The sequence below is a fragment of the Amia ocellicauda genome, chromosome 22 (assembly GCF_036373705.1).
Source record: "Amia ocellicauda isolate fAmiCal2 chromosome 22, fAmiCal2.hap1, whole genome shotgun sequence".
Taxonomy (NCBI): domain Eukaryota; kingdom Metazoa; phylum Chordata; class Actinopteri; order Amiiformes; family Amiidae; genus Amia; species Amia ocellicauda.
This window is the reverse complement of record NC_089871.1, coordinates 12,350,821-12,490,899: the sequence shown is the minus strand read 5'-3', so window position 1 is coordinate 12,490,899 and position 140,079 is coordinate 12,350,821. Positions and strand designations below refer to the sequence as shown.

The following is a 140,079-nucleotide window of genomic DNA, read 5'->3' as shown; positions in this document are numbered from 1 at the left end:
TCAGCGTGAGAATAATGGTTCAGAGATGGAGAGGAGGAGGGGGGGTGGTTGTTTTATGTTCTGGGCTTTTTTTTTTTTTTTTTTTATGAGATCACTGTGAAATGTGCACTAAGCTGGCTCCAGAGCCTGCGAACCAGCTTGTAAAGGAGAACAGGGACACTTGTGAAAGCGAAGACCACATGAAAGAGGGAATGTTTCTTTTCCCACAGAAGCTCTCATTGGGTGAGATCTGCGCTCCACGCCTGGTCAGCGACAGGAAACTACCTCATAAAACTGGAGCCTGAGAACAACCATGTCGGAGAGGTGTGCATGAACCCGAGAGCTTAGTGCTGTCTCTCACCCGGTTCAGGAAATGGGTGAATACAGATACGAAGTGATGAAAAATTAGGAACAGTTCCGCTCAAAACTATAACAGTTATAGAGGCCCTTCAAATAATTACCGAAAACTATGCTTAAACTGTTACAGCTTAACAATTATCCCCTTTGGGTTTTTTATGAGAATCTTTGCAATCTTTAACTTCTTATAAAAAATACGTTTTATGACAAGGCAAGGTGGTTTTTCACATAAGAAAAGGGTAAATACCTTGTGAATACAGCACTTTACTCACAAGATATGCAATTAAGCATATTCATAAAACACTGTCCAACGTTTTCTTTCTCATGAGAAAACAACAGTCGTAAAGTGCCACGTAAATATTGCACAGCGCCCATTTAAGAGCCCCTAGTTAAATATTGCTGTTGGACTTTTTAACCTTGAAAATTTGTATTTCCTGTTTAATTTAAGGGAATCGATCCTGGAGTCTCTTCGAGGAACCCAGGGATTCAACCTTCAAACTAGATAGTTGGGTCTCTTTGTTCTGCTTTGTCGAAAGAAGTACCTGCTTAAAAGTGAATAAATCATAAACCAGTGCCAGGACAGGTGACCCAAAATATTTAGTTTTCTACCAGCTTCATATGCAGATAGCCTTTCACACCGTCCCTGATTACCCGAGTTGACCCGTTCAGTGCAGGAGGCCGTTCCCCAGAGGTCATCAGGTTCAGAGCAGCCCAGATCAGAAACTGCAATGAAGGGAAGCACCACCTTCCCACACCCGGCCTCCGAGCAAACGGCTGTGAAATGGGATACGGAAGGACGAGCTGTCCAGCCCGCTGCTGGCCGCATTAATGCAACTTAATGGAGTATCTGGCTCCACAAGGCCTTACCGTCCATTATCTCAGGCTCAGCATTACGAGCGAGATGGACTGTCTTATTACTGTGACCTTTCAAAAGCCATCTAAGGAGCTACCCTGCCAGCTCCCTGCCTTCCTGAATCTCACACGCCATCAATCACGACTAGAACTGATCTGTTGTTTTCTCCCCCCCCCCGCAGTTCTACCACTTTTCTACATCTGTTAAGTATCTTTTATCTCTTCTAGATCAATAAAGACCTACATTTATTTTTGTACCCTTATTATTCCATGAATTGGTTGTCAGGAATTGAGAGTAAAAAAATATAAAAACAATATCTGACCTATAAATATCGGCAGAATCAAGACCTCCCTCCAGCGTGTGGTGATTTGGAGGGTGAAATGATTACGTATTGAAAGGATTGGGTGCTTGAGAAACAGCTGGTTCTTGGGGTGTAAAACCCTCAGACCATCGAGCAAACTTTTCCCCCCTTTCATTCAAGCTCACTTGCAAATGATTCTGTCACTCAGTTTAGTCAGAGGACAATGTGAAACGAGAACAATTGTTTTTCCTGATTAATGCCATTATTTCCCCCCACCCCCCCATTTATCTGCTCTCAATTACTCAACCACAATAATAATTTCCTTAAGTGGTCAAATGAATATGTTTTCCTTTACCATTTATGACACAAAGCTACCCTTCAAAAGAGCTTGTGCATCATAGTTGGCAAACCGCTGCCACCGTCTAATAAAATCTGTCACTTCTGTATTTGCTTGTTCAGTTCATTTTCACCACTACCCAGTCAGAGTTTTTTGGAGTTTCCCAGTGCAAACAGCCTTGTGCCGATCAGAGACTTTTACTTGACATGGCCAGCTGCCTGCTGGGAGCGAAAAGGTGAAATAAGGGGTTTACAGAGTCAATAAACAGCGCAATCGCCTCCTTAATGCTAGAAAGCTAATCCCTCTCAAATCCGGGGGCAATTACTCTCACAGAGACTGAAACTCTTGTGCGTCTGGGCAAAATGCTTCTCTGTCTTCCAGGCAGTGTCACAGTGTCAGGAGACTCTCATACAAGAGCAAGTGTGGAGCCCTGGCCCTGCAGTGCCCCTGCTTTGTGTCAGCAGTCACTCCAACTGACCCCTCGGTAGTTTAACTGAAACCTTGACCCCGATTCGAGCTGGGACTTTTCTTCATTCGACTTTTCTTTCTTTTTCTTTTTGAAAGTTGTTTCCAGTCCCTGCACAGTTGGTGAATTCGAAATCACACAGACAACTGAAAAAGAAAAAGAGGAAAAAAGAGAGAGAATGATTCAAGACTGTGGCATGTGATAAAATAGATGGTTCGGCGTCTGACGACAACTTCAGAGATGCTGCGGCTTCAAATTCACTGTCTGATCGCAGCATTACAGCCTCAGCATCTTTAAATCCCCCTGTGTCACTGGAAATTACGACCGATTAAGTAAATGGCCACATCCATTAAGTATCTCAGGTGGCATGAAAACTGGAAGAGCCTGGAGTTACTGAGGCCCAGAGAAGGCAAGACCAGCTAACAATGCCTGCGGGGTTGGCTGGTGTTTCTCCCCACAGTCCCCAGCATCTGCCAAGAGGCCGAGGACAACGAGGAATGCTCTGCTGAAGAGCCGTGCGGCGTTCAGGGCTGACAATGGCCGTTCCAATCCACTGCGCTGCTGGATGAGTCTGTAACGAGCCTCATTGATCTCTATCAGCCCCAAATCAACACAAGTTGGCCACGGCCATCCAACCAGCAGACACTTTAGCTGGGAAGACAGTTGTCCTAACTTCTGAATTTGTCTCTCTTTTTTCGCCGTCGTTCCCTTCGATTGCTCCCCAGAGGTAAGGGAGCGTGAGCCCTGCATTTAACGGATAATTGCCCGGCTGCATGTAAAATCATGAACTAGAAAATGGGGAGAGTTCCACACCTAATAGGATTTTCCAGATTTGTTTACTTATGGCCCTTTCATAGCCCTGGCGAAAGAACACACGCAACGGAAATAATGAATCCTCGGGTCCATTAGGGGAGATTACAGGGCATTGTTTGGTCATTAATCTTCCACTTACTCAAGCGGCTTTGCCAACCACACACACACACACACACACAAAGAAAGTGAAAAAGAACGAAGATGACATCATTTTCTAGCGCTCCTCATGTGCAACCGAATCCAGTTTCTATTCTGCCGGGTTATAAGACGCTTCAACATCAAACGCCCGATGTCTCCTCTGGAGCCAGATGTCAGATCTTCCAATAATTTATTAAAGTCAGATAAAAGCCCTTCACACCCACCACTTTAAATGGTACAGGCCATGTCATGATAGGTGTAATTTTCCATCCTGTGGCTTCAGTGATTCCATATATTTATTTTTTATCATGACACATTCCTGACATTTTAAAGAAATGATTTGTATGTGTGCTATACAATTTGCTTAGATTACTTCCTTCCCATAAAAACACAGGTGTTGATATAAATTCATACTGAACGTGTGCTTATCACAGAAGGGGGGTGAGAAAGTGCCATTCTGTTGAGGTGTGGGCAAATTTAATCATTTGTAAGATACCATCCAAGCATCCAGGTTAATTTGTATGGTGCTTAATTGTAATGGATTTAATGACACTGCAATTAATCTGATAACAGGTTGGTGCTGCCATTACTCAGTATAGTTTTAAACATAGTAAAGTCAACATCTGCAACCTCTGCACTGAACTCTGAAGTACGTGGGCTTTTTTCATATCATAAATGTATCACAGGAAGCAGGATAAAATACTGCTAACAAGGGAAGTGGCATATCATGGGTCTCCCTCTAGTCGTAATTATGGGTCATTGCACTCGACTCATTACAAAGGCAATTGTGCTATAACCCCATGTTCTTATACCTCGTTAACATCAGCAAATACCCAAGCCAAACTTAAAAATAAAGGCGACTGATTATTGTGATTATTATTATTTACTACTACTGCTACTACTACTACTACTACTACTACTACTACTACTAATAATAATAATAATAATAATAATAATAATAATAATAATAATAATAATAATCCGCTACAACAATCACTAACTCCCACAGCTTTTGTGCTAGATGGATCAAATTTCATATAGTAATTCTTCTTCAGACAGAGTATTGTTCAAATAATGCCATTGTAATGCCAGAGCGCCACAGTAAATTGAAACACATTCCTTGAGAAATGCAGTTGTAGTCACACCATTATAGTGTAGCACAGTACAGAACAATGCATTATACTACAGTCTATATAAAAACACAAAACAATAGAATGCATTACAGTACAGTGAAACACAATATAATACTTTGCATTGTAGTGCAATCCAGTATATTACTAGAGTGGAAACACAGTAAAGTGTAAACAGTTGTAAAATGGTCAAAACGCAGTACAATATAGTGTGGTGTATTGTGGTATAAACAAAGTAACGTATCAAACTCTCTACCTCTTCCATTGTAACCAACAGCCTGCATTGAGACAAAATGACTAATCACAAGTGTCTTTATTTTGAAATATGATTTTATGTCAGTGATATGATGATGTTGGATGATATCTGTCTGTTCCCTAAGAAGTTAAGCTTATACTCTCCTCCATCTCCTGCAACTGTGTAACTGACAAACACAGTGTGTTGGAAACATCATAAGCAGATATCCTATATTGGCCAAAAATAAGCCTGCATCCCCCCTGTCCCCTATGACACACCCCAAGTCCCCTTTGACACAGCCCTGTCCCTAACGACACACTCATCCCCTATGACACACCCCAGTCCCCTTTGACACAGCCCTGTCCCTAACGACACACTCATCCCCTATGACACACCCCAGTCCCCTTTGACACAGCCCTGTCCCTAACGACACACTCATCCCCTATGACACACCCCAGTCCCCTTTGACACAGCCCTGTCCCCTATGACACACTTGCCCCCTATGACACACCCCTGTGCTGACTTACACTTGCAATGGCACCAGTCCCTATTATGCCAATACCTGCAGCTACCAACCCACCCACCCTTTTCGCCACCAGAGGGCGATACTGTATCAAAAATCAACGAGACCTGCTTCACAAACAAGGCAGCTTCTACCAAATCTCCAGAAACACTACATGAATATGGAACCTCAATGGAATATAAGCAGGTATGAAACAGCGCCCTCTATTGTTCATTTCAATACCATTCCCAATTAAACATTATTATTTGTTTTTTATGGTAAACAACAAAAACGTTTTTGTTTACACTAACATAATTAACCACTGAAAAATGCCCCGTTCAGTTTTAAGCATGAAAAGTTGTAGTTTCTGTAAGTTTAAATAGTTGTTAAAAAGTAAAGTATACATTTAAAATACATATGTGGAATTCGTCCATAATTGTCTGGTTTATAATGTTTAACGCAGGCGTAATATTAGCTTACTTGCTCCTCTAAGAATAAACTACAATACCCAGAGTGCTTTTGTGACATTCAGGCCCCGGAGAAAAGGCATCCTTTGGCATACAGGTCGCGTTTGTATAGCACCGATTTCCGCTGATCTGCGCGGCTCCACCAATGGGAGCGTCGGAATTCTGCAGATCTGCGCAGAACTGCGGAAATCTGCGCTACAAGATCTATTATCGTGAACGCAGTCGCAGGTCCTGAAAGACCGTGTCCAAAATGAGGGCCTGTAACAGGTCAAAAAAAATCAAATTAGAAAATATAGAAGATTTAAATACTGTACCTTATAAATAAATATATGAGTATATTTGTAAACGCGTTTAGAAACGTGTTTTTTTGCCCCAAAAATATTGACGTCCTTTTCGTGCCTGAAAGACCCTCCCCGATTTAGGAGGCCACAGAAAATGCCCGAAGGACCTCTCCTGTGGTCGCGTTGTAGTGCCGAGAGTGAGCTGTCACTTCCAATCCATTGAATCAATTGGGACGGGGATTTCGTGGTTTGAAACCTAAGACACTTGCACTCAATCCAACCCTTTGTCACGGCATCACCATGTTCGAGGAGGCCAGCGAGGTGTTCGAGAACATGTTCAAGTCCTCTTTCCCGCTGACTTTCATTGTGTTTCTGCCTGCGGTTCTCATCCTCGTCTCCCCGCTGCCAGCCGAGGCGGCGCACGAATTCACGGTGTACCGCATGCAGCAGTATGACTTGCAGGGGCAGCCTTACGGTACGTAGCACGGATTGATCGCCGATCAGTTCAAGCAAATGTAGACTAACTTAACTTATTGTAGTCGAAGATCATGTATAAATCCAACTATATAGGCTATCGCCACTAATGTAGGTCACAAGCGCTGATGGGTGAAGCATGCCGAGGCCCTGCAGTGTTGGGGTAAAATAACATCAATCCATTTGAAAGCAACCGATAATGAACAGATTGTACCCATGCAAAAGACCAGAACAATGAGTAAATCTTGCTCTGTGTACATGTGTTCAAAATACTCTATGGCAGTTATTCCCAATCCTGGTTCTGGAGGACCCAATACCCTGCTGTGTTTTGTTCCAACCAAGCTCTAAATTACTTAATTGAACCTTAATTGATGTAACAATCTGCTTAGATTTGACTTTAAATGGTGTAATAAAAGAGTTGGCTCTTTACTGAGTTCTTATATATATATAAGTATAAAACTCAAAACCACCAGTAGATTAACATTGTATTTGTATTAAATTCTACTGAAGGATATAGGATCAACTTTAATCGGAAGTATATAAAGTCATATTTGTAGCAGTGTTTGTAAGTAGGTGGATCTTTCACTGTCTACAATGTTGTTTTGATATTGATATTCCTCAACTAGTGTGCCCTTTAAAACAATACACAACACTATCACTGTACAGAAAGCAAATACGCTGTTATGTTGCAGGTAGAACCAATGTTTATATTGATGGATACAGTCTGAATCATACTAGTTATTTTGGCAATTATATCAACAATTATGCAGCTGAGTAACTGTCTCTGTCATGATTGTGTGTGTTCACAGTCTGACTCACCCCCACCCCTTACCACAGTGTATCATGCCAAAGGACTACTACATGCATGCACTTGAAATAATTGAATAGCATCCTTCAGCTCACTTGGCCTATTTGCTATGTCTTGTACTGCATTTCCCTTCACTCCATAACTTAATGGGAGTTGCTTTGCATAAATGCCTCGGCAACATAAATGAATACACCCGTTGCACGGTGGTAATTGTAATTGTCTTTACCATAGGAACCCGCAACGCTATTTTAAACACGGAGGCACGTACTGTGGAAGCAGAGGTGCTAAGTCGCCGCTGTGTAATAATGCGGTTAGTGGATTTCTCCTTCGAGAAGTACCAGAAGGCCATTCGCCAGTCGGCAGGGGCTGTGGTCATCATCCTGCCGCAGAATATGTCCACTATGCCTCAGGACATTGTGCAGGTAAATATCTCGGTGCATTTAATATATATAATTGTTTTTTTCCCTCCTGCAACTGCTCAGACACCACATGGAGGTCTATGTTTCAAGTTGAAGTTAATGTTTGTGTTTTATTCTGCTATCGTCAATGTTTATTAAACCTTCCAATAGCTGGTTTCCCCTTTGCTCCTGTGCTAATCTCAGTGGGCCAGTTTTAGGACATGTCTCCTAAACCCTAAATCAACTGTAGCCAACAGAAACCTCAAACCTGACAGGAAATCAGCTACAAACAGGGAGAATCCTGGTAGCTTAGCCAGGAAGGTTTCAGATTAGTCTGGAGTTGTTTCAGAAGAAGTTTCAGGATCACATTCACAGAATAGGATTTCCCCAGTCTGCCAAATCCTTCCTGAGTCACTCCTGGGACTCTCATGCTTGTTCTCCTCCGAAAACTCCTTGCAGCAGTTCATGGAGATGGAGCCGGAGCTGCTGGCCACGGAGACCATCGTTCCGGTCTACTTCGCCCTCGAGGACGAGGAGCTGCTGTCCATCTACGAGCAGACTCACATCTCCTCCTCCTCCCAGGGATCTGCCTCGGCCGCAGAAGGTATGAAGACAATCAATCCTGGTACGATAGGCAACGTTAGGACATTGTTGTTCTGTTTTGTTGTCTGAAGTTGTCTTACCCGTTTGAAATCCCAGATAATGCCTTCACAGTAAAAAAAAAAAAAAAAGTCTGCACCTTAATGACAATTATTGGTGCTGTCCTTTCTCCCTGCCAGTGTTGCTGCACACAGCGACGGCCAATGGCTTCCAGATGGTGACAAGTGGAGCTCAAAGCAAGGCTGTGAGTGACTGGGCTATCACTAGCCTAGAGGTGGGTATCCTACTGGTCAGACAGGCTCTTCCGGCTCCTGGATGTGTCAACCTCTGTACTGCTGGGGAAAAATGCAAGTCGAGAGAGAGAGAGAGAGAGAGAGAGAGAGAGAGAGAGAGAGAGAGAGAGAGAGAGAGAGAGAGAGAGAGAGAGAGAGAGAGAGAGAGAGAGAGAGAGAGAGAGAGAGAGAGAGAGAGAGAGAGAGAGAGAGAGAGAGAAACAGAAACCTTGGCATTCCTCAAGGATTACAGTCTGAATGGGTAATGCATTCTGTGTGTGGTGTCGGAGACTTTGCCATATATTAACTGATTTGGGGATAGTTCTGTGAAGGGCAAAAGGGACGGAAAATCTTAAGGTCACAGTAAAAATGGCGACTGAACACTTTCACAAAATACGCTTGGCCAAGTAAGAGAGTATTTGAACAGGAATGTAATTTCTACATAACAAAGCTCAGACAGAGGCAACGTAATACTGAAGTATTGGTAATGAGCAAAATATTAATACTAATGGCAGGTGAAGAATCCTAACATTTTGAGAGGATTTCTGATGGATCATACCTGTCCACATTGCTCTGGAAAAGACATGCAACCCATTGACCCATGCCAATCCATTTACTTTAACACTATTAACTTGGTAATAAGTCACAGGAGTTGGGGGGGCTGTCTTAGTTGCATATTAACCACTCAATGAGTTGCAGCTGTATGTAAAAGAGGAGATTGCATCCGAGCAGCATCTCAAGTCAGAGTTAAGCAGGCTTAGCAAAGCCGAGAGGATTTGTGGGGGAAAGCTGTGACTGCTTGCATCTCAGACGGCTTTCGGCTCCCAAGCCATACGCTTTAGTGGATCTCATTGCATGCATTAATTGACAATCCTGTGGTATCCCTTCCCCGCCGGGCTGATCTCTTGGCAGGACAATAAAACCGCTTTCAAAAAAGTGCCGTTCGCAACCGGTCCCTTTAAAGGTGGGACAGTGTCTTTTTGAGTTGCCCAAGAAAACAACCACCACTGCTGTAAACAAATTTCTTGTGCGAAGCCCGACGTCAAAGTGGCTGTGTTGCTGACCATGTTGCACCATTTCTCCTCCCCAGGGAAAACTAGCTGGAGTAGGGGGAGAAGATCTTCCGACCATCGTCCTGGTGACCCATTATGATTCCTTCGGTGTGGCTCCAGTAAGTCTCCCCTCCTTCACCTCCGTCTTCCAGATCTCTCTTCATCCAATTCATAGCTATCCTATAAACCCATATTAAAAAGAGATAAAGCAGACAAGTCTTCTAAAAAAACCTTAATGAGCTGAGGGGGGAAACGCCTCTGTATCAAGGTTGCTTGATGCTGTTTCACCAATGAACAAAATGGCGCAGATACGTTTTTTTTTTTTTTATATATATATATGTATATTTACATTTTTATATACAAGCACCACAGTCTTCACACCATAAACATTCCTCCGTCAGGAACTGGCACCCTGTATCTTCCTCTGAATCTGACTGCGCTGGTTTGCGCCTTATCTTGGGCAGGGAGTGGGAGTGTGGGCGGTATAATGATGCTAATCTGCCTGGCCTGTTTCTCCCCACCTCCCCGCAGTGGCTCTCATATGGCGCCGACTCCAACGGCAGCGGGATGTCCATCTTGCTCGAGCTGGCCCGCCTCTTCTCCCGGCTCTACACCTATAAGAGGACACACGCAGGGTAAGAACTTCCTGACGGGCACTTCCTTGTGGCGCTGGCCAGAAGAGTGTGATAGAGACGGTTCGCATGTTTTACAGAGTAATGTGTGGGTGTGGAGATAGCTCTGATAAATGGGGGACAATGGATGTATTTTGTGGAGCTTTTTAAATCTAGCAGGAAGTATGTTTTTCAGAGCAAGTTAGTGATTCTCACAACAACAAGTATACCTATTTTTCTCAATCATGATTTTCTGCTGTTCTGTGAAAACTGGTCATTGTGTATCGATTTAATATCTTGTGTGTGTCTTTTAGGTACAACCTGCTCTTCTTTGTGTCAGGAGGTGGGAAGTTCAATTATCAGGGCACCAAACGCTGGCTGGAAGACAATCTGGATCACACAGGTACAGCTTGGGTGCTCCTTTGATCAAGCTGTGTCCTTCAGTCATTATGGGATTGAAATCTTAAAACAAAAACATTATTAAAATAACCTAAAATTGATTTATAGTTTGCGAATGTAGCTGGGTCCAAGAATGAATTCTATAGAAAATTCTATTCATCCACTTCACAGAAAGCTTCTCAATGAGGCTCACGTTTCGTTGATGCGTGTTATATGTGTAAGCACGGATGATATTTTGGGTAGACCGCTGTGCTCAGTGGAGAGGGAGTCGACGGGTTCGCACTGGGGTTCCTGTTGTTGACGGCCTTGTGTTCCCCTCCCCAGACTCCAGCCTGCTGCAGGACAATGTGGCTTTTGTGCTGTGTCTGGACACTTTGGGCAACGGGGACAGTTTGCACCTGCACGTGTCCAAGCCCCCCAAAGAAGGAAGCCCCCAGCACACCCTGCTGAAAGAGCTGGAGATCGTGAGTGTTGCTCTTATCTGTATTGTGCATCGTGTGGGCGCTCAGTATATTTTCCCTTCTCTGTGTTTTAGATTCTTCCATTGGGGTTTGCGTAGCTTTCGCCTTTACTGTCCCTGACTTCCTTGTGTGTGTGAGCCTTGGTGTCTGAGGTTCACAAGCAGTCGCACGCTAACAGCTCCGTTCTGGGCCTCTTGTCGGCAGGTCTCTGCCCAGTTCCCAGAGGTGAAGTTCTCCATGGTGCACAAAAAGATCAACCTGGCGGACGACACGCTGGCCTGGGAGCACGAGCGCTTCGGGATCCGCCGCCTGCCCGCCTTCACGCTGTCCCGCCTGGACAGCCACCGCAGCGCCCTGCGCAACAGCATCATGGACATGCGGTGAGGATGAGAATAAGAGTCCAATCAAATCTAAATCTCTGGTTGACACTGCAGGTGATCTGGCTGGTCCAGTTGGGATGGTGACTGGAAAACACAGGCTGAAGGATTTGAAGATGTATGGATTTATAAAGGATGCTGGTGAACAGGGTTTTGACCACGTGCCTTTGCCCCTCCTGTCCAGATCCCAGGTGGATTTGAAAAAGCTCAGCCGCAACACCAAGATCATCGCAGAGGCACTCGCCAGAGTCATCTACAACCTGACGGAGAAGGTAAGCGTCCCGGGACCTGAGGCACATCGTCAAAGCCTCAGTTTGTCACCTGGGCCCGTGGCTCCCTAAATCTTTCTTGCCCGTGTTGTGTAGGCTCTCTTATGTTGTCTGACAGTGATACTGCACTAGAACGGTGTGGAGAAGTGAGAGCTGCTGCTGGGAACAGCTAACCGTAACCACCATCTCTTGTTTCATTCAGGGTGCCCCCGAAGACCTGCAGATCTTCACTGAACAAATGGTGAGCAGATAAGATCTCCTGTGCTGTTCCACCTCCCCCACCCTGTGTTCTGTGCTATGCATGACTTCCCTCTCTTACCGTTTGTCCTTGTTGGCATAACAAACACTCTGTTAGCGTGGCGTTGCCTGTTACTGCTGGGAGAGCACCAGGGCAGGGAGGGAGTAAAAGCCAGTGTGTCTGTGGTCTCAGCAGGTGCAGGATGAGCAGCTGTCCTCGGTGGTGGACTGGCTGACCGCCCAGCCGCGGGCCGCCCAGCTCATCGACAAGGACAGCAGCGTGGTCAGCACACTGGAGTACCACCTGAGCCGCTACCTCAAGGACGTCAAGAGACACTACGTCAAGGCTGACAAAAGGTAACCACGTCGCCCCTCCCCCACCTCACCGGTGACTGGGACGCCATAGTTGTCACTCTGTGTTGTCAAAGTCGCCAACAGTAACCGTAAAGACTTCCCTGGTTGTAAACTTTCTCTCTCTTTCCTTTAGGGATCCAGAATTTGTCTTCTATGATCAGCTAAAACAGACTATGAATGCCTACAGGTAACTGGCTTAATGGGAATCGGAGAACAATTTAATTTAGAATTGATTTACTCTTTTTTAACGGTTGTGGTTTAGTTTTGTAAATGGCCAGATTGTTCTGAATTCAGGGTTCCCACGGGTCATGGAAATCCTGGAAAAGTTATGGAATTTGAAATTTCATTTTCCAGGCCTGGAATTGTAAAATATCCAGTTTTGGAAAAGTTATGGACATTTGAAATTGACCTGAAATGATGATGATCCTATAAATTGTGTTCGTAAGCTTATCATTAATGCCAATCTAAATGAACCCTTTTAGGTGGTGAGTCCTAAAACTGCCGGCTGTGCCCACAGTAGTGCGGCTGTGTTTTCTGCTTGTTTGTACATGCTAAAGTCCGGGACACACTAGAACTTCTAATTCTTCTAATTTGATGCGCTGTAGACCATGCCACACCAATACAACTCCCAAGCGTGCGTTCCCTTTCCCGAGAAAAATGGCAGGGATCCCATATTCGCAAAGAAAATAAAAAATAAATATGAAAAAATTACCTTTCATAATCATTTGTATGGTGTGTGTTGAAACATAGATCAGTGCATTTTTGGTTTGTGTGTACGTGCTTGTGTATATTTTTGTATGCATGTGCTTTATGTCCCGTTTTGATGGCCCCATCTCCCGGTTAAAACCAGTCTCCCTGCCGATTGGGGATTATACAGTTCATTTATAGGCTATAGGGTGGGGAGATGATGGTACTGGAAACGGGAGATATATTAATATGGGCTATATGGGGATAAGGAGACATTGGATACAAAACACATAGGCAACTACAAACAAAATGGTTATTATTATTATGATTATAAACTACTTAGTATGCTTCTTGTACACTGCCCGACGCGCTTCACTTGTTGAAAACAAATCTTATGTCTTCACTAACACTAGAACTGCCATAACCGCATTTTGAAGGGCTGTTGCAATTCAAATGTAAAAACCTGTGTATGTGAATTTCTCCCGCATATCCATTCTTGTATGATACTAAATATTTTGATTAAATACATATACGTCATTTCAGCTGTAAACTCCTCAAATGTAATATTATAAATACTTATAAATAAATAGCTCTTGTCTGCCTGTCCTCTGATCGGCTCAGCAAGTTTCAAACTGTACTTTGGGATTCAATCTTGATCACATTGCAAACCAAGGTCTCTGGATCAATGCCGGTTTGGTGTTAGCGTTTAGAATGCTGTAGGCACTACAGTTCAGCATCTATACAGGACGTAAGCATGTATAGGGACTATACAGCATGTAAGAAGTTTTGGAATTTCGCTGGTAAAAATTTTCCAAAGAGGAGAATGTTCCCGTATTAAACACGGTCTGCTTCCTCCTTTCTTCTCCAGAGTGAAACCGGCTATCTTCGACCTGCTCCTGGCCGTGTGCATAGCAGCATACCTGGGGGTGATGTATTTCGCTATTCAGGTAAGCAGACCATCAACGTCCAGAGCAAGTCCAACATGAGGAACTTCCTATCTCGTCCAACTGAGCTCTCAATTACTTAATTGAACCCTTAATGAAGTAACAGTCTGCTTAGATTTGACTTTTTAAATTGTGTAATGAAATAGTTGGTTCTTTAATAAGTTATTTATGCATTTGTATTTTTAATTTAAATCCCCTACTGTTTAAAATAATTAAAAGGATCTGATTTAGGAAATTAGTTTTTGTATTTGTATTTGAGTATCAATGTTGCGTTGGGGGTTGGGGATAGGGTTGAATTATGTGAATGGAAGAGTGTTGCGATCCTGTCCCTGAGCCTAGGTCTATATTCGATACTAACCATCTTCCTCTCCCTCTCTCTCTCTCTCTCTCTGCAGCACTTTGGTCTCCTGTACAGTGTTGTGCGCAGAGTGACACAGCCCAAAACCAAGCTGCATTAGTGACCCTCTCTTCCGTCTGTGCGTGTGCGTGTGCCTGTGCGTGTGTGTGAGCATGTGTGAGTGAGTGAGAGGGAGAGAGACACTCAACTCCTGTTCTCTGTGAAAGAAAGAAGATAAAGGAGTATGACCAAGGAGCCAAAAGTTTTTTTTTTTTTTTTTTCCTTGGTGTTGAACATTTTTCTTTTAAATATCAAACACGGAACTATCATATGAGCCTGTATTCTCCTTTGCTAGCCGGTAGAGGGGTGACTGGATTATGAATATAACTTTGATGCTCCACACTGCCCCTCTCTGGCCACTCAATCATCTTGCCCTCCCTCCCCACACACACAAAGACACACACACACACACACACACACACACACACACACACACACACACACCTGATCTGCCTCGGACGGTCCCAATGAAATAATGGATTCTCCCTGGGGCAGCTAAATCAATCCACTTCACACAACAATACGACGGGAAATTTTGTAAGATGTGATATTGGTCAGGACAGTTTTGGCTTTGGGTCTTGTTAGGTGATGATTTAAGTACATCGGTGCCTTTTTATGCAACACACTACATAACATTAAAACTTCCCGGCCTCCCCAATTATTATAATTTAATTTTTTTATAACCATTTCTTAGTTTAGTGTTCCAGTGTCAAACTATCAATTTTACTCCACAAAATGAATACACACACCTATATAAATACACCTGGGGTATGAATAATTTTAAGTGAGTGATTTAGACTATCTTAGATCATCTAAAGCCAGTCATTTAGGATTGACACCACTAAATCTCCTCTTTCCCTTCCAGACCGCATGTTACTTCAGTACTTCCATTCTCTGTAGCATCTACAGAAACCGTGACCTTAATAAGGGGATGTGCTACAGCTCTTTTGCAAGGTGACCTTTAACCTTCTACAATACTGTATGATCCATTATTGCACTGTTACTACCATTTTTAAACACTTTTTCTGAATTGCCGAATAGGTTTTATTTATGTTGCTGTCTGAATTGGTTCTTGAAACGAGAGGTGATTTTTTTTTTTTTTAATTGCCACCACTTTGAAAGGTACTTTTTAATAGTTCCTTGGAGAGTTTTGTACTTTTTTTGTTCTCTCTTCCTCAGGCAAAACTTAAGGCAAGTGGGACAGTGGGTCCAGTCTTCATCTTGGCTGCTATCTTTAGGGTAGAGGTAGTAGGGGCTGTGGACGTCCGCACTACACTTTGGTACTAAGAGTTCCCTTTGCAGTCGAGCGTCCACAGCTTTACGATAAATGGGAATATGAGGAGAAAAGCGTCATTAGCCATAGACTTCAGGTGCCACGGTGTTTTATCGAGCAGCACGCGAGACTCCACTGTGCTGTTTTTACAGGGAAGTATTTAAGTTGGGGTGGGTGGGGGGGGGTTAAAGTAAGCTGTCTGCCTTCTGTTCTCTTCTACTGTTTACATTGGGGTTCGAAGACGAGCTAAATATTGGGATGAGCGTTTGTACAGAGTTTGGAAGTGCTGCCTTCCCCTTTCTCACCAACTCTACAAGAAAGGCCATCTGTCTGCATGGTTTATCCAACCGGTGGGGACTCTTTCTACACAAGGCTAATGGGGTACATGTTTATTTATCGAAGCAGTGAATGCTTGACTGTGCACTGAAGTTTTTATTTTTATTTTTTTCTTTACCCCATTTTATCACTTCTTGTCGAATCGTGTTGTACCTGATCCAGCAAACCTGATTCTCTGAAAATCGAAAAAAAAAACACTGAACAAATAAATTCCTTTTGTTGAAATACTTCAAACATGCGATGCGCCGTCCTTTTCTTTCTCTAGGAAGAGGACAAAACAAAACAAACAGCCCCGGATTAATTTTTTTTTTATTACAAAAAAACTAAACAGGGATGTACAGGTCATACTCGACTGTTCACATTTTGAGTGATTTTAACATTGAACATGCAGTCTTTAAAAAAAAAAAAAAAAATGGGAGGGTGGGGATCGATACTGAGTTCAAAGGCTTTTACAATTTGATTTAAGGTAGAGATGGTCAGCTGGTCTCTTCCCTTTTCCAATGCCTGTCCTGCCAGCCCAAACATAATTCATGTAAAGTTCTTGCGATTAAGCGCATCCCTACTGCTCACTGTCCATTAGCATAGCTGCTGTCGAGTCGAGAGCTCTGAAATCCCATTGGTTGTCTGCTGACACTTGTGTGTGGTTAAGTAAAGGTTTTGGCACAGTCACTAAGCACTAGTAGACCAAGTATGTAACCGTTTATGAATCCCAGGCTTCAGTTTCATACCTCAAATTGGGGTGCGTGCTTTTTAACTCCTTATACAACCTGTTCCAAGGCAATGCAGACTAGACAAAAATCTGCGTTTTGTCGACCAAAATACTGAACATTTGGCTGAGATTCAAGTTTGTTTTTCTCTAGCAATGTCCACGAAAAAAAAAATCTCCCATTTGTATCTGGAGATTAGATCTACAGCTGGTACCTTCAAAAGTTGTGTTTTTTGCTTGTTAAAGAGTAGAATCTAAGAGAATATATTCTTTACAGAGCTAGTGCTCTGTGAATAAAGGTGATCTACCATTTACACTCCGAAAAATTGATTATAGATGGAGTGTTTCTTTTGTGCTGTACAACAGTGAGGGCTACCAACCCAAATATACTTCCCTCCCTTGTGATTCCACACCCCTAAAGGACATCGACTTCAATATGGAGGGAAATTCATTCTGTTCTGCATCTCACGTTAATTCTAAGCCCAGCCCTCGTAAGTGAGAGAGCATCAAACACAGATAATGTCAGATTTTGTATTTATTTTTTGCAGATAAGTGATTATTATTATTTCTAGTAAATTTCACAAAAGGAACGCGAGTTAGGTGACCTCAACAGATCATTTCAGCTAGCTGGGTGTATAATGGAGCTGAAATGTAGGGAGGTCAAACATCTGACTGTGCTCCAGGGTGCCGACTTGGGTGTTTCAGCTAAACTGCAGCAAACGCTAAGAATCGGGGTCAGTTATCCCGTACTGTCGCAGGACACAACAGGAGCACGAACAATAGTAGAAGAAACCACAGCAGCTGAAATAAACCTAATAATACCATTATTTAACACCCCCCTCCCCCTCAAAAAAAGAAAAAAATCATGTATATATCCCAAAGCTAGCAAGCGATGAGACTGGAAGACAAGTTGCTGAGAGAGAAGACTGACTTCTCTGAAATCAAGGCTCTTCGCTTGTAAAACAAGGGCTTGACCTCTGTCTGAACTGGGGCACTGCTACAGTTACAGCCAAGGCTACCCATTCATTTACTCCCACGTACAAAAATGACATGACTGAAAAGTGAATGTTTTCATCTTGGCTCACATGGTTTTCTTAGTTTATTCTGGATGATAAAAATTGTATAATCAACTGGTGGCCTTAGCTCTTTTTCTCTCTCACTTTGAGGAAAGGTAGTCAAGCATATAAAAATGTATGCATTTCAGGCTCCTGAAAGTTAATCTGTGTCAGACTCACATTATCAAGAGCAACTCACTCAAACTCTGAAAGACCAGTGTCACCGCTGTAATGTCTTCAATCCCAGTCTGACAGGATTGATTCATAAATATATACATTTGCAGTGAAAATACAGTAGTAGGGTTCCCCATTTCTGTTTTTTTTTTTGTACATTTGCAATAGAAGTAATATAATTCATATTCTGACATCTTTACTACAGAGAACAGTCACTTGATATAAATTAAATAAGCCACCAAAAGGTGTCTCAGTGTGTGCTACTACCTGACCTAATAATCTGATTATACAAGTGCATAATGATACTGGCTACAGTTGACACCATTCAGTTGAAACTGATTTATTCTGAAATTAATTAATTCAATCGTAGTTTGTTGAGTGCCAATTCGGCCTAGAGTTGATTGCATGGGGGTGTATAAACTGTCACTCCATTGATTTCCATTGATGTCATTAACTGAACACTGAAGAGACATCACAGATAAATACATGTAGTTCAATTAACATGCTTTATTCAGCTAAGCAAATTGCTGAATAACGTTCCAAATGAAGGGTTTGAATAATTTCCATACAACTGTAGCTCGTGCTTCTTAAAAAGTGTATTTTTCATGCTTAAGCTCCTACTGCCTTTTTAAATTGGTGAGAGGTTGGTAAATGACCACTGATCGCCTTTTTATACTTTTAAGAATCACTAATAAGAGATACCAAACTCGGCTTTAAAAAGATTTAAAAAAAAAACACACACTAGGTTGATGTGAGTGTTATTGCGTTAAGTCTGGTGACATTCTAACATTGTCTAACCTGTTGAGACCTAGAGAGAGGAAAGGGTTAATTGAGTCTCAGTGTATGTCTTGAACACAACAACGGCATTTTACATCCACTCTGACACCAACATTCAAGCCACTCGCACAAACTTTTTTTTTATACACGCAACATCGTCGTATGACAAAACAAAAGTAATTCACAGTGCTATCATTAAAAAGAAGAAAACTTAACACTGCCTAGAAGATTTTTTTCCCCCTTTTTTCTAGGCCATCTAGCTATCAACCGTTCTTCAGAATTAGCCAGGGTCATCAGTTTGCTTGAAGTTACAGCTATCTGTCAGGAGGTGGCGCAAATGGGGCTTTTATAAGTGCTTGTCTTTCATTATTCCGTTCTTCAGGTGTTTACTGGAAGTAAGCAAAGAAAAAAGAGCATTAGCTTTGAGTGGGGAGATAGCGCAGGTAAAGGTGCGTCTTTTGGTTGTGGCGTCACATTTCTACGTATCAAAGGTTAGTTTGCGCTGTGAGTAACATGATTCTGAAGGACATGCAGTCATAACTCTTTATCGTTGCCTTTGATCAGCAGAGAAGATGTCAAATGTGCCAAGAGGTTATCTCATTCTCATCGTGTTTTTCACAGGGAGGAAACTGGATACTGAACTACCTTCGGGGAGCAGGGTGTTTCTCACCTGTCTTTCCAGGAGTTGTAATGCGTCGGCTCGACTGGCTTGCCGTGCATCGGCGCCCTCTTGCTGTCCTCTAAGTCATATTCCCTCACGTCGTTCACCTCCCTCATCTGCCCCGTCAGCACTTTCACCACGAACAGCATGATGTACTGCAGGGGGGCACCGAGAGAGAGTGCAAGACTGAGGCTCCTCTTGTTCCCACATGAACTCCGTCACTAATCAAGGCTGACTTTCCGTATAGTCCAGTGGCTGCACTCTCAATTAGTTAATTGAAACCTTAACTGAACTTATAATTTGCTTCATTCCACCTTTAAAATGGTTTAACTTATACAATGTTGGATAATGCTGGTACTTTAATACTGTCATCTGTAATGGTTTTAAAAGATTAATTAGCTTTGATTAGGCCAATTATTAGATCAATTAAGGAACAGAGCTCTTCAGGTCCAGGGGTGGAGAACAGGGCCCCCAGGACAGAGGCTTTCACCAGACAAGACACTGTGGAACCGCCTTGTGTACTCACCAGGAACCAGTAGATATTCATCAGAGTGAGGGCAAACAGGAGGGAGTTGAAGAAGAAGTAGAAGGGGATATTGGGGACAGACTGAAGACTGGAGATGCAGGAGGCGTTGAGCACTTTAAGAGGAAACCAGTAAAGCCGAAACCAGAACCTGTGCCAGAAACACACACGGACAGACGGACACGCGGACAGACAGCTCAGTCAAACACCCACCAAAGCTTCGGCATTCTCATACTGAGGGTCCTCTGACGATATGCACCAGTGTGATCTATAGCATTTCCCTCCCCGGTCCCAGCACAATGCCCGAATCCCTTACTCCTCTTTACTACTACCTTTTGAAGTCCTGGACTTCACTAACGTACAGATTTTGTTTTTTTCTTACTCTGTTCCAGTCTACACTAATCATCACCTTCCTTTCCAGGACACCTCCACACCTGCAAATGTATTTGTTGGCACCAGAAAAAAGAGAAAAGCGACCCCTGGGACGGGTAAGCCTCACCAGCTGATACTAAAGCTGACGCAGACCATGTTGGAGATGATGTCGTTGAAGACATGGTAGACCCCTCCCCTGTTCCTGAAGTAGACGTTGACCTTCATGAACTCCAGTTGGATGTCGTTGACGTCGTGGAGGAAGAGGACCAACACTCCAATGCTGTGGTACCTGGAAACGGAAATGGACCGAAGTCAGAGGACAAGTGGAACATGTTTGTTGACTGATGCTTCTATTTAACACACTTTGTCTGAGCCTTTAGGGAACCCATAGCAAGACCATGGTCAAGAAGAGCTACTGTGAGGGGGGGAGGGTGACGGTAGACACCTCCTACCTGAAAGCGTACGAGAAGATGATGAGAGCCAGCGTGACTATGTGATGGACAACCATTATCACAGAGTCCTTCCGCCAGGCATCCATGTAGACGGTGGCGTACAGCGAGTGCGCATAAAAACTGCCCTGGATCAGGTAGGCAATGGCAATATCAGTGGGCACCTCCATCCCTCGCTTCCAGTCTGAATGGGGGATTATATAAATACAGAAACACCACAACTTACGTCAGGACTGGATGTTTGCGGTCAGCGATCATTTGTGTTTCTACCAGTTGCTGCCAAAGCTCGTTAGCAAACTGCTTCTACTTGGTAGTTGCTTTAAAGAAAAAACAAAACATCACCAAATGTGTTTTCCTCTCTCCCCATAATAGAATGCTGAATAGGACAGTATATTGGGTGAACAATGTCTCCTGGCAGCTCAAGCATGATTATTAGAGTCACTCCACAACATACACTGGGATCCCTACCATAGAAGACAGAGGGGGGGTCCTGGAAGAAGGAATACTGTGTAAAGAAGAGCAGGTAGCTGCTGTACGACCAGGACATGGTGTAGAAAAGCAGCTTCCACGCGCTCTCTGGCATCTTGGCTACATCTTTGGGCAGGAGGCGACACCACTGGCCAAACGGCTAGAATGACAACAGAAACACTCAAGTTACTCTCGTCACCTCTCTCTCTCTCTCTCTCTCTCCTTTATTGGATTAAAGGAGCTAAACCGGCAGCCTGAAGGGGCTCCTTTTTCCTTATTTTCTTCTTTTTAACAGAAGGAGAGTGGAGAGAGATTGCCAAGAAAGATGGAAAGCACAATGGCAGGCAAGCAATAATCTGATTCTGCTTCTCACATTTCAAAGTATGCAGTCATTGTGTCTCTAAAACAAGGCAACAAGGAAGCATAAAAAAAAAGTCTGATACAATAAAAAGTTTGATTCAGTGAGAAGCAAAGAAAGACAAGAAAAAGACAAGAAAGAAATTGTTGCTTTGGAGCCAACCCCATTCTTGGAGATGTCTGTTAATAGTCTAATCCACCTTTATCTTGGCAGATATCTTTTTGATGTTCTTTTTTTTTTGCTAACTGTACCAATAAGATCATCTGAGTGTCATGTTAATCAGAAGTTAAGTTGTCTATCTGTTTAAGAATCTGTGGAAGCCAATATCTGCACCAGGATCAGATTATTTGATGCCCTCAATACATCAACATGAAATTAATCAGTTTTCTCCAGTTCCCACAGTTAACCAGTATATAAATAGGCAAATGTCTGACACTTACACTTTAGAGCAAAATCCCTTTTTAAGCTGCTACCCCTACTTCGAGATCTCATTGAAAGGACTGAATAGAGGGGCTGTAATATACCCACAGCAGTCTTGACTCTGAATGCCATCATAGCTGCATGGCATACTTCTCTAATGTAACGCTGTCACTGAGACATACTTCTACACAGTGTATGCTTATAATGCTCAGTCCTTGGGGCTCCAATCAGTTGGGAATATCCCCCTTAGACCTCAACCCCCCACCATCCCCAACTTGCGTGAGTTATTAATAGACTACAGCTGTCGGTAGGGTTTTCTTGGGGGGCTGCTGCTCCTGGAGAGAGGGTGTCATATACATGTCCGGATGCCAAATCGAGCCAGAGATATCATCAGTATTTATCCCCGTCATAGTGTTTCAGATGCTAAAGAGGCGGGTTCTATGTCATATTTGAAAACTGCCAACAACTGTTGTTTTGTTCTCATCATATTTTGAATTGATCGTGCAAGGGAACATTAACCGTGGCATGAAATGTTATCGCTTCGTATGGGTTTGTGACTTTGCGGTTCTGCTTCTTTTTATCTTATTCTCGAGTGGCATCTCAGAATGAGGAAAGCTCATTTGTTTCTCTGTGATGATTCTATCCTCGCCATCTCCCACTGGTTGTATGTTTGACATCTATTTTGGAGACTGTACATTTTTAAACTGGTACAAGCAAAATAAATACTATGTTCATGTTTTTTCTTTGCAAAGATGGAAGTTGAAAAGGGGCTGGTGGTTTCCCCTAGCAACATGCAGATGCTGCTGAATCAGTTGCCATGGGAATAGCGGCACTGCAGCAGAAACGTTTCTCCTTCACGACAACACCTCCTCTCCCTCCCTCCCTCCCTCCCTCCTTCTCCCTGCCCGTCTATCTCTGGGTGGTCTGGAACTGGGAACTGCCCCTGCAGGTTACATAACACTGCTGAGGAAGGATCAGGGCTCTGTATTTGTATGGACATCCATTCAGTGAAATCCCCTCACGGTTATATGCTAGGAGACAGATACCATTACTGGAAAAAATATCTTCTACTCAGACAGACAGGTATGGCTGGGCAGGACTAGAGGTCTGTTAGTTTGCTGTTCAGTGCCACCTCCCCTTTATTGACCTTGACACAAAAATAAATTCATTGTTAAAGTTCGATTTTTGATGTGAAACCTACCAGTCTGTGGGCACGTCTGAAGTAACCATTTAAATAATTATTCTTCCTTCACTTCATGGCACACTATGTAACCAGAACGAGTAATTTTATGCACCGTGCCAGTGCAAGAATGCATTATCACACAAAACCACACAGCAGATTCAAACTGTTTACTGAAAGTCAGTCCCAATGAGAAGTAAATGGGGAAAAAAAATACTTCTGGGAACCCAATATGTAATTGGTCAGAACTCAGAGGAGGCATTAGCTGCAGCACATCTGTTATTTATCAGCGTTGCTCCCTATTCAATGAACAGGGTGTGTTCTCCTTAAAACACCTCAAGTGCTGCCTTGTTTTGAAATGTCTCTGTTTATGGCACACTTTCATTCTGATTTGCTTTCTATTTTGTACCACTGAATAGACAAGGGGATATGTCTACTACACTCTCCCTGGAAATTGCCACGGTTTCCCACCTTAGACTGTAATAAAGGTCTCTGTGAAGTCTCACCAGGACACAGGTTAGAGGTCCTGACCAATCCGACGAAGTCTAGGACTTAATGAGACATCTTTCAACACACAGTGAGCATCCCTTTTTTAATGGAAAAAAATACATGTGATCCATCTATAATTTATTTGGCCTTTTCTACATACTAGATCCCCATATGTGGCTTATATATAATGCAACAGACTGGCAGGGAGTTTCAGTTGCCTTTGGCCACACTGAGAAACCTGCTCCGAATTTAAACCTTACACGCTCAAATCTTGGGTGGGTGTGCCAGCAAATTTTAGAAAAGACGCACGTTAGAAAAGTTAAATATGAAACTAATTTGTCATTTACATCAAAACAAAGCTGTCGTACTGTCTGTCGTATGACTTTTTCGATCAGCGCTTCTCTTTCTACCTTGTGAAACATATTTACAGATGTATCGACCGAATTCACAATCTTACACGGTGGATTAAAGATCTCCATGCTGTGCACAACCTCTAGTCAATCATTTAAAGATTAATTACATGAAGAGGAAGCACCAGGCCGGGGCAAACCTGGGAAAACGTGTGGCGATTTCCAAATCGCCCAGTCGCAGATCCTTGCCAAGGAAGAACAGATTCCTCCGATGTTATTTGCGTACTACCGCAGTGGTCCAAGTGTGGAAAGGATAGATGTTATCAAGAGATCTGTCTGGATTTTTTTCTTCTCGTATCGTTTTGTGTTGTTTGTTAATTTCCCACCTCCCCCCCCTCCCCATCATTTCTATCCATCTTTGCCAGCTGTGTGGGGCACAATGCGTTCTTGGGCGCTGGTTGGGTCTATTCATCGGAACAAATGCTCTGTTGTGTCCAGTGGCACTGCCAGCGCTTTATCGCTCGCAATTAGGGAAGCCTGGTGAGCAGAGAAGCCCATGCTCTGTGTTTTCACCGTGGGATCCCAAGATGTTCAGGGCAAAACCGGACTGGAGTACCGCAGACCTGTTAACCAGCTATTACCATGCCAGACCCCGGTTAGATCTACTCACCTTGACTTGCCTCTGGATTGATAGAAGCCCCAGCTGCACCAACACACATTGTTTTATGTTTTTAATATTTTTTGAATTTATTTCAGTCACTCATGAACAAAATACTTTTCCAGATCTATACAGAGTGTGGAAACTGTGGCAGAAATGTATTGACCTCACAGAAATCATAGCCGTATCCTGACTCAGCGAGACTGTACTGTCAAGGGACTGGCTGTCCGTAATGCACAACGCGGCACAGCCCCGGAGAAAGATATGCTTGGGTACCCCGAGCTCAGAGACATAAAAGCTAAACTGCAATGAAGCACTTTCCACTTGTCCACAAGATTGCATTGTTGCCTGTGGATCCATAAGTAGGGACTGTGTGTGCCAGTATAATTAACCTACGTGGGAAAATACCCTTGCTGAACTGGTTCCGCCTTCAATGTGTTTGGCCACTGATTGTCAAACACTATCCATCTGATCAAATCAACAACCCATTGAACGTCAATGCTGACGAGCGTTTATGTAGCGGCATCAGGGAGGCTAGAGCTGTGATCCCCACATCCTCTCTGTCCTCCCCAGATAACACGGAGAACGAGGTCAGCACCCTTGCCAGTCTCGCCAGGACTCTGGCGCTGTGTACTCAGCTGCTCCTGGGTTGTCACGGATGAAGGGTTTTGGAGTAGAAATCTATGTTCTATAACAAACAGACACTATTTGCTTTCACAGCATTATCTTTCTTCTAACACCCTGTCTGATAAGGGACTCCTATAATCGCATGGAAGATCATTTTTCATTGCTGACAATTCTATTGCCCTACTTAGGACCCCCTTACCACTGAAGAAAACATACCATAGCATTGAATTATCCTTATCTCTGTCCTTTTTGCCTATGTTAAAGTTCAACGTGCATTCTGCACGTCGGGGGTGTGCTCAAGGTTGCTGGATAAGTTAATCTCCAGATTTACAGCCCAGCAATAGCAAAACTGTGTTAATCAATCAGTGTGTGTGTTGGCATCTTCTTTGTGAATGTGCCATTATTAGAACTTGAAACTATTATGTACGAAGTAGAACCGCTGTATGAAACACACGTCTAGCACAAAAGCTGTACATCGAGGAGTAAATTATATTCTGAATGTAATGATTAATAATAATAATAATAATAATAATAATAATCCTGCAAGAGAACAGTGTGTGTTGTTACATGCAGTTTCATACAATTTCAACAAAATGCAAAACATGCAGTGTGTTAGTCAAAAGAGAGTCCTGGGGTGACAAAAACCTCATCATAACGACCAATATAGCATACAGGCCTATTATTTTACCACTCCACCACTGGTCTGTGTCTGTCAGTTTCTCTGTTTGTCAGTGTGTGTCTGTGTGCCATCTCCTGCTATAGCACTGGCCTTTTGCAGTGGAATAAACACAAAGACAGCAGTGACCAGAAAGCAACAGTAATACAGGCCTGTCCTCGTCCGCTGTGCTCACTGTATTCTGGTGAGGTGGAGTTCTGATAGTGTCTATTCACAAGGCAAGCACGCACACACACACACACAAAGGAACACCATAACATGTAGTGTGGTGTCCTGTGGTCAAAGCTAAGTAAAGTGTAGTGTGGTGGATGCACTATTTTTGTCTATGAAAATGCAGTGTGTGCGTATGTGTATATACAGTTAGGTCCATAAATATTTGGACAGTGACACAATTGTCATCATTTTGTCTCTGTACACCACCACAATGGATTTGAAAGGAAACAATCAAGATGTGCTTTAAGTGTAGACTTTCATCTTTAATTTCAGGGTAGTTACATCCAAATTGGAAGAACGGTGTAGGAATTACACCCATCACACCTAATGTTTTTGTTCTCTCTCTGATTGGTTTGTTTTGATTTCTAAGGCAAAACGCCCAAAGAACAAGCAGGAACTAAAGACAGCTGCAGTACAGGCCTGGCAGAGCATCACCAGGGAAGAAACCCAGCATCTGGTGATGTCTATGGGTTCCAGACTTCAGGCAGTCATTGACTGCAAAGGATTTGCAACCAAGTATTGAAACTCACAATTTAATTCATTATTATGTCAGTTTGTCCAAATACTTTTGATTCCCTAAAATTGAGGGGACCACATATAGAAATGGGTGTAATTCCTACACCATTCACCCAGTTTGGATCTAACTACCCTCAAATTAAAGATGAAACACTGTTTCACTGCAAATCCATTGTGGTGGCGTACAGAGCCAAAATGATGACAATTGTGTCACTGTCCAAATATTCATGGACCTATATATATATATATATATATATACACACACACATGTATATATGTACAGTGAAATATACAGTAATAGGAGGAGTGGAGGGTTACTGACTTCTGCACACTTCAGGATTCAAATCACCTCTAATTTGAAACACAGTCATTTGGAAGTAGTGACTAATACAACTGACTGTCCTACCAGTTTGTAGCTGAACCTGGCAGAGCTTCGTTTGTTAGCAGTTCAACCAGCACCAACACCAATCCTGACATTGCTAATTCCGTCTGTTCATTGCAATCGGATCAACTACTGCGTCCATCAACTGCACACACTTCTGCGTAAAATGCGCATTTTAGCATATGCACTTATGCTTTAAATCCAGCTACTGCACTACCCTGCCTAGCCTATTCCAGTTGACCCAAGCTATAGCACCTACCCGAAACAGACACGCTGACAGCACCTGCCGGAGCACCGTCCAGCCGAGAGCGCACAGCAGGAACAGGGCCACCTCCGCCCGGGTTAAACTGGCATTGTCCAGCAGGGTCCGTTTGGAGAGCTCCCAGCCGCAGCTGCTGCAGTCCTGATAGGCACTGAGCATGGTGGCATATCCCTTCAGGACGAGCTCCGCATAGCCGGGCATGGGCTCCGCGGCCCTCACACTGATGCTGGCTTCATCCTGGTGCCTTTCCATGGTGACAATAGCGACACTAAACCCGCAATTCAATGATCAGCTCCTGGATGGATATTTATAACGCCAATGGCACAAACTTCAACATGCGCAAAGGGTTGTTTCTGTGCTTCTCTTCCAGACGTCCTGGGAATCAAGCCATGGGCCCATTTCCTATGCGGGGCCACAATGTGTGATTTAGAGACAAAATATACATATAGGGATCTTTCCAATGAGAGGCTAGCACTGAAATGCGCTCAATGGATTAAAAAGTCCAATACTATAAGTCAATATCTTAACATATAGCTCTGCACCCAAATGGGATGTCTTTCAGTCTCTTCAAAATCATACCTCTCAATTCAGAGGCTGCAATTGATGAGCGCTCACAAGTCGGGTTTAAAATACTCCTCTGTTACACATGGTGTCCCCCAGGACTGATTCAAAATGCTTACTTTAGGTAGTGCTGGAGTAGATGCAGGTGCGCTTTGGCAGGCAGCTTTTCATTTTAAGATCCGCTCGCCTTGGTATCAGTTAGTCCAAAAATAGTCCTCATGGGCAAACGACTTGCAAGGATTCAATATCTCAAACTGGCCAATTTGGGTGCCGGGGTGGGGGGAGGGAGAGGAAAACCAAAAAAGAAGGGGGAAAGAGCCGGATTGTGTATGATCCCTGTATGATGGAGAGGCTGGCGTGCAGTGCGGCTGGATGCGATGGTGCTCTTCAGCGCAGACTCCCCGCTCGCCGCCCGCTGCAGGGATGCATGGGAAACGAGGTCAGCACAGACAGACAGACAGACAGACAGACAGCAGCAAGACGTCAGATGTATAATGCACAGAAGAATAAAAAACAGAGAGACAGGTTCCTCCTTGACCAAGCGCCCAGATCTCCAGTGCGGTCACGTCCCGGTGAGGATGGGAAAGTCACACTGACGGCCGGCCAGGCTTTGTATAACCGAGACTACAGCGCTGGCGTGACGTCACCGCAGCCCGCTGGCCTGCGCTGGGGCTAAAGCATCGCACTTAAAGGGACAGGAGGGTGACGATTTACACGTCATCGCTGCACAACAGGCCTGGCATTTCGGAGCACTTTGATTATAAAATGCATTTGTTCTCATTTAAAATAGTATAACGCTATTGATCGGCTGAAGCGGCTTTGAAAAATGGTATATTTAGTTCCATATGTGTGACACTTAATTACTCATACAATACTCATCCTCTCACTTTTGATCCATAAATGGTTAACTAGACACCAATTCCATGAATGAAATAGCTTTAACTGAGCCATTTTAACATCAACAAGGTTTTCATCTCCGCACCGCAGACCCAACATGGCAAACTGCCTTCGTTAAAACCAGTTGGATGACTTGGGCAGTGTATTAATCTGCACTGTTGTTCGATAACAAAAAGTTAAAGTATCCCTTCGTCTCATGACCCATAAACACTTGTAAGGGGATATTTAAGGACGCGATTGCGTTCCTACTCTATGTACGGACCTTGAAGTAGACTGTCCTCACTTAAAACAGTACTTGATTAGGGCGATTCCTTGATTTGAGGGGCAGTGCTACTGGTCAATTCCCACATTAAATGAAACCCTTTCTGGACCACAAAGAGTGAATTTATGCAACGTTGGTGCAGATGTGTCCTTCGAATACACGACAGTCGCCCTTTTATGAGCCGTTTTGCTACAGCAGACAGAAAAAAAAACAACCTCGGACAAAACCGCCACAAGACCAGAAACCAGTTTATTGTACGCACAGCAAAAAAGGAATGCTTTAAAGGACACAAAGCTATGGTTAGGGAAGAGCAGTGGGGTGGGTTTTGTAGGCCAGTCAAAACTTCACATACTCAAAACCCAACCAGGATTCAATTCTGGGTTGAATACATGAGAGATGACAAAAAAACACTCCTCCCTCCCCCCTCCATTCGCAGACGTGAAATGAAACGTTTCTTCGGCTGTCCCAGAGTTCAGTACGCTAGTTTTATCCGTATAGAATTGTGTGAGTAATGTCTTCATAATATTTGGAAAGAAGGAGAGCAGTAGACGGGTGTTCACAGGCCCTCACGCGCTGGGAGCGTACTGCATCACGAGCCGCTCAAATTCGTTCTCCTGTCGAGAGGAAAAGAAAGAGATGTGTTTGACAGGGCAGAAAATGCTTCAAACAGAACCTCCAACAGCTCTGAATTATTGAGCTGAGCTTTGGGAGTCCACTTCAGCACAGGGTGTAGCTGTAACTATTATTTACTAGACTACTACTATCTGACTACTATCAGTGGCATGTAGCCATCAGCTTATATCTGGTTGGATACAGTTTTTGCTTCTAATGGGCCGATAGAAAATGGACAAAAATATCTAACCACAAAAAATAGAGAGGCCATTATTATACATTTTTAAAGATTATTTTTCCTGTCTTACCTTTGCTTTGTACTCTTTGAGGAAAGGGTGTCCTCGGTGTGCGTCCTTAAGCTGAGAGAGGTACCGGTTTGTTACCTGCACAAAATAAACAGCATGTCAATGTTGGGGAATTACAATTTGTTCCTCTGTATGTGTGTGTAGACCACAAATTAAATTAAACATACAACCATGTGAGGGGATATTTTGTTTGTAAGTTGAAAGCATCTACTTGCTGAAGCAGTGGCAATGTGGTTAAACCAAGTTAAAAATCATTCTTAGTCATTATTAAAACATGCAGTTACAAACTACATGTGTCTAATGCAAGACAACGCTATAACAGGACTCCAAACAATAATTGAAGAGGGACATTTAGAAAAGACACAGATGTACATATAGATGTAGCACAGTATACAAGAATTTCCCACAGATGCATGATGGGAAGTAAAGCTTCCACAGCCAGGCAGTAGAGGTGTCATAAGTAATGGGAAGGGTTACCTCTGGTGCCTTCCCGAGGTGTTGGGTGAGCACGATGAGATTTATGAGCGTCTCAGGATGGCTGCTGTCCTGTTAGAAAGACAGCCATGAAACATTATTTAAAGTAAATACCTGTACGAGTTTGTAGACATCCGGAGCTAAAAAATACTAAATTAAAAACCAAGACTCAAATCTTTTTTTTTTTGTACTATATTTATAAGGTTTAAATACTTCTCAGAACTGAAGAACTGAGTTGGGATCTAAATTAAATCTTCTCTCTAAACACCCAGGTATAGCCTGTAGGTATTATTGCATTTTAAACATGTATTTGGCGCCATCTTCTGCACCATAACAGTATTACATTGCGTTACAACAGCAATGCTGCAGTTTTCTTATTGAAAATAATTATTCTTCATGACAGCGAGTCTCTCAGGCCACCCAGTTGAGCAGAGACACAAAAGGGGGTTACAAGACTGATGGACCAGTGGGATCCACGTGTCCCGTTCCTCCCTCCATCCTCACCTTGTCCAGGGCCTCCTGCAGCACCCCCTCGGCCTCGTCCCACTTGTTCTGCGCCATGTGGCAGACCGCCTGTCCGTTGAGCAGCAGCAGGGTGGCCGAGTATTTGTCAGACATCTCCTGGAAGATGTAGTAGGCGTCCTGGAGCTTCTCCCCTCCCTGGCAGCACAGACACATTAACAATCAGACCTACTGCCCCGGCCAGCTGGCTGAGAGACGAGCGCGTTTACACTGCCAGCTATTACCGAAGAGGGGACTCTCCCAGAGCCTTCATATCTAAACAACCTTCTTCCAGAGGATGTTCACCCGCAGGTCTACGTTTGATTTTCATTTCTCGACTGTCCTTTCCAGTTAGTATGTAATGTATATAACATTGAAATCCCAGAACTGCAGCCTATTCGCCATATTATAACAGTGCTCTTGCAAAGGCTGGTACTTACAATGCCCAGGTTGACCCAGGCAGTGGCCAGCTGCGTAAGGGTGGCATCTTCATCGTGCTCCTGCATCTTCTTCAGCTCTTTCCTGCAGAATCAACGGGATCAATAATTAGGATGTAACGGCACTAAAAACAGTTTGAGTCACTATCGGCTGACGAGCAAAACGTCCCACTGGGAATAATCAACATACCGTGCTAGATCCAGTCTGTCGAGCTTCAGCAGCACCTGTATTGTCATTGCCATGCTGTAAGAAAAACATGAACGCACATTACGAGAGCAGAACAGAGCAATTAATTCAGTAGAGCATCTACTTCAATACATTAACTCTTTAAGCATAAGGTTATGATAGGCTGAGTATGTGTTTACAGTCAATGGTTATGGTCTCACATGGCTGTTTCTCCTGTGAATTTTGGATGAAGTTGAATTTGTGTTTCGGTTTTAGTGATTTTAGTGTCTGCAAAAAGAAGAATTCAAATCAAAATGCCTCCAAGATCCTCTGAAAAATCTGCTTTAAAGATTAAAACAGGAAAATGTGCCTGATATTCTCTGCAATGAGTCAAGCAAGCAGGGATGTGATGTTGCGGACAAAAATCCACATCAGTCAAATGCAGGTTTTAAAGCATTAAATCTGTGCGGGTGTAGAGTTTTATAATTTAGTTTTATTAAATTGTTTGCCCGTATTACTGTAAAATCATGTTTGGCTACAATTTTAATTCAAAACTGTGAAATATTTATCAATTTCTTTTAGTTAAATCACAGGCTATAAATGTGTTAGAATGGAAAAAAACATCCGCTGAGTTGTAAAACTGAACGTACTTTCATTACTTTTAATTCAATTTTAAAACTATAACAATTGTCAGAGTCAGACAGTCTGAACTGTTCAGACATGGAAAACTTACTACTGAACATGGTTTCTTAAGTTGTTAACATATAAAAATACCACTACTACTAGTCACTTTAGGATACCGATGATAACCTGACATAAAATGCACATACAGGCTAGATGGCTGTGTGCATATATAATTTGTTATTCAACATGTTTCAAATAAAAATCACTCCACAAAATAGAATATATGCAAGTGCCAAATAGATTTTTGCGAAATCAACCAAGCCAAAACGACTTCAGACCGAACTGACCCATTCCCAAGTAAACAAACATGGCGCACGTGCTTAAATAAAATCTGGACCACACTGACTGAACGCGCAGACTGGCTTCATGCCTTTGTATGTTGCAATCGGTAGACAAAAATATTTTGCTATAAACCTGATCAGCAATTAGATGTCATTCATTGATCAGAAGCAGATAGTCCCGCTCACGCGACCACATGAAGAGCAGGGAAAGTAACTTCATCGGTTCTATAGGTCTACAGGGCTCACCACTCCAGGCTTTCTCCTTGGTGTAAAGTGCGCAGGGCCGCGTCCGAGTTCATCTCATGGAAGTAGATGGAAGCCGCCATGAGCAGGAAGGTGGTGTTGGTCACGTCGACGCTCTTTGCCATCTTCTTGTCTAGGTCAGCCACGATATCATCTCTGAACAAGACAAAGAGTTCATTGTTTTTTTAGAGCCATACATTTTAAAATGTAAAATGAATTTAGCACTAAAACATCTCTATGTAAGTTGTGTAACACCTTACGAGTTTGTTTAAGCATGCATTTAATGGCTTATTCTGTTATGCAATTTACATCTATCAAGACCACAGTGCTCTAGGCCTCATCTGGTCCACAGTGTCTCTTACGCTGGGCAGTATGTCTTATGCCACTTTGGACGAGAGCTGTCCAGAAACCTTTAAATAATAAATATGCATCATGCAGCACAATCTGACCTTTTTCCCTCATTGGAAAGGTATTCTGCAAACATCCGGACAGCCTGCAGCTCCGCCGAAGAGCTGGGTTTGACATCATCCAGGACAACACCATATTTTCTCTGGGGAGAAAAAAGACAAATAATGATGATAAAATCCTTGAGCTGACCAACCCATCTGAAATAAACCATATGAGCTGTTCATTTGCAGTTTGTCTTAGTCTGACCAAAGCAGAGACAGACAGATGTTTTGAATAGGTCTGATCTAAATGACACTGGACCCTACCTGGGCTATATAGGCTCTGTACAAAAACACATCTCTCTCGGTTTCTTTTTCCGGACTTGACGGCTGGGGAGAAAAGAAGAGAGAAAAACAAGTGAGCAAATAGGATTGCATTAACACAGCTGCACACCTCGGTCCTTTTCAAACAGCGTCCATATAGGAATCATTCATATCCAGATGTTTTGAAGAATGGCCGTAGTTTGTGGCGATTCATTTGATGTGTCAGTGTCAGGATATCAGATCACGGTTATGTCTCCTCTTCAGTTCCCCATACGGACACATAGGAGTGGAGATCAAAGAGCTCAAAAGAGGTACAACAACCCGCCATTTATCTTCTTGGATCAAAGACACAGAAAATACGCGATGTATTGTCAAACTAGTTAAATCACTGTCTAAAACTGTGATGTTATTTGCTCTGAATCAATGTAGTTTTTAACAGTTCATAAAGAGATGTTTAATCCATAAGAGAACACGTCATAACCGCACGTAAACGTGTCCTACCTTCGTTTTCTGTGCTTCGTTGATGCATTGCTGATAACTGCCAATATAATATGCATTTTTGACATCAAAAAGCTCATCAATTTCTCCCTGGTTAGACGCCATGTTGACCAAACGTACTGACTTCCTGTACACGTAGCGCCGGCCACGTCATCGATGGTCAAACCCTTAATTCTTCCCCGAGGCTTCTGGGAAATGTAGTTTCGACTCATTCGCCGCTCGCAAAATGAAATTGCACACATTCATTCAGGAAGTTTAATTCAGAGCAGAAGATTAAAAAAATAAAAAATAAAAATGCACTCAAACACTATTCTGTTAAATCTTTTAAGGTTGTTTTTTCCACACCGTAGATTCCAGGAAAATATTTGCCAAATCACAGTATCTTGGTTTATTGAAATGCAGAATAGCTGACTTTAGTTATTAAGACCTTTATAAGTATATATATAAAACTGTTATATAGTACCTTTATAAGTATGCTTTCCAGCATATTAGAAGCAGAAGGCCGGGATATTCACCTGTCTATATTAACACGACAATTATGGTTCAGTCATATATTCAAAAAATAATAGACGCTGTGTTGGATATATTAATAAAGCAATCTATATTTACACTCCCCAACAAGTTAGGAAACCCTTTTATAAAAACAGGACTTCCTCTAAGGTCTCCCATTCATTGGAAGGAAGGTGACAACAATGACCCGTCCGGAGCACATCCGTCTGTTCTTCTTAATGAGGGTCTGGAGACTCGGTTACCATAGCAGCTAATTGGTAAACCCGGCCACGAACCCCGCAGCTGAGCTCATAAAGACACTCCAACAATAAACAATTAACATCTGGATTGAAACTGTTGCCCCTGCTCTGATGGGTTTGGCTTCAGTTACATGTGAAGTGTGTTTGTGTTATTATTATTCTGGTTGTTATTAAGCTGTCCCTGTTGTGATATCTGCAATTAACATTTTATTAACTTTATTAAGATGTATTGAAATGTGTAGTGTAGGCTATTAATAAGTCGATAATCACCGTTTACAAAAACAATGATAATGATAAACTGATAGCTGCATTACTTCAAGTACTTTATTTTCTGTGTTTTAATAGAGGGGGGTGCATGCATGCTCCGGTTGTGTCTGTTTACATAAAAATAAATAAATGTGCCTCATTCCCTCTCATTGTTCTGCTAATGTCATTTCCTCTGGGAAACTCTCAGCCTTAGACTTGGGACCCGATTTGAGGATAATTACTGGAAACTGGGATGGGGGGGGCAGGCAGAGGGAGGGCGGGACCCCGAAAGAGCTCCTCGGCGCCTCTGATTGGTCGAGTGAAAGCGACGGCTGCCGCCTGACTGGCCTTCCGCCACGTCAATCACAAAACCGCCGCTCCAACCTAGTCCGGAGTCGCTCAAGTTTGAAACTTCGCGTCCGGAGTCGAGTTTCCAACTCCTGTAAGCGAGCCGTGCGAGAGGAGAGACGAGAGAAAAGCGCCTTCAATTATTTACACAGTTACGGGACACAGACAGCGCTGCGCAACCGGGGGGTGATTAACCGATCTGGCCGGAGAAGAGGAAGGAGAGGATGAAGGTGCGGATCTGAGGCTGGGAAGTGAGGGGCTGTGCGTGCAGACGCCCTGTGTCCGCCGGGGGTGACGACGGCGAGGTAGGACGACACTTGATCGAGCCGTGTTTCTCAAAGATGGGGGGATGAATTGAACTGATTAGCGGTGATGTCTGTATTGCACATTAGAGGGGGCGTTGCGCTGCTCAGAGGTAGCCGGCTCTATTGTGCGCCTCTGCCGCCTGTGTCTTCAGCTTGAGCAGGTCGTGCTTCATCTGATCTTCTTGCTCCAGGAGGACAGGAGAGATGAACTGGGACTTGGGCAGGGATGGTGGGGGGTGGGGGGTGGGGGGGGGGATCATTGTCTTAGGCTTGACAGCTGTCATTGTCCCGAAACCTAAATTGGAGAGCTGTAATGTGCCCGTCTCTGCGAGTTCATTTCAGGCGTGATTTGCATGGGCACTCATTTCCAGTAAGACTTGGGATAACGGGGCTTTATCAGGATTGATGGCCTGCTTTTTCTTGTCTTTGTGGTTTGATCCGTTTTATGGAGTTTGCATATCCAATAGGACACTGGAAAATGTGTGCGCGTTGAATTAGGAGACCATCGAAAAATGTTGTTGATAATTAATTAACTAATTAATGTTGTGCACGGTGTAACAACCAAAACAAAACGGAGACATCTTCAACAGGTGATTGATAACGGTATCTATGTGCACACGTGTGATATTAATCGAGCATGGGATAAGACGATGCAAACCAAGCAAAACAAAAAACAAAAAAACATGCATGTATTGCAATGTATGTGTCTTTGCAGAACAAAAGTGGACTGTGCCTGGTTTCATTATAGTTTCCCTTTCCCCATCGGTTCACTTTGATATAAGCCATAAATAATAATACTAATAATAGTTGTTTTGCTCGCCTACAATGGATTTATTCGCAGTGACTACCGAAGACTGTACATGAATATATATCCCATTAGTAAATCAGAAGCTATTGATTTATATATAATTCAAGTTTTAACTAATATCATAGCCATCTCTTTATTCATTCTAAAAGAAAGAGACTTGGAAAAAATGTGTTTGATCATAATAATAGCTTACAGTTTGAATGATATCTTAGTGAGATTCATGTTGCTCTGGGATATTATTAAGGCCCAATTTTCTGTGCTGTTATTTAATGGTTTGTACTGACCCCGACATGATCTGCTTTATACAGGTTCATCTGGGCAGAATAAGTGCCATGGTACCCCAGCTGTGAGAGTCCTGCATTTGACTGTTCAATGCAATTAGGCCAGCCATGCCAGCTTTCACAATGAGACACGCCTCATCTCTATGGCAATAAATACAAACTGCATTCAGGTCAAATTGCTTTTGGATTGTTTTGCTTGTTTGCTTGTTTAATAATCAAAAGAGAAGACCTGCTTACATCCGTGTACGACAGATAGCTAAAGTATTTCATCGTGATTGTGTGGTGCAAACACACGTTTATGTAATTATTATTTGTATGTTTAGCCAATTATCAAAAACAGTACAGTACTTAGATGACTGTGATACTGCGGCAAATCACTAGGGGGCGCTATTGCTATGAAGTCCTATGGGCCACCTACATGGCTATCTAGTAGCCCAGGGGTGGCCAACCCTGGTCCTGGAGAGCCACAGGGCCTAGAGATTTAACTGCTTTAATGGAGCCAATTGTGGGTCTTACTTAGACGAAGTTTCCCTGTGTTTCCAGTGATTTGGTGATTTAGAGAGACCCGGAAAACCTGCAGGATTGTGGCTCTCCAGGAACAGGGTTGGCCCCCGACTGAAGCAGCCCAACAACCGAGCGGGCCGAGCTATTGTAAAGCTGACAGTGTTATTCACACCCGCCCTGGGTAAACTGTTAGTTCTTTTCCAGTAAAACAAATATTGTTTGCAATGCGGCCCTGTAAAAAAAGTATGTCCTCACCTCTCTCTTTCTCTCTCTCTCTCTCTCTCTCACCCACTACTCTGTGTGTGTGTGTGTGTGTGTGTGTGTGTGTGTGTGTGTGTAATAATTTAATTGAACTGACATGTAAACTAAGTTGCAGTCTAAAATTTATTGACAGTTGTGTTTTGTATGAAAAATAATGTAAAGCGCAGGCAAACGAATAAAGAAACCAATCATTAAATTAAAATAAATACCTGTGTTTGTTGATTTAGGGTTTGCCGACTGTGTTTTAGGTTAGTTGATGTCGTTTGTGTGCATTGTATTTGTACACAGTTCCCTCTGGAGTATTGAGTGCTGGTGCCTATATTGGCAGCATTGCTTCTGATGACTCTTAACGCACCTGTTTTGTTATTGTCACCAGCTTTTTCCAAAAGAAGTTATACATTATTTATTTGTGAGCGCTTTTGTACCCTAGTGTTAATAATTAATGTCACCCAGCAGGCTGCGCACATCTGAGAACTTTAACTGTGACAGGGATCAATGTTTGACTGCTCGGCTCTGAGTGGGAGGATGAGAGCGGGACTCGGAGAGATTAGAGTGATACAGCTAGATCTCTCCCAGCTTAGGTTTCTGCACATTTCTCTGAATTGTGTAACTATTTCTCAGAAGAAGAAAAAAGTAAAAAATAAAATAAACGCGTCTTTCCAACTGGCACTCACAGGAGTCAGATAAGAGGTTTTGAGGAATATTGTACTGAAGTGGAACGTGGATTTTCTCTCTATCGATGTGTCAATCTCTGTCTATCTGTATATGTGATAAGCCAGGCTAAAATTACAAAATAACCTCATTGCTTTGGCTAGTGGGCTATTTTGGCGCTCTAATTAATCAAATGACAGGATCTATAATGACTTCCATGAATCATATTTTGAGGTGAAATCATAACAATTCAAACTTCTTTTGTATACCAAAAAGGTTAATTTGATTTTGTGGGCCATTATTCAGAAAAAAAGGAGCTTAAAATGACATGTAGAAATGCAAGTAAATATCAATTTGAGTGGTCCTGTATGGCACTTTTTTCTTTCTCTTGGCTACAACCATCATTCTTTTTTTAGATGATTAGACTTTTTTTCTGGGGGGACAGCAACCCTTTTCTGATTCTCCATGAGACTTCGACAGCTAGAAATGAGGGAATAGCAGCAAGTTAGTGAAAAGCGCACAGTGTGTGCACTTGTTGTTCCTGGAGGGGGTGGACAGTGCGAGGTGAGCCGCTCAGGTATATCCACCTGACACAATTAACTCACCTGTCACATTCACCAGACTGCCTTATAGCCAGCACAGCATACACGCGGAGAGCCATAGGGCTGCGGCACTGACAACAGCTGTCTTCTCCCCACTGGCATACACGCACCCACACTTTTGGTCTCGCCATGGAAGAGGAGTCTGGACTCGATCTGTTGGATGGTGAGTGAAGGGGCAGCACTGTGCCAAACAGAAGCTCTTATTTCCATTGAGAGAATGTAGCTCGGCACAAATTAAAGTTGTTTCTTTTATGTTTGGGGTGTTCATCCTTTCAGAGGTCCTCAACACTACATGACATTGCTGACTTTTCTTTCTTATACTACAAGTAACAGTACTATTCGTCCTAATTGTAGTTTGCAAATTGGGGTCTCCGCTGTATTGCTTGTTGGTGTGTTTTTTTTTTTTTTTTATCAGCCCAAGACTATCAGGATTGTTTCTATCAGGATTAAAGCAAATTGTAATGTATATAATGTGATGTATGTGTCCCTTGTCCATACATGCAGTGTGAATAGATAATTGCTAGATAACAAGGTGTTCGCTTTCAGTGTTGTTGTTGTTGTTTGCATGCACTTCACCACAGATAACCTTGCTGTGTTGATATTTGCTATGCCTGTGTCTACGTTGTAGTGGACCAACTCAAAACTTTGACCGACCTATAAACCCTATTGCGTTTTGATTGTTAAATAGCAGACAGATGTTTCTAAAAATAAATTAAATGTTGATAGTGTTTTGTATTTTGACATCCGCAGGTAGGTCAAAGTTTGGATTGGGTCAGGTCTAACCCCTTGGGTCACAAGTATTGTTTTTAGTGCTTGTGTCTTCTCTTTTAATCTTACGTTTTTAATTATTATTACAGTTTCATGGAGGTGCAATTAACAGGGTTGTTATTGCAGAACTTAGAATGTGTACACAGTGTCAGTCTAATTGTAGATGGCACTGCAAGGAATCATAAACATTGCATTCATTATTCCCGCAAATGCAAATGGGACTGCGGAGAGTGGAATTATTATTATGTGTGAACAGCCTACTCTTCCTGTCTGCAGCTCTGAAATAAATGCATTTAGCAGTGTGGAAATGTTTTGGAGAATTCAGGTTGTGGGGGGTTGAAACGGAGCCGATTTTGACTTCCTGAATTCCGGACACAGCCTGACCCTTCCATCGCATTTAGGTCTTGTTGCCGGGCTGCATTCCTCAGATTCCTGACTGCATTTTTTTTTTTTACGGTTGTATCCAATTTTTAGGGAATAAATTGAGTGCTGAGGCACATGATTCATGACTTGAATTGTTTATTTTGAAGCATTTTCACATACCTCTTCAGGTACTATACACCAGCAATTACTACTTTACGTAGGGTTTTAAAATATTTCAGTCTCTTCTCCTAACAGGAAATGCATAAAACGTATGCGTCACTTAAGGCCAGTGTGCAGGCTGGGCTGAGAAGGGAGTATTGCGTGCAACGTGCCACAGATTACAGCCCAGCCATGCCACACATTGGTGGCATTGTTTTTTAAAACCGAGATAAGAGACTTCACAAACAGACTCATAGATGCTTGCTTTGCATAACTGTGCAGCACCCCCCACCACTACTGCAGGCTGCAGTATCACAAAGCACGTTGCTGTCAGACAGCTCTCTGCAACACTGGCTTGCTTGTCTGATGTAATTATTATTATTTTTATTTTTTTTCCTTTTATGAAATCCTCCAGTAAACGAGTCTTGTCATTTCCGCCTCCTTGTTGCATCTTGATGAGTTGATCTCATTTTGCTGCTTCATCCCCTGGAAAAACCAAAACAACCTCCCATTTCGGATGATCATCAGTGACCTAACCTGAAAGAAAACTCACTCCTCGCACTGTATCCAGTGTGATTCAGCAATGAAATGAGCAAGCATTCCCATTTTTTCTTCCGTGTGGGCGTTCTATCTTGATTTTGTTTCACTGACCACCTGAATCTCTGAGGAGATATCTGTGGACAACAGAATAAATGGTATAATTCAACCAGAGGCCACGGGGCATACTTGTAAAACCTGAATGTTGTGTTAAGCGTACCACCCAGCCGTCCAAAATAAAAATGCAACATCTGATATGCTTTTGTTCACTCTTACATTAATGCCCTGAAAGCCCGATCTAATATTTCTCCACTCTATTCTGTTTTGTTTGTAATTTCTTGCTAGCAAAAACAGCAGTAAAATGATTGTGACAGCCAGCATTTTATTAATGTGAAGTGTCTAAACATCACCCTTCATATTTACCACGAGCTTATCATTGTGTTGTATTGTGGTGGGTGAACTTAAATAATGATTAGCATAGATTATTTTCTGATTTGCCAATTGAAAATAACATACATTTATCATTGAAATGTTTATATATGTATATATATTGATAACATTTATCGTCCGCAGTGTATTTCATTAGAGCAATAAGATACTTGCCCCAATCTATGGCCCCAACAATAGTAAGTACTCTGGTCATAGTCAAGACAAAAATATCGAGCTACACTCGGTTGTAAACTATGTACTAAACTAAGTTAACTCTTACCATAACTTTTGTGGGCTAACTCTGACCTTAGCCCACAGATTTTGGGCCTGAAAAAATCCACTTATATTTACATATTTAAATACTAAGATACTAAGTGACTAGATGCTTAGTCACCTACCTAAATTCATTAATCCGTTCTAAATCAGACCTGAATACACCCACTTGCAAACAATTAGTTTTTGAACACAAAACGGGGGCCTCCGTATTTCCCTTTCCTACACTGCTAAGACACATTCGAGTCTGTGTAAATGGACCCAGTGTCACGGTTCTCCCACGGGCTCCTCAGAGGATGGAGGGCCAAATGCTGACCCTCAGGCCAGGAAAAGTAAATAATACGATTTATGGGTTCAACAGACTCTGGCAATCCTTTAGGAATCTAAGAAGGCAACCTTGTGGGCGGGGCTTCTTTTGGAGTCCCCGCCTCTCCATCTGGTTCTCTTGTATTCCGGTTTTATTTTCCAGTTTATTTTTTTTTATTTGTTTTGTAGATACAGTTGTTTTTATACTCCGCTGCTTTTAAACAAATGTAAGTAGCTGGTACTAATTTGCTGTACGAAAAAGAGCAGCAAAGGTCTACACTGGGATTAAAAAAACTACTTTGGAAAGTGGTTCTGTAAAGTAATTATATACTGTCAAAATGAAGACGTAGTAGTCCTGAATTTCCCACCTTGAGACTCTGTCTGTGTTTCCCCAGACAACATGGACACTTTCAGCACGAAGAACCTGGCGCTGCAGGCGCAGAAAAAGCTGATGAGCAAGATGGCCACTAAGACCATGGCCAACATGTTCATTGACGACACCAGCAGCGAGGTCCTGGATGAGCTGTACCGCGTCACCAAGGAGTTCACACGCAACCGCAAAGAGGCGCAGAAGATCATCAAGAACCTGATCAAGACGGTGGTGAAGCTGGGCGTGCTCTACCGCAACAACCAGTTCAACAGCGAGGAGATGGCCCTGGTGGAGCGCTTCCGCAAGAAGGTCCACACGCTGGCCATGACGGCCGTCAGCTTCTACCAGATCGAGTTCACCTTCGACCGCCGCGTCATGGCCGGCATCCTGAGCGAGTGCTGTGACATCCTGCACCAGGCCATCAACCGCCACCTCACAGCCAAGTCCCACTCTCGCGTCAACCATGTCTTCAACCACTTCTCCAACGGTGAATTCCTGGCTGCGCTCTACGGCCCGTCCGAGGTGTACCGCCCACACCTGCAGAAGATCTGCGAGGGCATCAACAAAATGCTGGATGAAGGAAACCTCTGACCCCTGACCTTCAGAGAGCCACAGCCTGTTTTTGTTTTATATATATATATATATATATAAATGTGTGTTTTTTGTATGGATTTTATTTTATTTAGTTTAGGTTTTTTATTAGTTGATTTTTCTTTTAATTTACACTGAAGGTTGCTTTCAAAGTAAATCTGACAATTCTGCTTCTCTGTTTGCCCCTATGAAGTACCACATCATTCATGTTCTTTTGTACTTTTACGCTGGAGTATTGTAATAGTATCTGCTTCATATGGAGTACTGATTTTATTTTCCAGATATGTTTTGAGTGAAGGTATATCTACAGGGACTGGCGTTCAGACAAATTTGTGATTGATCACAAAGGATCTCTTTAAGTTTGAGCATTTAATATGAAGGTCACTTTGCTTTTGTCTTGAATCTGCTGTTTTCTGGCAGGGAAAGAACTCCCATTTGCTTGGTGTCTAATCATACCATTTTGACAGCCATGCAAAACAACGTAGTAGTCAAAGTCTGTAATCGTGGGTCCTAGTTTCACTGTCAATGATTGTGTGAATGTAATATAATACTTTCTGTTCTTTACATCTCCCTATAATTTCTTACAGATTACAGCACTGTTCAAGAGGAATTCATAGCACTTATTCAGCAACCAGCCTTTAGAAAATACTTCTCGGTAGACATTTCTTATGGCAGATATTTAACAGCATACAGAAGAAGACATTTCTGTTGGATGTGTTTGGTAAGGGGAAACCTTAATCCAGTCCAACACAGTTCATCAGTCTACTCAACCCAGTGTTTACAGTCCGGGGCAACAAAGTTTAAGAGTGGTTTTGTTTTATTTAATTAAGTTTTGTTTTAAAACAAAATTGATTTATAATGAAGTGAATACAGTCCTCGAATGTATGGTGGGAGATTTGTGAAGGTGTAGTTCTGAAGTGATTACACTGTTATTATTGCATTGCAAAGTCGTTTAGCACTTCAAACTGGAGATCGGTTTGATTTGTTGTTGACAAGGCCCTGTGAAGTGAAGCCGAGACAACCTGACCTGTCAATAGTGGGAAGAGCTTGGATACTTTGAGCTGCATTCATAAAATATTCTCTGCCACTCTACATTTAAGGCACTTTTTATGTAAAAAGAGAGGAAAGAACAGCAGCTGTCATTGTTATGAAATCACAAGACAGCTCAAAGATTGCCACTTCAACGTGTTCTTGTTGAGGTTGAGGAAGAAGGAAAAAAAATCACATCAACTTTATATGATGGTAATATCTTTTTAGTTTATAAACAGGGCACCTTTTCAAAGTTTCCTTTTCCTGTTTTGGCTGAATGGGATTTGAAACAATGCTATTTGTCTTCACTGGCTCCAAGTCAAGTCTTTGTTGTAAGCTTTTCCATATAAAAAATATAATTTCCTCTCTGACTTTTTCTCTTACCATATTGTTTTATTTTAGATTTTAGATTTATTTTTAGCTCTATTTGTATTGTTCCTGCCGCAGAGAGAACCTCTATGGTGCGCAATCAATAGAAATTAGATGAGATGTTTCCAGTTACAGTGCCGGGTCGAACCTAGCCGTTCCAGATGGTTCTGCTCCTTGTCAATTTCTCATTCTGGTGCTAAGCAAAAACAGCTGCATGGATATTCATCTCTCCACATCTGGGTGTGTGCAGTGTAGTAGAGAACTAACAATAGGATGAGTGAATTAGCACTTGAAATAACCCCCCTGCACTCTTGTTCATTGCTGTCTCTTACTTTTTGTTCTTTCTTTTTGAGGCTCTGTGAGCACAAATCGCTCATATCGATCAACAAATTAACAACGGGGATTTGGAGCAGCAACATTAACTGCTCCATTCCGGTTCTGCCTCAAATTAAATTACATTAAATTAGCTGTATGATAATTATTTGAATGAAAGGGATCTCGCTGATTTGCAAAAAAATCATTATTTTTATTTGAAACTTAATTTTGACTTTTTCCCCACCTGCACTAAAGTCATCAAATGCTTGAACGCCACAAAAAATTTAACAAGAAAGACTGAAAGAGCCATTCAGTCAAACTTAAGTCAAACGCAAAATGGTCAAACATGAAATCAAATAATAATATAAAAATACTATTTTTTAATAAACTTAAATGATCAAATTCCTGAAGGATAGTGTTATATCAGTAAACTTAGAAACGGACAATCCCCGAGATAAAATTAATAAAAATGCAGACCGGTCAAATTCTACGAAAGCGGAAAATTTGCTTTCCAACATTCCCATCTCGTTTGAGGCGTTCAGCGTAAAATTTCTTGAAAATAAGTTGGAGTGCAGAGCGGGCAAACTCTTCCTTGCTCCAGCTCCGAGCAAAAACCAGCTCCCCATTGAATGTGATGGAGATCCGACCACACTCTTTTTGCTCTGGATGAGCCCTGTGTGGGATATGAAGTCTGATTGTGTTTTATTTTCCTATCAACTAGTCCGCAAATAAGGGATTTAAATAATTACAATATTTTGCATTTGTATGTGTGTGTGCCTATCCAAATGATTTTCGTTTTCATCGTACTGTATCCTAATCACTTCACGTGGTATGTGATGAGGAGTCTCATTGAGAGGGATTTTGTTTGTTTGTTTGTTTGTGTGTTTGTTTTTTGATTGCTTTATGGTGCTGCTGGAAATTGAAGAGTAAAGAACCAATCAACCAAAGAGGGGGAACACAAATTATGATTTACTCGCAACTATGGGAATATCCTATTTCAGGACAGGTTGACATTGTCGTCGTCGTCTTCTATTATTCATGTGTTCCTCCCTGCCCTGCCCTACCCTCTTCAGAAAAATGATAAGAATAATGAGAGTTCGTAAAAGGCCACGGAGTCCTGGACTGCAGTTGCTGATGAAACTCAACAACACAATCTGTTAGCCACTTTTACCAGGAAATGTCAGCTGTGCTTCTATATATATATAGATATAGATATATATGCCACATTGTCCACATCCCTTCTACACCTTCTCAGAGGACTAAAGAAAGTCTGAAATGGTTTGTATGTCGCTTTACAGCTCCCAGATGTGGACCACTGCAGAGCACCCTTCGACCACAGCAGACCGCCACCAATGTGCCTTATATACAACTATGCACGTGTCAGTGAGGTTCTGTTATATTAAACTGTCTGTTTTATTTAGAATGTACCGTGTTGAATTATGATGATACTGTTGATGGTGATACATGATTTTTTTATTTGTATGAAACCACATTAATGTAAATACATTGGTTGTTTCCGAGTGCCTTCTTTTTCTAGAAGAGAAATATATATATATATATATATATATATATACAAATATTCTTTGTGTGAGTGTGTGTTTGTGTTTCTTGGACAAAACAGAAATGTATTTATGATTGTGGTTTGTGGCTGGAAGCTAGCAAATAAACACCTCACTGCTCACAGGTATGCTGCAGGCAAGGAGGCTAAAGGGAATTACAGAAATAACTGTCTCGGTGTATTACTAAGTTTGGAATACACACGCTTAGTTTGTATAAATTTGAAACTTCCTGTGTATAAAATTACCAAGTCTTCACCCCACCCCTATTCAAACTCTAGATGTTTCCCTAGTGCCAGAAAGATCTTTTCCTGGTTACCAAAAACAAAGTCGTTTTGTTTTTTGTTTTCAGTTTTTTTTTTTTTTGTTCAATCTCATTTGTCTGACTTCTATAAACAGACGCGCCCAATAGGTCAACATAGTGAGGCCCAGCTTGGTAACAGGAAATGAAGGTTCAAAGCGATGTGATTTAGACATTTTCTCGAGTCAGGCCTGAAGCAGAGAGAGTTTAAATTACTTCTGGGCCTGTAACATCGCACTGCGGCCTTCCACAACCCGTGTTTTGTTTCTCAAAGTTCAAATCCGCGTATTTGCGTCTCGTGGGGTTAGTAAAACACATTTAACTTCCCAAGAAATGCAGTCATCAGGTTTACAGTCACAGGTAGGGACATTTTTGTTCGTATTTTTAAAATACTATCTGAAAGTCATATTCCTAAGGTGACATATTTGTATTTCCTTTCATAGAAACCTAATTCATTTTGAATAACAACAACAAAAACCTTCATATTGTGATTCTGTTTTAAAAAGCATGAAGTGGAATAGTTTTATTTTTTGTTTCTATACAAATCTTAAATCGTTTCTCTTGTATATAAAAAAGAAAAGTGGCCAATTAAGAGAGAATATTATTAAAGCTTTAATAGTCTCTTATTTTGTAGAGTTTAAATGAAACTGGTTTCCATAGAAACATCATTGTGACTTTTTTCTTTCTCCGCCATAATTGCCAGCAGTCTAAATAATGGCTAACGTCAATCACCAAGGAGGGAAAAGAGATTTTGATCAATTGTGGAAAGGTGGAATCATTTGAATTTCCACCTCTTTCAATTCTTTGCTCACTGACTTCTTTGTAATCTCCGAGGTGAGGGTTTGTTAAACTACTTTGGCACCGAGCCCACGAGACAGAATAACACGTGGGTTATTTACAGGAACTGTTACTCATGGTTTTGAAAAGATGTGAGCAAATGCTATCCAGATGTGAATCCCTTTGCCTTTTCTTAATTGATTCTACGTTTTTAGCCAGCAATTCTCCAAGGTCACACAGTGTAGCCCATCACTGTCTGAACTGTGCACTGGCAGTGTGAAGATATACTTTTTTCTAAGCTAGTCTATTTTACACCTAGAAGACTGATGCTTTTGGTTAAATAATACCCTAAACCAACCATACAAACTTTGAATGAGCTCTTCCTGGCATATTGTATTGTTCTCCCATTACTTCCTCTGATTTTAACTATATGGCATTCACTGTAGAAGCCAAGCCTTTTTTATGTGTTCCCTGCATTATCTACATGAGGGAAATGACTAATCACTGTAAACCTTTTCATAAGTTTGCTTCCTCCAGTTTCCTTAGCATACAATTAATTAACTAAGGAACTGGGCTTGGTGAAGGGCTTGGGAGGGACGTCTGGATTTCAACATGGCATGAAACAGAAGGATGCTCTGTGAATTTCCTGTGAAGGTCTGTTTTGTTGGAAAACTTTCTATCTCTCTCCCTCTCTCTCTTGCTGACAGGATTTCTGTAGCAGGTGCATGGATGATAAATTTAAGGCAGCACAAACAAATCCAATCAGTGAAGAGAGCCTTAGCCTGACTTTATTCATGCACGTGTGTGTGTTTACTGAAACAAAGTTTTTTGTTGTTGTTGTCGTCGTTTTTTTTCCTGGAACATCTGTGACAGAGTTTGCTTTTTTCATTTTTATTTTTGTTTTCTCTTTAAGCCCTGGTGGATTAATCTGGGCCACCTCTTGCTGCAGCTCTTATTCCCATCCCAGCTCAAACCATTGGTCTCAGATTGGAGCTGCTTCTAACACAAAAGCTTCCCCTCTCCCCCCTTAAATGGGGTCTCTTCCCTGATCAGATTTAGTTGGCCGTGTTTTAAAGGCAGAAATTCAAATGTATTCTCTAAGCTGATAGGGAGAGATGGTTACAGGTCCACCTTGTAGGTTTGGTTGCTTTGTCAATGTTTATCTTCTTCCTACTGAACTCTGCTACTAGTCTGAAGGGCTCAGACTGGCATCCTTTGTTGGCAAATGTCAGCACTCAAGCGAGCAGAGCGTGCCGAGGCCTGAGGCCAGTGTCTCTAGCTACTTGTTCAGGAAGTGGAAGGCATTGATCTAATTTAGTTCTAGAACAGCACGTCTCAAAAAGCAGATTTCTCCAGTTCTCCCACCACTGTGTAGTAATTGTACATGCCAGATGTTGCCTCAATTGTTTCTGTAAATGTTTTATTGTTTTATTTCAAGGTGTCAGCTTGCATTTACACAAAGGACTGTCCCCGAGGAGGCTGTTTTGTTTTTTCCCTGATGTCCCTTGCAACTGCTGGATCAACACTGGTTATGGGCTCTTCCGTCACATCACTGTTTTTGATAAAAGCTTTTCTAGTGAAGCCTTGGGCAGACCTGTCCCTGGCACACCTTGAAAATGACTGCCCTAGACATAGGCCTAGAACTGCTTTGTGCTGTTTTAAGGTTTCCCAGGTATTATAGAAAAAGTAAGATTGATTGAGAACTTCATTAGTCACACTGAGAAGGAGATGGAAAAATGAAGTGAAAAAAATATATGATTACTTTAACTTCCCAGAAGAGTCAAGCAAAATTAAACAAGGAATGAAGCGTACAAGGCAAACAAACTATGTTCTCGCTAGCACAGCTGGAACATAGCTATTCAGATTTACCTGGAATGTACTAACATGAGGTGTAGAAAGGGAACTGAGGGGAAAAATCGGGGTCAGGGGATTTGTTCATACAAACTGGTCATAGGGAGTTTCTCTGGAAACCGGAGAAAAAAAAAAGAAAAAACAGGGCTGGAAAATGATCCTGGAGGAATTGTGGGAACACTGGTTTTTGGTTTCAAGCTGCAGAGTCTGTGCAGGAGTGATCCAAGAAAGACGCGAAAACGTCCTGACTGTTGCCAGTGGGTCAGTCTCTCGTCTTGCAGAAGTACTACAGTCTCCAGAGCGCACACACACACACACACACACACACACACACACACATACATATATACACATGCACGCACAATTAAGCTGAGAAAAAAGGAAAAAGCTGCTGTGATGCTATCTGCCTGCATGTTTTCTCCTCCCTGTCTAATGCCGACCTAAGTCCCACTCTGTCCCCGTTTCAGACCACCTCCCGCCCCCACCCCCTCCCCAGAGTCTCAAGCTGTGTTTAATTGGTGTGTACTGAGCCTGAACAGGAGTAATCAGATCAGAGTTTGATCCTCAGACTCACGTGGAGACGCGGCGTCTATACAGGATTAAAGTAGGATCTTGATTGAAGGTAGACACTAAGACCGAATTGAGTGAGTGAGAGGGAGGGAGAGAGGGAGGGAGAGAGAGAGAGAGAGAGAGACGGCTGCGAGTAAGAGTGGGAGGAAGAAAGAGCGAGAAGGGGAGACACGGTGCAGCGCAGGAGGAGAAAAGAGAGAGGGAGAGGGAGACAGGAAGCGTGAAACAGCAAGCGAGACAGAGAGACCCTGGGAGAGAGAGAGAGGGAGAGCGAGAGAGACAGAGAGAGGAAAACAGAGGCCCACAGCGGGAAAAGAGGGCAACCGGGTGAAGAAGTGAGAGAGAGAGGAAGGCGACGGAGAGAGGGGGTAAGAGAGAGAGGAACTGAGGGGGATGTGAGAAGTAAAAGAAGCAGCATAAAGTTGGAGAAAGAAATCAATGAGAAAAACTGTTGAACTCAGAGGCAAGGGAGCAGAGGGAGGAAACAGCAGTTCGTTCTGTAAGGATTCATCCTCTGTACTGACTAGACTGTATTCGACATGTCTTCGGAGATTAGACAACCAGTGCAGCACAGAGTCCTGCAGCAGAGCACTCTGAAGACAGGGCCCTGGCTTAATGGGCTTACGTTCCACAATAGGACTGGATTTATAGAACAATACAGGCAGCCAGAACCCAACTTCTTTGAGCCAAGCAGAAGGAGAGAAATGGGTTTCATGGCCCAGGGGCGTAGAGAAGGGAGCTTCGTCCGGGAAGTGGAACCAACAGAACCCAGCTGTAATGGACAGGACCAGCAGAGGAGGGTCCTGCTTCTCGCTGGGCCACAGCATCGCAGGCAACCGGGCCTTGCTGAGCAGAACTGCATGAGGGAGCCTGGCAGCGATTGGCAGCACCGCTCAGGGATTCACAGACCGAGGTACGTCTTGGCAACTAGCTTCACTGCCGGACAACACCCGAGAGAGCTGGACAGCATTGGGCACAACTACCTGACTGAGCCGCACCGCTGGTGGAAGAAGCATGGGGTCCAACCAGCGAGCAAGGGCCAAGAGAACCACACAGAGGCTGTCTCTGTGGAGGAGAAGCTAGGCAGTACGGGAGAGAATCCTCAGAAACTGTTAACTAAACCTGGACTGGGGCATTCCACGCTACCGGGATTTAATAAACAATGTTGTCAAATTTCCACACTCTTCAGTGAATGCAATCGTGAGCAGGGGCCGAGCGAGAGCCGTCGTAACCTTGTGAGCTTTGCCAGGCCCATGCGGCGCCCCGAGCCGGGCTGTGGTGGGCCAAACTCTGTCCAGCACTCCACCTTCCCTGCTGAGGTCTCTCAAATAGGCCTGGACTGCGCCGCACGCAAGAGCCACCCCAAGCCTGGCGACGTCACCCAGAGCCGGCCAAACCAGCCCGCCGGTAGGCAGCAGGAGAAGAGGAGGGATGGGACTTCGGATCAGAAGTCTGTCCGGGATCAGATCAAGAAAGTGGTGCTGAACCTGGAGGAGGTGCTGGGAGGACTCAAGCAGGTGCATGGGGAGATGAGGGAGGTAAGGGCTTTGAACTCGGCCTGCCTTGAGCAGAATATTTTCCTAGACATTTTCTAAGCACTCAGCTATAGAATCAGACTAAGTTGTTAGTTCATGGAAGTAAATCCCTGTATCTGAAAAAAAGACCCTTTGCAGACTCAAAAAATTATGATCCTACGCACTACGAAGAGCAATCTCTCATTACAGAGTGTAATTACAAATCTCAGGAGGGAGAGGATTACTTGTTGCATAAACATTATCCTGTTTTACAAAGCTCATTTGACTACACAGCAGTGAGTTTACTGAAATGTTATTAGTGGGAGCTGCTATTTGATGTAATCCTCCGATCTTTACAGAGGTGGAAAGGGAGAAAATTCTGCAGATAACTTTGGCCAGTTTCTCAATCTGGTATGTGGTAAGCTAGAAATTAGTCTTTTTGGTGAGTCATATTGGTTCAGCACACATTAAAATGCATTAGTCAAAGGAAGTAGGTGCCACAGGTTATCCAAGTTCAAACAATGTATAAAGCAAATTCATCACTAACAAAAAAAACTCAGAGGGTTTAAGACACCTCGTTCCGACGTCTCACTTGATTCAGTGAAAGGCAAATTAGGGTTTGTTTGTTTATCTCCTTCTGCGTTTTCCACTGCAGCTGGCTCCATGGCCAACGTAAACCTCTCTCTGTCTCCATACAGGTGGTTCAACAAATCGAAAAGCTGACCTCCAACATTGACCTGACGGGGGAGGAGCCTAGCACCAGTGACACGAGTGACACCCTCCGCAGCAGCGGCTCCAGCGGGGTAGTGGTGTCTAGTGCCAGTAACGTTGGGGGGCAGCCAGAGGGGTCGTCCAAGCAGGTTGACGTCGCCTTCCCCTCCTTGAAAAGCAGCCCAATCCCCCCTTCCTTAAATCCCCAAGTCATTGTGACCACCAGGGCCCCAAACCACATCACCACGCCAGCTGAGCTCAAAGGTCGTCCTCCAGGGAGGGTCCCCATCTCTGCCACCCCGGGTTGCCCACAAACACAAATAACCTGCTCCCCGAGACTCCAAACTCAAGGGATGCAGAATGGGAAAGGGTTAGGGGTCTCCAGTCCTTCCTCGCAGTACCAGACCAATATCCAGCTGGCCACCCAGGGGGGCAGCAAAGCAGTGGGATCTGAGGGCCTCCATGTCCCCAGGAGTCAAAAGCCACCCCCATACCCTCATAACGGCGACGCACGACGGCTATCTGAAGGGAGGGCACCCGCTGAACTACCCCTCGGCTCCCGGAAAGCGCCTCCCTACCCCGTCAAGTGCAGACTGCTGTCCACCACGGTGTAAAGGGGCAGCGCACGGCCAACTGTCATGAGGCTCCGGCCAGGTGGCTGCTTGGGAGAGCTGAAGATGCTGAAGCTCGCAGAGGCCAAGATGGTGAGTGACCTTTATATGAAACGCAGTGCACTGTGTGGTGTGTTGTGGAGCCAAAACCTGGGTGTATCGGTCTGTTAGATTTACGTTTTGGGGTTGAAGTAAGGGTTAGGATCTGTTCGGGGACCAGTGGTACAAACCCCTGGCAGGCAAAAAGTCCTGCAAAGATGCCAAGGTTTGATAATAATAACCAGTCATTTAGCAGACACCTTTAATTCAAAGCAAGTCATAGGAAGTGGGTGAATTATTCATTAGCAACTACTCGGTAAGAACAGGACTTCATATAGGATTTACGCCTTATCTAACGGACATAGAACAAGAAGGTTAATTAACTTCCTCAGGATAATATGTAGTGAGTCAGTGGCAGAGCTCACTGCCGCCTGATAACAAGGCCTTTAACTTTGCCACAGATTGGGCTGGGCTATTTTTACACGCCCCTGTGAGACCAGCAGGTTCCACACATTCCAGAAAACCCTTCCACCCACACAGGCTGCAGCAAAGTTAGCCCGGCTGTAGTGTGGCCTCTGTAGGTCAGGAAAATACTCTCCCTGTTGTTCTGCACAGGTCTGAGAATAGTACCTGAGCGAGGTGCAGTTAAGTCTGTGAGTAACTTCGGCCATTCTAAGAAATCCTTGCAAAAGGTTTCCACTCTTGACTTGTGGCCTAATCACGTGCCCATGGTGGGTCCCCAGTGGCCAGCTCTACAGTTCAGACAGAGCCTATCTTTCACCTCTGGTTATTGACCCTCCTTCTGTTCTGCTATAAATACTCCGGAAGAGACACACAGAAAAGCGAGAGCAACACCCACACAACACCAGTAGAATCCAGGCAAACAGATGTAGCATTGACAAGCGTCTCTGTGACTCAGTATTAAAATTATTCGTGGCATAATTAGCCTTGGGAATCTCAATTCCAGATGTTACGCGTTGCCTAATACTGAAATGTTTCATCAAAAAAATGACTGAGCTCACAGTCAGGCTTTTTCTGTGCTGTAGCTGTAAAAATGTCAGTGTTCTTCCCTCCTTCTGAGCTGTTGATTATGTTCAAGCCGATCCCGTGTCATGAACGGTGCTTTATGCTCCCATTGTGCGGGAGTCGGGTCTTCCTTTGAAAGCAAGTACAGTTTTAAGTGACGCTCGAACTTCTAACACTGTAATTAAGTCATCCAATTTACATGAGCCGTGCACACATTGTTCTCAGGTAAAAACTTATTTTTAAAATGATTCAAACCTCTTCGTCTGGATCACACAGTGATGTACTTAACCCTATTCCTTCTGGATTTTTATTATATTTTTAAAGCAAGGTATTTGAGCTGAGTGAAGCATTCAGTGTTTCTCCATAAGCACATTTTTAATAGGAAACACATCTATATACATTAAAGAAAACCAGCCTACAGGAAGAACAAAAACTGCCCTCTTTTGGAAGTTTATGATTACTACACATTTAATTGTTCTTTAAATTCAATCAATTCTAGACATATTCATTAAAAAAAACCATTTTGCAAGGCCAGGTCCTCCTTCCTTGATTGATTGTGGTTGTATTTTTATTCTTGAGTTTTGAATCACTTATGATGACCTTTGGAATAATTTGTTACCGCAAAGTAGAGGGTCAATTTGCTGATTTGCACGTGTTACTTATTTAAATGTTGACGATTTTGTGTTTTGTTCACAGTACATATCAAGCTAGCGTACATTACATCGATCATGATTTTCTTCCTCAAGAAGAATCTCTCTGTCCTCGTCTTTCACAGGAGAAAATTAAAAAACAAAGCACGTGATTTTATTCTGGTCTTTGAAATGAGATCAAAGCTGGTTAAATCTCACTATTTATAGACACACACAGGCAATGAGACATCTGTAATCCAGACTTAAGACAAAGGAAGAGTTTATTGGAATCTTTATATCTGCTTCACAGTAAATCAGAAAAAGTAAAAAAAGGAAAACGTGAAAAAACTTCAGTAACCATACGTCTCTGTTTAGGCATGTTATTGATCGTTGGAAATCTTTGTACCTCCAGAGTGACCCCTGCTGGTGAAAGAAGGAAGCAGTGATGACATCACAATCCAGGAGGATTCTGGAAATTGACCTCTCAGACAGAAGGTGCTACAAATGTATTATTCACCTACAATTTTTTGGGTTTGTTTTTCTGTCAATCCACAGATCTTATCATTTAAAGGCCAGTTTATGTAATCAAAAATCTGATTTTAATCATTCGGGGACACATAATGAAAGCAAAAAAATATATATAGAAACAAATGTTGACGAGGTATGAAGAACTGTATTTGGGAGCAGTGAATACTCCTGCTGAAGTAAGAAGTGAAAATGCAGTTATGAAACCTTGACATGAGCTCTGTTTTCATCGCCACAAAATATGCCACCCACTCACTGCAGCTCTCGAATTGCTCTCTAACGCCAAACTGTAGCTCATTTCAGGTCCTACCTCTATCATCCCTCAACAAAAGCCCATCCACCCACTCCCCCCTATACCTCAGTCTACATTCAAAACAGGTAGTCAGATAAAGTCAAAAAGCTTCAATAACATAACCCAACAGCGCCAGTAACAATTGGAGTCCAGAGTCAACTGGCAAATTGCTTGGCTTCGGTTTTCAGATTGTGTCTCGATGTCTGGGCGCCAGGTTGCCGGGGGATTGTTGAGTTTGTGCAGATGGCCCTGCCAGGTCACACTGAGGTCGCCCATTGCTGCCTGTTCAAAAAACAACCGTCCGCTCTGCCTTCAAATCGTCCAATCACAGCTCATCATGCCGCGTGCGTGCGATAATGGTGAGCTTGGACAGCTCAGCGCGGAACTTGCCATCTTTGTGGGTCACTGGAGGGAGAGGGGAAAACATGCATGTGTATTAGAGTTTAAAGGCATTTTACACCATAGTTCACAGCATAAATGACAACTGTGTTTGTATAGGAGGAGAGTTTCATATATACTGCATAGGTGTACATATTCCCCAATACCCCAAATCAATGAATTGACAGCTTTGGAAATATATAAGCAGAATTTCATGTCCAGTACATCAATTGTCTGTTGGTGACAGGATTGGAATCAATTAAATGATTTTGCGATGGAAAGTTTGTTTTTGGGCGGGGATGTGGGGGGTGCAAAGTTGTGTCCACCACTGTTGTTGCACCAATGACAAACTGCCAGCCGGTGGACACTGGGTACATGTTTTATGAAGGAGGTTGCGACTGACCTGTACTGTCCCCGACCGTGTATTCCTCCTCCTTCAGAGCGATGTCCCTCTGTCCTCCCACTGCTGCCTGAGACTGTAAGAAGAGAGAGAGTGGGGGTGAGGGACAGAAAGAGAGAGAGAGAGCGGGGGTGAGAGGTGTGAGAAACAGACAGACAGAGAGAGAGAGAGAGAGGGGGGGGTGGAACGGTTGCATGAAAGCAGATTGTAATAAATGAAGAGTAGAGAGAGGTTATGTTAGGTTAAGGAGAGACAGAGGAGAGAACAACAGGGAAAGGGAGGCATGAGAGAGAAACGAGGGCAGAAAAAGAGGAGGAAGTTCACAGAAACAACCACACAAGAGTTTCTCCTCAGCTGCTCCTAAACTAACCACCCTTATGCAGTCTGAATATGAACATGCTAAACCAGCCAATAGGATGGCCCTGAAGAATTCATTAACCAATTGGAAGTTTCTTTAGGATCACAAATTGTTGACCTATGGAAGAATAAAAATAAAAGCAGAACGTGAACTTTCCCAAACAGTGTCGGGAAGCGTGTAGATCTGACAGCACTGTGGGAGTGCAGTGAGTGTGTCTCCTGAAAACTAATCCTAGATTAAAGCTTGTGTGTGTTTGTGTTTTATTATTATTCCTCACAGGGAAGCATGCCTGCAAGAGGAGAGCAGCTGCTAACGTCAGGACATCACATGGAGAAGACAGTGGGGGAAGGGCTGGGACTGCCTGGGAATTTTTATGTGGGCAGGGAGATGAGCTGACGGGATAGTGAAGACTAAGGAGGCGGTGAACGAGAGACTTTCCAAATTTTGGAGATCATTTTAGGGAGGAAAATGTTTACTTTTCTTCTGTCAGTAGTATATGGATAATAATAAAACTGTTCCACAGTCACAAACTGGTGATTCTTTGACAAACAACTTCATTCTAAAAGCGGAAAAACGGTTGCTGAAGTGCAGAACTCAGATGGATCACGGAAGTGCTAGTCTGAGATGAAACTCATCATCATCAACATACTGGCTGCGATATTCTTCATCTGGGCTGTGTAAGAGCAAACGCAGCTGGAGACAATTCAGCTCCGTCGATCATAGAAACCTCAACCGTGCAAAGCCCTATAGAGGCACTCCGTAACAAAGCAACATCTGCTCAGTGGCCTATTCAGAACACAGAGGTCACAGGAGAGTCCAGCTGTAATCCTTTGCAAGCTTGCATGTTGTACCCTCTCCTCGCCCGTTGGTGGCACACGCTCCCGTATTTACACACTGAGTAATGGGACATTTCCCTATTTATCAGAAACAAAGTGTGTCACCTGGAAAATGACCAACAAATCAGCTCCAATTCATTCTTGACAGCGTGAGGAAATGGGCATGAGGATAGTGGGGATGAAAAGATTAAAAAAGGCACAGTGATCCAGGTGATTAATATATTATAATAATAATTATTATTATTATCAACCCCAGGATATACTTACAAACGCGCTTGCATATTCTATCTTCGCTGCGGTCACTTCCGCCTTGAACTGGGTGAAGAAGAGATAGGACTTCCCCTGGGGCCTGTCAGCAAAAACATACAGGAATCAAGACCTGGGTGAGGGGTTTATCAGACACCCCCCGATCTTAAAGATGTCTTTTAATTGGGTGGCAACAGTGGGGAAGAAGAGCGTAGTTCAGCTTTTCAGACTCCAATATGCAACTACAATGCAGAATAATAGAACCCACTCATTCCTTTTCAGTTTTATTTTTCTTTAACTGCCATCACCCTGAACTCTCACCCATAAATGCGCAGCACAACGGGATCCTGGCTCGTATCATTTTGAATAGAAACGATTGGTATTGCGCTCACCTCCACACGGAGCAGGAGAACAGGCGGTCGTCATCACTAATGCCTACACTCATCTGCCATTGCTGCAGGAAGAGAAAAGAAACACGGACTTCCATCAGAATGAATCAAACATGATTAGACTACCCGAAGTGCATGTGTTCAGATTTGTTGTCATTTACACTTTCTGTGTATAGCCTATAGATACTAGAGATTTATTGAACTAAAATTATGTTGCCGTTTTTACTGTAGCATTTATATATATATTTTCTTTAATTCCTCAGTTTTTTAGAGTTGCAAAGGAAAATAAAGACACACCGCATCCATCAGTCTTACTAGGGCTCGGCCAAAGCCCCTGCACTCCAGCAAGTGCATTTCTAAACAAATGCTTCAATTTAATGTGAATTATAGCTGCAAGGAAGTTAGTACTAATTGTTAATTAGTTATTGAATTATACTAGTAGTATGCACACCCCAATTGATCAATGTTAATACTATTGGAGAAGCCCTGATTAATTGACATTTTAAAGCACCAATAAGAAACCGATGATTAAACTCACCTCATTGGTCCCGCCCTGCGAAGCGTAGGTGAAAGAGCAGCTGTATTCGCCCTGGAAGTGACGACAGAAGAAAGGTTAGGACCCCTGTGCCTGCTGGGCAGCAACCGAAACGCCACCCAGGCTCACTACCAGGTAAGCGCCAGGTAAGCGCCAGGTAAGTGCCAGGTAAGCGCCAGGTAAGTGCCAGGTAAGCGCCAGGTAAGCGCCAGGTAAGTGCCAGGTAAGCGCCAGGTAAGCGCCAGGTAAGCGCCAGGTAAGCCTAAGCCAACACTGCGAAGTCTGCCCTTCATAACCACGAATCACAGTCGTTATAAAGTTATTTTACTAAGCAGCTCTCATCATCCTATTTGCAACTTGGGTCTTTGTGGCAAACACTTCAAGGCCTTTTTTCAAATTAATTTCAATATAATTTGCATACGTTTCTTGGCCCGAACTGGGAGTTGATAATGGAAAAGCAAACCGTTTTATTTATCCAAATATAAATGCAAACTATACACACCCCGCCCCCATCTCTTATATTAGAATAAACCGTGTATATGCAATTAATACAGTATGACGAATTCAGTAATGGCTACAGAAATTGGTAAAAGTAGCTTCCCCCCCCCCAGTATGCATACACTGATGAGGGGGATTACGATGCCTGGATGGTCGAATTAAATCTACACATGACGACTAAAGTCCTCATACTCGAGCGGTTCTCTTCACTCTGCTCGCGTTCGTGTGGCGCAGACGTCCGCAGTTCTGCGCGGCTCCACCAATGGGATCCGTGGAATTCTGCAGATCTGCGCAGAAGTGCGCACATCGGCCCAACCTGTGTGGCCAATGAACGGCTGCATTGTGAGGCGTCCTCCAATCCTCCAATCGTGTGGGTCTGACGTGTCAGCCGCTCAGAGGACGCTGTGTTTAAGGATGTGCAATCGATACCCTTACCGCCTTACATAATACGACCACCTTTCTAACAGTTTTACACCATTCTCTCTTCTTTTTTTTTGTCACAATGCAATGCACGGGATCTGAGTGCCATTCACCTTGCATGACATTGGATGCTGCTGCACTAACTACACAGCCCGCCCCCATTAATAAAGAAATAGTTTTAGCTTGCATTGGCACGCTAGGCTGCAGCTTCTCCCACAGGTAATCGACATGATCTATGAGACCATAACGGCCCTCTCCAGGTTAAACAACTTTTCAACAATGCATGCTATGATCCGAGGTGCACAATAGGTGCATCAGCCGCACACATCTCGGTGCTGGCTGCGCCCCCCAGGCACTTACGATGCTCTCGGAGAAGCTGTGCACCATGCCCCCGGGCCGCACGTTGAACTCCGCCGTCTTGCTCTTCTCCTGGGCAGCGGAGGTGCACGTCAGCGATACGATCAGTAATAAAACCTTCAAAACGGACAGAAAGGGAGAGGGACCGAAACTGCAAGCGCTGTGAGGAGCCATTTTGGAGCTGTAGCAATGCTTTCGAGTACCGGGTACCGTATTAACAGTAGTAAAGGCGCACTTGGATTGTGATGATTAGAGCGCATGTGCAGGTAAAATTGTATGAGTGCACCACGGGGGGGATACGTGAAACTTTTTATTACATTCGCTGTTCTATTGAGTCAAGGCCTGTGTGTCCGTGGAAGGGATTATCTGTCTCTAGTGTGTTAGAATCACACTGATATCACATTTGACATATTTTGCTATGCATTTGATTCGCTTTACTTCAGCCACTAGAGGGCACCCCAATCATTGAAAACGCCTACAACACGTATATCCCATTGCAAAGTACCCAGAACGTAACAAAACCTCTACTGGAACAATATAGAAGTGATCAGACCCTTGCTGGTTTGTTTGTTCTACAGATTTAGGGATGTTCTGTGGCTAATTTGTCACCTGCTCCAGGAAGTATTTTTTAAATTATTATTTATTAATTTATTAGCAGATGCTTTTATCTGGGGCACAAGTTTGGTTCCAGGTTTTAGATAGGCCTAAGTCATGTTATCAAAGTTGGTTTTGTATTCTTTAACTGATTATTCTCATCGTGCTCATGATTATTCTCAAACAGGTATTTCTGAGCTCCCATCCCCAATCCATCTCTCTCTCTCCCTCTCTCTCTCTCTCACACACACACACACACATTCTTTCCTCCTCTTGTAAGATTTGTTCTTGCAGTGTTGACAGATCTGAGAGGTGGATGTGAAGAGACAGCATGCCTGGCTGGACTCTATTAATCACCTGTGAACCAAGTGAATGTGGCGCTGCGCAGGGGAGAGCCGGGGGATAGTTTTGGGCATCTCGCCGTGTGAAGGTCAGGCGTCAGTGTAAGGGCATGTGCTAACTTTCACTAATGCTGTTCAAGGTCAAGGTATGGTCGGGATACTTGGGATTCCACCAACATGTACAGTACAGAGAGACGCATTATAAACCGCACCCCTGTAGGTAACTGTGCCGTTTTGTGGACAATTCCGCATACAGAATGGTTTGTTTTTAATATTATTTCCCCACCCCCAATTACAATCGAGGACTATTTGTGCCTGTGACTATTTTTTTTATTTTTTATTATTGTTTCACACATTGACATAAAATCTGATAAACTAGGGCCATATCCCTGATTTGTTATCAAGCTACCATTACAATTTCTTCCTGAAAAGGGAAAAAACACTTCCTAATGTTACACAATATAGCTTTTCAACTGCCTCCAGGTGACACTTGGCACCACCAAAGTTTTCCTGGAGTTTTAATTCGTTTCACTGTAGGAAGGAAATCAGGAGCTTACTTGCCATGGTGTTGAATGATTTATGTATATGTCCTGCAGTCAGATAAGCAAATTGCTTCAAAGTGTTTCTGCCATGACTACAAATTGTGCAAAGGTGGTAGTGTCTGAAAGTTTAGACACTGAATTGCATTGTGTTCATATAATTATCATTTTGTATGATAGACATGCAGTGATAAAACATGCATCTTTTTTCCTCTATTGTTAACAGTAACATGCCTAAAGTATTGTTGTCAAGTGATTTTTATTTTATTTTTTATTTTTAGAACAGACTAAACACATTGTAGTTTTTGCTGGGGATCACTGTGTAGTCTCTGCAAAGCACAGCAAATATTTAAGCAGTGTGTCAAAAAACAATCCGGCTACTGGAGCTCCCATGGAAAAATATATTTCTATAAAAAGGTCACACGGGATGGATAGATGGTGGGAGGATGGATATATTTGTGGATGGAGGCAAACCACAAATCTTTCTTCTTTGGAATTCCGTTCAGTGGAAAGTGTGCGTTGACTCGGCCTTGCTCAGTGCAAACATGGGTGGAAAAGAGCTACCTATTGAATGACAGGGTTCATATGATCAGCTCAGGAAGACTGTCTGGGCGGCAGGAAGAGCTTCCAGACGAACAATCTGTTGTAGGTTCATGAGCCGAATAACGGGACACGCTTAAGAACTAACAAGGGAAGTCTTATAATTCCGCCATCTTCATCTCTCAGTACACAGTAACACTCTACAACTCCCTCTAGCGGGGTAAATTGAAAATTTTAAATCATGTGAATACAACACAACACAACACAATCCACAGACCTGACAGGGAACCATATTTGTCCCTGTAGCCCAGATGAGTCCATTTCAATAAGATGACATCAAAGGGGTGTATTTACTAGCATTGTGTGCATTTGATTTTTGGGTCTGCTGCCTTCTTGCCTTGGTCTCCTTACTATCATACCTTTTCCATTCCATTACCATTTCTTGGTTGAAGAAAATGTCGAATAGCTAAGGAAGAACATGAGAGAACGTGACCCTCTCTTTGGTGGGACTATTTTCATTCTACTGGAAGTAGAATCGACTTGGCTGATGTTCTTACTTTGAAATTTAAATAAATAATATGTAAACTATGGGTACCCCTTGTAAGCAAACAAAGTTGACTCCTATGTCCTACTTTGTCAAGATGTCAGTCAGTGTGGTTATATATCTGTGTTGTTATGTTATGGCTGCTGGAGGTTGTTGCTGAGCTCAGCACTTTTCGGTCTGTAGCTCGGATTGACACATCAGCTGAAGAATGTCTCTGTTCCCTGCCATCAGAGCTGGCTAGCCTGATTATACAACTTGCTGCAGGCCAGGCCTCAGGATCTGCATGTTCATCTCCCTGAGCCAAGGAAAAAACCCCTTCCACAATCCCCAGTACTCCATTCCCATTGCTTGAGAACCAGTATTAGCCCAACACTGTCTTTAGATCCAAAGTTTCAAATGCCCAATGCACTCCTCCTCTGTGGCAACCTCTGGGGGTCAAGGGTCGGAGGGTGTCTTCGAATTTCAGTTCCCTCCCAGGTCCCTTTATTTGCTGAGCCCCCCCCACACACACACACACACACACACACGAGGAGATTTGTAACCTTTTCAAGCACACATAGAGGATGGGGCTCAGCCAAGGTGATGTCGACTAGACCATGAGAGATCTGCTCCATGTGTTCCATCTTCAAGGTCTGATACAAGAGTCTGATATCCTCTTGGGGAAGGGGCAGACAGAGTGTGAGTTATTGCCCCATTGATGGAAAGCTGTTTGCTGTGAGCATGCCTTTGTTTTTTTTGCCACTGCTGTGTTTGGATTCCTGGTGGTGACAGAGTCCCAGTTCTCTGTAGATTCAGAACGGAGCTGCATGTCTTTCTTCACAGCTGAGCAAATGAACATCATGACCTTTTCCCTTTGGTATTCTTGAAATAAAGGAAATAGCTCCCTTGTATTGCTCCCTTTAAAGTACATTTTATAGAATATATATATTTTTTCCCTTCTTCTCATTCACTGCAAATCCCTTGTAAAGCAATAGATTCTAACAAGCTCCTACTCGTATACTTCAAGTCCCATCTCTATTAATCTCTTGGGATGTTGGAGAAGGAAGATGCGCTAGACTACATTTTAAATAAACACCTCTGAACCACAGCTTGGTTCAGAGCGTCACTGCGGGTAAATATGGGTCTGGAATTCCTAGACGGGTCGGAATGGAATCAACCTGTAGGGAGGGGTTGTTTCCAGACAGTTTGAATAACACTCTACACCAATAATCTGGCAAACACTACCCATTGTGGAGTCCAGGGTAAACCACTCGAATTTATGTGCTTTACTCATTTTCACATTTTTTTCAACTCCTGCAATGCAGTCCTGCTCACAGGTCCAGATCGTGTGCGTGCCTGCTTGTCTGCATGTGCACTCTTTAGCGATTAGGAGAGTGTTTTTCAGGTGCGAGATTTGATGTGACTGACCTGCAGAGAAATGTTTTTAAAATTATTTAATAAAATCAATAAACTGATTGAAAGCTACTCCAGATTTATTTAGCTATGCCATACATCTTGCGAACCCCCTCAAAAACTCATGGTGAGATGCACAATTCCTTATCTGCTCTTCCCACATCAGATAAACATATGTCGGTGTGAAATGCACTGATTTAATCTCTGTGCATCTTCTCATAATTCTACAGTGTGTCCTGGAGATGAGGGTGGGGGAACTGGGTTGCTGGAGTAGGGAGTGGAGAGAGGATTGACCCTGGAGCAAAAGAAAAGGACGCATTGATCCCCTCACATTGACAGCGGCTTCAGTAAATATCGCATGACGGCTTTATATCCTCAAAGCACGGAGTTCACAGACCCTTGTCAGCAAATACCCTCCTCAGACTTGTACTGCTCCCATACTGGGCTCAATGCCTGCATTAAACCAGGCAGGGAAAGCACCATTGAGAGCTCTGCGCTATGAAGTCTTGAAACAGTCTTATCTTTGTATTCCTTGGGGTCTTAAGGTGTTCCTTCTCTTCTTCACACGTGCAATCCGCCTTTCATCCACAACGGAGCAATAGAGTATTATATAAAGCCCCAGAGTCAGGAATACTTCACTCCAACAGTGTGTTGCAGCCTTTGGAATCAAGTTTGCATTTCCCAACTAAACTTTGCTTTGTTTGAATCTGTAGAAATTATCTGCTGAATTACATACTGAGTCAGGTGTTACTTTTTTCTTTCAGTGCACTAAGCACAACGTTAAGACCAATGCCTAATGCATGATATCATGCTGGTGAAGGTGTCAAAGTGTGGCCTATCGGGGCTTATGGGGGTCTGTGGTCTGTAGTGGAAAAGTGAGAGCACCAACATATCAGAAGGGCTGTGAGCACAGCTTCAGGAATGTCTACACCAAAGATGTCAAGAAGACATTCTTAGAAACCAAGAAACACTGGCTTGCTTCATAGTCACTTGAGTTGCAGTCTGCTTTTCTGGCTGGACTATGCCTTGATCCTCTGTGTAAACCAAGACTGCTTTAGTGGGGGAACGTATAAAGAATATAACCAAAAAAAACAGCAGTCCACTTTAATAAAAATGTCTATAATGCAAAGCACGTTGATATCCTCTTTTGAGGCTGACTGAAATGAGAAACGGGATACAGTTGTGGTCGGGCGAAAGGACTGGAATACAATCAACATGGAATTCCAAGACCGATCGCTCCCTGTTTTCAATACCGGGACTGGAGACAGACATTCCTATGGCTAAACCAGTCTGTTCCAAAGCTTGCGTATCCCCTGTATTAAACAAACTGAGCGATACTGATTCAAATCAAAAGTCCATACAAAAATAAAATGGAAATGTTGGAGTGGAATAAACACCTGCCACATTTCAGACTCTTGATTACAACAAAAAGGATTTACACAACTTTTTCTGCAGAGTGTTACAGTAACTGCTTTTTGGGGAATAAGATTTTAACTTTTGTTGGGGAAGTTGGTTAATATATAATCCTTAAAGAACAAAACAAAAGTGCTTTCATAGCAGATGCAAGATAAGATTTATTATTTATGTATTTATTTTTGTATTGGTGATTGTGTGACAGAATACAAATTTTAAGTTTAATGTTTCCTTCTTCTCTCAAAAATACCAAGTTTATTGTAAATACAGCAATACAAAAAATCAGCTCATAGTTACATTATTTCATACATGCTGAGTAACATCTGCCCACAAGGAATTTTTAAGTTATTTCTCAAGAAAGGCTTCAAGTTCTGATCCTGATTCATTAAAGTGTATGTAGAACAAATCAGACAGACATACATACATACATACATACATACATGCATACAAACATACTTTTTCAAATCTGTATTGGCATTTTTCCCAAGGCAGTCCTTGTGTGTGTGTGGTTTTGTAGGTAGGGGTTCAGTACATTTTCAACTAGTAATTTGCTACATTTACATTTACAATCACAATGTTTAGCAAAATCACACACCTCTGGATTCGAGGCAGCTTAATTGCAGACCTTATGTCAGCTATAAACGGATTTCTTCACCTCTAGATGATGCTTGCTCATCATTGCCCCTGACATTTATCCTTCTGTTCCTTAGATATGTTCTAACTATTGAATCCCAACTTATATTATAGTCTACTGCTGATGAAGAGGACAGGGGGTGAGAAAACTACAGCAATATATAGGAGACCGCTACAAAAAAACAACAACTGCGATCTAAGATAAAAAATACAGTACTTTAACAGTAACACCAAAAACATAACATGAACAAAACCTGGGGCTACTTACATACATTTGTGCATGAATACATAAAATAACTTTCGATCGGTTATTTCTGCTGCTGCTGAGGACCAATCTGATTTGTTATATAAAAAGTGATCTGGAGAGAAGGTCAGTACTTAGTCAGTCCTCAGTACGCATGGGACTTGCATGCTGTAGAAAATGTGGCCACCAATATCAATGTTTTAAACAGTACAAAATGGTTCCTCCTCTTTGCAATGTCTCTGTTTAATGGCTGTGGAAATACAAGAAGAACAGGAAAACATGATGGATGTGTTAATGTTACTATCATTCACTATTATAAACTGCTTACTTTACAATATCTCACCTTGGGTTTTCTGTCACATACCTAATTGCATTGTTAGTCTTTTTGACTGGTTCGGAAGAGTCCTAAATCAAAATATGCATTTCATTTTGTATCTAGCAGAATGAAAAGGAACTTGGGGGCCCTCACCAAGTCAGAAAGAAAGTATGGAATTATTTATGTATCAGAAGCCTTACAAGTGAGTCTAGTTATGTGTCATACAGATTTCACTCTCACAGCATCGAGCACTATGTCCAGCTGGCCCTACCCTGTTATCCTGCAGTTCTTCGTTGACACGTAGGAGCCGGTGTACGTGATGTCACACCTCACTATGTTGTTGGAGAAGTCCGACTCCTGCACCTGGAAGCTGGGGTTCACTGTGACCTGTGTGTAGACCAAACCCCTTTTTAATAGGCTTTTCTCTGCTTTTGGTGCCACCAGCTATCGGCTAAGGTTCACATCATCTGGGATTAACTAAAACTTGGACACAACCACCATGGTAAACCACAAACCTGCAATCTGTTGTGGCTTTGTTTGATATCAGAGGCATAATCATAAATATAACTGCTGTTAAGTACAAGTTTGTAGTTTGATAGTCAAAACATTTGGATTGAGTGTGGCCCATATTCTGTCTTCTGTTAACAATAACATAATCAGCTGTGTCTACAGTATGGACAATTCATAATAGAGATCTTCTATTATGACATTTTAAAGGTATAGTTCAGTGGGACTATTGCTTAGATGATCGGCTGATGAATGGATCCCCTTCAGTGCTAAACCTGGTTACAACAGCGTTTTCTCCACAGCATAAAGCATGGAAGATTCCACTATAGCGGCAGACTTTATAGAGCACAAAGTCAATATTTATCCAACTTACACTAGACTACAGACCCCCTCTAGCCAAAGCCCCTGTGTCTGTCTGGCACAGTGTGGGGAAACGGAGCTCATTTCTCTCCTCGCTGCACGTCTGAGCTTTTACAGCTCTTATAGGACAGAAGAGGATAATTTGGCTGCATCTAGAGTTTCTAAACAGGGAAAGTGAATCATCAACTAGTGCTGGTCGGGACTGGACAGTTGGTCAGCCATGTTTTTGTCTACTGGCTTTGTTTCTTTGACAATTCTCTGATTTATCTATTTGTGTCTATATTTTTGCCATTAATTTAATATTTTAAACGCACATATACAGACGAGTGACGAAAGAAAAACCAACATAAAAGGTCTTGGACCACCAGAACAGCTTCTGGCTGTTATACAGCCTTGGCATAGATTATATGAGTCTCTGGACTCTACTGGAGGGATGAACACCATTCTTCCAAAAGATATTCCCTCATTTGGTGTTTTGATGGTGGTGGAGAGCGCTGTCTAACACGTCAGTCCAACATCTCCCATAGGTGTTCAATTGGATTGAGATCTGGTGATTTGCGAAGGCCATAGCAAATGATTCACATCATTTTCAAACTCATCAAACCATTCAGTGACCCTCGTGCCCTGTGGATGGGGCAATGTCATCCTGGAAGAGACCACTCCCATCAGGATAGAAATGTGTCACCATAGGATAAAGGTGATCACTCAGAATAACTTTGTAATGATTTGCAGTGACCCTTCCCTCTAAGGGGACAAGTGGACCCAAACCATGGCAGCCTCCGGACCCCCTCACTGTAGGGGTCCAGCAGTCAGGCCTATACTGTTCTTGTGGTGTCTCCACACATGCACTCGCCCGCTTGTTGAAAGCACTAGCCATTTGAGCAGTCTTTGTGACTAAAACTCTTGCCATTCGTGCCCCAATAATGACCCCTCTTTCAAAGTCACTTGGATCCTTTCCTCTTGCCATCTTGATCCAAAATCAAGGTCAACTGGACCTGCTCAGCATTTTTATACATGCCACAGAGCATGTTAGGATGTTAATTGCTTAATTGTATCATGCAGTACACCTCTTTGGAGGCATCTGCATTCATTTTGTTCCTCTACTCATTTATTCAGGGTTTTCCTTTTAATTTGTCACCCGTCTGTATATATATGCATACCATTGAATATCTATTGGATAGAAAGTCCAGCTCCTTTTTGTGAAATAGAACAGTGAAAGCACATGGGAGAAAGTGGCTGTAATGCTCCCATGATGCCTTGAGGAGGGAAGGATGTTACCTTAAGGATGTAGTTCCCTGGTGGCACGTCTGTGATATCGATCCACTGGCAGTCAATATTGGCATTGTAGGTGTCATAGCAACCAGGACCCAATCCCTGTGCCAAGCAAACCACATGAGGACAAACTCACACAGGCTGTTATTTTGCAGATATTACCCTTTCCATGAAAAAATATCAAGCAAAAAGCAAACCACTCCAGCAATAAGATGTGTGACTATGTACTTGATCTATGATTGATGGAGCCCTTCACCTGTGTGTGTGCTGTGCAGGCATAGCGTCGGCGTACGCCAGGGTCACAGCTGGTGTCCTCCAGACAGAAGCTGGCCTTGTGGCCCTCCGCCACTTTGCGGCCACTAGAGACCTCCAGCAGGTCGTAGTTACTGAAGGCATCCATGCTGTGGTAGTGTCTGTGAATGCAATGCAGAGAAGGTGCATGGAGAAAAGAAGTTAATAACCTATGGACTGGACACAGAACACAGTGTGAATAGAAGTGCAGATTGATATGAAACTCTTTGGGAACACACAAGTTTCCCTAGAAAACCAGCTCTGTCCATTGGTCAGACTGCTGCTGACAGGGTGTTGATGTCCAAGGGTAACACTGATTTTGTGAAAGCCTCCATTGAAACAGTTTTTGCCGAATTGCTTTGTCACTCGTGTCATTCATACCCAGAATTGTTCTGTATAGAATGCTCTTCTGCCTGCCTACCTAAGGCCATCACTGACTTCAAAGTTTGTTTATATATCATGTGGTAAAGTATGATCATGTCAAATAGCTTCAGTATATGATTGTAGTCATGTTCCTGATATGCAGTTTAAAGCAGAATTGGACAGCTGTTTTTTGGGTTACTCACTGATGGCAACTGTGCCATTCCCATTGGTGCCTTGGCTTGACAGGAAGGAAATCTGCTGTCCCTTGATTTTTGACCCTCTGGGGAAACCGTAGCAGGACCCTATAGTGGAGGTCTCTGACACTGGGTCTATAGGCTGACCTAGAGGGAAAACACACAGAAGGAAAAACAATAACAAAGATAAACTTTAAATATCAGTGCAGAGATGTGCATCCGGTGACTGGGGGGTAAGTAAAGATAACCTAGCACAATTAAATAGCATATTACCAGTATATTTCTTTTTTTTTTTTAACTGCATAGGAATTCTTGGTTTTTGTACCCTGTCAAAAGCCACATTTCTGTTTCCTGTTTATCCTTCAGAATTCATTCTCAGCCTTTTATACATAGATGTTAGAAACCCCAGCATGCATAGTAGAACACTTTTTGCTTTACACTCAGCCTTTAAAAACGCTGAGTTTTACTTGTACTCACATTGCTGATATACCCAAAGACAGACATGACAAAGCAAACATGCTCTCTCTAAAAGGCATAGACGCTTTTAACAGCGGTACCTGCAACTGAAAAAATAAAATAAAAGACCTGCTAGCATTCCAGTGTGTGCCAAGGAGCTGCAGGTACAGGGGTGTAGCCCTATTTGTGTATTTATTTAGTGCATCCAAATGAATCTGTCAGGTTATTAGGAGAACAAACCTCAAATGTGAGTTTCCCCAGCACAAATGTTTGCATTGGCTCCCATTGTGCTGGCAAGCCCCTAGGGGTGGTGAAAACCCAGTGCAGATGCCAACCCGTGTGCCAATCCTAATTCATCCATCATCACACAGTTTACGCTGATGTTGGGAAGTGCTAAGGCAGCCTGGCTCAGACACAGACAGCCACAGACCTTGTGCACACGGTGTTAACCTGTTACACGCTGGCAAGCACAGCCAGGTTTTGTTGAAGATGTTGGTGTGCATGCTCCCATCTCCCTTGTGCAAGCCTTCACTTTGGAGTGTAAATAATGTGTTTGAATTCATTTCTCTCTCTCTAGCATAGCGAATGATTTCTGCTGAAGAGTGTAGGATAGGATAGGATGTGACACAAGTATAAAAGAAAGAATTCATTCAGCTACAAAGATGTTTGTAATCACAGGGGAGCCCCAGCACTCACCTGGACAGGCAGTTCTCCTCGGCTGCACACCGCAGTGCATACATCTGGACTCGCTGGATGTAAGTGGCAGCCTGGATGTAGTATGGGTCAGGGACGAGGTCCGGCAGTCCTGCAACAGAGGGGCATACATGGGCTAGAGTGGGCTACACTTACCCCTTTCAGTAGCTAAGTGTAAAACCAGTATTAACCTTTTAATAATAATAATAATATAAGGTTACATAATTCCTCATGAATCAATATATAAATAGCATAGGATTTAAACATCAATACATCCTGAACATAATCTGAGTTCTGATATTGAGCACATGAACCCGCACTTACCCTAACCCTAACCCTGTTATACATGTGATTAATATAACAACTCAGATGAAGTGCATGCCAGGTTGATGTGTTTATACTGTGGTATTCATATATTAATTCACGGTACCTTATTGTAAAGTGTATAGATGTGTGTGTGTGTGTCTCGCTTAAACTTTATCCATTCGTTTATTGCTTCATTGTGCTTACACCATCCATTCTCCGTAATTTATGCTCTATTTTAACAGGCTTTGGTACTGCCCAGGACAAGTTTTGACCTGTCCCCTGAATTGCACCAACTCTTAACAAACCCCACTCACCGTTGTGGAAGTAGCCGGTCCCGTACCCGCTGACTGGGGGGCGGCGCGGCCGGGTCCGAGGGCGCCCGCTGCCCGAGGAAGAGGGGTACGTGTTGTAGAAAACTGTATTCCTGCTGTTCTTGTAGGGATTCCGAGGATCGTCCCCCGCCATGTCCTCTGCATTTCGGGCTTGCTGGGACTCCGATCCCCCCTCTTCCCTGTCGGAGTTATCATGGACTATGGTCGGGGATACATGATACAGCAGAACATCTCCGTCCACAGTGACCGAGTCCACGTTTTGGACGCCAGTGCCAGCACCCCCCGGCCGCCCGCTGTTTCTCCTGTCCTGGATGCGCGCTGGTGGCGCATCGGGGATGTTGTTGCCGGTCTCCCCCCTCCTGGAGGACCCCGACACAGACGCACGGCTCTCCGGCAGGGTGACTGCAGTCCGCCTGGGGACAGAGGGATCCCTGCCTCCTCTAGGCACCCCACTGCCGGAGAACTCGGGAAGGAGCCCCGCTGTGGTGATGTTGGCCACTGCACGGGGCCCCGGAGATAAGCGACGCGCACCGGGGGAGCCGGAGAGCCTGGCCTGGGGGGCCAATACAGACTGCTCCGGCTGCTGCGAGGTGCGACTGCTGGCCAACATGTAGAGACCCGAATCAGCACCCAGCACCCCGGATTCAGACACAAGTGCCACTGGTGGTGCTGATCCAGGACCTGGTAAACTTGGGCCTGATGACCTGAGTCCAGATCCCGATCTCGGGTGGTTGTCCTGTGTCTCGGACCCCCTGTCCTGCGCTCCAGCAGCGGGGCGGCTGTGTAAGTCCTCGTTGGTGCTCAGATAGACGTGCGCTGTCCTGCTTCTCTCCGGCGACAAGGCTGGCGGGTGGTATTGCGAGCCGGTGCTTAATAAGCTGAACACCCGGCCGTTATTCTCCCACTGGATCTTCTGCTTCCACGGCCCGACCCGCGCCCTTGGCACTTGCTGCTGTCCCGTTATGAGATGAGCCGTACCTTGCAGCAGGTACAGAAATAACACTGTGAATTTAGCCATAATAGCAGACTAGTCCTAATGCGCAGGAAGCAGCGTTACATGGATGACAGCACTGTGCCTCTGCCCCGGGTTGGCGCAGTGTTGGAGCTGGGCTGTGCCGGCGCTGAGACCGATCTTTTCTTTAAACCAAAAAGTTTGCACACGCCTGCACAGAGACTGGGGGCCTTTTCTTAAATCGTTTAACCTTTTTTTTTTTTTTTTTTTTTTTTTTGTTAACACTTCACGTCCCGCGTAGAGCAATGAAACAACATTATTGATTTAGAGAAAGTCAACTTTGCGCAAAGGTGAGAGCTGCGCTGCGGGTTTTTACACGGGGATGTGTGTATGTGTGTCTCTCTCTCTGTATACTTCAGTTTGGGGGTTGGGTTGGAGATAAATAACGTAAACCTCGTTGTGGGCTGGGTTTCTGACTGTCAATGTATATTGGATTGATGGGATTATGTGGATGGGTTTTTATTTAGCATATAGCTATTTAACTGGCATTAAATAAGAATTCAAATGGCAGTTTCTTGGGAAGAGTTTGTAATGGGAAATTATGCTTATAATGATGTGATTTATTTATTGTGATATACAATTATTGTTCTCTTCACTATGAATTATTTCGGGTTAAGTGCAATATTCCAGTGTATCTATAGTATTTGTGACTTTTTACACGGTTTCCCAATTGTGTGTTAATGTGCTGCTGATTTTATTACGAATTCCTTTCTGTAAAATAAAATACTTTAACTTTTTATGCTGGGTGCCGGTGTCTGTTTGGTCTATATCCCAGTTCCAGTTAAGTCCTATAGAAAATAAATCTGTGGTTTAGCTTAATAGGATCAGATTGAATATCTCAAGTATTAATCGTCAGCATCGCCTGACTGGCGTAGTCGGAAGAAGGTGTTGATTAATTGATTACAGCTGGTCTGTGTGACTGCTGTGCAGCGGGCTTACATATAGGCTATACATGTATTTAATTTAAAGTAGCTGGGTACGGTTTCCTTCATATTTAACGGATCATTGTAATTAAAAGAATTTGATGCATTTCTAGAAAATAAGGGCGCAATCTAATTCCTTGTGCCTTCCTATAGCCAAAGAATCGGTATACTACAATGCATTTAAATGCCTACATCTGTCATTTGTGACTCTGCAATATATGATCTAGGTGTGCAAGGTGTTTTACAATACGAGAATAAAATGTAAAGAGCTCCTGTCTGCATGCCAATGTGGGCTCGGTTCCAGATGCAATTTTATGAAAAGACACAACCAATTTCAACAGATGCACTTCGAGTTTTAGATTATGGCACGGCGTACACTATTGTTTTTTGCATAAGAAATGTATTTTTAATGGACCAGAGCTTCGAACATGATCGGCAAATACCTGGGAGGAAAACAAGACAGGGCACTGTGTGTCAGCGCTGCCCTAGTGGAGAGGTGGTGTCACAAGTTTTAGGAAGGAGTGCGTGTTCACGTCCACTAGGTGGCGCCACAGAAGCCAATTGGCAAAGTGAGGACAGCCAAGCAGTTTCAGGCAGGAGGGAAATGAGCAAAACGTGTCACGTTGAAGATGAAAGTGTTGTAGGGGACAAAATGTGTCCTATGGGACAAACAAGTTGTATTGGGATACGGCCAAAATGCATCCTATACAATCTCTATTTGAAAACAAAACTGATTGTGTTAACATGGGAACAATGTTGGTTATCAATAACTTATAGCGAAATCCTAACCAGTGTGTTCACAGTATTTCTGAACCACTTGTATTAATAGCCTAACACAAACGATTGTGTAGACTTTAACACACTGGTTTTCAACATGTTTTTTGGTTTAATTAAAATGTAGTTCCAGCATTAACAGTATTTTGGGGGCATCTGTCAATTGCAATCTCCCTGAGCACAGCACTCTGCACCATCTCCTGCTCAGGGCTGGATCTTCCCATCCTGACTCTGTGATCTGGCTGATTGTGTTCTTGTGTATTTCTAGCAAACGGCGCCCTGATCATCGGTGGGAGAGCTGTGCTCCCACATTCCCGGCCCTACATGGCATCCATCCAGAAGAACGGCACTCACTTCTGCGGGGGCTTCCTGGTGGCCATGCAGTGGGTGATGACGCCGTGCACTGCTTCACCCCTGATGGGAGACCCCTGTAAATCCTGGGGGATGGGGCCTCTGGAATAGAGATGGACAGATCTACCGAGGTGTGCACCGACTCGTAGTGCCCTCCCAGGGCCGCTGCCGACACACCAGCGATCACATCCAGGCGTTAAGATGTTGTACAGCACCCTCACGCCGGGTGCACTGACTGGAGTTTTATGCCACAAGACTCCGGAGCCTGTGGTTCAATTGGGACCAGATTGGGACAGCCTGGTTCTGGCTCTTTGTGCTGACGTTTGTGTTCCAGGGCAACTCCGGGGGTCCCCTCATTCACAGCAGGGTGGTGGTGGGCATCACCTCCAGCAGTGACAGGAAGAATGGCAAGCCCAAGAAGCCACCTACTGCTAAGGAGGAACAACGAGAAACCAGGTTCAACTCAGAACATCAACCCACAGCATCTCAAGAATATTGAATTGTTATCCTTATTAAAATGCTCAATAAAAATAGACTGTAGTGTAGGGGAGCGAAGGCTGGCCCGTGTGGTCCGATCCAACAGACGAGCTACTGTAGCTCAAATTGCTGAATAAGTGAATGCTGGTTCTGACAGAAAGGTGTCAGAACACACAGTGCATCGCAGTTTGTTGCGTATGGGGCTGCGTAGCCGCAGACCAGTCGGGGTGCCCATGCTGACGTGAGCATCAGAACTGGACCACGGAGCGATGGAGGAAGGTGGCCTGGTCTGATGAATCACGAGTTCAAGGTGTTGACTTGGCCTCCAAATTCCCCAGATCTCAATCCAATCGAGCATCTGTGGGATGTGCTGGACAAACGAGTCCGATCCATGGAGGCCCCACCTCGCAACTTACAGGACTTAAAGGATCTGCTGCTAACGTCTTGGTGCCAGATACCACAGCACACCTTCAGAGGTCTAGTGGAGTCCATGCCTCGACGGGTCAGGGCTGTTTTGGTGGCAAAAGAGGGACCTACACAATATTAGGCAGGTGGTCATAATGTTATGGTTAATCTGTGTATATAGCAGTGTGTGAAATGAGCTGCAGTTCACACCATCGCCACAGGATGGCAACATTGTCCTTCTGATTTATTTGAAGGACACATTCTATAGTTTTTTTTATATTGCGTGTAGTTAATGCCAAGATATATTTTGCATACTGGTTTAATTTGCAGTACCTATGGGTTTCTCAATGTGTTTTTAAGAATTGTTTCCTGTTTTCCATGTTCAGTTTACCTTTGTAAATATACAAATGATTTTGCTCTCTGTGTTTTTGAGCAGCTAATAAAGCACATAACCAAAGCAGCACTGGTGTTAATGCACTGCTTGTCATTCTACACAACTAGAGTTAGTGTTGTACGCTGCACGCTGCAAATTTCCGTGACCCCCATCTGTGTTCTTTCCAGCTCATTTCATGTACAGATAGATTTGAGATGGTAATGAGTCAATCGAAGCTCAAGCTACATGTTTTAAACTTTCACAGCAATGAAAGGTAACTTCAGGCTGGTCAACCTGCAAAACCCTCACCATTGAGCTGAACACCCTTTAGTTAACTGTGTTTGAACACAAAGCTCCACACTCTGCAGTCCAGTTTCCCAGTTGTTGCAAAACCACAGGATATGTTGCTGAGTTGGCTGATCTTGCTTCCTTTCCTCCCGGGTATAAAGTGTTCAGCCCCCTCCGTTGCCCCTGACTTCTACAGCTGCGTTCCTCACAAAACTGCTCGGCACTGAGACCAAGCGGCAGCATGGAGGGGTGCAAGAACGCACTGGTGGGGATAGTGGCGATACTCTGTGTGCAGTTGGGTAAGAATCTGTGATTTACTTGATTAATTATTGAGATTAGATTAAAAACACGCATTCTCTTAATTAAACACGTGTCAATCTTCTGTTACAGACACTCCATATGGAGGTGAAGGACACACATGCTGTGGTTGTTTGCTCTGAGACAATGATTATATTTGATTAAATTGTGAAGCTCCGCTCCACGCCTACAGTTAAATACACGTTGATAATGTAGAAATAAATGTTGAGTAATGCATGACTACCATATACAGCTGAAAAAATGAAGAGACCACTTAACATTGATTTCTGAACTTGGGGTGGTCTCAATTTTTTCCAGAGCTGTATATGGTAATTCATTAATTAGATTGTAGGTGAGAGGCTGTGTGTTTGTGGGTGAGTGCATCATGGGAGGCTGTTTGTTTCTAGGGTGGTGCATCATGGGAGGCTGGGAAGCGACACCGCACTCTCGGCCCTTCATGGTGTCGATTCAGCAGAATGGCAAGCACGAGTGCGGGGGCTTCCTCATCGCCGAGAAGTGGGTCATGAGTGCCGCGCACTGCTTCACCGACCCGTGAGTTGCAGCCCAATATCACCCACCGACATCCCCCCATGACCGCCTGCTTTAAAATATTAAAGATGTTCACAAATATAAATATATGGTTTCTTTAAATATTGTTTCTGTTTGCATTGTCACAAGATTGAAATAAATGAAGGCTGAACATGGAACATAACTCTCCCCGGCCGACACTATGGAGGCAGTTGATGAAAATCAATAAACCCATATTGTATTTGTTCAAGGTCAGAGAAGACTGGCAAGGTTGTGCTTGGGGCTCACTCTCTATCCACGCCGGAGGACACCAAACAGGTTTTTGGCATCGCATCCCTCCACCCTCACCCTGATTTCTCCCTTGACAACTATGACAATGACATCATTCTGCTCAAGGTAAATTAATGCCCGTTTATGCCACCGTATCTGTCACTGTTACGATTGCATGTGAAATTCAGGCGGGGGAAGAGGAAATGTTGTAGCTGAATGGAGCAAACTAGTAAGTTAAATGTTGACAGATATGGACCAGTCTTTGATGGGGTTCATGAAGCTACTAACCAAGTGAATGAGATTGCCCCCTTCTCATTGGTCGCTTGTTGTGATTTGTGGCAGAACAGCTCAGTCCACAGTTGTGTACTCGCCTGTTGTATGGTATATACATGTTGTGTAACGAACGTGAGGAAAGGAGGGAGGGAGAGAGAAGTGCCGAGGTGAATGGACTGACGAAGGCCTCCAGGAAGGAAACGGCAACGTGAGCATGATTATGGTACAATAAAAGGTCAAATAAACACACAAAAAGCTGATGTTTCAGAACATTTTCTTTCCCAGAAGCATGATTTGGACAGAATGAGGGGAAGTAAAAAACTCCAAAACAGGAAGTTCACATTTATTGTGAGAGTCCTGCCTATCAGGACTTCACTGGTGCGTTTTCTTGCCACTGCAGTATTGATGACTGTGACATTTGTGTTCCACAGCTGGATGGTTCTGCCTCCCCGACGACGGCAGTGAAGCCGGTGGCGTACCAGCGTGGAGGCGGGTATGTGGCCGCCGGATCAGAGGTCACCGTGCTTGGCTGGGGCTCCACCAGCAACCTGGGCAACCGACCGGACGCCCTGCAGGAGCTCACCGTGAAGGTCATGAGAAGCCCCCTGTGCAAGCGCTACGATTACTATGGAGACAAGTTCACCGACAACATGATGTGTGCGGCCGGACACATCAGTGACACCTGCGATGTGAGTGTGGCCCTGTTGTCAGTCTGTCTGTTTCGTTTCCCGATATAGGGGGGTCTGCCAGTGCTGTGGGTCTGCGAGGAGCTGACGCGGCGCTGTGCGTCTGTGTTTGTGTTCCAGGGCGACTCCGGAGGTCCCCTCATTCACAGCGGGGTGGTGGTGGGCATCACCTCCAACGGCAGCAAGAAGTGTGGCAAGCCCAAGAAGCCGGGCATCTACACGGTGGTCTCCCGCTACACCCAGTGGATTGACAGCGTCCTGCAGCAGTAGCTTTGCTTTCCACACCTGCTCTCAGGGTGGGTCCTGGAAAATAATGAGTGGATCCTTCTTTGAATAATCGTGTGCTTTGCATGACCTGTTTAATCACTTTCAGCTTTTAAAACAAACCAAAAATCAATCAATGATAAAAGCAGTTGCAGATTTCCAGTTTATTGGAAGGGCGTATTTCTGGTCCTGGGGGGCAGCAGTGGTTTTCAGGCTCTAGTTACACCTGAGCTTCTGACTGCGTGGCACAGCTAGTTACCAGTGGCTCGATTCAACCAGCGCTGATACTGTGACCCAGATCTCAAGTGAAGGGGCTTCACAAACATGCAGGATCCCACCCCCCAGGACTGAGCTGTCAGAGAAACACAGTGGCTCTTCCTGCAGCAGGAATTGCCTCGTGTATTAAATCACACGGCGGCGCTATAGTGCTGGAAATAGTAAGTGTTTAGTCTAATGACAGTGTCTTATCAGTTAATTTCCCTTATAAGGGCAAGAAACCACAAGTTGTCAGATTTGTTGTTTAATTAGTTTTTTTTTTTAATCTCAAGGCCATCATTGATAAATAAAGTCTCAAGTCATACATTATATGGTCGACCACAAAATGGCAGTGTTGCCCTACTATTGTTGTCAGCTGCTGTTCTCCTGCCACCGATTAATTTTTCATAATCGCTTACTTTTAATTACTTTATGAAATCAACTGTATACGTTAAACTGCTAAATACTAAATACATGTATTCTCAGCATTTTCCTGAATCTTTTACTGCATTCATTTCACCACAATATTATCTTGACCTCAGGAATCACATGGAGCAGAATTGGCTACAATAACAGGATCTGAAAAGGGTTTTAATTATTACTATTTCTCTGCATATAGTAAAACCTGGTTGCTGAATTAAACAGTGTTGATGGGTTGTCTGAGCTCCTATTAGTACATTATTCTGCATTAAACCCTTAAACCCATCCTCGTTATAATTGTGTTCACTCTTACATAATATTTAGGACTGAATAGCCTGTGCAGAAAAACTAAAAACTAAAAACAAAGTCAATACACACGTAAACATATTGGTTCTTCTGCATTTTATGCAAATCACAAAACAATAGACAGATTAATCAGTTTTCTATATTACACCTGGATAAACTGCTGTTCTAACTCATACACATAGACCTGTGTAACATCAATGATCTGACAGCCAGGAGAGTGAGAAAGAAGTCAGTTATCGGGATTTACACCAAAGGGGCAACATATCTCTACAGCTAGAAGATGCTGATATGTATCTAGATTTTGTACCTTTAAAACACAAGCTGAATCATGTTCCTGCATTGACAACAAATATTTTATTCCACAGTCAGGCTGAGCAAACAATGTTGTGTGAATGAATTTGATCTCAGTACTGTGAGTTTTCACCCAGAGGCTGCTGTTTGAAAACACAGATGCCAATGATCTCCAACTGCCAGGAGAGGGAGCAAACGAGTCTGTGACAGGCATTGAAGCTGGACAATTCAACAGTGGTTGGCAACTAGTGGACAAATCCGGCCTGCAGTGTCCCTCCATTCTAACAAAATGATCGGTATTTATGCACAATTCGAAACTACACTGTAAAAGCACACAGTAGGCTATAGCAAATGTCGCTATGGAACTGGAATCTTACACAAAAATGAAGTGAATGTTACTGTGAGTATAGCTTGATACAGAAGAATTAATTTATTGGCGATGAGCATCCGATTGGTGGGGAAATTATTCATTGAACGTCTTGTGCCTGGAATCAGAGTTATATTCTTTAATTACTAAGATACTCTCTTTGCACAACAGTGAAACATGGCAAGCCTCTGGTTTAATGAACACTATTGCTTAAACTCAGATAATTGCAGAATGACATGATTTGCAATGAAGGGTTTGAACATATGCATGCATGTAATCTCACGCTGGTTAGAAGACTCGTGCCCCACAGAGGCGTTGACAGTGGTTACTATAAATGTCCTGCTCTGCTGAAGGATGTCACAGCAGAAGAAGAGTGTGAACACAGCAGCACAGCTCTCTCTCCCAGCATGGCATCTCTCTACATTCTGGCGATTATTATCACCGTGACTTCAGCACTTGCAGGTAAAGACTGAGCTCCTTCAGAAACAGTGCAGCTGCATTGCATTGTAACCGATCAGGACAAGGCATGCTGGATTCACGTTTCAGAGCAGGTCACCCTCTCATCTCCAGCAGGGTTATATAGCTAGGTAGCGAGCGAGTGAGAGAGAAAGAGAGAGAGAGAGAGATACGTGAGACTTTTAATTGCCTTCTTGTAAAAGTCGATTACAATATTAGCTGTGTAATTATGTAAATGTGTAATTTATTTGGTAGATATGAAATGCTTTAGATTTTCAGAATTGTATTTAATTGTTGAACCAAAAGACTATTCATATTTTCCTAAGATCACCACAGTGATCTTTGTATAGAATTGTTCATGTGTCAGTTACCAGTTGTGTAGCTTTGGTGTTTCTGTTTCATGCCATAATTTCACACAGAGCTGAGCACTCATATGCTCAAAAATAAGACAAAATTTAAAGAAGTTACATACATATGAATACAAATAAATAATTAGCACGTGCTTATTTTGCACTGGAGCAAAACATCTCAGCTGGTTTGACTGACAGGTGGCTCTGGTGTTGAGATCATCGGGGGCAAAGAAGTCCCGCCTCATAGCCGTCCTTACATGGCCTACATTTTACTTGGAAGAGGAAACTCATCTAGCTGTGGTGGTTTTCTGATCCGTGAGGACTTTGTCCTGACGGCAGCGCACTGCCAAGCACAGTGAGTATAAACATATAAACAATTGCACACTCTCCCAATGCCTTTACCCAGAACAACTCACATTCAGCAACTTGCCATAATTTGGAACTTGGAAATGTATCAAACTGATGTATGGGCTCAAATTACCACCATAAGTAATGAATTCAAAGTTAAAAATATTGTAAACAAAAAATTTAAGTTGATAAAAAACTGATGTTCAGATCAAAAGTAAAACAATCCAAAGCAAAATGTATAGAATTGTAAACAAAAATAATTATATCAAAAGCAAAAAAATAATAATTGAAAGAAAATAATGTTAAAGCACACTTGTTCCCTCATTCCCTTCCCTTGCAGAGCGGAAGTACTACAGTGGCCATCTTAAGTGGTGTCCCAATACCTTAGGGAATGAGTGAAGGAGCCTAGTCGAGCTGTTTGTCCCTTCAATGCTCCCTTCGACGGAGTGTACAAAAGAGCACACTTACGCGGAAGTCCCAGAAGTCTGTGCTTTGAAGTCAACTGGGAAAATATAACAGCAGCGGGTGTATATAAATGTAATGTAATACTAGCTAGACAGTTGTAGAAATTGTTAAATTATGTATCAAGGAAATTATACTACATAGATAGATAATATAACATTATTATATAATCATGATTTAAATATATGATTAGAAAGTTCAGCCAAAAAACGTTTCGCCACCTGCTGGTTTTTGTTCCAACTTAGGTCTTAATTACTTAATTGAATGGTATATTGCTTTGTTAAGTCAATTAAGGATTCAATTAAGCAATTAAGACCTCAGTTGAAACAAAAACCAGCAGGGCAGGGGGTACTGCCCTACACCCTACAACTGTTTTGTCGTGTTTGTCGGGTTTAGAGGGAGGCGTAGGTCATAGCTCTCCATTGGTCCACTACATTTGAGTGACGGTTCTTCAAAACTGTGTCAAAACTCCAAAACGAAAAAAAAAAAACGAAAGCAAAGAAACTGGCGGTGAAAGCGAGGCTTGCAGCATCACAACCAAAGACAGGGACTCCAGTGCTCTTGTTTTGACATTATTTCCTTTATTTATTTATTTATTTGGTTTTGATATAATTATTTATGTTTACAGTTCTATATATTTTGCTTTAGATTGTTTTATTTTTTATCTCAACTTCAGTTATTTCCCAACTTTATATATTTTGTTTACAATATTTTTTATTTTGAATTTGTTTATTCGTTACTGATTTGAGCCCATAGGGACGGGCTGCACAACAGGTCTGTGGAGCAGAGAGCATGTAGTTCATGTACCAAGAGTATGGTGACTCAATTATAAGAAGGAACAATCTGTGTGTTTTGTGATTCTCAAAAAGGATGGTATAAGAGACCAAAGCCATCTTGAACTTATTAGACAACTTGGACAATAACCCTGGCCTATAGGCCCCCGTGTCTCTGGAGGAGTGGCAACGCTTGACGCTGATCACCTGAGAAATGCAGGAAGCAGCTGTTGCCCATTTTGAAACACAGAGAATGAACAGGGACAATAGGGACAGGCACAGGTATTTTTAAATGTTTTCTTTAATCACAGGAGTTACACAGTTATCCTTGGAGCCCACAACATCATGGAAAATGAGAAAGCACAGATGATCACACAGGTGGAGAAGGCCATCCCTCACTGTGGTTATGAGGAATATCACAATGACATCATGCTGCTGAAGGTAGGCTCTAGAGCAGAGTCTTCTGGGTTTGATTCCAGTTCAGGTCCCAATTATTTAACTGAACCAAATTAATCAGTACATTAGTAGAACATGAGCAGGATCTGCTTAACCGCAGAGTAGATTGACTTGTTTAAGAATTCAACAAATCAAATTAATAAATACAATATCAGATTATTATTTCACCCCAGTGGCCAACCATGCTGATTGTGTTTTGTAGGATTCAACCCCACTCAACTCGGGATTAGATGGTGTAGTGTGAAAATGGCTTATTTTATTTAAGTGCTTTTACTATGTATTTGGGATAAATGTCTGTTTTCTCAGATGACCTTTTCTCCTTTTAAAAGCTTAAAAAAAAGGTTCCTCTGAATAAGAACGTGGCCGTGATTCCATTGCCATTGGAACAGAAGAGTGTGTCACCGAACACAGAGTGCTCTGTGGCTGGATGGGGGGCAACGGACCCCAGTGGGAAAGGCAGTTCTAATACTCTGGTGGAGGTGAACGTGACAGTGTGGGATTTCACCCACTGCAAACAGGAGTGGGGCAGAGAGTACACAAAGACGAATATCTGCGCCGGTGATCCTAAGCATGGAACTTGCTTTGTAATGAACATGTTTTTTATATTTATTAACAAAATATACAATATCTGATTATTTGTTAGAACCAATTATTTACCATGATCATGTACACATGGTGTGCTGTCCTGTTCTGCTACTGGACAAAAAACAACCGAACAGAAAACAGTCCTGTGGTAGCACCCTTCTGGAAAGTAGTCTTGATAATGCATGTGTATCTGCAGAGTATGCCACCCAAGCACATGACAGTGTCTATAAAAATGAATTGACAGCTTGAGAAAATGTCGTGCCTTTGAGAAAGACCAACAAAGCCTAAGAACTCTGAGATCAGACGTCAGGAACGCTCTCAGCTCATTACTGTAGAATTTCTGATTCTGCCATCATTTGTGTCAAGAGTTTGTATCCTATGCATTGTTTCTACAGGGACACCCAATGATCGTGTGTATCTATGTGTGTGTGTTTCAGGGGGACTCCGGAGGACCTCTGGTCTGCAATGGGGTGGCACAGGGCATCGTCTCCAAGGGCAGCCTTCTGTGTAATGAGAAGCCTGGTGTCTTTACCAAGATAAGCAGATACATCCCTTGGATCAATGAAATTCTGAACAGTGACTGACCTCCTGTTGCATTACTATGCAGTACAGTATATACAATTCTGCTGCAAAAGCATTCTGCATACATTTGTATCACAATCACTCTATCTGTTCTTCAGTGTTTTCTGCTTGCTGGAATTTGATAACATGTGTTTGAGTTTCTTTTTGCTCATAATAAAGCTTCCATATAAATTAACCCCAGTTGCTGTGTTGCCACTGAGCCCCACTTCACTGAGTTCCACCGTAAAACCTACGTGGTCCTAAAGAAGGAGAGACGGTTATAATTTGGTTCACACTCACACAATATCTAGGACTGTATAGCCTGTCAATTAAAACATCAACCAAAGTGGAAACACACTGCTTGTTTTTAAACAACCAAACAAATCAACAAGACATTCTCTGTTCAACTGTAGTTTAGTTCAATGTAAATTACACACAACATATTTTGATTTGCTATACTTTAACAACAAACAGTATCTGTACATTGAGTTTTTAGTTTGTGTAGCACTGATGAGATGACACAGCCAGTAGAGTGAGAGAGAGTCCATCACAGGCACTGAGGCCACATGGGGAGTAAACCTCTACAGCCAGGAGATGACACTTTCTACCTTTACAATTTAAGTGTGGAAAACTCCCGATCTCTGACTTAAGTGAAATTAGGATGAGTGAAGCCATTATAATATAAGGGTCCAACCTTATTGCCTTGAGGGCCAGGTCACGCAATCAGGTGATAAACAACGGTCCACAACATACAACCACTGCCACTTAGCAAATTAAGCAAACACATTAGAAACATAAGAACATTAGAAAGTTCTTATCCAAGGTGATCCAAGGATCCTATCCAGTCCGTTTTTAAATGTTCCCAAACTTTCAGCTTCAACCACATCGCTGGGGAGTTTGTTCAGATTGTGACGCCTCTCTGTGTGAAGAAGTGTCTCCTGTTTTCTGTCTTGAATGCCCTGAAGCCCAATTTCCAGTTGTGTCCCCGGGTGCGTGTGTCCCTGCTGATCTGGAAAAGCTCCTCTGGTTTGATGTGGTCGATGCCTTTCATGATTTTGAAGACTTGAATCAAGTCCCCACATACAGTGCGTCCGGAAAGTATTCACAGTGCTTCACTTTTTCCACATTTTGTTATGTTACAGCCTTATTCCAAAATGGATTAAATTAATTATTTTCCTCAAAATTCTGCAAACAATACCCCATAATGACAACGTGAAAGACGTTTGAAATAAATGCAAATTTATTAAAAATAAAAAACAAAAAAAAGCACATCCTTTGCTCAATACTTTGTTGAAGCACCTTTGGCACCAATTACAGCCTCAAGTCTTATGGAGTATGATGCTACAAGCTTGGCACACCTATTTCTGGGCAGTTTCTCCCATTCTTCTTTGCAGGACCTGGGTTCTGGCTGGGCCACTCAAGGACATTCACAGAGTTGTCCTGTAGCCACTCCTTTGTTGTCTTGGCTGTGTGCTTGGGGTCGTTGTCCTGTTGGAAGATGAACCTTCGCCCCAGTCTGAGGTCCAGAGCGCTCTGGAGCAGGATTTCATCAAGGATGTCTCTGTACATTGCTTTTTTTGTTTTTTATTTTTAATAAATTTGCAAATATTTCAAACAAACTTCTTTCATGTTGTCATTATGGGGTATTGTTTGTAGAATTTTGAGGAAAATAATGAATTTAATCCATTTTGGAATAAGGCTGTAACATAACAAAATGTGGGAAAAGTGAAGCGCTGTGAATACTTTCCAGATGCACTGTAGTCTCCTCTGTTCCAGGGTGAAAAGGTTCAGTCCCTCAGTCTCTCAGTAGGACTTTCCCTTCAGACCTGGAATAAGTCTGGTTGCTCTCCTCTGAACTGCCTCTAGAGCAGCGATATCTTTCTTGAAGTGTGGAGCCCAGAACTGTCCACAGTATCCAGATGAGCTCTAACTAGTGCATTGTACAGTCTGAACATCACTGCCCTTGTGCTCAATTCTACACTTTTGACAATATACCCTAGCATTGTGTTTGCCTTTTTTATTGCTTCCCCACATTGTTTGGATGGAGAAAGTGAGGAGTCCACATACACTCCTAGGTCTTTCTCATGTGTTACTACCAGTTCTATTCATCCCATAGTGTAATTTAACTTTATGTTCTGTAGAAAAATATTCAAAGTGCTTACTCGGTTTGTACATCATCTGTCACTTCCAAATATTTATCATTAAGTGTGTGTGTGTGTGTGTGTGTGTGTGTGTGTGTGTGTGTGTTTATATATATATATATATACATTATTATTATTATTTTTATTTTTATTTTTATTTTTATGAGGAAGTTCTTGTCTTAGCCATCATATTTGGAGTAATACAATATTTGAAAAGAACGTTGTGGTGATGTGTTCTGAAGAAGCCCTGCAGATGTGGAGACAGATTAAAAGTACATTTGCATGCAAATATATGTATTTTATCTTGTATGAAATCAGTGAATCAGAGGCGGTGACAATTATTACTATAAATTTCCTGGTGTGTGAAGAATTTCCAGTCAGAACGGCACAGAACAGCTCTCTCAGCCCAGAATGGCAGCTCTCTGGATCCTGGTGCTTTGCGTTGTGACTTCTGGACTTGCAGGTAGATGTTGCGCTGTTTTGTTTAATAGCCACCACTTCTTAAACACTCATGATATTCAGTGTTGCTATAGCATGACAGGGGAGGTCTTTTAACCAAGGGGACTTAAATTTGTCTATTGAACTGGAAATTAACATTAATTAATTAATTAATTAATTAATTAATTATTATTATTTTTTACATATAGCGATGAATATGTTAATATGTTAATTAGATAAACTCTTACCAAATGTCTTTATACTTGTATGTATGTATGTATGTATGTATGTATACATACATACACACCTTTATTAGACAATATTTGACCACGCACTCTTCTTTACAAAACTGTTCAAGCTCTGTCAAGTTCCTAGTGGAGCGTTGATGGACAGCAATCTTCAAGTTGTGCTACAAATTTTAACTTTGTGGGGGTTTTAATGGGCCACTCAAGGACATTTACCTTTTTTTCTTAGCCACTCCTGTGTTGTTTTGGCTGTGTGCTTCGGTGCATTGTAATGCAGAAAGGTGAACTTCTGTCCCAATTTAATCTTTCTTTGGAGTAGGTTTTCCTCAAGGACTTTTTTGTACTTTGCTCCATTCATTTTCCTTTCTGTGTTGACTAGTGTCCCAGTCTCTGCCGATGAGAAACATCCACTAATGCGCTGTGTTGGGTTTGTACCAAACATAACACTTTGCATTTGGGTGAAAAAGTTCAATTTTAGGAACCACCCTAACATACAGGCTAGATTTGTGGAGTGGATATTATTGTCACATGCAAATTTTGACCAGTCTTGGCCATTAAAGCCTGTAGCTCTTGTGAAATTACCATTGGTCTCTTGGTAGCCTCTCTCATCAGTCTTTTCTTGCTCGGTCATCCAGTTAGGAGGGACAGCCTGGTCTAGGCAGGGTCTTGGTGGTGCCATACACCTTCCACTTCCTAGTAATTGTGTTGACCATGCTCCAAGGGATATTCCAGGCCTTTCATATTTTCATACCCATTCCCTCATCTGTGTCTTTCATTTGCTTTTGAATGTGCTTTGGTGCTCATGGTTGAGTGTTTTATTTGAAATGCACTGCCCAGCAGTGGAACCCTACAGGAACTGCTGAATTTATCCTGAAATCGTGAATCTGTACAATTTAATAATCACCTTATGTGTTGATTACACCAAGCATTTCCAAACCCATGAGAAAATTCCAGGCCTGGGTTTTCAGAGTTTACAATTTCATTCATAGATATATACATGGTATATGGAAACAAAAAAAAAAAAAAAAAAAAAATCTCACTCTAAGCTGTTTCGATGGCGCATCTCTCTGGCATGCCTCACCTTGTCACACATTGTTAAAAACATAAAATGTATTAGTTCACTGAACTCTTGAAATGTTTTTCTTTTCCCTTTATTTGATTAATTAACCTAGAACCCATGGCTAAACCAACAAGTTAATACTAAATAAGTAAAATAATAACTGCAATGTCTGTCTGTTATTTTATTTTTATGTGGAGCTGAAATGAAAAACAAACTCAGTTATATTTAGCCCTCTTCTCTCCTCTGAGTGATCTCCAGTGCAAGTGTATCTGCTTTCTGTAATCAACCACTAACTTTTGAATAGTAGCCTGCGATTTTGGCATCTTGGAAAACCCCTCTGGCTTTCGTCCTTGCAAATCTTGCGACGTACAAAACACTCTGAAGGGGAATCCATAATTGCAAACGATTTGTTGTTCCCATTGTAGTAATCTGTTATTATCTCTTACTCAACTCTTCTGTACCTGAACCAGCGGCAACAGATGACTTCTTCAGAACTGTTTTCTGAATGGATTGAAGATGAGTGTGAAGCGACCTTGTAGAGCCCCCCAGTTGTTTTCGGGACTTTTTTTGCACACTTCTTGCATTTGGCAGATTGGCCGTTTACTCCTTGTACCTTGAACCAGCGCTCATTATAGTTTAGGTTTTACTGACAAGTTCCTGAATGAACATTCCTGCTTCAATCGTCTCACTGAATGAAACAATACATGAAAGTATCAGTAACAGATGTGCTGTAATTGCAAGAATTTTTTATTTTTTATTTTTTTCTGTGAGGCCCAGTTTCATACCTGTGCCAAACCCGGAGTGGTGGAGTGGGGCTGAAAATCGGGTTCCCATTCCTTGAAACATTAGTTACACCTGTGTTAAACTATTTTATTCAACCAAACATTTTCAGTTTTTATTTTTAATACATTTTCTACAAATTTCTAGTATATATATTTTTTCACTTGGAAGTTGTGGGGTAGGATGTGTAGAAAAATGGAAAAAGCAAACAAACTATTTTACTGCATTTTAATTCCAGGCTATAAGAAAATAGAAGATGGACATTTTGAAAGCTGGTGTAGACTGTGCTAGGCATAGTATGGAAAACTATGACATGGTATTATCTGGAATGACTTACTATTAATCGGCTGACGTTTATTTCGCATTAGAGAATGTGAAGCAAATTCTGCGCTGCACTAAAAGCTGTCCTGAGCCCACCTCTGTTTGACTGACAGGTGTCTCTGGTGTTGAGATCATTGGTGGACATGACGTTCGGCCCCACAGCCGCCCCTACATGGTCTACATTATGCTACAAAAAGAAATCAGGAGCAGTTGCGGCGGCTTCCTGATCCGTGAGGACTTTGTCTTGACGGCAGCACACTGTGAGGCACCGTGAGTATTACTGTTATTACTTGTCTTAGTTTATGATGTTACCTAAAGCAACTTGCATTCATTACACAACTACCTTATGAAACAGAGCACTGTTTGATAGGACCATATCCCACAATGTACGTGTTGTAGAGAGGTTTAATAAAGATAAATAAATACGTAGAATGAGGACACAGGACACTTTCCCTGTTCTAATGCATCAGCTTTTGTATTGCTTTTAAATGTCCTTATAACAATTGTGGTCAGAGGTCTATCAGAGGTCTATGGGCACCCTGAGCTGCAGGGAACATGCCTTGTCCATTGTGAGATATATTGACTACGTGTGAAATCTGAGCCTAATGGTTTCTTAATCACAGGAGGCACTTTGTTCTTGTTGGAGCTCACAATGTGATGGACAATGAAAACTCACAGAAATTTATAGAGGTGCAGAAGGCCATTCCCCACCCTGATTATGAGGAATATCGCAATGACATCATGCTGCTGAAGGTAAGATCTAGAGCAGAGTCTCCTGCCCGGCTCCTGGGTTTTGTTCAAGGAGCAATTCGACTTAATTAACTGAATTAATTATTAGCCATATAACTGAGGATTGTTATAATCAGCTTCTGATTGCAGACATCAATCAACATGACCAAGGTAAACTTGCATAAGAGTCAATCACTATTTGACTTTTTGTCTGTTTCCAAGCTTGAAAGAATATTTATAAGCAGCATTCATACCAGACAAGTTAGCACACACACATCATTACAAAAAATCAGACATGTCCTCTGTGTGTGTGTTTCTCTGTAGTTCAATGTATCTTTTTTTTCAGCTTAAAGAGAAGGTTTCTCTGAATAAGAATGTTTCCTTGATTCCATTGCCGTGGGATCAAAACAGTGTGTCACCGAACACAGAGTGCTCTGTGGCTGGATGGGGGGCAACGGACACAGAAGGGAAACACAGTTCTAATACTCTGAGGGAGACAAATGTGACAGTATGGAATGACACCTACTGCACAGAGAAGTGGGGGGAAGAGTACAGGTGCACGAATATCTGTGCAGGCGAGCCTCAGAATGGGACCTGCAGGGTATGTATTTATGTATTTATGTATGTATTTATTTATTTACTTACTTACTTATCTACGGCGACTTTCAGTTTACACAAACATTACAAATGTAATAGAATATACATTCTTCGCTAGTAAAGTACACATTATCTAAGCCCTTGAATTTCCATAATCACATAAACATAGTCCTGTAATTGGACAGAAATAATGACTGTTTAGTGACTTTTGTAAAGCAAGAAAGTCAAATATAAGCAAAACTAGCCCTGAAGCAAAGATTAGTCCTGGAGTAGCAACCCTCTATAAAGGCTCTTTTTTTAAAGTATTCAGCTGTCAGTCTTCATAACGTGTCTGTAGAGTAAGTGTTCAGACCCACACTGCCCCCCACCCCGATGCACCCCAGACTCAAAGACATAAACTGTGTCTAAATGTGAAGTTTTACTGAGGATAAACTGACTGCTCAGAAGAACGTCAATAGGCCACGTCAGGATAGTTCATGTCATCTACTGTTGTATTTCTAATGGTTCAATCAGTTGTGTTATGAGGCTTGGTTTGATACATTGTTTATACAAGGACACCCAAACAGCCCTGCTGATCTCTGATTGTGTGTGTGTGTGTTTCAGGGGGACTCCGGGGGACCTCTGGTCTGTGATGGGGTAGCATATGGCATCGTCTCCAAAGGCAGCAGATTGTGTGAATTCAAGCCCTCTGTATACACAAAGACCGCCGAATTCATTCACTGGATAAATGAAACTCTGGCCAATTACTGAGCTTTACTGAGGCCCCTGTTTAGAAGTGCTGCTCTGCTGTGTATACAGTCCTACTGAAACAGGCAGCAAAAATATTGTTTCTGCATTAATCTGAATTTAGCTTTGCAAAATGTCCTGCTTGTGGGGTCCACTTGGCTGATGTGTTTCCCAATGACACGCTCTGTGCTGCCAATAAAGCTTGTCCATGAATCTCACAGTGGTGTCGTGTTGTCCCTGTAGCCCACGGAGTCGGAGCACAACTGAGTTTGAGAGCTCTGGTCTACCGGAAACTAAAGACATGGGGGTAGGGGATTACAAAGTAAAGTGTGATGTGCTAAAAAATGACACTATAGAAGTCTGCAGCTTACACTAGATATACCAGAGATAAGCAACGACTCAGACAGCCTTTTCCGTCTCTGCTGATGTAATCTTGCTCAGGGACTGACTGTTAACCAGCATGTTAACTCACAGATTATGCATCACATTCAGATTAATCAAGATATATATATATATATATATATATATATATATATATATATAGTAAATATAGTATATATAGTTATACAATTGTTGTCTCTACAACCGTATTAGCAATTCAAATGTGAAAATGTGTAAAATAGGTTAACCTCTAGTGGATAAACCAACTAAAGAGAAAATACCATACACACCATAGTCATAGATGTAGTTTAACAGATAATTCATTTCTGTCATATATAAGAGATAAAAATCAACATGATACTTGGACATTTTGACTAATTTTTTTTCCTCAAAGCAGTGATGCAGCTGCACTGAAAAAGCATTAAGGTCTCTTAATTGCACTTTGTATTGTTCTTATATTTTGTAAGTTGCAATGGACGGGCGTCTGCTAATAAATAAATAATAATAATTAAGAAGGACTTCAGTTTGTTTGTCTCCAAAGAGCCGAACAGCACTAAAAAATAATAATAATACTTATTTGTTCTTAAATTAATCAATACAAATATATATAACAATATATATAACAGCATAATTTTCAAGAATAATAATTAACAAATATAAGTAATCCAGTTACTTGGTTTAATCAATCCTGATAGAACAATAAATCTAAATACATTTGCAGTGATGAAAAGTAATGTAAAATAAATTATAGTAATTAGTAGTAATATGCAAGTCAATGTTTTAATTGTTATCAGTAAAATTAAAAAATGAAGTAATTTATGCACAGAGCTAGGTTCGCTAACAGCTAATCTGGATTCAAGAAGCAAGGTGTGTGGTACTATCTGGTGTCAACCACAGAGTCCTACCAGCTCTACCAGTACTACCAGTGTCCCGCTCTCTCTCTCTGCACAGCTGCACACCGGTACTGTGTTCAGAGTGCAGGGCACCGTGAGACATTTCTAGAGACGCTGTGATCAAAATCAAATACCTTGTCTGATCGCTTTTCCCTTCATAGTTTTAAAGGGTAACAAATATGCAATCGTATACAACGCACAAGACCTGACTTTTGCAATAATTAAAATCTCTGCCGAAAGCTAAATACATTTGCAGGTTCTTACACAACCTAAATTACACAAAGTTTTAAAACACTAACAATGAGACCAACAGTGAATGAACATTCATTACATAACTACTTTTTAAACATTTATGTATTACTTGTAATGTATGATAACGTAATTATTATTCTGGTGTAGATAGAAGGAAACTGATATGGTTTTTGTAATACTTTTGAGAGCTCTGTGTCACCCACCAACCAAACCTGTAAACATTTATGTTCGTGCACGACTTCACTCGACATTAAGACATATTTGAGAAAATGATGATCTTTTGACAGGGCTTCTGCCACAGCAAGGGGGATGCCCACATTAAAGAGATGTGGGTAACACATTTATTTACTGCAATGTAATGCTGAGAGGTGTAGAATGAGGCAGGGCTGCAGTCTGAGTCCATCACTGTTCAACATCTACATTAACGTGTTGGCCACAGTGTTGGGGCAGTCTGATGCCCCCGGCCTCACTCTACATGATACAGAAATTAAATTCCTACGCTACACAGATGACCTGGTTCTGCTGTCGCCCACTGAACAGGGGCTTCAGCAGAGCCTGGCTCTGTTGGAGCAGTACTGTCAGACCTGGGCCCTGGCAGTTAATCTGGACAAGACCAAAGTCATGATCTTCCAAAAGAGACCCAGATCTCAGGCAAACAGGTAACGCTTCAGTCTAGGAAACACCCCCCTTGAGCACAGCACTACATACACATACCTGGGTCTGACCATCAGTGCGTCAGGGAGCTTTAACCTGGCAGTGAACGCACTGAAGGTAGAAGCACGAAGGGCATTCTATGATATCAAGAGGAGATTCTATGAGGAGATTCATACATTCCCCAATTACAATCTGGCTAAAAATATTTGAACGCATAGTCCAACCAATTACCCTTTCTGGCAGTAGTGTGGAGTAGTGGTTAGGGCTCTGGACTCTGGAGTGGAAGAATGTGATTTCACTCCCCAGGTAGAGGACACTGCTGTTGTACCCTTGAGCAAGGTACTTTACCTAGATTGCTCCAGTAAATGCCCAGCTGTGTGAAAAATGGGTACAAATGTAAAAATAATGTCATATGTTGTAACAAATGTAAGTCACCCTGGATAAGGGTGTCTGCTAAGAAATTGATCAATTAATTGAGGTAAAAGATTTAAGACAAAGGTGAATCCTGACCAAGTACCAGCTCAGTGGCCAGGGAGAACAGGCTTGAGTGGTCACTGTAAGACAGGAGAGGTGGAGACAGAGATGCACTTCCTCCTACACTGCAATAAATACAACGAAACGACTGACAAATTATTCCACAAAATCTCTCTCTAGAAACAAGACAGAGCTACAGAAACAGAGCAGTGCTCCTAGGAGAGGGACACACAGCCCCACTACCAGCCTGTGAGACACAGGGTGAACCCTCAGCACAGGGGAACTGCAGGGAAGATATGTGTATATAGAGCTCTGGAAGGAATTAGGAGACCACTTAACATTGATGTCTGAATTTGGAGTGGTCTCTTGATTTTTCCTAGAGCTGTGTGTATGTAAACATTACAGAACATATCATTACTAAAATGTATTCTTTAATTACTATTCCATCCACTTTTAAAAACACTTATCCTGGTGAGGGTTGCAGGAGCCAATCCCAGCAGGAATACACCCAGGACAGGACAGGACACCACTCCATCACTAGGCAATATACACACAGGGCAATTTAGATTCACCTACCCTGCATGTCTTTGGACAGTGGGAGGAAACCAGAGTGTCCAGAGAAAACCCACACGGACACGGGGAGAACATGCAAACTCCACACAGACAGGCCCCCCACGCTGGGACTTGAAGCCAGGACCACTGGAGCTGTGAGGCAACAGCGCTAACCACTGCACCACCATTACACCCTATTCTTTAATTACTATTATTGTTTATTATTATTGTGTCTATTATTGCAGTATTATTATTACTACTATTATTGTCATTATTACTATTATTTGTATTACTATTAGTATTAACATCATCAACATCATCATTACTATTATTGTTAAACATCATCATCATTACCATCTCTCCCTGCATGACAAATGTTTAGATTAATCTGTACCTCCCCATTTCCCCACGATTTCTGTTTCTCGTGTATTCTTATCAATTAATTCCTGTCACTCTATGATTAAAAAAAATGTTTAAAAAGCTGATGTAATTGTTATATTGTACCTGCTTTGGCAATACTGCTATGCAAGTCATGCCAATAAAGCTTCTTTGAATTTGAATTTGAGAGAGAGAGACAGAGAGAGAGAGAGAGAGAGAGAGAGAGAAATTCAAGCAAACAAAAAGTTTGATGAGTCTGTGAGAGAGCTCTCAGGTGAATTGGATGGAACCTTAAACCAAAATGAACTGCCAGCAACTTTTCTGTACAAAAACATCGTAATTGATAAAGGGCTGGAAACTAACCAGTTCTGCAGCTAGAAAAAAAAAGCACACAGACTTTTCTTTCTTTCTTTCTTTCTTTCTTTCTTTCTCTTTATTGCTGAAGAAAAGTTGCCGTGCTGCAAAGTTCACAGGGTTAAAAAACTAAAAGGAAGTCGTTTCTTTGAAGGTGCGGGGTCTCAGTTGTTGACCAGTATGCCTGCAATCCAGTCCAAATAGACAGAAACCCGGGTGAACATGCTGGGGTAAAATCCACAAGGCATCCCCCCTGAGGACAGGACGCCCTCCACTACTCCCTTGCAAACCAAAGGAGCTCCAGAGTCACCCTGAAACACACACACACAGACGCACAGACACACTGTGGTCAGTGGTTAATTTCAGAAAGAGAAACTTAACTTCGCGGAGGAAGAAGCATTCTGCTGTTTTCAGTGGTTTTCACTCATCAAAACTGATGACTCGAATTGAGATATGATGAGCATGTGTTTAATTCCCCCCCAGTGCCATGAACTGAGGTGTGATTATGTTGCTCACTGAATGACATCCACCATTAAAAGGGGACATTTCTGTAGGAGAAAGTCTCTGTTCTCAGTTCGGTGCTGTTCACTCTAATGTGTGGCTAAATGCAAGGCTGTAGCGATGGCGTGATACAGCTTGTAATGTCTATGTACTTGTAGTGGATTTCCCGCTTTTTGTGATGGAAACATCATGTAAGTCACTTTGAATAAGGACTTCAACTGAAAGACTTAAACTAAGGCAGTGAAAATCATTAGTTTTCATTGCAGGGGCATCAGCAAATCTGAAACCCAGGGTACATGTTTCCAGCCATATTTGTTGCTTTCTGTATTTTGAGCCAATCTAGCTTGTGGTTACTGCTGAAAGACAGATACTGAATGTATTTACTCAATTCCCAAAACAGTTAATACAACCCTCGTAATTTATGATTGTTACCAAGTGCAATAAAGTGTGTGTGTTCTCCTGGAAACACGACACTGGTGCGTGACACACGTAGAAAAGCCATAGAACTGCATGGGGGAATCGTATGCATGTTTTTACATTTTCCACTCTGAATGAAAGCTCATGAAATATGTGAACAGCTTTGCACGTGAGCACACTGTTCAATGTTCGGAGAATGGGGCAGTAATAGTTTGAAGAATTTCTGCCCTTGCACTTAAATAAAATCCTTAAATTAATCATCATAAAACAAATAACAAATGTCTGTTTTGTACATTGACTGGTAAACACAACTTCCTGATACAATCTAAAGTTATTTAGCAAAAATACAAGTTACAAGTGTTTCAGGGGGTGCGGGGCAATGTGGGTGTGTGTAATCTGAGTTGTGTGTGTGGGTTTTCTTTTTTATTTAATGTATTGGTTTGGTTTATGATTATCTTGCTTTTTCTTCACTTATTTGTTGTGTTGTTTTAACTATGATTGTAACTTTATATTTTTGGTATGTTACTTGCACACTGTGGTATTCCAGCACACCTCTCCTCATTGGAGATCATTCTTTTCCCCTTTTTTTAATTTGTGTACAGTGTTGCCCTATATTAAAGGGGGGTTTAAACCTGTAATTATACGGAGGGCATGGACTTCGTGCCCCATCCCTCCTAGATTTTTGACCGTGTATAATAAACTGTTTTACAACTGTTATTGGTGTTCGTGCTGTGTATATCTGGGATTGTCTGCCATACCTGCGTGGGGAGAGAGAGAGAGGGGTTTAGTGAATCCCTTCCTCCTCAATTTAAAGTAAACTGGGAGTGGCGGTGTCATGGTTACTGGTGGTTCTCTCTCGCTGCCAGTGCCACACAAATTGTGCCGTTAAAGTTATGAAATCCACAGTGTTTGGATGACTGTCCAAATAGGGCAATACTCTGGCAAAACTGCAATTTTGGAATAGCTTTTTTTATGATTACTTTTGGTTGTGGTCTTACCTTGCAGCCGCCTGCCATGGGCCTACTGGCACAGATCTTGAACTCGTTGAACTGTCTACGCCAATTCTGCTTGCAGAGATCCCTGACCACTGTTAGTTCCACTGCCTTCAAGGTGGAGGATGAGTTGTAACCGTCTGGGTCCGTCGCACCCCAGCCGGCCAGCCAGCAGGAGCTGCCCACCTTCACTTTGTGTTCCTCCTGAGGCAGCGGAGCGATCCCCACCTGGCTGTTGAGAGAAGCATTTCTTTCCAGCTTCACAACAGGGTGAAAACAGAAAACAAAGTGAAGAACTTGTGGGAAAGAATGTGTGACTTGTGACTTGTGACAACTATCGAAATTACAAAATACCACGGTAACATATGTCACCAAAAATTACCCTTTCACTCTGAGAATACAAGGTCTGATTTGCATCCAGACACCTAGGTCTGTGGATGACTGGTCAGCAAAGACACTCCCCTACCTTCAGAAGCATGATGTCATCATTGAGTCCCTTCCGACAGTACGAGGGAAATGGAAACTTTTTGACCACTTTGATGATCTGCTGCGAATTCTCATTGTCATTCACATTTTGAGCCCCCAGAATAGCTGTAATGTTACTGTAAATGGAAAAGAAGAGTGGGATGTGTGATCTGCAGCATTACTCAACGTCTCCTATAATGGTGCATTTTAGTTAGCTGAGGGTCTGTTCACAAGGCACATATTGCAGTCCGGTGATCTTCTCTCTAGGAGCACCCATGAGGGGGGCCTCAAAGATCTGCTGAATTGGCTGGTGAGGGGCTGAACCAGGAGCCACACCAAGAACAGAAAACTGCCTGCCTCTGGAGGCAAGTCTCGATATCAGGTGGAGACAAGGGAAAGAGAAAAGAAGTGGTCAGGTCAGTTACATGTATGTTGGAGTCCGGTGGCATTGCTTGGATTGACCATTATCATTTCCCTGCTGCAGAGGGGGAGATGCATGCTTCACTGTAGCACAGTCAGGGTCTCAGAATACTTCACGGGGTTGTGGGATGCCGCTGAAACCATAAACTCACAGGAGAGAAGCTCGCCGATGTCCGCACTTCACGATTGTCAATTGTCTACCATTGAAGAGGTTCAGAGGCTGTGTCTGGGTTAGAGAAAATCTCTTACGCAGCACTTCTACACCTATGAAGTCTAGGTTCTCTCACCACAGCAATACATCTGGGGACTTTACGCAGAATTTTGCAAGGTGTAAAAATAGAAACTGGTTATCAACAGTTTGGGTTAGATAACCATAAAAATGACATGACTATAGAAGTTTATTTCACACTCCTGCAAATAAATCAGCCCTCGATCGCTTAGCACTGCATTCGACTTTTTGTTTGTTTGTTTGTACCACTCTGGTGCTAGGTGCACTCTGGAAGAATGTGTTTAATACATCAAGAGAATTGCCAGTGATGTTTTAATCCACACAAACAAACATACACACACAGAGACAGACTGGTCCATTGTGTCAGCTTTGCTTTTGCTCTGGTTACTGTTTGCCATTAGGTAGGAAGATATGAATTCTTGCATTATATCATCTCACACAAAATGGTGACATGGACTGTACTCAAAGTGCAAGCAGGGGTTGCAGTACTCACTTGCCATTGCAATGGGCGGCCGTCAGGATGAAGTCCTCTCGGATCAGTGAGCCCCCACAGTTAAAGCTGCCCTGACCTCTCTTCACAAGGAGGAACGCCTCATAAGGTCGGCTATGGGGGGTCTCATCATGTCCCCCAATGATCTGCGTCGCCCCTGGCAATATAAACAGTAGAGTTCTGTCATCCAACTAGCATCCTCACTATACTTCTTTATTTCTTTCTTTTTCTTTATTTCTTTAGGTTGTAAGTAAGAAACTTTCCGCAAGCTGAGAAGATTTACCCTCTATCCCCTCTTATCTTATTGGATTATATATTCGTGGCAATACATTTTGAATGCAATATTTGAACATTGCCATGGATTTGCCTGTCCCACCATCATATAAAAAATATGAAATAATTTAGAATCCCATTTAATTATGTATCTATTTTTTGTTTGTTTTACTCATTAGGATCATTTCGATCAAGTAGCTTGCAACTCTTACAGATGGGAGACAACATTTCACTCGTACAGATGTATCTTAAATTGTTGCATATGGTTTCTCAACCTCAACAGATATCTGTTAATCTGGATGCATGCATCACACAGATACAGGTTCTCATACATGCTTCTTGATTGTGTAGATTAAGTCCCTGCGATGATGTTGCAGCTATTGACTCAGTCTGTCTCTAGAAAAATGAGAAAAAAGTAACCCAGGTTTACCTGCAAAATATAACAACAAAGCCCAAATCCCAGACACACAGAGGACCATCATGTTGCAGCTGAAGAGCGAATGCCCCATACAGTCCTTGTTGGCTGGTAATCTGCTAAAAACAGGAACTTATATATACCACCAAGTAAGCCACTAACACTCCAAGTGCATTATTAAAAAACAACTACGTAAAAAGGAAACTGAGTGCAAAGACGTAAAAACAAAAGCAAGTATTATTATTATTTTGTATTTATTGATGGTATTGCATGTCTTCTTGTTTAATTGTCTTTTTTAAAAGTCTCAATCATGAAGTCTGCACACGCATTGGCAGGCCTCAATCTAAAGCTGATTTGAAAGTTGTAAAAATAAAATTTAAAACACACAAAAAAAGACAAATCTGCTGTTCTGTCATTTGTAAAGGAAACACAAGCAGTGGACATTATTTGACTAAGATGTGGCGACTAATTACAATGGTCCAAGTCCCCAGCTCATTCAACAATAAACATTATTAGGCAATACAGATGAATAGATGACCTTGTGGTGCCTGAGGCATAATGTTGCACAACGATATTGAGTAATGTAATTTAGAATGAAAATGTGACCACAAATCATTCATGGCAACTGAGTGCCAATAAATGATTTTCTAAATGATTGTTAACATGAAGCAGCAAACCTTCAGCAGGAAAATTCGACTAAACAGACACACAAAGCTTTTAAAAATCTTTGGTAGAGTTTGCATGAATTAATCCTCATTAAAAGACAATTTGTGGTAAAAAAGCTCATACGTAAATCATAATAATCTTAATGAAAGATTATCAGCAATTATATTTTAGTCATACTCTATTGAGAGTGGTGATTGGTTGGGCACAGTATTGTTGGAAATACTCGAAGTATTAAATATGACTGTATTAATAACTGGCTGTGGAAATATGAATACAATTATAAATATATGAATCTTAAAAATAAAGGCTCTTTCATTTGATAATTTCATTTTCTGCGTTGTTTTTATTTAATGTTTTCAGAAGGGGGAGTGGGTTTTGGGCTTATTTTCCGTTCCTTATGATGTAGCAGAGGAAAAAACATGATCGTATCACCACAGTGGGGTATGAATGTTTAGATTTCCATCGGCTGTAACCCCTGAACTGAGGTAGATCTAAAGAATGAGATCTGACAAATCATTTCCCAAAATGAAAACATCTTTTCTTTTTCGGTGGCATTAAAACAAGATGTCTACAGATGCAATAACCAACGATGCTGACCAGAGAGAAAGCGATCAAAGAAAAATCTCACAATGGTTTTATAATTCCATTGTCAGATCGTAAGACTGAAAGTCCGTCCGTGTGCAGTGTGACACTCATTAAACCTATTCGTCCACTGTCTCTTTTTTTCTCATCTCTTAATTTGAAAAACATGTTGGGGCATCATGAGAGCTCAGGCTGCAGACGCTACACACTTTCAATATTATACAGTTAAGACAATTGCAAAAATGTACACAGTGGGGGGGAAGCGTTGCTGTCTGGTCGAAGATGGTTTAATGCTCTGCTCAGAAGTTGCATCCTGTGTGAAAACAAGTTTTTGTTTTTATGTCAGCTTCCATTTACTATGTAGTAGCAGTCTACTATGTAGTGTAGTTTACCATGTCATTTAATGCCTTAAGCCATCAAACATGCTGAAAAAATCTGGTGACTCAGCACACTATGCTTTCAGAGTTTAAAACGCATCTGCAAGGGATTCTGTATGTCTGTCCTTGATCTGTATGTCACAAGAGAGGGAACAATAAAAAGGTAGCACCCCAGTTTCTGTCATTAAGAAGCTTTATTTGATGCACAGAGAGGCAGATCTGATCACATTTTATTTCTCAGCTCACATATTATGCAATGTAGATCTGGAAAGCAGGTCGTGTTGCAAGCTAAACAGCCCTTGGCTAAGTTGCAATTGGCAGGACTATTTCACACTCATTTGGCACTCCAGGTGTAGCCACACAGTGCAGCAGAGCGACATGGAGGATAGTGTGGCGCTTTAACATGGGTCCCTCAGTGTAGCTTTGATCCAATACTTATACACAGAGATTTTGGTGTAGATAGCAGGCTTATCTTTACAATTGTCGGAACCAAAAGAGACGATGCCTTGTGCAAACCCATCACAGACCAGAGGTCCCCCAGAGTCCCCCTAAAACACACACACACAGACACACACATTACCTTATTAGTGCTTGAGTTTAAAATACTTTACAAAATGTGTAAGGTGGGGGTTGGGGTTGTTCCGGGGGACAACAAACTGTACTGCACTGTATTATTGCACTTTGTACTGCTCTTATATTTTGTAAGTCGCCCTGGACATGGGTGTCTGATAGTAAATAAATACATAAATAAATAAATAAATAAATAAATAAATAAAAACAACAATATAGAGGTCAGGGAACCATATCCCTGCAGCAGGTTTGGATCTAGGGACATCCAAAATAGGTAGGAAAAAAGTATTTTATTAAGTTTCTAATTTCTTGTGGCCTCTGCACAAAAACACACCATACAATATACAAAATCACAAAAATCACAGACATCCCATCCCAGAATTGGCTACTTCATTGTTCCAAACAGAATCCTTTTCTATGGTTCAATTTGTGTCAGCAAAGTCTGGCAGCTGGGCTGTAGAAGAGGGGAATAAAAGGCACAGCGGAAACTCGCACAGTCCTGACCAGTGGGAGCAGGTGGCACCCGGCAGTGCTCGGCCCACCACACCTGTTCCCGGGCTCTTGGTAAGTGGTCAGGGACACTGTACCTGTCGTGCCCTGATCTTTCATCTACCTAGCCCCGGGTGAGGAGCTGAGCCTCTCGCCCCCTTCCTTCATTAGCTGCCCACCCCGCTTCTGCCGCTCCACCACTCTCCGGCTTGTTTTGCATACATTGTTTTGCTACTTCATGGGACTGCTGGGCATGTCAGTGTGATCAATAATGATGGGATGGTGGTACTTCAAGGATCACCAAAGAGCAAACAAATTAAAGAAAGAAAGAAAGAAAGAATAAATGTGTTAAGCATTACCTTGCATGTCCCATGGTCCGGTCTGCCAGCACATATCTTCCTATCGTCGTACTGACCGCCCCAGGTGCTTCTGCACTGTTCATAGTTCTGCACAGTCACATTGACTTCTTGGAGGATTGAATTTGAAGATGATTTTGATTGGTTGACCTTCCCCCAGCCGGCCACGGAGCACACCGTGCCCGGCGCCACGCTTCTCGACCGCAGTGGAATCACGGCCACCTCCCTATTCAGGACAACGGGCTTTATCAGCTGGGAAAAGGAAGAAAAAGACCAACCAACTTCAGGACACCTCACTTGTTATACACACGCAGCTCAATTTTTATTTGAGTTCTAGTGGAAAAGTGGACCCCCCCAGAACGTTATCTGCTGTTTTACAATCTTAATTAGTTTTTTAAAATATTTTAACAGGAGAGACACGATACATTGCAGATTCATTTATGTTTTAGACTGCAATAAAACATCACAAAAATCTAACAAATAAAAAAAATGTCTTTGACTTTTTGACTTTGCTGTTTTTGTCAGGTACACACTGAACACATTTATATCGTACTGTATTTAATGGTGACCTTACCTTCAGCAACATGATGTCGTTTTCAAAGTTTTTAGACAGTGGATGGGGAAAGGCTTTCTTCACATTTATGACCTTCTGAGATGTCTCATTTTCCTCGATGTTGTGGGCCCCAATGATGACATGGTATTCTCTGTGTGTATCAGACAGTGATTGGACACATTGTCATTATTTGCTCCTTCTTAACACACTCAGAGTTGTCCTTCTGCAAACCAATGGAAGCCCTGCATCTGAGCTTAGCTACCTTAGTTCATATTAAATGGGATATAGCATGAATCCTAAAATGATTGTGTTATGCATCTTTATGTATTGCTATGGTGAAGAAGTAAGATCAGATAAGTACCTTGTAAAACTCTTAACCTTTTCAAATAAAGGCCGATGTCAAACTCTGGCATATGTGCACTTTCAGAGTTTTAGGAGGTGTTGAGTTGTAACTTCCTGGATAGCAGGAACACACAACTTTCACCACAGACCATAATGACTGCAGTTGCAATGGGGATGACAAGTTTCCACTATCCACTTGCCACTAAAATTATGACTCCTGAAACCCTGAAATCTGCCATTATTTGTCGAAGTTTATTTAAATTATTTTAAAGTTGCTAATATGATAGAATCAATCTGAAACAGTGCTAAACACCGGTAAAGATGCACAAAAAAGCATACTATTAGCAATCACACTAGTTCCCCTTTAAGCTCTGTAATCAATGTAACGTGTGTGGTCAGACCCCTGGTGCCTGATCTCACGGCCTCAGCAGCTGATAGACTGTTACAGATAGCTGTTACACCAACAACAGTGGTCGCCTGATGTGGTGGATTTGAACACTCTATCAAGTTATGAGGGATAAGGTCTTCATTCCTCATCAATCCTTATTATGCCAGCATCACCAGTTTGGGTTTATGTCCCCCGTGGTTCTACAGATCTTTGAAGGCCATTCTTTATTCATGTTTGATGTATATAAACAAAGATACATGTACATTAATTCAGGTACAGTACTGGGGTCAGGGTAATTAAATAACGAGGATCAATGCAGTGGTGCCGCAAGTTAGTGAATGTGAGTTGTTCTGGGTAAAGGCATCGGGAAAGTGAATAATTGTTCATGTTTATACTCACTGTGCTTGGCAGTGCGCTGCCGTCAGGACAAAGTCCTCACGGATCAGAAAACCACCACAGCTAGATGACTTTCCTCTTCCAAGTAAAATGTAGGCCATGTAAGGACGGCTATGAGGCGGGACTGCCTGGCCCCCGATGATCTCAACACCACAAACACCTGCCAATCACAGAAAGATGAGTTCAGCCCCACTGTCAACACAATTCTAAGGGAGTGTGGGAGAAGGAGGGTTTTGGGGGTCAGGGGTGGAGGGTAGGCCGGGGGTCAAACCTAATAGAACAATTTGGCCCCCATACTCCAGACATTGCTTGGTGTGCTCCTGGATGTGACATACAGTTGGTTAGCTATCAAGGATCGGTGGGCACGGCTTATTGTACAGCAGTTAACCTTCCTGCAATCTAGAAGTATAATTAGTGAGAGCTGTATTAGTCCTACAGTGCTGCAGCCCTGCTGTGTGAGTTGATGAATTTGCAGCGTGAGGAGGGATGAAACAATTTTGTTTTCGTTTCCCCTAAACCTGCATGAGGGAAAAGCATCAACAACCACAGCAAGTTAAGTATCATTCACACCTTGCATAGGGCCATTGGAGTGGGAGTTTTTTGTATTAATTCTTCAGAATATGTGACAAAAGGCAGGGCGAGGATTATTATTTTTTTTTCGATATTCAGTCCTTATTTATACAAATCCTGATCAGCAGAGTTGCTGAAATCATAAGAAGTGACTAAAACATTCTGGTGTTTCTCCAGTGGTATTCTTTCACATGAATAATAATAATAATAATAATAATAATAATAATAATAATAATAATAATAATAATAATAATAATAATAATAATAATATAAGATTAATTACAGATTAATTTGTCTATGCTTAAGCCTGAATAAGAGCCAAACCACTCATCCCCTAAGCATGATTTGCATCACTCAGTGGTAGTTTTCTGTTTGTCAGAGGGTTTTCCTTCTGCAAATTCAAAAACACAATGACAGCATCCTTAATGCCAAACTGGCAGGGTGTTCCTGGAATAGGACTAAACGTCAGCCATAAACTACACACAGCATCTACACTGGAGCAGAAAGAACAACAGAAATAGAACAACAGTTTTGAGGGGCAATGAATAATATCGCTTAACCCATACATACCAGTCAATGCAGCCATCAATCCGCAGAGCAGGAGAATACACAGAGCTGCCATGGTAAATACTGATATTTTTACACAATCTCCTGGCTAGATGTTTCTGAGACGTATGTAGCACCTCAGTAAACATCACACCCATTGAGAACTAATTATATTCACGAGACGCCACACACACACACACACACACACACACACACACACATGGAGTTTGGAGTTCACTTCACCAGCCATTATTTACATACGAAAAGAAGAGTAAAGATAAAAGCAACATTATTATATCAATGAACAGGTGGGTAGGGATGGGGGGGCGTGCTCACTGGAAAAATGTTAATAGTAGGTTTTGGGGGCTTGTTATGAATCAACATTTAATCACTACTTGATCTGAAACTGTTTTAACAAGAAATTAACTTCTCACAAGAGATATTGATTAACCTCTTGCACTGTGCTGCACGCCCTTGTTTTACTGATAAAAGGCAGTGGGTGATATACTATATTATACAGCAGCAATTCATACACACATACACTCAGAAACTGTGCACTACAAACAGCCAAAACGCTGATCTAAGTTCTAATGTCCTGGGTTTGTTTTCTTCTGATGTTTCTTTCTAACTTTTTTAATGTATTCTCTTTTTTTGATATCATTAGCCTGTGAACCGAAATAAAATGATCAAAAACTCTGTTAGTGTACCCATAACATGGCTATTATTTTTAAAACCACAAAAGTAAAAAAAAAAAAAAAAAAAAAAAGTAAATATGCTGTGATGTGCAAATTTGTGAACAGGATGTTAATAAGTAGTGTTAGCCTAAAAATAGGAGGTAGTTCGACTGCGGTTTAGAGATGGTTGATGTTCAGTTTTCATGCTTGAGTGCGGAGAAAAAAAGAAAAGGCTGTCGAACAGGAATTGACTGGTGGTACACTTCCTTGCTGCACAGATGACTGGACATCATAACATGCCTTTCGTGTTTGTTCTTGAACAATCACAAATCAGGATTGACTTTGTATTGTGTTTAATTAAGCCATTAAAAAAACATAAACAGTTATGGCTGGGAGCTGAAGTAAGCTGCACTTAAAAAATAAAAAATCAACAACAATATTCCAAGGAACTTAAAACTCAGATTCTGATCATCTTTGTGGTACTAAAACTAAAAAGTTTGTTTGTGGTGCTTCATACTCAAGTGCATACACTTCATTGCAAACTATATATATTGTACTTCCTGCAGACTGATTTATTATTATTTTTAATTCTTGTCATTTTTATTTTTTTCCCCATTCCTGCTTGGAGCTTATCTATTGAGAGCATGCGACGTCCTGGCTGACACTGTTGGCATTTGCGTGACATGATTAACATGTTTGATTCAAATGCGACCGCTGATTGTTTCGTTGTTTTGAAAGCAATTACATGCTGTCATTCAGGCGTGGGGGGTCGCCCACGTCATACTAAAATCGTTAAAAAACAAGGAATGCTTTGGCCGCCAGCATGACTTTCCATAGGTGGCCTTGCTAGGAAGCTGGAGATGTCCCTGAATTTAGAAAGTGCACAGGAAATGCTCTGAGCCGGTATGAATTCAGACTCTTTCTTCCAGATGAGATCAGGTCTTCGATTTAAACTGTACAAACATAAACAATCAAAGTAATGCTCATCCCAAGTATACTTGTAACCTTAAGATCATTCCTGTCTGCATCTGTATCCATAACTATAACATATCTTGGTCATATTCTCTTATTTGGGATTTTCCTTTGTAATTGTATTTTCTTAAATATTTTCTTAAACATACACATCTTCATTTTATACAGATATGAAGCTAACAGCCAAATAATATTCAGAATATTTTTTCTGAACTGAGATACTGCATGTCAGTGGCGAAAGGAGAGATATTGCATTATAATAGTAGGATACCTGCCCCATTTTTGGGTCAAACGACAGCAAGGTAGGCCCATACAAATCTACACTCGATTCAATCAGTACAAACTCAATCCAAACCATAACATAACCCTAGTTTTAACAGTTCACATGATTTAAGTTTAAAAATATAATATTCTGACTCTTTATGCACTACAAATAGGTTTCATTTTTAAGTTTAAATGGTGCTTTTGTGTTCTGAACAAAATGTTATGTTAAGAAGATGTGTATTAGGTTGGAAAGGTTATAGAAACCCTGTGTTAGAGGATCTTCTGATACCAGACTTGATTGACTTCTGACCCCTGTGAGAGGTCACACCCCAATGCACCCCAGAAGGAGAAATGCATGAATTGTCCGATTGTTCCCCACCCTGCCCATCCCTCACGTCTAAAATTGTAGCTTTTGTTCTGCATCAGAGTTTTGAAATTTAAACCGGAGGTCACAGGATTAGGTAATCTGTTTGTGTTGTTCATTTCAATTGCTAGTACCCTACAAAGACGGCACTCTTTGGTCGGATTCGGTGTTGACTGGCCGCTCACTCCCCCACCCGGGGCGATCAGCGAGTGCAGGCGGGTACCGATGTTGATCAGATTCTCTTCGTTATCTTGCGGTCTCATCGTGGCTGCTGCGCGCAGTTCACAGTGGAGGAGAGAGGTGCTGAGAGGACGGATCAGAGATGGAATTCCCCTTCGCAATGGGGTTGAGAGACTTCTCCCCCCTGACAGGACACTAATGCTATAATTGGTGTGTCTTACTGACATAGAATAGAGTCTTTTTGTGTTTTCTCGAGCCTTCTTCACAAGCAAACAAATAGCAAGACACAAGAAACAGAAGTAAACACTTGTTTTCCTCGTGGGTTTGTGAATGACTCACTTCCCCTCATGTGTATGTGATTCGATATACATAATATTAAGAATTTCCTTGGCACTCTCAAATCACATTGAAACTTCAAAACTCATCTGAAAGTAAAAGAGCTTTATTTTGCTTTCTTAAGAAATCAGTCATGAGAAGGGCTCGTTATTTCATTTTTTTCGTTGGCAAGGAAAAGTTTGGTATATGGACACTTGGACTTTCTTAAGGCGCTGAGGCCTGGCTTTGCCAATAAAACAGAAGATGGGCCAGGCAGGTGGGGAGAGAAGGAGTCTGCGAAGGGGAAGGAGATTCATATTCTTTCCCCAGAGGTTTTAAGCTCATGAGTTGAGTAGATACACTAGTCCTTAGTATGTCATTGTCTTTTTCTTTTTATCTTATGTATGAATTATTATACAGAAAATGGTTAACACCATTTCAAAACCTCATCCTGCTACATTTTATTAATATCAAAGATTATGGTCAAGTGTGATGTCATGTGTTACAACAGTGGTTTGAACCAATTGGGTGTCCCATTGTGTTTCACAAAGATATCTTTGAAAACTCTGACTAATCTTAAGCTTTACACATGCAGTGAAAAACAGGAGTGCATTCAGTATATACGTTTCCACCACCATTCTCAGAAATTTGATGATAATTACAATTATGATTAGTGTTACATTTCAGTTTAAAAAAACAACCATGGAGTAAAAAAGCAAGTTTGGTGGTTTAACACTTAGAGCTGCTCTTTATGACCAACCTTTACACACCTCTCTCAACAGAGAGAGATTATTTTGATGCCTGGAGATGTAAAGAGTTAAGAGCAGTCTGCCCAGTCTGTTTATCAATTGGGTGGCACTGCTCAACCAGTTTACCGTTGCACCTCCTCACCCGGCCTGATGATCAAAAAGATGCTTTCATCAGCAACCCCAAGCCAAAGTAGACCTTGCGATGTTGACCGAGTATCTAGCCACATTTTCTGGCAGAGAGCACCCCCCACCTCCACCCCCCCAACCGACCCCAAGCCTCCCTCCTCCCCCCCACTCCACCTTTACCCACAGGTTGGCATCCTGAGAATGCCACTTGGGCACCAAGCTCAATGGTGTTCTCTGCAGCACAGGCCTCTGAAGTGCCTTGCCAAGGCTGTGGGGCCCCTGTGGCGCGCGTGCCACTCAAGATTGCTGTCTTATGTCCTTCCAGTGGCGTCTGATGAAGAAGAGATTAATCCTCTAAGTGATGAGAACCCTGACGTTGATGTATATTCCCACTCAGGCCAAGATCCTTAGAGTGCTGGGCCAGGCAACCCGGAGGATCAAACTTTGTATTTCTTCTTTGAACAACGAGGGACGTTATGAAGCTGAACTCATTTGAACCAACTCTCTGCAGGGTCAGAAAGAGAAGCACCGATAGTAAGGCCACAGAGTAATGGCTACAGCGAACCATGAGTTAAACTACAGCTGCAGACTGGGGACCGAATAGAGATCATAGAGGCTGTCTCTTATACGTTTATAGCATATAGTGCTTCTTTTAAACGGCTCTCTACTATTCATTCACCCCGAGACTCCCCATGCCACACTCTGCAAACAAAAACCTTTTCCCTTGTGATCTGTTGTCTAGGAATGGTGATTCTTTTGTGTGCCCTTGAGAACAGTCCAGTTTCAGTCAAATCGCATCTGTCAATAGGGCAGACATGAGGATTTATGTGAGACATCACCATGAGAGGGAACCATTGGACCTGGGCAGGGAAGCCACACACTCAAATGACACTTCTGCTCACTGACTCTTATTTTTAATATGATACCTTATGTTCATGACTAAAATGTTACAATACAAATCCATTCAGCAGATACTTTTTTCCAAAGACACTTTGCAGAGAGCAGAGGATGAACAAGAGTCCTAGTGTCAGCTAAAAATAGACTACTGATGGTCTGAAGGACATTTCTATAAATGATGAAGTGTCTCACTACACTAATTACCATGCTCACTCACTGAATACAATCAATATTGCAATTTGTATCCAAAGAAAAGTAAAATGACACATGAAAATATTACTTCTAACAGGCTACACTGTGTTCACAATAGAGTCTGCTTTAAAGAAAGTAAATGCACCAAAGTTTTGTTTTTCTTTTTCTTTTATCTTGTTCTTGCACCGAGTTGTGGTTTCTCAGAGAAACACAGTCAGGAAATAAGCTGTTTGGTGCAGTTTTCATCAGGGACCTGTATCTTGATCATAAGCAAAGATAAAACCTACAGGTTTTCTAAAACAGCTCTTGATCTCTGTGTGGCTGCAATGTTTCGTAAGATAGGTGGTCTAAGTCTTCCCCAGTCCCAAGTCACCCCCCCCCCAAGGCCCTTAGCAAACCCCCCTCACCTCCTCTAGCCGACACCCCCCTCCTAGTCTGCCCCTCAACCCATTCATTCAAGTAACTCGGGCTGTTTTTGTAACAAAACAAGGCTAATCCCAAATTCGGGGAGCCGTGAATAGCTCAGAACAAACGACGGACAAATGAGAGGGATTAGAGGGTTTGTGAAAGAGTGAAGGGGTCGCCATTGATCTTCGGTGGTCTCCGGCTCTTTCAAGGACATTGCATCTGAAAGACCACTGAGTAAGAGCATGCAGGGCTCTCCAGAACCCACTGGCCCCCGAGACACAGACAACAGCCACAATACGTCTCGGGGGGGGGGGTTTCTGTAATAGCAATTCAATACGGCCTCTATAATTGCAAGGTTTTCTTTCTTTTTTTTCTTCCCCTGAGCATCAGATCTGTATTCTACAAAAGTATTTTTTGGTCTTTTCTTTTCTTTTCTTTCGATTTCTTTTCTTCTTTTTTGACTCTTAAAAATCTGGTGATCACACAGGATTTCAGACATCTGAAGTCTGAACAGAGTGACTTGTGCACTGTTGGCTTTTTTCCACTGGCCCTCAAATGGGTTCTCAAGGGTCTTTATTTCCCCTAAAAGACTTTATCTTGACACTGCGAAGCCAATATGACAGAAGCACAGGAAGGTCTGGTACATTATTTAGAAGTACATCCAATTGTTGGTTACAGGATGTAGAACACACAAGAGGGCTCTGGAAAGTTATGAAAATTCAGATTACATATAAAGCAACACAACATAAAGATGAAAATAGTAATGTGGAGAGTTTTGTTTGAGACAGCCTACAAAATGGCTGCTGTAGGCCTATATAAAATTGGCATCACTGATTTGTAAAGGCCTTTATCTCTCCCTTGCTTAAGTCATGCCACCTCAGAATTTGCCTCAGGATCTTCTCAGGCTTCCTGGCTGTGCTGGCGTCCTACCTGCAATCTCTGGTCCCTAGCTCTGACCCTTTGTGTCCACTCTACTCTTCCTTTACAGGCCAATTGGTCACACCTCACCCCTGATGTCCTGTTGCTCCAGCTCCCTCCCATTCCTCCCTCACTCCTCAGTGGAGGGATCAGGACCCCTTTAGGCACTAACAGTAAGGCGGCATACAGACCTATGTGGCTCCAATCTGCCACCCTCTGCCACCAGGTCTTGGAAAAAGCACCCATTCAACAGCAGAGACAAGCCGAGGGGTCACCATTCCCGAGACGCCCATTCTGTCGTTTTTCCTCCATTCTTTTCTTCGTGGCATTCCTTCCTGATTTTCCACACCGTGTTCTGAATTCACCGGCAATCAAAGGCTGTTGCTTTGATCTTTTGCCTAAGTGCTGCCAAAGGAATCGCTCTTTGCTGTGCTGGCGAGCAAACTGACAGGACAGTAAAGCAACGAACATAATTACAGGCTCCGTTCTTTCTTTCTTTCTTTCTTTCTTTCTTTCTTTCTTTCTTTCTTTCTTTCTTTCTTTCTTTTTTCTCTTTCATTCGCAGCCTGGCTTGGTAAACAGGCAGCCTCGCCTAAATGCCAAGAGAGAGGAAATTCCTTCACAATCAGATGAAAGGAAAGGTGGAAACCCATTCACTTTTAGATGCGCCATTCAGGAGAGGAGGCAGAAAATGGGATTCATTTGCAGGACTGCTTTTTGTAAAACATTTTAATGGATCATTCTACCAATATTCAGCTTATTTATTTATTTAAAAATAAATAAATACAAGTTTATTCAGTCACCACAAATTGATGCCTCGTTTGCCCAACTAATACCAAACAGAAACTTGAATGGTGGTGTCCAATCGCCAAATGACCAGACCGCGTTGTTTCCCGCTCTTCTCCGAGTGACCTGCAACTCTCAGTTTCACATTCAGCTGTAACATTTTTAAATGCCCCAAAATGCAACCACAGTGCATTCTTTTTCCAAACAATTTCAATATCCCTGTCAACAGCTGATAGACTGTAATTTGAAAGATATACTGATGCACTTTCATAAATTCTTTTCTCATTTTACATTAGGATCATTAGACACTCTTTGCTCCTTTTTGATTTCTGTCATGAGGTCACCACCATCTCTTTATTATCAATGTTTACGCACAATGAGTCTTACCAAAGAGACCTCAGGAAGCTCCTGTTATCCTTAAATGAAAAATTAAAAGAAGAAGAAGAGTGACACTACAAAGGTGGGTGAAAACGAGAACATGCTTCCCTGTGTCCTAGTTGAGGTGGAGTTTCAACGGAACTCCACTGTGTTCTAATCACCCTCCATTGTTCGCTTGCCCCTGGACTGAATTGCCAAACAACACTGAACTATTTGGACTGGGCATGCTTCCCATCAAAGCAATTTCACATTATGGCAGCCTGAAAGGTTAGCCTTTGCACATCCAAAGGGAGCTCATTCATTTGCAACCCTCCATTCTGCACCATGAAAGGCCCGTGGCCCCCTGTATTATTTGATGTGCTCTCTGAACAAACGCCCGAGATGGCCTATTGAAAAACCACTGCCGAGTTCCTTTAGAAAATAGGGGAGGTCCAAAAAGTCAAACATAATACTCTTGTGAATATGCATACTTGAGGTGGTGTTATACTGTGTATGGCTGGACATGGCATGTCAGACCAAGGTGCAAACGTTGTAAACGCATGCTGCTCATGAATGCATCCACACCTTGATTTTATAGGTTATGGATGCAAATGTTCAGGTTTTATAGCTGTGCACAGAAATGAAATACTCCAATTCCTCTTCCTGCTATCTACAGTGTCGCTCTTCCCTGTTAGGGTTGAATCTGTACATTTCTCTTAAACTACATTAAAGATGGGGCAAACCGCACATGAACCTAAAACCAGAAGAATATGGACCACAGCTCCATGTAAGAAATGGTGAAGACAGCTGAGGGTGCTAATGTGTGATATTGAGGCCATAAATCATGGACTTGCCTGGATAGTTACATAGAGCAGGAGAAGGACCAAGTGACAAAATTGTGTCAGCTGTGGCCTGCAAGGATGGAGAGAATGCAGAACCATCGGCTCAAAGCATTTGAGTAGAAGGGCTGGGATTGCGGTCCTCCCAGTGACACACAATCCTAGTAACACACAAGTATCCATCCCAGACTTGGCTGGTGTATCTGTGCACTGCTGGCCTGGTTGATACCTAGCGCCAAGAATATTGAGTGAGTGTGTAAATTGATAGTCCTTCCAAGCCCTGATTCCCGAACAAAGCGGACTAGGGAGGTATGACCTGCGAAGGAGATAACACCTTGGCTAATCTGTGGATTCTCGCCGAGGTCATTGGAGACGGGTAACAGATCACTCTTGGAGTCAGCACTCGACAAAATGAGCATTGTGTAAGTTTATATCTGTTTTTATTTGTAACTGGTTGAAGAGGCACTCAAAACAAATGAGAGTTGTCACACCTGGTGATCCCACAGAAAGATCTGCCAATCCACACTTTGAAAAAAACAAACACACAAACAAACACACAGAAATGAAAATAGCTCATAGCCCACGTCCGAGGATCCACTAATTGACTGAGTGTCTCTCTGCAGAACTCCAGATTAAGATATGTTTTGCATTGGATGTGAAGTTTTATGCTGTTGGAAGTGTTACTGATATTATTATTATTTTTTTATTTATCTATCTATTTCTTAAAACGTCTTGTGCAAAATCTAAACGTCATTTCTGTAACGAACGTCCTTTGAAATGCACTGGTTCTCATTCCCATTGGTTCACTGTAGCGCCAATCATCTCATCCAAACCCAGGCCGACACCCTCATTCCCGATCAGTTCAGGCTATGCCTACATCGTCAGTTCTCTGCTACATTGTATATCATAAGGACATGTCAAAGAAAGCATTGTCCGCTGTCATAGCAAAAAGAGCATAATAATTGCAGTAAAATTGGTGCAATAGAAAAATGGGCTGATGCTTTTAAATGCAGCCCCAATTCCACCCTGTCAAATGTATTTCCCTAGAAAAGGCATCATTACTGTTATTTTCTGGGTTTTAATCCCAATAACAATAATAAACATGTATTTACACACTATTAGCAGCTGTTCTTTTGGACCTTAAGCTTACCTAAGGAAGAAGAAGAAGAAGTATATATATATATATATATATATATATATATATATATATATATAAACTGAATAACTTAAAATAATAACGTCCTCCCTTTTCCCCAGAAATGAAGTAAAAAAATAAAATAACAACATAAAAAAAACAATGTACACAAAGGTAGGTTTATAATAATATTATTAATAATAATAATAATAATAATAATAATAATAATAATAATAATAATAATAATAATAATAATAATAATAATAGCAAACAGGACAGATGTCATACAGGTGAGGGGTGAGTTCAGCTGGGAAGGGGCAGGAAGTGGGTGGAAGGATGTCTCCGCCGAGCTTTGTGTCCCCGGCGAGGGTTCCCGCGCCCGTTCAGAGAGACGAACATCTGCCGCCCGTTGTGCTTCCAGCGGACCGAGGCGTAGGTGTTATACCCATTCTCCTCGATCCGCTCCTTGAACTTGCAGTTGTGGTTGTACTTCACCTGTGGACAGAGACACGGGTGATGAGCGTGCGTGGCAGGACACTAATTACAGCTGGCACGTATCCTCCGCATCATTATTTTGTATCCAAATCAACCAAGTCTAACCTGGAGGAGTTGAGAGTGAAAGCTGTCTGTCATTTCCATAATTATATAATATAACAATATTCAATTGAGTGTTCTTTCATGTGTGTGTGCATTGTAAAGAGTTTTAAGTCTTGCACTCGTGCCTCGTTTGAGGGTATCATAAAAAAACAGGGGTCTTTCTCTCCTCAACAAAAGTCAGTCAACAAAACTGGTCCACCAACTAAAAGAAAAATCCTCTGTGGCAGAATTTTGCTTTTTTCATTCGTTATCAGTGTGTGGAGCCATGGCTGGAGAGTCAGTGTGCTGACAAAAGAAAAAAAAAATCTACTGATGATCCTACCTACCTCTTAGACATCAAATGTGGCCCTCATGTTGATAAGATACCCAGACCATGACTGTGCAAGGCTCAATTCAAAGGGTAATGTAACAAGTCACTGTTTGATGTCCACAAATGTTTTTATCTGGCTCGGCAGGCAGGCAATTGTCTTGTTTACTCTGCTGCACACAGAGGCAACTATCTGTGACGCATCTTATCGCAGCACTTGGACTGATTGCCAAGCAAATTTCTGTCAAAGCTGTAAAACATCCAGTTGTGGAGCCAGAGTCTACCTAACTGTGGTGGGGGAGAGTGGTGCGAACTGGAAGGAAGTGTGCAAATTACCCCCAGGATTCTTCCTGCTCTTTTAGGTTCTGCTGGATAATAGTGTGACATGCATACCCTCTAGTATGGTCTTTTGGTCCTAACTGCCCTGCCGAAACTTGAGGTTAAACCATGAACACATTAAATCAACCGCCTGCAAAAGCCAGGACCATGAAAGATGCTCATTCTGAATCATGCTGCTTAGAAGGTTACCTACCGATCCGTACAGCGTCCCTTTCTTGGACATGGCTAAGTACAGCCCAGTGCTGACAGATTTGATGGCGACAACTCCCACGCTGACAGATCGGATTTCCATCAGGCCTGAAAGAGAGAGGATAGGAGTCACAATAAGGACAGGGAGTCAAGTTAGGGCGTACGGTCATTTCTCTGGAATCCGTACGCTAACGGTACCGATCACTGCAACCAGGTTTTGCCACTTTCGTTCTCTTGGTGCTCTAGGCTTGCTTAGGGGAATGGCTCAACACATGAGAAGGAGAAAAAAACACTTAATTCTCTTAAAGTCATTGTAAAGTTCTGAACACCTTTTAAGACTTTGGGAAGGATAATTTCAGGAATGCTGATAATGCATAGAGTTATAGTGTGATGCCAATGGTGGGTTGTTACAGAAGTTTTATTTTTATCTAAGACATCTATGTGGAACTATGTTATGTCGTGCAGAAGGGGCTGATCTTCTCAGCTTTATCTTTCAATAAATGAGTAACCAGTTCTGAGGTGACAATGAACGCACATGGGGCAGAACGGTGTGTTTACCGTGAAGCACAGGCACTTTAAACAGGTACTAACCCTCTTAAAATACAGACATCACTTGAGGTTAAGGTATTTTCTTAAAAGTTGATTGCAAAGCCGTGCCACACAGCAGGATTTGGATCAGGTTCCCTCTTCACAAAGCTCAGACACTTCTTCGTGATGATAGACGGCATTATTACGGGGTTGACCCGAGATTGTTGCGTCGGGAGATCTGAATAGGTGATAATTGCTGGATAGACAGACTGTCAGATGAGAGGTGAGATGACCCTCCATGCAACCTGCTATCGTATCCAAGCCCTCTCCTTAGCAACCGGAGATTCACAAACATCTCCTGAAACACACGCCAGGTTCCTTCAGGGCATCTGACGTCACCTAATGGAAACCAGTGAGGGTGGCAAACGAAACGTGTGTATTTCCCTTGGACTGAGACCGTAAACACGGGAACACATAGGTGCTGAGGGAGATGTGGATGCCAGTGCCAATAGGAAAATGAAGCGGAGTCTGAAATATGTATTTTTTCTTCCCCTGGACTGTGGTGTCTAGAGTACATATAAATAAATGCTGTTTGCTTAAAAGGTGGCAGAAAATAAAGTTATCCACGCATGGGTTTTAATGACAGATCAGCAGAATTGTGCTTCAGTTCCTTTATGTATTTATTTTTTGAACCAGTCCTCTTCGCCTGAGAAGGAAAAAATGTAATCAAATGAAAATACATGCGTGACACCAAAATTTAAAGGACGTCAGGAAACAGCATAACTGACCTAAACAATGTCTAGACCTTCTCTACCATCTTCCCCTGATGGGTGTAGAACAGGGCAATGAGAGTCTTGTATCGAAAAGGACAGGATAGAAAACGGGCAGAGGTTGAAATCACTTCTGAAGAATTGGGGGGGATCAACAGGCCTCTCTGAGTGTTTATATTCTTTAGCACGAGTGGCGACAAGAGCCCCTTTGAGGCTGAACAGCTGCTCACGCGGAGCGCACAGGTACAGTCCCGGCGGCAGGGATGAGCCTTCAGATCTCTCCACGGCTGTTAGATCTTTGATGGCAACTCTCTGATTTTACAAGGGGTATTTACAAAACAGTCTGCGTGCGAGGTTCTTGTAGCCAATTAAGCTGAGCTCACACAAGATCAGATTTTACAGCACATTTAATAGACCCCCGTTAAGGAAAATGAAAAGCAACAGGGGCCTGCAAGTGCTGTGGCCTCTAATTGTCTCCCTTGCCACTTTTGAAGAGTCTTAATATAAAACACAGCCACCCTGGGACAGGCAGAACGGTCCCTAAGTCATACACTGCTCAGTGACCGTGAACAAACCAGCAAAACAACTGGTAAACCGAAACGCAGCCGACTAAAAATATCACCATATCCAAACCTTTTTGCAGAAGATGAAACACTTGTAGTTAGGTTTGAATGATATATTTCAGGGCAGATATGGAAAATCTGTCCTCCACTGGGACTTGGGTCTAAAGATAAGGGGCTTTCATGAACCAAAGCTGTAAGCCAGGCTGAATTTTGGGAATGCAATTTTAAACTTTCCAAAAGAGATCAGTGCTTTGTGATCTCAGCGCAATGAAGAAAGAGAGGGAATTAGAAAGAGGTGAACAAGGGGTGGACCAGGAAAAGGCAAGAGTTTCCATTTCCACAAGGCTCTTGGAAAATCTGTGTCGCCACAAAAAGACTGGATAATCAGACTGAAATCAAATACTGACCAAGCTACGTACATAGATTTGTGTGTGTCCATTTACATCCTACTTTTAACATTTGTGAAAGTGACATTGAAAAAGTTTCACTTCCCTCGTCGAGATCGGTTAACCTGTGACACGCTTTTGGCCTAAGCTCTCCTAAGCTGGGGTGGCTGTTACAAGAACTCTGTGTCTATACACGTTTAGTCAAGTGTGGACTAACCATTTTCCTTTCTATGGGAATTTCTTTTTTTCCCCTTTTCTTTAAAAAAAGGGAAAGAACAAACCCTTGCCCACTCTTTTTCCTTTTTTTTTTTTACTCTTTCTCTTTTCTTTCTCTCCCCTTTTTGGAAGTGAGCCCATCGTCAGATCATTCAGCCCTTTCTGACCTTGAAAAAAGGGCAGAAAAGAGAGAAGAAAAAAGGGCCTTGACAAGGTCCCTTTTGTCAGCATCATAGGGAGATTGGAGGGGGGTGAGGGTGAAGGGGAGGGAGGGCTAAAGGTGGGGGGGTAGCATCACTGTGTGGCCGACACCCCCAACCAAAAGTCTACGAAACTCACCTGAAATGCAGTAGAACAAGAGAAGAGAAATAGAGGGGGGTGCATCTATTACTACTGAGATAACATTTATTGAGGTTAAACCACATCAAAAAGGACACCCTTGTATGAAAAAGAAAAAGTTTTTTTTAAGACTTGTTCTTGTTTTCCTTTAATGTCTATCTTCCTCTTCTACTTCTTAGTCTTTAATTTCTCAGTCTGCCCTTTATCAGTCCTCAGTGCCATGTACTTTTCCTAGGGTTGGGGGGGGAGCCTGGGAATCCCAAGCCCCCTGGCTGGGCACTCAGTCTTGATTGACATACCTTTTCAATTATTTCACAGTTTGCTTGGCTTTTAAATGCAGAGGGCCCTGTTGCTTTTTCTCTTTGCCCCTCTTTCAAAAGACGAGCTTTTCATGTTGGTTCTTCACCGCTGCTCCTAATGGCCGTGACTCGCACCTTTGATCTCCACTGACCCCCTTCAGAGCACCCAGAGTGGGCCGGCCTGTCTGTGTGTGTGTATGTGTGTTTGTGTGTGTGTGTGTACAAGAGTACGCAACAGTGTGCACAACAGTACTTTTAATGCCTGGCGAACTGTGGCTTTCGATTTCACAGAAAACATTTATTTATTTATTTATTTTACATTTCAGAAACAATGTAACCCCTTCCCCTAAAAAAAACAGTACAATTAAGCAAAAAAATCTCCTCTGCCCTCTCTCCTCTGTTATCAAGGGTGAAGTGGATAAACTGACACATTCAAAACCAGTTTCTCCGAACATTTTCTTACTCCAGTTGTGCTGCCACTCGTTTTTAAAAACTCTAGTGCCACCTGCAAATGTAAATCTGAGCAGCCCACACCTGCAGGAACGCTGTGATTGTCAGGGTTGTTGTGTGTCTCCTTGTGTGTGTGTGTGTGTGTGTGTGTGTGTCTGTCTGTCTGTTTCTACATCTGTGAGTGAGAATGGAAGCCCACAGCCGCTGTACTTCTTTTCACTGTCTTATCTTAGCCCCGCTGAGACAAGCTCTGCTGACTTATAAAAAAGAGAGCACAATAGACCCCACTTGGCCTTTTCTAGTCGTTTTTTTATGAGTGTCTGGTGCTTTTTAGCCTCCCCTAGACCCCAATCTTTTGTCTGGAGCTGGGAAGGCAATTGGAGGGGGGGGGACAGAGAGAGAAAGAAAGGAAAGCTTAACGTCACGTCGGTAGCTTCTACCTTGTTGGTCTCTGAAATTGAAAGGGTCAGGGGAGACTCTCTCTTGCTTCCCCCCCCTCTCTCTGAGTTTTTTTCCTTTCTCTTTTTAAAGCGCACTTTTAACCTGCGTCCTATTCTTCTTCTCCAGCAGGCGCCAGCGAGAGCAGTCTTTATATTCCTGCTTGGTATTAATATGACACAGTCTTATTCTCTTAAGCAGCCTGTCTGGAGGTTTTTTCTTCTTCCACACAACCCCTCGTTCCAGACAGTGGGACTGGGGGGCACCCAGGCAGTGGGTCCTGCCCATCACTATTCCCTTTGTCAGCGGTTAAGCCAATTGGTAGCGGAGATCACTGCTTACAAATTGCAGACAGATTCGAACGGCACCCCTGCTCGTTGGGTCATGTAGCCTGGGAAGGTGGAAAGAAAGAAATGAAAGGAATAATGAAAAAAAGAAAAGAAAACGACCTATTTGTGTGTTGGGAGCACTGGTGTGTTGCAGATGTGAAGTGCAAATGAAGCATTCAACCCCCTCCTCACTGTTTAATCGCTGGTGAAAATAAATTCTCCACTCTCTTTCTATTTCAATCTCTCTCTCTCGCTCTCTCTCACCACACATATACGTATACATATTTATGTGCGTCTGTGTAGATATTTGACTGGGGAAGAGCATATTTGTTCAACGCAACCAAGTCAGAAAAAGCGAACAATTTTGTTTATATCATAGACTGAAAAACACAGATTTAAGAATTATTCTAAAGGGCGAACATCCCTCAAGTTCCAGCTGCCTGCTTTCATGTACAGGTACAAAAAGTGGACCCTGGACACCAAAATTATACAAAATCTCTAGGTGACCCAAAGAAGCACGGCTAGATGACACACCTGTCACAGACTGGGCCAGATAGAGGACATCACAACAGAAAATAACATTTTTGATTCAGGATGTTATAAAACTTCAGTCTTTGGTTCTTGTCATCATAGGGGGAAACAATAATGTAGAACAGACACATCTGAGCAGTCTTGGTATGGTCTCATGCAAGCTTTGCTAACACAACCTAAAACATTTTTTTTCATTCAGGTAGGCACCAGTGTGCCACGGACGTTTTGGACACGTGAGATAAGTCACACACACACAACGTTTCTCATTCATCAGGAAAAAATATGTTTCTATCAGCATCAGATGAGTCTGTGCATCAGGACAAGCTGAGGTTGGGAAACCCTTTAAACCCTGACCTACAAGATGCAATCACAATAACTTCAGCCCTAGCAGAAATCCCCTCCAAATGTTAAGGGAAACCTCCTTCACTATGCTCTGGGCACCCCTGGATCTAAATCAATTACCTTCATGGGAATCATCTCCAATACACCACTTGTGTGTCACCAGACATTGACAGACGTTAAAATAACACTGAGCTATCCTTAAAGCACTTTACTTAATGGCAATTTTGACAAATTAGCTATAATTCAATCTGCTATTGAATGGTGCCGGCCTTGAGCCGACAGGTTTATAGCCAAATCGATCATCTCAATTGTTTTTATTGATAGGCGACTGATAGATGTTTAGTTTTAAATGCTCCAGTCTGTATTAGCAGGCTTTACTGGAAGCTTTATAATTCCATCATGGTTCTGACATGATTACTGTTGCTTTAACGAGTGTCTCTATGAAACCTAATATTCCATTAACTTTCTGGGCTGACAGCACACAAACCGCATGCGATCTGTTACTGCCGGGGGCAGGCTGTAAAACACCGTGATGAAGAGATTTTGGTTTGGTTAAAAGCTTGAACTCTCTCTATATATAGCAAAAGCATGGACTTAATATGCATATCTTGATTTGAAACATAGATAGATTGATATATATTTTTCTATGCCAACTTTGCAAGTTCTGCACCTTTTAATTTTTCACTTGTTATTTTCAGAAGAGGAGGTGAAAAACTAAAATGAAACTCCTGATATGTTCTATTTCTCTTCTATTTAGGAAGGGGAGCTTTGGCCTAGCGGTGAGAACAACACGCTACAAAACACACAATCCAGTAAGAGAGCGTCATGGAGAATCTGTGTAAAGGTTACTTGGCCATGCACGCTTGTCAAGATGTGTTTTGCATTGTGTATAATTGCCCAATTAGGTAATTCCACTTAACTCAGATGCGGAGATCATGAAGGGCACTCTCATTTTTTTTTTGGCCACACACGCCTTTGCACGAGAGGAAGAGAGAGAGCTGGGGGGGGGGCTGGGGGCACTGTTTGTTTGTGTTTATTTTATGCTGGCCATGACAAGGTTGCATGTCTTTCAGATTATCCCCACGTCTACAGGGAGGCTGAAGGCCTGACAGGAAACAGGATCGATCAGTCTGACACTCATTCACAGACTGCTGAGGCCAGCTGGCACAGCCCAGTGGGCTGTTTTGTCTGAGCTTCGGGACGACTGATTGGAAACTACAGCAGGAACACATGAGGACATCGGCCGGCCGTAGTCCTCTAGGTAAAGTGAAAGGGCTTACTGTAGCCCATCTGTCAGTGAGATGGGGAATAAGGGGATGACTGCACTGGCGAGCAGGGAGAGTTCAACACAAACAACTTCTGGTCTGATTAAGCCATTTACTAGGTATGCTGGACCTACCCTGGCATCAAGTGGCTCAGAAAGAGAGCCTCTTGTATCTTGAATGAGCCAACGCTGCACAATTGGAAGGAGGGAAGCTGTGGGGTGTTGGGGGGGGGGGGGATTCAAAATCATCTCACAGGAATGTAAGAACAGCTAATTAAGAGAACAGAGACCAGAATGCCAAGGGATCTTATTTCTACTGCGCCGCTTGTTTTGAAATAAGGGCGCAGTCAGCAAGGATAGGTTTATGATTTTTTATTTTTTTTTAATTGCAGTTGTAGAACTGAAAATGAAAGACGTTTTTTTCTTCTTCTTCGTCTTCTTAACTGACAGGCGGTAAAATTGCTGTCTCACCATTTAGATCATAGATACCAACCCTGTTTTTAAAAATGGAAATCAGAAACCTGCTGTGCAAGTCTATTTTTGCCTGTTTATGTTGCACTGCATTAAACACAATTGTTTACTTCTCTCGTGGGATACATTTTACAAGAGATCTTTTTTTTTTCATCTCTCTCATCTCTTTTACAAAGTAAGTGACAGATTAACTCCAGCCGAAACCCTTGTGCCAATTCCACAGTGCAGCTCGAATGGTCTGATACATTCACCTGTTTACAGCAATGACTCTCACTGGACAGCAGTTAAAATTTACAATCTACTTAACAAGGCCCTGACTACCACCTTGACTATGGCATGGCAGCGCCACACAGACACAGCTGCGAGGCTCAGTGAGACCTGCTCGTGTCTCCAGACTTGCATCATCCCTATTAAGTCTCGGAGGCAGGGATGATTTATTTATCCCACCCAAAAAGCCATGAGACACGTCTCCACTGAAACTGGTCTCACACAAAGAAAAAGAGCCCACCCGACCGGTTGTGGGTCCTGCCTGTCTTGGTCCCAGGAGGGAAGTGTTCCTTTTGATGCCAGGAGCTGACAGACAGGAAAAAGCTGCAGCTTAAAAAAAAGAAGAAACAACAAAAACTGTGCAATTGCTTCTGCTACAGTGCTACTGTGTGCCTGCCCATTGAGTCTTGAAGTCCAGCTGGGCATCTGTGTAATTCATGGGAGATGTTCTCCAGGTTGCCTCTCTTTTGTATTATGTCTGTGTGCTTATTTGTGTTTTTATTTAAATAAAAGATTACTTATATTGGCTTGCTTTTGTCCCCCAAAAAATCAGAATGGTCCTCAAAAAGCATGCATCCACTCTTTGAAATCCAGTCGAGGCCCCTGTGGCTCTGGGGAAGTCTCTTGTATCATAAAGCTGGGTTCACAGACCTTGATTGACACTAGTCTTGGACTACCCTACCTAAAAATAACATTGGAAAGCCCAAGTTTTATGCTAATCTGGGTTTGTGAGACCAGCCCCTGATGTCCCTCACAATGTAACTCAGGGCTGTCTAGTTATTTGAGATACAGACGTACCGATTCTATACCGTCAATCTAGAACAGATAAAAAAGCATTTAATTTTATTTGATTTGATCTTAAATGAAGAAGCAGGATGTAGGGGGAGAGATGCTTCTGGGTCTTCTTGATCAGCAGATGAACAAAGCAGATACAGAGAGGAAAAGCAAGATCTTCCCTGCCCATGTTCCTGCTCCTGTTCTCACATCCCACTCTCTCTCTCTTGGGGAGGCTCGTATTATCAGCCACTTAATGTCAATCTAGCAGGGGAGCTTCCAGCCTTTGTGTATGCAATAAAATTCTCTCCAGGATAAGGCACTATCTGTCTGTGACAACTCCTACCAAATTCACAGGAACCTAAAGAGGTGTCTGAAACGGATATCCAATGCATGGTCCTACCAGCCCAAGATAAATGGGTGATGATCTCTGGTGTAGGGCTCTGACTTCTCCATTTCCTATGGGTGGCCTTGGGGAGTGGGGGCGTGGTTTGCTATGTGAAGGCCTCGTGATTTCAGATTTCCTGTTTATCGTTTGGGCCGTTTAAAACTTGGGCTTCTGAAAGGAAACACAAGATGATGTTTAGTACACACTAGAAGACCAAAAATGGCAATTAGATATGCCAACGATGTGATTAGGTTGCCTTGCAGGATGTACAGGTCCCTACATATTTTCTTGCACACTAGAATAAAAAAAGTTCCAAAAGTATGCAATAAAGGGCCTTAAGAAGTCTTACAAATGCAATGGCCTTTCCTACCTCGGCCAGTGTCACGGAGCATGGCATGTTCCATTACAGAGGGCCTAATTTAGTGTAGATGAGCCCCATTGGGTCATGTAATCTTAATGCACAGGGAAAAGCTGTTGAGCAGAACACAGAACACGGAACAGAACTTTCTTCAACTCGGAGTTCCAGATTATTTTATCCAAAGTCTTTTAATTCCAGCATGATTCTCTGTATTTCCCTTTCCCTTTTTCTCTTTTCTAGAACTCCTAAACAAGATTGCTGTACAAGCTGACACCAGGTGCTGGAATAAAAAGTGATTTGATGTGCTGAAAGGAGATGTTTGGATTATATGGTTTGCCAGGGCCAGGATACCCACACGGTATGGGCTATAATGATGTAATTTCTCTCCTTGTTGGATAGCTCCATAGGTTTGTGTTTGGATTGGGGCTCTCTAAGCAAGTCCATCTGGCTAGGGCGCTGTCACAGGGAGTAAGTGACAACGTAATAAACAGCTGAGTTGTTTCAGCCTTGGTAGACATTTTCCCAATGTTTGAAGATGCATTTTAACTCTATAAACTGTTTCACATTTGCTCATAGAAAATGCAATCCAAGCCAAACCAGATCTGATGCCCAGTGAGGAAACTGAAAGGAAAGTAATATTTAAATATTTTGGAGGGATGGTGTTGGGCAATGAATTTCAAGACACTGAAATAGAAATGATGACAAGATTTAAAAAGTAATTTCTAATCAAGACTAAAGGGTTTCTAATACATAAAATTATGAAAATGATACAAAAGAAAAAGCATCAGTAAAATACAGTCTTACAACTATTTTTCATAATGTTATTGATATACAATAATCCCTACCTCCCCACCACAAGCAATGGCCACAGAAACAGTCTGGAAAATTACAGCCCCCCCATCTCTTGCTTAATCTAGCCTGCAATCGTCCCTAGCTCCATTACAGTGGGCTTTTATAGCTCACATATGCGCTCCCAGTGATTTAAACATTATTTAAAGAAGAAAAAAAAAACTCCACCTTTTCAACAATTTCATAGCCAGTAAACTTTAATAGCTTTGCACGGTATTTACCTTCCAATCTTTGTAAATCTCCCCTTCACATAATGTGAAACACCTGCCTGGCAGTTTAACTCTTTCACTCCCACACGCTAACTACAATTTTATATTCACTCCCCCCACCACACACACACCCTTGACATGACAAAAATGTCACCTGATGCCTCACAACAGATATAAACTATTAACTACTACTGGGGTCTATTAGTATCTATACAGTTTATGTGTCCCCGTCTTATATATACAAAAACTAAAAAAACATTTAGAGAAAGCACAGAAATGTATAAACAGAAGAACAACCTCCAAGCAGTTAAATGCCACTTTGCATATATAAATAATTGACTTGCGGTTTCCCAGCCTCCTGCAATATCTTTCACAGTAGCTGCTCTTTCCAGGGTAGCCTCGAGTATAATAGAAAATATCAGTTCACTGCTCTCCTTCAAGCACCACAGCATTGCAATACGGCACGCTGTTGTGTTGTTGGATATTCGGAACCTCTCGTGTTCAAAATATTACAATATATACTGGCAATCATTAGGCCCTTCTCAAAAACCTCTAACCCAAAGCACACATCTCTGGGTCAGTGGCACCTATTAGTTCCCAACACCTCGGATTAGCATGCAAGGTTTTTAGGGATATTTGTACATTAATTGACTCAATTCTTTGCTTACCTTTTGCATTCTTGTGTCTAGCACCAAGAGCATACTTATGTCCATTAAAAAGAAGAGAGTACAATGTGGCTTTTGTTAGTGCAGTAACAGTAATTGCACCAGATTTATTTTTCACTAATGCCCCCCTCTCTGATACGACGCGTGCATCAGAAGTGACTGAGATGATTAAACCCGCTGGGTGGAGTTTAAGGTGCCCAGCCCGTGCACTGCTGACTGCAGGTGATTTACTCCGCCGAGGTGAAAGCAGGTGGCCGTGTGCCCTCAATCAGAGAGTGTGACTCAGGCAGCTCCCACAATCCCCATGTGGTACGGATTCAAGGCCCAGAATCTGCCCTGTATCCTTTTATGCGTCGTTGAATGAGCACTTAGGGGAAGGTCGTTAAAGCAAATTGCAGCTATCAAGTTACCTCTGTGGTGTAACGGGCAGGTCTGAGAGAAGCCAAGGTGGAGAGTGAAGGGTCAGATGGGGACAGAGAGCAGTAGCAGAGAAAGTGGGCTACAGCCATTGTCTGGGATGCAAAGAACCATTTTTGAAGCTGTTTCCTGTTGTAAGCGCTAAACCATACTGTCCAGCACAGTACAGCACAGCACAGCACAATACAGACTCATCGGCAGTCCTGCTTGAGATTTGTTTTTCTTTATATCCGCAGTCAATTATGTATGTGTCTATTAATATTTTGTTATCTTGGCATGCAGGATATAGCTACGCTAAATCTTTGTTGTATTACTCTATCTCAGTGTTATCTTTTGGATTTGTTGTACTACTCTGCTCCAGGAAACTTTGATTCTGTTTAAAACAAAACCTTTATCTTAACAATAACACTGATTGTAAATGATTGTGATCTATTGGCCTCTTGAAAAAGTGAGTCAACTCCACTGCCAAAGCAGATGTTCTCTTCACCCTGGTCCCACTCTCTTCCACAGGCTGATTGTGGAGCATTTGAGTGAAACGTTGGGATGAACGGACACGTTTCAGGTGTTTCTTTTTCTGGTAGTAAAATAGCAAGCTGCTTTAACTGCCAAGGGTACAAGGTAGGCCCACAACCCGATCCCGAGCTAAAAGGAACCAGCCTCCCCCACCCTGCCACCCTACCCCTCAAATAGATGGCGGTCCTGCCAGAGGCCCAGGCTTGGAGCCAGGCAGCAGGATCAAGTGAGAGAACAGTTCCCACTACCTCCAGCTCAGCATGAAACACCCCCACACCGTCCACGCCAACCCCCCCCCCATCCCCAGCCTGCCTGTTATCAGGGCCCCCCCCATCCCCCTTCCCCTCGGAGCAGCACAATCTAGCACTGTTGAGGAAGCGTTTCATTAGCCAATTACCTCCTGCAGATAAAAGAGGAATTCCCACAGTTTGCAAGGGGGGTAGGGGGTGTGGGTGTTGGTGGTGGGGGGGAGTCAAAGGTGGCCCATTACACCATTGCTGCTAATTAGAGGTCAGCCTGGCCAATTCACACAGAAAGAGAGAGAGAGGGAGAGAGAGAGAGAGAGGTGGACACATACGAGATATCAAGCCTTTTTGAAAAGCAAAACGAGCAGCCAAAATAGGACACAGCCAAGTCTATGAACTATCAGGCTTTCTCAGATTAATTGAATAAACAGACGTGGGACTAAGAGGATGCAAGACACATTTTCAGTTATTTAAAATATATATTTCACTACACAAATCATGTCAAGTATTTCTTCTCATCCTCCTGTTTATGCTTATTCGTGCCCGTGGAAATGCACCCCAACAGCCAGAATCCGATTGAGGATATTTCCAAGCCTCGAACACAAATACAAAATAAAAACCACTCAGTCCCGACTATTTGGTATTGCATTTTTAAACGAGTATGGGTTTTGGAAGTGCAACTGCTGGTATCCTGTGCTATGTAAATGAAAGCCTGGAGTTGTGTTAGCACATTCACTCTTGTGTGAATGTCCAGGATTGTTGGCCACCACGAATATCGAACTTTAAGGTAAACAAGTAAACATATTTTTCTGCGTCCACGTGAAATAAATCCATGGCAACAGAGAATACTGTGGCTATGATACTGGAGAGATGGGACGCCGGACCCGCACTCGCACACTTAGATTTGGAAGCCATTAAATTGCACTTTGTGACTGCAGGGATCAATTACAGTGATAAGAGTGTGCTAATCGCAAAAGCTGTGGCGTGCCTTTTCACAGAAAACAGCACGAAAATGGGTCTATTCACTTTGTAACTGCAGCCCTTTACCTTGGCTGTTTGACGATTCCTTTTACATTTTCTTTTTGATGCCCCACAGGCCCTGTGCATGAATGTGGTGAAACAATGATCTTTTCTCTAGCCTAGCAAAACAGAGAGCTTAAAAAAGCATTTTGCATTATGAAAAAAATCAAACAGGGATCAAATTGGGAAAACACCCAAAAACAGTATGTAAGTTCTGTAACAATCAAGATATACCAACTATATAACATTATGGAACAATGTAACAAGTGAGATATAAGATATAAAAACATCCCTGGGCTGATAAGATTCATGATATGTGACTCAGAGTCCATAAATCTGGGGGCACAGATACAGAATCCTCCTTTTGTTTGTTTTTAAATCCGTAAAATAAAAAAAAGGAGAAAAGATTAATAAGAAAAAAGAAAAACATGAAAAGTGCAGCCAGATGAGGGCATTTGGAGGGGGGTAATTCTCCGCAGAGGTCACTAAGGTGCAAAGGGTTAATGAAGCCATGGTTTGGGGGCTTGGGTCTGAATCTGTGTGGCAATCGGGAGCGACGCAATCCGACTCCACAGAGGGGATTTTCTTTAATCAAGGAGAGCAAGAAATGCCTCCAAATCATGCATCACATCCGTAACGAGCGCAGGGCTATCAAAGGCTTCACAGATAGTTATGAGCAGATTCGCTGGGGCGCTTTGTGACTCACGGCTTCTGCAGTTTCCTGTGCTTAGTATCAAAAGACAGGGATTAAAATCTGAGGTCATTTTCAAGTGCCACTAAATTGCGCGCAATTGCATCTGCAGCTGGTTTGCTGTCCAGACAGAGTCCTGAGTGGAAACAGAACCAGATTCCGTTGCTTACGGTAAAAAAAAAAAAAAAAGGAAAGGGAGAGAAGGAAGGAAAAAGTTGTGTTTATGGCTTTTTTTGTCTCTTTTTGGAAAATCACACGCAAGAAATATTTAAAAATAGAACTCAGGAGATGACAAAGATCTGTCTTCGCCAGTGTCTGGTTAGTTACAAATCCAAGACATTTCTTTCTTTCTTTGGCTACTTTCTCTGTCATTCAAGACCTGCATTTGGACATGCTCATATTTCTACCACAGCATACTGAATATTGTCTTTCAACATGTGTTATAAACATTCCTGTTCTTAGAAAATGCCAGTATAACCATGTTATTATGGGGTTCTGCGGTTCAATCAAGGTCAAGATACGATTTTCACCTCGTCCGGCACACAAATCGACAGCCCTCGCTCTGCACAAGTGTCACGCAGTGGAGGGGTGGAGGTGGAGAGGGCTGTATGAGAATCAGATGTAAAAAGGGAACAGAAATGCAAATGGAAATGGAATGGAAGAGGCGAGGAAAATTCATCCCCCTTCCACAGTCACCCAATCCAGCCTGTGTGCCCTGCACTTGCCCTGTTTCTATTATTGACATGAGGCAGTGAGCCGGGCGGGGAGGGGGGACAGACGCATCGGCACCTTGTCAGAGCTGTCACTTGCTCCACTGCTGAAGAGGCCCTGACCCTAACATCATCCCCTGAAGGGACTCTCTCAGCCAGGATGCAGCCAACCTCTCCATTCGTCTGCGTCTGCAAGTCAAGTGATTGTGTGCCGAGCTTGCCACCCCGCTGTTCTGCCATCGTCCCTGCTGAGTATTGGATGGAAATCAATATGCCCTCTCCGGGGCGCTGTGTTATTGATTGTGGTTCAATTAATAAATACATTCATACATACATAAATAAATGCACATGCTTATCTGTCACCCTTGAGAGCCCGAGTTGGGCAACACTGTAGACCACACATCACAGATTCCACTGTAAGTATTCTCGAGCACGTGCCTGGTTCAATATTCAATTCCTAATGTATGTGGAGGCCTCTATCAGATTCATTGCATAAAACCCCCTTCCAATCAGGAGCCAGATGCATTTTGCATTTATAACGTGTTTATTCTTTCTCTCTCTCCCTCTCTCTCTTTCTAGATAGATAGATAGATCAATTTCTGAAGTGAAACCTTGCCATGCAGCTTAGACTTCATCTGCAAAGTCTCATTGTACTCTACTGCACTTCGGCCCATAACTTGAACAAGAACAGAACAAATAACAAAAGGGAAAAAAAACAGCATCATACAAAAATAAAAGCATGTGTTGCTCTCTTGGTAACAGAGTGAACAGGAACACTGTGTGTGTCTCCTACTCAAAGCTGCTCACCCCCCCATTCCTGGCCACCCTATCTGCTCTAATTAAGGAAATGGACAACACGCCTGCTGCAACAGCATCTGATCCCGCTAAAGGTGAGGTCTGTTCTTAATTAGATAGAAGGGAAGGGAGACACGCATCTTTTTCATTTTGCTGCAGGCTCAGAGCTCTCATACGTGCACGTACGTGAACACGCTCTCGCACAGACACACACTGCAGAGCCACTCACTTGCGGGCAATGGGAACACCCAACCCATGTAGGATTGTCCCTCTTTCTTAACGTCAGCCTCTACCGTACTGCAAGACTAGATATCTGTAGAGTTATTGTGTCTTCTTCTTCCACATGTGTCTGTAACTGAAAACCGGTGTGTGGGAATTGCCCTGAAAGATGGTGAAGAAATACACTCTGTGGCTCGGGTACAGAGGTGATGTCAGCCAAAGATTTATTCGCCCTCGTTAAAGCCCAGCTGGAGCCCTCTGAACGCCACTCGTCTTGTGTTTATTTCTGCATTTATTCCTTTATTAATTTATGTGCATGTCTCTTGGGGATGGTCAAACTCTGGTCCCATGTGTGTTGGAGAGAATGGGAGGCCGGACAGATCCTATAGGTTTTACGGGTAACTTCACTCCAATACCTACTAAAGCTCTGCCAAAGGTGAAAATTATGGGCATTTGACGCATTCATAAATCATTAGTTGGAAGGAGATGTAAGCATTACCTCCAGGGTCTGAAGGTGCACCTGATTGCAGAGATTAATTACAGCCATAGCTCCACCTCCACAGCGTGGTCAGAGAAAAGGGACATTTCACTCCTGTCTCTGGTTGGCCGAACGCTGCAGTACACCGATGTCAGGACCAGGCGCTTTGCCACATCATCAACCCTACAGCTGCTTGGGTCGCTATACCTACAGTGTGCCGCCAGAGATGACAGGAAATCAGATCAATGCAGTGCAAACTAGATAATCATGTCTCAGGAAGAATAGTTATTATTAGTATTATTACTATTATATAAAAATGTTTTTCATGGGCAATAGATTTTCTTTTTTATAAACCAGTTCACGTGAACTGGTCTAACTTTGCACTTGCGACAGGTGCTTATTTTCATCCACAGAGGGCAGGGGATGGGAATTTTGCATTGACAAGCACTTCTCCACAGGGCAACGGGCCAATTCATCCAACCAAGGGACCACCTAGATTTATGAGTGCGGCTGTTGTGATAAGTATGCTTATTGGTAAATGTGTCAGTGACAAGGTGGCCTAAAAGGGTGTATCTGCTTCAGAGCAGAACCAAACACCAGGACTTCCTATCTACAGACTTGACCTGATTGTATGTGTGTGTGTGTGTGTGTGTGTGTGTGTGTGTGCGTGTGTGTGTGTGTGTGTGTGTATGTGTGTTGGGGAAGGGCAGACAGGGGCGTTCCTGGCAACAGCTAAGGACAGACGCCTCCATATCGGGCAGGAGGATAGGTAGGAAGAAGGGAGGGTCTCACTTCTACAGAAGGGAGGGTCTCACCTCCACAGAAGGGAGAGTTTCACCGCCACAGAAGGGAGGGTCTCCCCTCACGAGTGTCGCACACTGCAGGCTTTGTTTATGGCGGCTTTACTGCTATTTTTACAACCTCAGAGGAGCTCATCACTTGAGTAAAGGTTCAGCGCGGGGGTGGAGCTGTCAGGGCAGCTGGGTTCCTGTTGTTGTTGTTTTATGATGTTGCTGCTGACACTGATTACAGCAGGATCTGAATAATCATAGACATTCCCAAGAAAACTCTGCCCGTGCAGCCCGGCCTGTACATTCTTGTGTCGTTTTTATCCTGAAGCCATCTTGAGAACTTACCAAGGAGGTGTTTTTTTGTGGTAAATTCATTGTAACCATCGCTTGTGGCTCTGATAGGCTTGCATTTTGTTTTGATTGATTTGGCTCTATTAGTACAGTTCACATCCACTTCCAAATCCCTCCAAAGTCTGATTTCAACAACCTGGGGGGAAGTGATGATGGTAAATAAATATAAAAATCCATATTCTGATTGATGCCCCAACATTCACAACAGAAATCTTTTCAATTAAATCCTCAGCTGGCCGAAGAGTCACCTCTTTTTTAATGCAGTGGCCTTGCCTGGCCACTGTACAAAGCCTGCTGGACTGCATCCCTCAGGGGAACTGGAGTTGAGCTGAGGACCCCCGATTTAACAAATCAGCCCTGGGAATGAATTACCTCTCTTCAGACACAGGGTGTGGGGGGGAGGGTTGTGACTGGATTTCTCCGCAGTCTGTGGGTTGATTTAGGTGCTGGAGGGAACGGTGTTGACAGTGTTTCTGTTGGCAGATGAATCTCAGCACATGTTGCTGCAAAATGAGTAAGTCTGAGGTTCCCAGCTGATCTAATTAATGTTTTTTTTTTCTCTGTTGAAAAAATAAAAAATAAAAATAATGGTGCAAATGACCTCCTGTAGAAGAAAAACGGCCTCTTGAAATTACCTCGCCGTTTTGTTTGGTTTTTCATTTTAATTAGTGCTTCCCAACGTCTCAACCAGCCAGCTTTACTTCCCTCCAGTCCTGTCCCTTGAACAACCAAATTGTAAAAGAATATCGGGAACAAAATTTAACTTTGTGTGTACCCAACTCAAAAGCCCCAGCATGGTTGGGTTCCAACTTAATTCAATAAGGTTGATTTTCTCACCAAAATGGGGTTTAAAAAATAAATAAAAAGCATTCAATGAACACAATAACATGCAGGGGAAAGAGCTCTGTATCGTTTACCAAGCTTTTTAAAATCGAACAGTGATGTATTCCTTTTGATGCACGTTCAAATGAGTAGGATTCCAGCAAGCGGTGAGAGCCAGAGTCAGACTCAATAAACCTACTGATGAACCCAGTTAAAAAAAAAATGCATGAAAGACCCAGCTCTGGCTGTAGCTGCTAATTGCTACACTTTTGGCCATTCATGATATCAAGGCCAGAGTGTTAGAAGCCAGTGTGGTGAGCGCACTGTTAGTCTAATTAGTGTAGCCTCGCCACACTTTCCCCCATTCCCAGGGTATATGTGTGTGTGTGTGTTTTCTTCTGCTAAGAACAGCTGTCAGGAGATCGATTTTCCTCTTTTTCCCACTAGTAGGGCTGGAGTCCTCCTTCACATGGATTAGGACACAGGGTTCGTGGGATTTTGCGTTGCACGGGCGCTGCATTGCTGATGAAGCCTATTTTGTCCCCACAGACTCCTTGTCCTGAGAGCCCCTAATGGGGAATGGGACCCTGGCCCAGCTCCGTGGTTCTCTTTACCTATTAAGCATCAACAAGGCACTGTGTCCACCCCTTCCCCCCGCCACATTGTAATCCAGATCATTAAAAATGAGTTCTGCTAGCTAAATGAGTGCTCTCTGGCTTCAAACCGGATTATGTAGTCGTGCCAGGTGCTTTCTTGTGGTTGTCATTGTTGTTGTTATTCGTAATGTTTCGTTTTAACGGTGTCCAACAGTAATTTCTGTCCTCTTTGGCATCGTTGGAACCGGGGGTCATTAAAAGGCAGCGGAAATTTTTTGGGACTAGGTTTCCTTCTCTCTGTGGTACTGGTACACATTTATTGAGGTGATTCACTGTCAAAATGAAGTGAATATGTGTTTTATTTTGTATTTTGTTTGTCACCTATTTCAGATACAAAAGTTGGCTGTGGTTTCACTGAGGCCCAGTGGTGTTTTAAGCAGATGTTTGTACCATGGAGTTTGTAATTGGCATAGCCTGGCCAGATTGAGCAAGGACTATGGGACAGACAGAGAGCAGGAGAGAGACAGAGAAAGGAAAAGGGAGTTGTAGATTTGCTGCAGGAAAAACAGTTGGGCCAGACAGGTGTGGAGTTTCTGGAGGACACTGAGCCACAAGCGAGCCTGTAAGGGAGTCCAGTCTGACGGTCTTTCTTGCTGCCTCTCTTTTATAAACTTTGCTAAAGGCTACAGAACTTTCTTCCCATGGGTCTCATCCAAACCAAATAAGCCTATGAAATCATAGCAAAACTCATGGGTCTAAAAAATAAAAGAGAAAGTGAGGGGGAGCGGGAGACAGTAAACATGACACGACTGCCCATAAATACTGCTTAAGAAAAACAGAAAAGGAAAAAAGAAAAGGCCTGGCACACAGCAAGGTAGCAATATTTTAATGCAAATGACTTCTCTGATTATACTTGTTGCATGACCTTATTTCCTTAGGTTGAACGCAGTGTCATAGCCTGGATCGCAGTCAACCTTTTGATGTCGGCAGCCACGTACGCCCATAATTTCAACAGTGTGTCCTTTTAAGTGAGATGTAAAAAATGCTCATGAATTAGCTGACCTGCCAACAATATTTCATGGGGATCTGCAGCTCGAAAAAAAAGAAAAGAAGGCAACGGTGCCAGCCCAGCCAAATCGTACAAAATAGACTCTGAACCAAGCTGAGGCTGGGCAAGGGACACCAAACATTGTGCTATGATTGCTTTCCTCCTAATGGCTGTTTCCTTGCTCAATAATTGGCCACCGCAATCCATCATGTTATGGCCGCTCCAGCGACAGCAGCTGCTGCACAGCGCTGTTTGGTCTAATTAGCCGAGAGTGACCTCCGGCCTGGAACAGGAAATGATGCGTGTTTACTTTTGGCCCGTTTTTCTGGTAAGCACGTGCTTTTCTCAGACACATTTACTGTTCCTACAATATGAGAATAGGGGAGCCCCTGACATAGGAAAACAAAATAAACAAATTGTTGAATTGTTTTTTATAACATAAATAAATGAGCAAGGAATTAATCAAAGGAGACAGGAAGAATTATTAACGGTGAAATATATTTTAAAAGCTTTAATTTGCCTTTATGACAAACACTGACCAGTGCAACTTGGACACATTGTACGTCTCTGTGTGATGGAGGAGTGTCATATTTGTGACAGGAATCTAAAACAATTTGTTTATTGCAGACGTCTGAGTGCTGCACAGAACGAATGTCAGCAATCATGAAGATGCAGCCAGCTGCCGATCTGCAGGGTTAAAAAAGAGGTCCTAATCCCGCAGCTTTGCTAGGAAAACCAATCTGCGTTGTTCTACGACCCAGGAGGGAAAGGGTTAAGAAGCTTTAGTGTTTTCTTTAAAAAAAGTGTAATGGGCAAAGAACAAACATAAGTGTGTGAATAAATCTGAACAAATCTAAAACACAGATTATAATGCTTGCATTTCATGTGCCACATTCACAAACCCCTATTATCACCCACTTTCCAAAATCTATTTTATCATATGTGATCCTTCCAGGATACCCTTTAACCCCCCCCAAACACAGACACTTGCAGCCCACCTCTGAGCTTCAAGCGCTCCGCTCAGCAGTTCCAGACACGAGTCTATGGGGATTGATACAGTTTTTTCCAGTGTCAATTAGCAAGGGCCCGTTGACTAATTTCTACTGTTTTTGCACCTGAGAGGCTGGGACTGTGGGCTGGAAAAAATGACCCAGGCAGAGGATGGGTGTAGCAAAAACTCCGGGGGCAGGACTGCCGACAGACCGTGAGCGCAAGAGAGAGGGCTAGGAGGGGCTCTGGCCTGGACCACTGCTTCCCTGCACTCGGGCAGACGTCATGTGAGCTGGTGTGTGTATGTGTGCATGTGCATGTGCGTGTGTGTGTATTTGTGTGTAAATGTCTTCCATATAAAAATATATCATGATTTGTGACATTCCAAAATCCCATGGTCCATTTCACTTGCGTAGAAATGCATGGGGGTTTAAAACAGAGGACTGTGTGACTGGGCTCAATATGAGTGTGATTTGCTGGAGTTTGGTAGGAAAGTGGTAGTAATTGCAGTGGAGCAAAAAGACTCGATAGTCGTGGCAGATACATAAAAAAAATAGTTGGATTTTGTGATATCAACAATACAGTCCTTGAGTGTACTTTTCTGTTGTTTAAAATGTAAAAGCACTGTCTTTGTTTACTCCACCTATCGAATGATCAGTTATCACTCATCTCCCCAGCCCTGCACTTCGACTCTCATTCTATCACAAGACAGACGAAGGAATAACACACGGTTTCCAACACACACACTGTCCGTCCCGCCTGTCTGTCGGTCTGTCTTATTTCCTCCGCAGTGTGCCCAGCAGCACACGCAGTGTTGGCAGAGGAGATGAAAAACACCTCTCACAGATAACACTGCGAGTGCACAGGTGACCCGGCCCCTGCTCGGTGGCAGGCCCAGCACTCTCCAATTTCAAACCCTTGTGGCACTCGGCCAGATGTGCACAGCTGTTTGGGGAAACCTGCTCCCAGTCTGGCACTGACGTCACCCACGTTGGAACCAGCAAACTCTGGACCACCACGTTCAACCTGCCCTCTCGAGTGAAGTCTTCTGACCAGCTGCCATTCTCACACGTTCATTTCACTTCTCTGGTTTCATTCACTGCTGGTCTCTGATGTTTAATAAATGTCACCTGTCCATTATGAGTCTGCACAGTGGCAGCAGCCGTACTGTTCACAGTAGCACACTGCCCACATGGAAACGCGGTGACTCAATATTTCTCCTAATAAATGCATTTATAGCTAAAAACATAAATAACAAACACTGGACAAATACGCAGCTCTGTGCCCATCCAGGAGCTCGGCGATGTTCATCCGTTTGGCTTGTGTCTGTTCCAAGAATACACCACCCAACCTGTTCAGATTCCACTCAAGCGCAGTTTGCCACGGTAGTGTTTCATTGTTATCTTTCACTATTGAAATTATAATGCTTATGTTTTTGTAGAAGAACGACATGGTAACAATCTGAAAACAAGTGCAGTGATTTCACGGCAAGCAGAAGACACACAAGATAACTTGCACAAGTATGGTGTAAATCTGACAACGTTCGGCCGTCGATGTGATACAAGCATCAATAAATCTCTATTAATCTGTCAATGAGTCATATCTCCAGCGCGCAATGTTATCATCAGGTTTATTAAGGCTAGATGATTATTAGCTCTCACACACATGACAAGTGTTCAGACTCGAACTCTCTTCCTTCAGTAACAGATTTGAAAATGCGCCTTAGAAACCAAGGAGAAAGACCGCCAAAGCTGCACAGCCACACTCTGTTATATGACTATTGCGCAATGAGCAACTTTCCAGGAGCTGCTTATGGTATATCACATATAACTCGACTTCATTGCCAAATGTCTTTTATTTTACTTGTACAGTTAGTCGCTGTGATCTATTTTTAACCATTTCTCTTTGTTTTCAGGATTTGTATCCTACCCCAAGGCACAGGGAGTCTTTTGCCCTCCGGTGGGTTTCAGTTTAGTAAACAGACAGGAGCAGAAGTTTGCCATGTGGATCAGCAGTAAACACACACATACACAAACACACACACGGACACGCGAACACACACACACACATACACACACTCATGCTCACATACAGACCTGGTGCACATGCAAGCTGTAGCACGATAAGAGAGCAGATTCCGTTAAAAGGGACAAAAAGGTCTCTTGTGGCCCGAGACGGGGGGTACTCACTGTCTGCGTAGTTCTTCTTGCGGGTGCCGTCCACTTTGCCAGTCTTATCGATGCACAGGAAGAACTTGTTGGCGGAGTACAGCCGGCGCAGCCTGACGTCGCCCTCCAGGTGGTTGTAGCTCCGCGTGTGGCGCTCCAGTGTCCATGAGCAGTTGGCACCCTCGAGCACTCGCAGGGGGTCACGCCCGTTGCCCCCCGGCCCGTTTGGGCAACCCCCCAGAGCAGTGCCCGCTACCAGGAGCAAGGCGCAGCATGCCAGGCAGAAGGAGGCAGAGCTGGGGGCAGCGGGGAGAGGGACTGTAGTGGTGGTGGTAGTGGTGGAGGCGACGGGCCGGGCAAGGGCAGGAAAAAGACCAGCGGCGGGTGGCATCCATCTGCACATGGTGGGTCACACTCCCAAGGCACTCTTTATACTCACACAGGGCATGCTGCTAGTGTTGGGGTCCCGGCTGGAACCTGTGGAAGAAGGCTGACAGTGCTAGAACTGAGTTGTGCTGAGCACCAGGCTCCCACCTTTAGGATCGGCACACGCTCTTTGCCCCATGCACGGGTTGTGTATATTGCTCCTTCACAATGCACCGACTTGCAATTCTCTTTCTCTGTCTTTCTTATTTTTATTTTTATTCTTGGTCCCTGGAAATCAAAGGCTTTGTAATTCCATTGTAAGAATATTGAAATCTGTCCTTTCTTCTTCTTCTTCTTCTTCTTCTTCTTCACCCTGCTCAACTTGTACTATGCCCTCCTTTAATTCTGTACTTTTTGTCCTCCCTTTTATTTCTTGGTGGTTTCTCTTTCCTCCTTTCCCCTACTGTATCCCCTTCATACTCCTTAAGCACTCTCCTCTCCTCTGCACCTTGCAAAGCTGCCCCCTCTCTCTGCCTTTCTCTAGTTGCTGAGCCGGAACAGACAGAGAGAGAGAGAGAGAGAGAGAGAGAGAGAGAGGGAGAGAGAGAGTGAGAGAGAGAGAAAGAGAGAGAAAGAGTTGACACTGAGTGGCTGTCTGGCTGGTTGACCAGTAGCTGTGAATGATTGTGTGTGTGTGAGAGAGAGAAAGAGAGGGAGAGCGAGAGAGAATGTTAGAGAGAGCATGTGTGTGTGTGTGTGTGTGTGTTATAGTAGTCAAGGGAGAGTGAGGGATAGTCCTTAGCTTGCTCCTGTGAAGTCCTTCTCTCTCTCTCTCTCTCTCTCTCTCTCTCACTCCCTCTGTCCCTGTCTGCCTCTGTTGTATTTTACCCTGGGCAGGGCTTGGGTCTAGAGTTGAAAAAAGAGAGGGAGGTGGGGCCAGAATCATTCATAATTATTTGAAATAAAAAAAATAAAAAAGAATCAATGCCTGCCAAGCTTGCATCCTTTTCCTTTTGTTCACCCCCCCCATTTTCCCCATGCCTCTTGTTTTGTTGTCTGTTTGATATCAGGACAGCAGGGCAGCTCTCTTGATTTATTTTTGTCTTGATTTCATTTGTTTTCTGTCTTATTATTTTGTTTTCATTTTCTTTTCTTGTCTTGTCTTGTGAGGCTTTCTAGGCTGGTGACCAACTAGAAAGTGTTAACCCCCCCTCTAGTTTGGTCTCAGTCAGACTCAAAGCCAGCTGGGTCAAACAGAGTGGGAGGTCAATGTCATACTGTATGGCAACATGCAAAGGGGAGCCTATACAACCCCCCACCCCCACCTCCGCCCACCCCCACCTCACCCCAGGCCAGAGATCGTTTGGAGCATAGAGGAAATTGGGGGTCGTCTAATTCTGCTGCTGTTTCTCATTAAGTGTCCGTATGCCATAAAAATGCCAGAGCCGCCACTATGAATGGAGGGGCAGGCAGGGAGGGCGTAAGATTTCGACCTCACCTGTGTCTAAGTGGCGGTTTTAAAACTTTAATGAATAACACCTTCTCTTGGTGTGATGATGCCCAACAGTTGTGCCTAGAGGCCCATAAATCGCTGCCCTGAACAGGGGATCGGAGGTAAATGCACAGACCAGGGCAGAAGGAGGGCGAGCATGTGAGGGAGGGGTGCGATTCATAAGCCCTGTTTGCATTAATAAGCCTGGGCTTCCCCCTCTGTAGGAGACAGATGCCGTCTTTTGCCGAGCTCTTCTGGATTAAAGAAAAAAACAACAAGCTGGCAGTTGAAGACACCAGCCTGTCCTCCTCTCCCTACTGCGTATCACCTTCACATACAAAAGAAACTCTCTGGAAGTTTGAGATCAACAACACAATCGAATGCAGGCAGAAAGCGCGGGAGTGAGCCCAATGCTGTCTACCAGCCTTCATTTTGTATTCTTGTTTTATAATAATAATTAGTAGTAGTAGTAATTTTTGTTTTAGTGTTTTGTTCAAGGAAAAAACTGGACACATTTGCTCATTCCAAGACTGAAGTGGCACACCCCTATTTTGACAGATATTTGTCAAAGGAAAGCTCAATGCAGGACTGAAGGGTGAGGGGCTTTCCTCATAAGTGTCGCTGACCTCATTAAGAGCTCCAGTCGGAAGTCATCTCTCTCTCTCTCTCTCATTATAAAAATCGGGTTGAGCCACAGGTTTCAGGACTTTTCCCGTCAGTGACCCAGAGGCGATTCCTGACAATCTGTGGGTGACGGCAATAGCTTTTACCCGTGCAGTTCATCAAAGCTTCACCTGGCCTTTATCTGTCACTGCTTCATAAAACAACAAGCCCTTCACCCCAATTAGATTGCACCGTTCAATCCGGCACTGAGTTTGAGTCTGTTAACGGTTTTCACAAAAACAAAATGATAAAATTGGTCATGTCTGGCGGTATTAGCTACGATGCGTAGCGCTGCCTACCTGTCTGGTTGTATTGCTGAGAAGGAAAAAATATTTTTAAAATCCCTTGGATGAAAAAACAATGCCTGTATTACAGTTCTTCGCTAACTTCATCCTTCTGCCTTTGAAAGGAAATGTCGCCAACTTGGCATTTCAGTGTGCGTGGACTGCTACTGTTATTGCCTCGGCGCACACAGTCTTTTAAACAGTCTTTAGTCGCAGGCTATAGCTGTGGCCTAAAAATACCATGTGTTCCAGAATAAACCGATGCAAATGGAAAGCGGTGTTGAAGTGATGAAAGCCGGTAGAGGATACGGGGGAAGTGCTTGCCGATTAGTGTTAGGTCACACAGAATACAGTCCCAAATTAATTGTCTGGACAAGTGCCAGGTCTAGGCTTCACGCGCTGAGGTCGTGGCTGGGACACGTCAAAGTGGGAACGCTTTCAAATCCTGCTGTTTGGTAAACCAGGAATAGTGGGTGAATTAAATTGCTCTGTTGATTGATCAAAGACCCTCACGTGAAAATAAGAACAATCGTACACGAGAACATAAGAAAGTTTACAAGGGAGAGGACGCCATTCGACCCATCTTGCTCGTTTGGTGTCCATTAATAACTAAGTGATCCAAGGATCCTGTCCAGTCTATTTTAA

The 140,079-nt window shown here is 42.8% G+C and overlaps 12 protein-coding genes across 17 annotated transcripts; 5 read left to right on the top strand and 7 right to left on the bottom strand.

Moving 5' to 3' along the window:
* The first annotated feature begins 6,009 nt into the window (after window positions 1–6,009).
* ncln (nicalin) lies at window positions 6,010–16,042 on the top strand. Of its 4 annotated transcripts, none has more exons than XM_066695115.1 (15): window positions 6,010–6,334; window positions 7,373–7,563; window positions 7,999–8,143; window positions 8,319–8,413; window positions 9,502–9,582; window positions 9,995–10,098; window positions 10,389–10,477; window positions 10,798–10,937; window positions 11,139–11,314; window positions 11,496–11,583; window positions 11,783–11,821; window positions 12,014–12,174; window positions 12,305–12,358; window positions 13,727–13,805; window positions 14,198–16,042. In XM_066695115.1, the coding sequence occupies exons 1-15, from the start codon at window positions 6,160–6,162 to the stop codon at window positions 14,258–14,260; spliced, it is 1,680 nt and encodes a 559-aa protein (XP_066551212.1). In that variant the 5' UTR covers window positions 6,010–6,159; the 3' UTR covers window positions 14,261–16,042. The 4 variants fall into 4 exon arrangements, with proteins under 4 accessions (XP_066551212.1, XP_066551211.1, XP_066551210.1 ...); XM_066695114.1 differs by having other exon boundaries at window positions 12,011–12,174; XM_066695113.1 differs by having other exon boundaries at window positions 7,999–8,164.
* Window positions 16,043–16,099: 57 nt separating this feature from the next.
* On the bottom strand, window positions 16,100–28,298 carry cers1 (ceramide synthase 1). The gene is made up of 7 exons (XM_066695116.1): window positions 27,122–28,298; window positions 20,994–21,153; window positions 20,529–20,709; window positions 20,204–20,365; window positions 19,708–19,855; window positions 19,191–19,336; window positions 16,100–18,909 (listed from the first exon to the last, which is right to left on the bottom strand). The coding sequence occupies exons 1-7, from the start codon at window positions 27,374–27,376 to the stop codon at window positions 18,867–18,869; spliced, it is 1,095 nt and encodes a 364-aa protein (XP_066551213.1). The 5' UTR covers window positions 27,377–28,298; the 3' UTR covers window positions 16,100–18,866.
* Window positions 28,299–29,074: 776 nt separating this feature from the next.
* Window positions 29,075–33,902, bottom strand: cope (COPI coat complex subunit epsilon). Its single transcript, XM_066695807.1, has 10 exons — window positions 33,759–33,902; window positions 33,261–33,323; window positions 32,997–33,097; window positions 32,551–32,703; window positions 31,364–31,417; window positions 31,177–31,258; window positions 30,740–30,895; window positions 30,239–30,307; window positions 29,765–29,839; window positions 29,075–29,458 (listed from the first exon to the last, which is right to left on the bottom strand). The coding sequence occupies exons 1-10, from the start codon at window positions 33,858–33,860 to the stop codon at window positions 29,411–29,413; spliced, it is 903 nt and encodes a 300-aa protein (XP_066551904.1). The 5' UTR covers window positions 33,861–33,902; the 3' UTR covers window positions 29,075–29,410.
* A 1,231-nt stretch (window positions 33,903–35,133) lies between these two features.
* On the top strand, window positions 35,134–44,170 carry tnfaip8l1 (tumor necrosis factor, alpha-induced protein 8-like 1). 2 transcript variants are annotated; one of them, XM_066696087.1, is made up of 2 exons: window positions 35,134–35,403; window positions 41,741–44,170. In XM_066696087.1, the coding sequence occupies exon 2, from the start codon at window positions 41,746–41,748 to the stop codon at window positions 42,304–42,306; it is 561 nt and encodes a 186-aa protein (XP_066552184.1). In that variant the 5' UTR covers window positions 35,134–35,403; window positions 41,741–41,745; the 3' UTR covers window positions 42,307–44,170. The 2 variants fall into 2 exon arrangements, with proteins under 2 accessions (XP_066552184.1, XP_066552183.1); XM_066696086.1 differs by lacking the exon at window positions 35,134–35,403 and adding an exon at window positions 38,498–38,673.
* Window positions 44,171–45,719: 1,549 nt separating this feature from the next.
* LOC136718378 (uncharacterized) lies at window positions 45,720–56,087 on the top strand. Of its 2 annotated transcripts, none has more exons than XM_066696085.1 (4): window positions 45,720–50,612; window positions 51,287–52,003; window positions 54,017–54,099; window positions 55,837–56,087. In XM_066696085.1, the coding sequence occupies exons 1-2, from the start codon at window positions 49,614–49,616 to the stop codon at window positions 51,911–51,913; spliced, it is 1,626 nt and encodes a 541-aa protein (XP_066552182.1). In that variant the 5' UTR covers window positions 45,720–49,613; the 3' UTR covers window positions 51,914–52,003; window positions 54,017–54,099; window positions 55,837–56,087. The 2 variants fall into 2 exon arrangements, with proteins under 2 accessions (XP_066552182.1, XP_066552181.1); XM_066696084.1 differs by lacking the exon at window positions 55,837–56,087 and having other exon boundaries at window positions 45,720–47,307; window positions 48,092–50,612; window positions 54,017–54,098.
* On the bottom strand, window positions 53,868–59,043 carry mydgf (myeloid-derived growth factor). Its single transcript, XM_066696088.1, has 6 exons — window positions 58,842–59,043; window positions 57,567–57,617; window positions 57,032–57,093; window positions 56,661–56,742; window positions 55,203–55,275; window positions 53,868–54,826 (listed from the first exon to the last, which is right to left on the bottom strand). Exons 1-6 carry the CDS (start codon window positions 59,010–59,012, stop codon window positions 54,747–54,749), a joined length of 519 nt encoding a protein of 172 aa, XP_066552185.1. The 5' UTR covers window positions 59,013–59,043; the 3' UTR covers window positions 53,868–54,746.
* Window positions 59,044–64,356: 5,313 nt separating this feature from the next.
* loxl5a (lysyl oxidase-like 5a) lies at window positions 64,357–71,490 on the bottom strand. The gene is made up of 7 exons (XM_066695997.1): window positions 70,151–71,490; window positions 69,534–69,642; window positions 68,391–68,528; window positions 67,790–67,946; window positions 67,540–67,635; window positions 65,666–65,781; window positions 64,357–65,328 (listed from the first exon to the last, which is right to left on the bottom strand). Exons 1-7 carry the CDS (start codon window positions 71,184–71,186, stop codon window positions 65,322–65,324), a joined length of 1,659 nt encoding a protein of 552 aa, XP_066552094.1. The 5' UTR covers window positions 71,187–71,490; the 3' UTR covers window positions 64,357–65,321.
* Window positions 71,491–74,944: 3,454 nt separating this feature from the next.
* Window positions 74,945–78,049, top strand: cfd (complement factor D (adipsin)). Its single transcript, XM_066695593.1, has 5 exons — window positions 74,945–75,070; window positions 75,476–75,620; window positions 75,848–75,992; window positions 76,571–76,828; window positions 76,946–78,049. Exons 1-5 carry the CDS (start codon window positions 75,013–75,015, stop codon window positions 77,093–77,095), a joined length of 756 nt encoding a protein of 251 aa, XP_066551690.1. The 5' UTR covers window positions 74,945–75,012; the 3' UTR covers window positions 77,096–78,049.
* Window positions 78,050–78,724: 675 nt separating this feature from the next.
* Window positions 78,725–89,974, top strand: LOC136718544 (uncharacterized). Its single transcript, XM_066696294.1, has 10 exons — window positions 78,725–79,190; window positions 79,733–79,889; window positions 81,429–81,558; window positions 81,903–82,157; window positions 82,596–82,741; window positions 85,238–85,323; window positions 87,818–87,974; window positions 88,328–88,457; window positions 88,780–89,034; window positions 89,634–89,974. Exons 1-10 carry the CDS (start codon window positions 78,965–78,967, stop codon window positions 89,778–89,780), a joined length of 1,689 nt encoding a protein of 562 aa, XP_066552391.1. The 5' UTR covers window positions 78,725–78,964; the 3' UTR covers window positions 89,781–89,974.
* Window positions 89,975–93,767: 3,793 nt separating this feature from the next.
* On the bottom strand, window positions 93,768–98,027 carry LOC136717850 (granzyme B). Its single transcript, XM_066695392.1, has 5 exons — window positions 97,912–98,027; window positions 97,212–97,365; window positions 96,071–96,206; window positions 95,611–95,862; window positions 93,768–94,005 (listed from the first exon to the last, which is right to left on the bottom strand). Exons 1-5 carry the CDS (start codon window positions 97,988–97,990, stop codon window positions 93,859–93,861), a joined length of 768 nt encoding a protein of 255 aa, XP_066551489.1. The 5' UTR covers window positions 97,991–98,027; the 3' UTR covers window positions 93,768–93,858.
* A 1,771-nt stretch (window positions 98,028–99,798) lies between these two features.
* On the bottom strand, window positions 99,799–103,827 carry LOC136717852 (duodenase-1). Its single transcript, XM_066695393.1, has 5 exons — window positions 103,756–103,827; window positions 102,619–102,775; window positions 101,511–101,640; window positions 100,940–101,188; window positions 99,799–100,069 (listed from the first exon to the last, which is right to left on the bottom strand). The coding sequence occupies exons 1-5, from the start codon at window positions 103,805–103,807 to the stop codon at window positions 99,920–99,922; spliced, it is 738 nt and encodes a 245-aa protein (XP_066551490.1). The 5' UTR covers window positions 103,808–103,827; the 3' UTR covers window positions 99,799–99,919.
* Window positions 103,828–112,188: 8,361 nt separating this feature from the next.
* Window positions 112,189–137,846, bottom strand: fgf22 (fibroblast growth factor 22). Its single transcript, XM_066695992.1, has 3 exons — window positions 136,651–137,846; window positions 114,344–114,447; window positions 112,189–113,402 (listed from the first exon to the last, which is right to left on the bottom strand). The coding sequence occupies exons 1-3, from the start codon at window positions 137,030–137,032 to the stop codon at window positions 113,211–113,213; spliced, it is 678 nt and encodes a 225-aa protein (XP_066552089.1). The 5' UTR covers window positions 137,033–137,846; the 3' UTR covers window positions 112,189–113,210.
* Window positions 137,847–140,079: the final 2,233 nt, after the last annotated feature.

Bases quoted from the DNA above. Each gene is read 5' to 3' on its own strand.
- ncln (XM_066695112.1), top strand. From the start codon at position 6,160: ATGTTCGAGGAGGCCAGCGAGGTGTTCGAGAACATGTTCAAGTCCTCT. The intron at 8,414-9,501 runs GTGGGTATCCTA...TCTCCTCCCCAG, and splicing joins GGGCTATCACTAGCCTAGAG to GGAAAACTAGCTGGAGTAGG. The intron at 11,822-12,010 runs GTGAGCAGATAA...CTGTGGTCTCAG, and splicing joins AGATCTTCACTGAACAAATG to CAGGTGCAGGATGAGCAGCT.
- cers1 (XM_066695116.1), bottom strand. From the start codon at position 27,376: ATGGAAAGGCACCAGGATGAAGCCAGCATCAGTGTGAGGGCCGCGGAG. The intron at 21,154-27,121 runs GTAGGTGCTATA...TTGTCATTCTAG, and splicing joins TGTCAGCGTGTCTGTTTCGG to CCGTTTGGCCAGTGGTGTCG. The intron at 20,710-20,993 runs GTAGGGATCCCA...TCCCCCATTCAG, and splicing joins CCCCCCCTCTGTCTTCTATG to ACTGGAAGCGAGGGATGGAG.
- cope (XM_066695807.1), bottom strand. From the start codon at position 33,860: ATGGCGTCTAACCAGGGAGAAATTGATGAGCTTTTTGATGTCAAAAAT. The intron at 33,098-33,260 runs GTAGGGTCCAGT...TTTTCTCCCCAG, and splicing joins ACAGAGCCTATATAGCCCAG to AGAAAATATGGTGTTGTCCT. The intron at 31,259-31,363 runs GTATGTTGATTA...TTGATTCTGCAG, and splicing joins GACAGACTGGATCTAGCACG to GAAAGAGCTGAAGAAGATGC.
- tnfaip8l1 (XM_066696086.1), top strand. From the start codon at position 38,640: ATGGAAGAGGAGTCTGGACTCGATCTGTTGGATG. The intron at 38,674-41,740 runs GTGAGTGAAGGG...GTGTTTCCCCAG, and splicing joins TGGACTCGATCTGTTGGATG to ACAACATGGACACTTTCAGC.
- LOC136718378 (XM_066696085.1), top strand. From the start codon at position 49,614: ATGTCTTCGGAGATTAGACAACCAGTGCAGCACAGAGTCCTGCAGCAG. The intron at 50,613-51,286 runs GTAAGGGCTTTG...GTCTCCATACAG, and splicing joins TGCATGGGGAGATGAGGGAG to GTGGTTCAACAAATCGAAAA.
- mydgf (XM_066696088.1), bottom strand. From the start codon at position 59,012: ATGGCTCCTCACAGCGCTTGCAGTTTCGGTCCCTCTCCCTTTCTGTCC. The intron at 57,618-58,841 runs GTAAGTGCCTGG...CGTCACTTCCAG, and splicing joins ACAGCTTCTCCGAGAGCATC to GGCGAATACAGCTGCTCTTT. The intron at 56,743-57,031 runs GTGAGCGCAATA...TTTTGCTGACAG, and splicing joins TTCTCCTGCTCCGTGTGGAG to GCCCCAGGGGAAGTCCTATC.
- loxl5a (XM_066695997.1), bottom strand. From the start codon at position 71,186: ATGGCTAAATTCACAGTGTTATTTCTGTACCTGCTGCAAGGTACGGCT. The intron at 69,643-70,150 runs GTGAGTGGGGTT...CCTCTGTTGCAG, and splicing joins GACCGGCTACTTCCACAACG to GACTGCCGGACCTCGTCCCT. The intron at 67,947-68,390 runs GTGAGTAACCCA...TTGCATTCACAG, and splicing joins GAATGGCACAGTTGCCATCA to ACACTACCACAGCATGGATG.
- cfd (XM_066695593.1), top strand. From the start codon at position 75,013: ATGGAGGGGTGCAAGAACGCACTGGTGGGGATAGTGGCGATACTCTGT. The intron at 75,071-75,475 runs GTAAGAATCTGT...GTTTGTTTCTAG, and splicing joins GATACTCTGTGTGCAGTTGG to GGTGGTGCATCATGGGAGGC. The intron at 75,621-75,847 runs GTGAGTTGCAGC...TATTTGTTCAAG, and splicing joins GCGCACTGCTTCACCGACCC to GTCAGAGAAGACTGGCAAGG.
- LOC136718544 (XM_066696294.1), top strand. From the start codon at position 78,965: ATGATTTGCAATGAAGGGTTTGAACATATGCATGCATGTAATCTCACG. The intron at 81,559-81,902 runs GTAGGCTCTAGA...TCCTTTTAAAAG, and splicing joins ATGACATCATGCTGCTGAAG to CTTAAAAAAAAGGTTCCTCT. The intron at 82,158-82,595 runs GTAATGAACATG...TGTGTGTTTCAG, and splicing joins CTAAGCATGGAACTTGCTTT to GGGGACTCCGGAGGACCTCT.
- LOC136717850 (XM_066695392.1), bottom strand. From the start codon at position 97,990: ATGGGGCATTCGCTCTTCAGCTGCAACATGATGGTCCTCTGTGTGTCT. The intron at 97,366-97,911 runs GTAAACCTGGGT...TTATATTGCCAG, and splicing joins TTTGTTGTTATATTTTGCAG to GGGCGACGCAGATCATTGGG. The intron at 96,207-97,211 runs GTGAGTACTGCA...TTCCATTTACAG, and splicing joins GCCGCCCATTGCAATGGCAA to TAACATTACAGCTATTCTGG.
- LOC136717852 (XM_066695393.1), bottom strand. From the start codon at position 103,807: ATGGCAGCTCTGTGTATTCTCCTGCTCTGCGGATTGATGGCTGCATTG. The intron at 102,776-103,755 runs GTATGTATGGGT...TGTGATTGGCAG, and splicing joins ATTGATGGCTGCATTGACTG to GTGTTTGTGGTGTTGAGATC. The intron at 101,641-102,618 runs GTGAGTATAAAC...TGATACACACAG, and splicing joins GCAGCGCACTGCCAAGCACA to AGAATACCATGTCATCATTG.
- fgf22 (XM_066695992.1), bottom strand. From the start codon at position 137,032: ATGTGCAGATGGATGCCACCCGCCGCTGGTCTTTTTCCTGCCCTTGCC. The intron at 114,448-136,650 runs GTGAGTACCCCC...TCTCTCTTTCAG, and splicing joins CAAGAAGAACTACGCAGACA to GCCTGATGGAAATCCGATCT. The intron at 113,403-114,343 runs GTAGGTAACCTT...CTCTGTCCACAG, and splicing joins AAGGGACGCTGTACGGATCG to GTGAAGTACAACCACAACTG.